The sequence below is a fragment of the Cajanus cajan genome, chromosome 10 (assembly GCF_000230855.2).
Source record: "Cajanus cajan strain Asha chromosome 10, NIPB_CcT2T_4, whole genome shotgun sequence".
NCBI classification, from domain to species: domain Eukaryota; kingdom Viridiplantae; phylum Streptophyta; class Magnoliopsida; order Fabales; family Fabaceae; genus Cajanus; species Cajanus cajan.
Window position 1 is genome coordinate 2,035,392 of NC_138526.1, and position 144,179 is coordinate 2,179,570.

General features: G+C 31.9%; 7 protein-coding genes, 1 long non-coding RNA gene and 3 pseudogenes across 15 annotated transcripts; 6 read left to right on the top strand and 5 right to left on the bottom strand.

Annotated features, from left to right (window-relative positions):
• Positions 1–1,230: 1,230 nt before the first annotated feature.
• LOC109819078 (derlin-1.1) lies at positions 1,231–7,532 on the top strand. The gene is made up of 7 exons (XM_020384667.2): positions 1,231–1,373; positions 1,995–2,130; positions 2,546–2,619; positions 2,784–2,877; positions 4,151–4,279; positions 5,793–5,953; positions 6,999–7,532. The coding sequence occupies exons 1-7, from the start codon at positions 1,357–1,359 to the stop codon at positions 7,246–7,248; spliced, it is 861 nt and encodes a 286-aa protein (XP_020240256.1). The 5' UTR covers positions 1,231–1,356; the 3' UTR covers positions 7,249–7,532.
• An 18,460-nt stretch (positions 7,533–25,992) lies between these two features.
• LOC109819077 (U-box domain-containing protein kinase family protein) lies at positions 25,993–34,719 on the top strand. Of its 5 annotated transcripts, none has more exons than XM_020384665.3 (10): positions 25,993–26,334; positions 26,997–27,201; positions 27,719–27,798; positions 27,878–27,999; positions 30,083–30,273; positions 30,848–31,167; positions 31,590–31,691; positions 31,969–32,397; positions 33,133–33,885; positions 34,288–34,719. In XM_020384665.3, exons 2-10 carry the CDS (start codon positions 27,006–27,008, stop codon positions 34,468–34,470), a joined length of 2,376 nt encoding a protein of 791 aa, XP_020240254.1. In that variant the 5' UTR covers positions 25,993–26,334; positions 26,997–27,005; the 3' UTR covers positions 34,471–34,719. The 5 variants fall into 5 exon arrangements, with proteins under 5 accessions (XP_020240254.1, XP_020240252.1, XP_029124818.1 ...); XM_020384663.3 differs by having other exon boundaries at positions 26,997–27,177; positions 27,677–27,798; XM_029268985.2 differs by having other exon boundaries at positions 26,997–27,177.
• A 1,979-nt stretch (positions 34,720–36,698) lies between these two features.
• LOC109819069 (small ribosomal subunit protein bS1m) lies at positions 36,699–37,647 on the bottom strand. The gene has a single exon (XM_020384654.3). The coding sequence runs from the start codon at positions 37,568–37,570 to the stop codon at positions 36,953–36,955; it is 618 nt and encodes a 205-aa protein (XP_020240243.1). The 5' UTR covers positions 37,571–37,647; the 3' UTR covers positions 36,699–36,952.
• Positions 37,648–48,072: 10,425 nt separating this feature from the next.
• On the bottom strand, positions 48,073–61,447 carry ACD5 (Diacylglycerol kinase family protein). The gene is made up of 12 exons (XM_020384658.3): positions 61,005–61,447; positions 59,258–59,416; positions 59,012–59,179; positions 58,821–58,913; positions 57,806–57,901; positions 54,719–54,944; positions 54,047–54,140; positions 52,453–52,602; positions 51,064–51,165; positions 49,140–49,520; positions 48,640–48,706; positions 48,073–48,564 (listed from the first exon to the last, which is right to left on the bottom strand). The coding sequence occupies exons 1-12, from the start codon at positions 61,176–61,178 to the stop codon at positions 48,427–48,429; spliced, it is 1,848 nt and encodes a 615-aa protein (XP_020240247.1). The 5' UTR covers positions 61,179–61,447; the 3' UTR covers positions 48,073–48,426.
• On the top strand, positions 50,231–57,630 carry LOC145952928 (uncharacterized). The gene is made up of 2 exons (XR_014430430.1): positions 50,231–50,914; positions 56,602–57,630. It is a non-coding gene; the product is annotated as an uncharacterized LOC145952928 (long non-coding RNA).
• A 4,983-nt stretch (positions 61,448–66,430) lies between the features above and the next one.
• On the top strand, positions 66,431–69,999 carry LOC109819076 (prohibitin-3, mitochondrial). The gene is made up of 2 exons (XM_083065388.1): positions 66,431–67,383; positions 69,720–69,999. Exon 1 carries the CDS (start codon positions 66,536–66,538, stop codon positions 67,373–67,375), a length of 840 nt encoding a protein of 279 aa, XP_082921514.1. The 5' UTR covers positions 66,431–66,535; the 3' UTR covers positions 67,376–67,383; positions 69,720–69,999.
• Positions 70,000–77,296: 7,297 nt separating this feature from the next.
• LOC145952743 (secreted RxLR effector protein 161 pseudogene) lies at positions 77,297–77,968 on the top strand (annotated as a pseudogene).
• Positions 77,969–80,603: 2,635 nt separating this feature from the next.
• On the top strand, positions 80,604–84,682 carry LOC109819068 (putative isoaspartyl peptidase/L-asparaginase 3). Of its 3 annotated transcripts, XR_002241489.3 has the most exons (8): positions 80,604–80,779; positions 80,947–81,118; positions 82,186–82,250; positions 82,363–82,755; positions 82,828–82,886; positions 83,289–83,393; positions 83,671–83,857; positions 84,272–84,407. XR_002241489.3 is itself a non-coding variant. In XM_020384652.3 (7 exons), exons 1-7 carry the CDS (start codon positions 80,708–80,710, stop codon positions 84,489–84,491), a joined length of 1,086 nt encoding a protein of 361 aa, XP_020240241.1. In that variant the 5' UTR covers positions 80,607–80,707; the 3' UTR covers positions 84,492–84,682. The 3 variants fall into 3 exon arrangements, 2 of the variants coding, with proteins under 2 accessions (XP_020240241.1, XP_020240242.1); XM_020384652.3 differs by lacking the exon at positions 83,671–83,857 and having other exon boundaries at positions 80,607–80,779; positions 84,272–84,682; XM_020384653.3 differs by lacking the exons at positions 80,604–80,779; positions 83,671–83,857 and having other exon boundaries at positions 81,044–81,118; positions 82,352–82,755; positions 84,272–84,682.
• Positions 84,683–91,097: 6,415 nt separating this feature from the next.
• On the bottom strand, positions 91,098–94,778 carry LOC109819075 (hexose carrier protein HEX6). Its single transcript, XM_020384659.3, has 2 exons — positions 93,607–94,778; positions 91,098–92,292 (listed from the first exon to the last, which is right to left on the bottom strand). Exons 1-2 carry the CDS (start codon positions 94,054–94,056, stop codon positions 91,252–91,254), a joined length of 1,491 nt encoding a protein of 496 aa, XP_020240248.1. The 5' UTR covers positions 94,057–94,778; the 3' UTR covers positions 91,098–91,251.
• Positions 94,779–107,711: 12,933 nt separating this feature from the next.
• Positions 107,712–110,778, bottom strand: LOC109819071 (hexose carrier protein HEX6-like; annotated as a pseudogene). Its single transcript, XR_014430256.1, has 2 exons — positions 110,263–110,778; positions 107,712–109,508 (listed from the first exon to the last, which is right to left on the bottom strand). The product of XR_014430256.1 is annotated as a hexose carrier protein HEX6-like (transcript).
• Positions 110,779–111,598: 820 nt separating this feature from the next.
• LOC145952744 (secreted RxLR effector protein 161 pseudogene) lies at positions 111,599–112,003 on the bottom strand (annotated as a pseudogene).
• Between the last annotated feature and the right edge of the window lie 32,176 nt (positions 112,004–144,179).

Sequence of the window (144,179 nt, forward strand, 5' to 3'; positions counted from 1 at the left end):
GGCCTAAGACCTTAAGTCAATGGGAGAATTATATTGAAAAAATAAGGGTAATTGTTATATATGAAAATATAAGCATTATTATTACATGAAAAGTGAAACATTTTTTAGACATGAAAAGTGTTGAAAATGGACCATCTATATATATATATATATATATATATATATATATATATATATATATATATATATATATATATATATATATATATATATATATGGCAAAATGGATTTGTTTAACCTGTTTAGATATAACTAGTTGTTGGCCCGCAAAAAAAACGAGTCGAACTAGGTTGGCTCGCTAGAAGAAAATGGATCAGATAGATTGGCCTACCTTGCATAAGGGCGGGTTGGCGCCAAAATGGAGAAAAAAGAAAAGAAAAAAAGTTTGTACATTTATTGATTTATTCTACTAATAGACAACAATGTTCAAATGATGATGTATGTTAGTTGTATAAACCGATTTAGGTGTTGTTTTATGAATTTGTATGTATTTATATTTGTATTTTTATTAGGATGTTGTAACCCTATAAGGAGATTTTCTTTTACTATTGATGACCTAGATATTGTCTTTTATTTTTCGGTTCATCGTTAAGATCCCAAATATATTCATATTAAATATTCATGATGTTCACGTTATGTTTTACATGGAAAACATAAGGGAGAAAATTTATCAATTGTGTGTTATTGTACCAATGTATGATCTATTTGGTCGTTATATAGACCTAATGGTAAGGATTGGAGTGGTATGCAAAATAGACAACAATGTTCAAACAATGATGTATAGTGGTTGGTAACTAAAAAAAAAAAAAAGAGATAATAAAATATGTTACCGCAAAATACATTTTAATATCTTATTGGACACAAATAGTGGTTCATGGGAGATTATCTATGTGGACCACCTTAGTCTTGGTCTATTTTACTATTGTAATATTTTTATAATTTATTTTGTATTTATTTTTCTTTATTATCTTATTATTTTACTACCAAAAAAAATCTTTCTTCTCTATTCTCTCTTTTAATTATAAAAAAAAAAGGTAAAACGTATATGAATAAAATTAAAATTTTTGGATACTAAATGATGGAACATGACAGGCGTGAAAGACTATAAGCAGACGACAAAGTCAATAAGTCAATTCTGCGCTCTGCCAACTAACGAAGAAAAAATCGTTGGAGCCTCATTTGGTGTTAGACTTTGAAAATTGTCAATACTTCCAAAATATCTTGTTCCCTTAACGCGTTTTATATATACATATATTGGCCACACTACTCTTTGGAATTTCCAAATTATTCAAATATAATTTCCTTTACTGTGCTTCAACTTCAACTCTTGCATTGCTGATACTCATTTTGCTCAACATGTCTACACCAGCAGAGTACTCTCTCTCTCTCTCTTTCAATTTCTCTTTCTCCTGAAGAATAAAAATGGCAACTCATCATAGAGCTTACATATTTAATTTCCTTTTATGCATATAATAATATACATGATCAACTACCATCCTTTTTATATTGAGCGATTATTCAGATACTTAAATTTCATCATAATCATCTTAATTATGCATAACTCTTCCTTCCAATTTCCTATGGTCATGATTTCTTATCCATGATGGTTATGTGAGGGGTTTAGGATGGCTTTATGTAACTAATAAAATTATTATATTACCAAGAAAATGTAAGCTTAGTTCTTCATTGTATATGCATATATACCAACATTGAACCAAATAAGTTGCAATAATAGTCACACATTCTGCCCTCATATCTTATAGGAACAATTTTTTTAATGAGAAATTTAGGTTCAATTTTCACCATAAACAAAAATTTATTAGACTGATTATGATCACAGTACTGCTAGCGAAAATAATTTCTGGTCCAATAAACTAGAAGATATCTGTTGTAGAACTAGAAATAACACTAACATAGGCACAAAATATTTGTGAAGTATATATGAGTTTCTATAAGTTTTCCTAGACAAATAATTAAAATTACCTGTTTTTCAGATACTACCGGTCTCTACCACCTGTGAGCAAGACCTATGGGGTGGCCTGTTTGATGACCACTGCTGCATATTATCTGCAACTTTATGATGCATGGAACATAGCACTTGATTATGGCAAAGTCTTTAAAAGCTTTCAAGTTTGTAATCCAAAAACTTTTCTGTATTATGATCCTTAGCCATTAATATATCTATACATTAATCTGTATCATTTGAATCACTCTAGTAAGATAAATTACTCATTCTCAACAATCACAAGAGAAGAAAGAGGGGGAAAAAAAAGGGAATTAAAGAGGTAAAATGTATTAAATTTCTTCTTTAAGATAAAAATTAATTTATGCATCTGATAAAAAATTAAGGAAAGTTTGGAAAAAGTTAAATTAATTTTAATTTAAAGGGTGGGTTTGATTCATCATATTTTACCTCCTTGATTGGATTTTTTGTTTTAACCACATAGTATTTGGTCAAATAAAGAAGAATATATATAGTGAATTTAGATAAATTTCTTAAAAGAAATTTTTCTTTATCATCTTTGTTTATAACTATCTGCTGCAGGTTTGGAGGCTTCTCACAAACTTCTTCTTTTTAGGCCCGTTTTCAATACCCTTTGCAGTTCGTCTAATAATGATGTAAACAGCTTATAAAACTTACATCTCATTCTCTTAATTAATGATCACAGCCATGTTATATCCTCTTAATTAATCCCTAATGAGAGCATTATATTATAATTGTAAGATAATTTCAATTTTTCATTGTTTATAATATATAATTGTTTGAATATTGAATTGTGTAGAGCAAAATATGGTGTTTCATTAGAAAGAGGGCCTTTTGACAAGAGAACTGCTGATTATGTTTGGATGTTCATATTTGGTGCATTCTCGCTTCTGGTAAGTGTCAAGAGTCGCTGTTTATATATATAACTTTTTGAGAAATGAAAAATGCTTAATGATTTCATTTTCTTCCCATTTTATTTACAAAATCTGTTTGTTAATAGAAAAATATTATATTATAATTTTGATTCTACTTACTAATAAATTTTTAATAGAATTTTATTATAGCAAAATTATTAATATAACTATAGTATTTTTCACTGGACTTTAAAAATAATTACCATAGGTCTAATATTTTTTATTAGATATATTTTTTTAATTTGAATTTTTATTAAATTTGAGATTTTTAAATTTTTACAATTTATACGTTCTAAAATATAAAATTGATAGAAGTGTAAATACAAGTCAATTTATTAGGGTGTTTAATACACGAAAAGTTATTACTTTCTTAAAAATTTGATGTCTGAAATATTAATTTTTCACATTTAATTTGATATTTAAAAAATAACATTAATAGAAAATATTGTTTTTCAATAATATTCTTTTATAGATTTCACACAAAATTATTTTTATGAGAGAGGTGATAAAGGAACTTTTTTGAGATAAAATAAAATTTTAATGCGTTTAAGAATATCATATTACCTTTATTTATTTATTAAATGCAATAGAAATTCTTGATTTCTTAAAATTTATAAATATTTTTTAGAAATATTTATGATAAACCAAACAATTTTTTATAATTCCAAAGATTAATAATTCTCCTAAATTGATTCCCGGCATAAAAGAATTTGTTTTATACTAAATGTCCTCTTAAAATATATTTAAATATATTTTTATTTGTTTATAGAAGAAGTATCATATTTCAAACTATCACAAATTGTATCTCAACACTTTATAATTAAGAAAATTTCACATTGTCACATCTAATTAACAATTTTCTTATAATACTTATTATAAATTTAAGTAGATTATAAAGATTATAACTTTGATTCTACTTGCTTATAATTTTTTAATAGAAATTTATTATATATAAGCTATTACTATAAGTCCAACACTTCTCGCTAAACCCTTAAAAAAATAATCACTATGGGATGATATTTTTGTGCGTTTTGAAAGCTTAAGGTCTTCTTATATAAGAGAATAGGATGCATGAGATTATTGTTAGCAACCCACAGATTGAAAAGTTTCTATATATTGAAAAAAAAATACAATAAGCATAAGTTGGCATTAATTTTTGACAGTTAACAAATGAATAAGATTAATCAGAGGGGTAAACTATAGTTAAACATATTTAGTGACTAACAGTTTTATATATCCTCCTCTAATTAAGGTGATTACTGCTGTGCCATACTTTATGTTTCCATTCCTGGGAATTTCTTTAGTTTTCATGATCGTCTATGTTTGGAGCCGGGAGTTTCCAAATGCACGAATCAACATTTATGGTGTTGTATCATTGAAGGTATGCATTAATTCCAATCAATTTTCTTTGCTAATCTTGCTTCTTTATTTTGATCATTTGCTTCAGGTTACAAGCATGTTTCTTTTCCAGCTTATTTCTGTTGTAAAACATGACATTTTTAAGATAAAGAAACAAATACATATTCTAAAACCACGTGTACTTATAAATTTGGAAACGTCATTAGTTATATTTTATTTTTTTTAAACAGTTGACATAAGTGATAATGATTTCTGTTATTTAACTAAATTATCCATGACTCGAATTCTAATTTTAAATATGAAATCTATTAACTGTTAAAAATATAATGTCTCATTTTCGTGTATATATTTACTTTGATCCTTTTATCTCTTAACAATAATATATATGTTAATTATTAAAGAGTAAATTTTGAAAACAAAATAACTATTACACAACCTTTTAAAAAGTAAAGTAATTGCTTGCCTTTTTTTTTTTTTACTCTTTTCTTATTTTATCTTTTATCTTTTTAAACACAGGCACAGAGAGGCTCATTTTTTCTAGTATATTATAATAGGAAAAGAATATTTACTTTATTTACATTTATAATATTTAATGAAGATTAATTATTATTTTTAATGATAAATATATTGTATACATGCATAAAACATTATTATTTTTAATGATAAATATATTGTATACATGCATAAAAAATATTATATTTTAAGTATATGTCATGTATTTTGCACTAAATTATCAACTTCAGTGCGTTTAATCCTAAGCGTATGGTTCAGCGATAAGGGTTGATCCACACTTAAGTAAAGTCAGGGGTTCGAATCCTGTCTTGTGTATACAGTTGCATTAAATTTTAGAGTCAATTATCCTACCCTTTAAGGTACCTCTAACGTAACGAGAAAATTAGTCATCACTATTAACGATGGATGGATGAAAAAAAAAAAAAAAAAAAACTTCAGTGCGTCTAAGAACAATAGAATGTGCTTTATTAAAGGGTGTTTCCTTTTGTTTGGTTTGGGATTTGATAGAATAACAACTGATTTTTATAGTTAATGCAATTTGTTGCTGATTGAGCTAGTGATTGCCCAACTTTTTCTGTGTGTGCTTTTCTTTTCCACTACACAATTTTAGACAAGTTCTGTGAAACAAATTAACTTTTTTCTTTTGTTTTTCTTGTTCTGTTTATTTTTTTTTACAACTTATTATATTAATACCACTGACATATTAATAATACTCACGGAATTTCAGTGAGACAGTGACTGTGGTAAGTAAAGTCCGTCATATGATGATTTATGAGTACTTTGTATTATAATTATTATACAAATATTTTTTAGGTAGCGATATTATTTATATGATATATTATTGATTTAGTTGATTATTAATTAAATTTTTGATAAAAAATTTCATCTATCATTTTTAGTTGATTCTCTCCTTTTTTATTATATTTTGTCTATAAATTTTTTTTTTATTATATTATTATACTATGATATGATCATTCATAAGTGGAATTGTTTAAATTTTATTAATCCATTTTGCTTTGCAGGGGTTTTACCTTCCATGGGCTTTGCTTGCTCTGGATTTAATATTTGGAAATCCCATAAAGCCAGACATTGTAGGTATGCTTGCAGGACACCTATATTACTTCTTAACAGTGCTTCATCCTCTTTCTGGGGGAAAGTTCAAATTCAAGACTCCTCTTTGGGTGTATCCTTTTTTATCAGGTTCCTGTGGCCACAATATTATATCAAATTGCATTTATTTTCACACTTGTCAAATTTCATTTCAAAATGCCACCATGATATATGTTAACACTCTCACCCATGAAAGTGTATCACTCAATACACATTAGTGTTGCAAGGATCACACATTTTACATCTCCAAGTCCAAATAACTGTAATCTTAGTTAAAAATTAAAAAATATAAAAATAAAATAAAATCTAATTTCCTAATTAACAAGTATCTATAACATATATAAAGACGATAATTTAATTTAGTGTACATATGTTTTAGACAATTTTACTCTTAAACTTTTTAAATAATAAAAAAATAATATTAAAAATTAATTATTCTTACAAATATAAGACCCGAACTCAAAATCTTAAGACTTGAAGATCAAATACAATATTAATTGATCTAACAAACATTAATAATTCTTAAACATCCTTTATTAATAAAATAAAAAGACACGAAGTGTCTTGATCCTATTAGTATATATAATGTAGAATTTATATTAACGAGTCTCCTCTATTGTTTGAGTTATATAACCTACAACCATAGATTAAGTGCATTATGGTCTAAAACTAGAGAAGGGAGAGAGCAAGAGAATATAGGTGCCATTGAAAATCATTTATCAACATGGTATAGTATAGTTCAAGAAGAAAAAAAGAAAAAAGGACATCATATAATACATCAAGTTCTTTTTTTTTTTTTCACATATCATACACACTACAGTTTATTTTAAGTTTAATTATCTTTCTCTCTCTATAGTTTTATGATTTTTATTCTTATACTTTATTATTTAATTTTAATTTAAGTAGTTTCATGAATTTTATATTTGTCTTAATAGTAATTGAATACAAGAACTAAGAAAAAAAAAATCACATATATAAAGACTAAAATGAAATATTTTTAGCAATAAAAACTAAAAGTTAATATAATAAAGTTTATGAAAAAAAAAAGTAATTAAACCTTTATATATTTTTCTTTAGAGTGAAGCATTCTTGTAATCCTTAATTATGTACTACATCAGTCACAAAATAGTGGCATATTGGGGAGAGGGTACCCAAATAAACTCCCCTGTGCAATCTAATCCATTAGCTGGAATTGTATTCAGAGGAAGAAGCCAACGTCTTGGTGGGACACAGACAACAACAACAACAACCACTAATGACCAAACTCAAGGGAATGCTTCTGCTTCTGCTTCTGCTTCTGCTTCTGCTTTGCAGAGACAAGGTGATGGAATTGCTTTTCGTGGAAGAAGTTATCGTTTAAATGGATGAGTCTGTTCTTTAAAATGATATCTTCAATCGTGACTCTTAACTTCATTGTTGATTAAAGAGTAAAAGTGTTGAACTCAAGTTAGAGTTAGCAAGACTATATGTTATGTTACAAAATTCACAACACATTGAATGTTCTTGTGTAGTGAATCTTTTAACAGAAGTTGAGATTCTTGCCTCTTGTTAATTACCATTGCCTTAACCATGAGTCTCCTATGTATTCCATCTATTTCTGATGAACATTTTCAGAACTACATATGTTAATTTAAGGGTTCAACAAGTTTAAAGGGTTCTATTTCTAAAAAAATAAAACTAAAAATAAAAAGTCTAAAGGGTTAGATAATTATTTAACTAGAATTCATCTCTTACTCTTAGTCCAAGTTTGAAATTAGTGTTCGTTTCTATTGGCAAATTTCAAATTAGTCTCTTAGTAAATTGGACATAGAATTAGGTATGAAATTGGAAATGGAAATTGGAATTATAATTATGAAATTTGCAAGTATATTTAAAATTTGAAGCATTCTAAGAAGAAATTTCATGAAATTCCATATAAATAAAATTAATCTTTGTATATTGATAATTTTATTCTCTTTTTTTTTTTTTGTAACAATTCATGTTTGTGAAATTAATCTTTCTAAATTAATCATTGTAATTTTATTCTCTAAATTACAATTCATGCACGCTAGGTATAATTATTTTCTCCTTCCATAAAATAAAAAGGTAAAAAAAATTTCTTTGATCATTTTATCACTTTTATCATTATTATTATTATTATCATAATTAACTATCATCATTATTAAATTACCAGTTTTACTTCATTCTTATTATAACCGAAGAAATACATTTTGTGCTTCATATTCCGTTAAAAAAGAGAGATTAATTAACAATTTTTTTAATAATTTATGCTGATATTAAAAATTATATGTTGTTATCAAAAATAAAAAAATATATATATATAAAAGTGGGTACCAACTGAATTAATTTTCTTTAATATTAATATTGAATATAATTAGTGCAACCAATCACTATTGTCAACGGTTGTTATTTTGCGACTGTCTTCGATGTTCCCTATCCCTTACCTCATAAATTTTACCGTCACCAAATGCTCATGAACAGATTTTTTTTATTACTCAAATTCGAATCTTATTTATGATTATCCATAACTAATTAAGGATGTTAAAATGGAACCGTAGTCCAATTTCAGAATTATAATTTTATGTTTTAATTTTTTTCATATAGTCCAAACATAGATATCATAATTTTGGAATGCTTTCTAATTGCATCCACCAAATGAAACTTATTTACAATATTTCTAACTCCTCTGGCGTTGATTCAATGTCACGTGTGATTGACACACAATGTACCATATAGTTTAGAGTATTTCTTATAATCATTTTTTTATTGTGGAATGTTAGATGCTTGATTGCTAGAGTATATTTGCGTTATTCATCGAATAAAAGCTTAGTTTATAATTAATATATTTTAAATAGCTTGATGAAATATTTGTGTGTACAAAACTCTAACTAATGTCTTATTATCATTATTATTATTACTATTATTATTATTATTATTATTAATAAGTTTAAATATAATTTTTATTTCTATAAGTTACTTTCTTTTTTTTTTACTTTTAGTTCCTGAAATTTTTTTGTTTCATTTGTAATATTTTATAACATTTTAAAAAATAGGTCTTACTGTCAACTTTTATTAACAAAATTCTATATGATAAAAGAAATACATATTATATACATTATATTTTATTTCATCATTACCTTGTAGGTAAATTGATTTTAAATTTTTTAGACAATTTTAAGATGTACTTCACTGTACTCAAACCTCACCCTCACATTTACGATCGCTTTTCTCATCTTTGATCCAAAATCCAACATCACAAACTCAATACCTCACAATTCCAACCTCAATCCCTCTAATGAGGAGTAACTTCTCACAATTTGCAATCTCAATAACATCGAGTTCATCCTTAGCAATCACTGCCTTTGCAAGGTCGCCACCAATTGCTACCTCACCATGGAGAAGTTCGACCTCACACTCGGCTACTCTCCCATTGTGTAGGAGCATATGCACTGCTAGAGCATCCACAACTCCACTAGCATCGTTGTCAATACTGCCTCCTCCAAAGTCAATAAGAACTGAGTTGGTTGGCTTAAGACATTAAGACTGTCACCACCTACAATAATCGCCATAGCAACAACAAACAAAACACCTCATCATAAAAGGGAGGCTGATGGTCCAGCTTTGCCATCGGTGACAACCAGTACACACCATTCCACAACCTGGAGAAAGTGCACGTGAAGAGTATGATGAAGTGACACAATGAAATGCATTTTGAAATTTTGTCTAAAAAAATTATTTTAAATCAATTTATCTACGTTGAAATTTTGTGTGAAGGTAGTTCGGCCTTTTACATGTTGGTCCTATATCTTTTACCTTCACTCTTGTATCTCAAAATTATTGTATTATTGAATTGTGTTGAATCCTTTATCTTTTCCCTTTGCATTATTTTCCTCTTTTATTCTTCATTTTCTTTCTTTTTATTTGCATTGTTCACCTAGTATACAATGTTGGTTCGATTCAAATCATAGTTGTTGCAATTCTATTTATCAATTAATAGAGAAGAAAAAAATTATAGTTCAACTGACACACTCCACATTTCACTAGGCTGTAGTTTTTTGATTTGTGATCTTAGATTCGTTAATCGTTGAGTCGTACTAAAAATTGATCAGTAGGCTTCAACGTAATTCTTTGATCTGATTGTTCGGATTTTGTTTGAAGGTTCATAGTGGGAGAAACTCTACTTTCACAAAAACATCCTTTTTTTTTGTGTTATGCACAAATCAAGTTCTTTGTTCTTTTTTGTGATTGTAAGTGGTGACTAATGAAAGAGGTGATTCTCTTTGATCTATTAGTGTACAATTGAATGAACATAATTACTCATATTAGTGTTATGTGTTGAGAATTTTTTGAAAGGCATGACAGCGTGGGGTATCTGTTTAGAACCTTTATTAAGCCTATAGATAAACATGATGGAAAATATGAAACAAAGTTGGAATCCCGAGGAAGTTAACAATTCAAAGATAATTACTTAGATCAACAACTCTATTTCATAATCAATAGGGGTTCAACTTGCAAAATATGAAACATTAAAGGCAGTTTGGGGTCACTTAGCACTTAGACAAATTGTATGTGTAGTCCAACTTTGCAAAATAATATTGATTGAAGATTGACATTTGGACCGTTCAACAAAATAGTATGAGCATTCAAAAATTTTATTTAATCATGTCCAATTTATGGGATCAATTGACATTTACTTAAACTATTGAACTTCAATTTTTCAAATCACATATTAATCGAAGAGAAGAACAACATTTGGTTTAGTTCTTGATGGCTTTTCCGGATGATTTTAAAGGAGTTTGTGCAACCATAATACATCATAATCCTTTTCCTATAGTTGATTCAATGGTTAATGAATTGTTAGCAAAAAAAAATTCATCTCAAGTCTCAATTTGAAAAAGGACATGTGGGAAAAGGGGATTTTGTGCACCCTTAATCAATTGTTTTTACATTACCTTCCAACAAAAGCAAATCTAGTTGAAGGGTTAATTATCATGAATGTAGCTTTTACAAGAAAAAAGGTCATTGAAAAGCTAAATGTCCAAAATTTTTAAACAAGTCACAATTGCCATCTTAATGGAAGTCTCCAAATCAATTGGTTCAACAATCTTTCAAGTCTGAACACCAAATATTGTTGCAGTTGTTCCTCTATCAAACACTTTTGATGTTGGACATGCACATTTCGATGAAAGCACTTCCTTGTTTGGACTTTTAGTATTCACTTTTGCAAAACAATTTTATAAGTTTCTTGCATCACAACAATATGCCTTGTCTACACCTCCTAACATAGGTTTTCTCTTTTCTAGCTCTTCAAGTATATTTTCTCACATTTGGATTCTTAACTTTGAAGCCTCTCATCATATGTCATGATTTTATATCATTTGTTTCCCTACACCTTACATCACACATGTTAGTCAAGATTGTTGATGGAACTCTTATGCAATTAGAAAGCATTAGGATTTGTCTCTACATCTCATTTGTCTATTTTAGATGTTTATTATATTCCTAATTTCACTTTGAGCCTTATTTATGTTAGTCAATTATGTGACTCTAGGTACCTAGTTTTGCTTTCTTCTACCTCTTATCATGTGCAAGATCTACAATCCAAGAGGCTAATTGGAACCAACCATGGACAAGGGGGTTATATATTTTGGATGAGTTGCATGTTCCAGAAGTTGCAACCTCTAGTGTTGATTTGTCATTTTTTCGCTCAAATTCATCTTAATCTAACTTTTATTTGTGGCATTCTCATTTTGGTCATGTTTCTTCTCCTAGAATAAAGTAATTGGCTTCTATAGGAGCCTTAAGAAAGATGCAAACCAATGAGATTTCTAATTGTTATGGTTGCAAACTTGCAAAATTTTTCGTTTTACCTTTTCGTAAAAATATTTCAATTTTTGTTGCACCTTTTGACTTGATTAATTCTAATGTATGGTGACCATCACCTATTTCTACTAAAGGTGGATATAAATATCATGTATCTTTCATTGATCATTGTACTCGTTATTATGGGGTTTATCTCATGAAACATTGTTTTGAGTTCTTTAGTATATATAACGTTTCATGATTTTGTTAAAACCCAACATAATTCCATCATCAAGTGTTTCAAATGTGATCTAGGTGGTGAATATATTTGTAAAAAATTTTGGGTGTCACTTAATTCTGATGAACTATACAAAACATCTTGTACTGATACTCCTACACAAAATGGAGTTGCTAAAAGAAAGCATCACCATGTGAGTTAAACTACTCATTCTTTTTCTTTTGTCTAATTCTATTCCAAGTGAGTTTTGGGGAAGAGATGTCATTATTGTTGTCCATGTTATTAACTGAATTCCACCCTTTATTACTTCAGGTTTTTCTCCTTTAGAAAAACTCTATGGTTGTGTTCCTAATTATTTTGTCTTGAGAGTTTTTGGCTCTACTTGCATTGTCCTTTGTCCACATATAAAACATAGTAAATTGTCATCTCACTTTGCAATGTGTCTTGAGAGGTTTTGGCTTTACTTGCATTTCCCTTCGTCCACATATAAAACATAGTAATTTGTCATTATGCTCAACAATATCTATGCTTCTTGATTATGGTAACATTCATAAAGAATATCATTGTTATGATCGTGTACCTATAACAAGTTTTATGTTTGCATCATGTAGTATTTCTCGAAACATATACCTTTTTATTCTACTTCATCTAATTCTCATAATCTCACAAATTATTATCTAAATTGTATTGATCCCTTTGCCATAAATGTTGCCTTTGAACCTCTTTAAGTGAATCATAACCCATCTAATTCTGATGTTGAGTTTGATAGATCTAAAATTAGTGGTTCTTTGAATCTAGATGCTCTTTCTATGTTTATGACTCCCCAAGAACCTCTTGCAATTGTTGATCCTTCTTTTCCATATTATCCTTATCATAATGGTAAGTCTACTATGTTACCATATTTGTTTATTCATTTTATTCCAATTCATTTTCTGGCTTATTAACCTCTATTCATGGTTTGCTTGAGCCTATTTCCTACCAAGAAGTTATTCTTAATACCATTTGGTAGCAAGCTATGGCAGAGGAACTTTATGTTATGCATAAGATAAATACTTGGGATATTGTCTCTCTTCCTTTAGGAAAAAGTGCAATTAGATCTCGTTGGGTCTACAAAATCAAAATGAAATCTGATGGGTCTGTTGAAAGATACAAAATTTGTTGGGTTGCCAAGGGGTTTTCTCAATAGTATGGCATGGGTTATGAAAAAAACATTTGCTCTAGTTGCCAATATGACCATTATTCACACTCTCATTCTTGTTTCCATTATTCATCAATGGCATATCTCATAAATGGATGTTTAAAATGCCTTCTTGAATGTGATCTTCATGAAGAAATTTATATGGTTTCTCCTCCTAGTGTCTCTCATAATCCAGGTGTAGCTTGTAAATTGAAAAAATCACTTTATGGTCTCAAAAAGGCTCCAAGAGCTTGTTTTGAAAAGTTCTCCATTACGATAGAATCTTTTGGTTTTAATTCTACTCCCCATGATTCTTCATTGCTTGTCAAGTGTACTTCTCATGGGCATATTACTCTCACTATATGTTGATGATATGATTATTACTGAGGATGATATGGATATAACATATTTGAAATTGCAATTAGCACAATAATTTAAGATGAAGGATTTGGGTACTCTTCGTTACTTTTTGGGCATTGAAATTGCATATTCTCCTAGAGGCTATCTTCTTTCTCAATCTAAATATATTTCCAACATCCTTGATCAAGCTCATCTCTCTAACACTTAAAACCAAGGAGACTCTTCTTGAGCCAAATGCCTAATGTACACCTTTTAATGGTGTTCCTTTATCAAATATCACTTTGTATCGTACTCTTGTTGGCAGTTTGGTGTATCTTACTATTACTAGACTTGATATTGCATATGGTGTGCATGTGGTTAGTTAGTTTGTTTCTTTTCCCACTACAATTCATTGAGAAACTATTCTTTGCATCTTTCGCTATCTTCAAGGCATATAGTTTTAGAGTCTTTTTTTTCCTTATCTTTTTCCTTGGATTTAAGTGTTTATTCTAATGTAGATTGGGTTGGTGATCCAACTGATTGTAAGTTTACCACAAGATTTTGCATCTTTTTAGGAGATGCTCTTATTTCTTAGAAATGTTGGAAACAAGACGTTGAAGTCGAATATCATGCCATGGCTACCACCACTACAAAGATTTTATGGTTGAGATGGTTACTTGTTTCTGTTAGAAAAGAATGGCCAAATCCAAGAGGGGGGGTGAATTGGATTCAATGACCCTTTAAAAATTTATCAGAGTTTTTGGATCTTCACTTTCAATTACAAACTTTTCTATGACAGAATTCTCACTTGAAGCACTTCTCAAGACTTGTTATGATAATATGAATGCAATATGCTAACTTGATTACAACATCATGAGGTTCATCAACAATGTTCAATTTACAGATTTAAAACATCAAGAATTACATTCACTTGTTAATCAAATTTTATCTTCCTTAAAACTCAATCAAGAAATTACAAAACAAGAGATAAGGTTGAAGAAGATTGCACAAGTCTTTTATACTGGTTCAGCCACTCCACATGTGACCTACATCCAGTCTTTAATCACCACCTGATTAAGATTTTTCCACTATCTTTAAGCAAGAAGGTTTACAAGCAAACACACATGCATATACTTCACTACTAAAAGATAATCACTTTCTTGACCCCAAGAAAGTACCCCTTGTAGATCCCACTACAAGAACCTTAATCACTTGAGAAACCCTTCTCAAGATTTTCCACAAAGATTCACAAAGAAACAAAAATGAAACGAATTCACCTGGAATTCTTGAACAATTCTTTGTCCTTCTCTTTCAAGAGTATGATGATGATGATGATTTTCACAAGTTCTTTCACAAATGTTTTTCTTCTTGGAATTTCACAAAGAAACCTTTCCAAGATGTCACACAGACTCTCTAAAGTGCTTTTAGAAGTTGATTATCAGTTCTCACTCAATTGTCTTATGTTTCAAAATAGTTCAAGTCTATTTATAAAAGTTCAAACCCAGATAATCGATTATTTTAAAGAATAATCGATTATTTTGTTCTTCAGATTTCTGGAAATCAACCAAGAACAATTTAATCGATTATTTAGCTGGATAATCGATTATTCCAGAGAGTTGTTTCTGAAATAATCGATTATTTTGGCAAATAATCGATTATTACAGCAAGGCATTCCACTTAGCCCATTTGCTGAAATAATCGATTATATTTAACAATAATCGATTATATTGAGTCAGTTCTTAAAACTTCATTTTAAGTCTCAAAATAATTTTCCAATGTTCTCAACTCATCATCATCTACTCCCTACTTGATTTTAGACAAGATTTGCTTAATGCACAAAGCACACACACAAGCACAAATATAACAATTCTTTTAACACTTTATTTCCTAAACACTATTACATAGCTATACTTCAAAGCATTTTTCTTGAACTTCCTTGACTTTGTTTTTGTGTTCAATGTTGTTGTTGCACACTTGTTGTCTCCGGCTGTTGTGATCATCAAAACTCTTTTTCAGCTCTCCTAAGCTCAACAATCTCCCCCTTTTTGATGATGACAACCCATGACAACCCACGGACAATGATATCAATCCATAATGCACTTTGTGCCTGCTTCTTATTGTGTCATGAACCAAAACCTGTACAACACACACACACAAAGCACAATACCTGCACAAAGCACAATACCTGCAACAAAAACTCAACACACAATACCATTTCTCCCCCTTTGGCATTATCAAAAACAAAGTAAGCCAAGGTTAACAATTATAAGCCATGTATAGAATTTTTCAGCAACTCAAACCAAATCAGTTGCTCATTATTCAACCATACTTCAAACCAAAATAAACCAATGTGTGATGCCAATTGTGCACCATACCACAAACCAAATCAAATCAAGTCAAGATATCCATTATCTCAGTACAAAAACAGAGTATTTCAAATAATCACATTACAACATATATGCTCACCAAAAACAAAGCATTGTGCACCAGTATTCCAAAATAACCTTTGGAATCAAAATCAAGCCAATCACATAAGCAAACCAAACTTCAAATTCATCAAACTTAAATTGTTCAACATCAAAAACAATAAACTTGTTCAGGAATTAAAATCATTACAACCCAATTGAACTTATAAATTGTTCCAAACGTAAATTTAAAAACGACACAGAATAACAAAAACAGAAATCACTCTTCGGAGGGATGATTCTCCGACCGGCATACCATTCGAAGTAGTATTCTTGGGCCTTCTCATCGGCGAACCACTTCGAGATGAGTTGCTCCGAGGGAAGAGGGCGCTTGCTCCCCCTCACTTCCAGCTTCTTGGGTCTCTTGGAGGAAGATGCCATGATTGGGTTTTGGAGAAAGATGAAGAAGAAGAGGGATTTGAGAGGTTTTGAGAGAGTTAGGGTTTGGAGGGTTTGGGAAAAAATGAGAGAATGAGAGAATGAGATAATGAAAGGTTCTGAGAAGATTTTAAGGTGTTTGCACGTTCTGGGTATGGAAAAAGTGGGTAGTTTTATGAGTTGGCGCGGAGTTAACCGTTTTAAGAAAATTTAAAAAAAAAACGCCCAAATAATCGATTATTTGTGCAAATAACCGATTATTTGCATTAGTAAACTCAATTTGAACCATTTTCTGATATGAATGATCGATTAGTTTAAGGATAATCGATTATTACAGAGGGTTCATTTTCCTTGTACTCCCCAGATAATCGGTGATTTTTGGAATAATCGATTATTCCAGTGATGATTTGTTTCACTGAAAATTTTAACTTCTCAAATTTCACCAAGTCTTGTTTGCAACTTCCAAATATTATCTTCCACACATCTCTTGTATTCATTCTCACAACATAATCAATACTTGCTTTGACTTATGAAAGTTCCATCATGCATTTGTTTGATTTGTAATCCCAAAAAGAAGGTAAGTTCTCCCATCATTGACATCTCAAATTCTCCTTGCATTGTTTTGGCAAATTCTTTACAAAGAGAGGAATTTGTAGATCCAAACACAATATCATCCACATATATTTGCACATACATTGTATCATTTTTAAATCTCTTAACAAACAATGTATTGTCCACCTTTCCTCTTTCATAATCATTCTCAATTAGAAATTTGCTCAACCTATCATACCAAGATCTAGGAGCTTGCTTCAAGCCATAGAGTGCCTTTTTGAGCTTGTACACATGATTAGGTTTTTTGAAGTCCACAAATCCAGGTGGCTGTTCCACATACACTTCCTCTTGTATCAGCCCATTGAGGAAAGCACTTTTTACATCCATTTGATAAAGCTTGAAATTCTCAATTGATGAATAAGCAAGAAGTAGTCTAATAGCTTCAATCCTTGCTACAGGGGCAAAAGTCTCATCATAGTCAATTCCTTCTTCTTGATTATATCCCTTAGCCACTAATCTTGCCTTATTTCTAAGAATTATTCCTGATTCATCAAGCTTATTTCTGAAAACCCACTTGGTTCCAATAATTGGATAATCTTTTGGTAATGGCACTAAATCCCACACTTCATTTCTTTCAAACTGATTTAGTTCCTCTTGCATAGCCATTAACCAATGCTCATCTTTAAGTGCTTCATCAATGTTCTTAGGTTCAACTTGTGAAACAAATGCCATAGTGTTGCAAATATTTTTGATAGCACTCCTAGTTGTAACACCTTTACCAATATTTCCAATTATGTTATCTATTGATAATTCTCTAGAAGTCTTCCACTCTTTTGGCAATTGTTCACATGTTACCTTTTCTTTCTCATGTGATACACTCTCCTTAGATTTTTCATTTGGTTCACTCTCCAATAGGGGTTGATCAAGCAATTCATTTAAATCTTCAATTTCTGTTTGCCTTGTCTCTTGCTTATTTACTTCATCAAATACTACATGAACAGATTCCTCTACCACTAAAGTTCTCTTATTGTAAATTCTATAAGACTTACTATTTGTAGAGTATCCTAGAAATATTGCTTCATCAGCCTTTGCATCAAACTTCCCAAGTTGTTCTTTCCCATTGTTCAGCACATAACACTTGCAACCAAACACTCTAAAATAGGAAATGTTAGGTTTCTTTCCTTTATAGATTTCATAGGGTGTTTTCTTTAAAATAGGCCGAATTAGAACTCTATTTAACACATGACAAGCTGTGTTAATAGCATCAGCCCAAAAGTATTTTGGTAGGTTTGTTTCATTTAACATTGTTCTTGCAAGTTCTTCTAAGGACCTATTTTTCCTCTCAACAACTCCATTTTGTTAAGGTGTCCTAGGTGCTGAGAAATTATGGTTTATACCATGTTCCTCACAGAATTTTTGAAACATGATGTTTTAGAATTCACCTCCATGATCACTTCTTATAGAGGTGATGTTTGAACACTTCTCATTTTGAACAAGCTTAGCAAATTTTCTAAAGGCATTAAAAGCATCATTTTTATTTGCAAGAAACATAACCCATGTAAATCTTGAGTAGTCATCTACAATCACTAAGCCATAGTAGTTTCCACCTAAGCTCATTGTTCTTGATGGACCAAACAAATCCATGTGAATTAATTGCAAAGGTCTAGATGTTGAAATCTGATTTTTGCTTTTAAAACTAGCCTTCACTTGCTTGCCCTTTTGACAAGCATCACATAATTTGTCTTTTCCAAACTTGAGTTTAGGTAGACCAACCACCAATTCTTTCCTACTCAATTTATTTAAGTGATCCATGTGAATGTGTGCAGCTCTCCTATGCCAAAGCCATATATTTTCTTCTTGAGTTATTAGACATTTAGTGTTTGACATTGATATTGAATGCTCTAAGTCTAGCATGTATATGTTGTCAATCCTTTTTCCTATAAATCTGATTTCTTTACTCCTTTTATCACAAATTAAGCAACATGTATTGTCAAATTCAATTTTAAAGCCTTTGTCACTTAATTGACTTATACTCAGCAAATTGTGCTTCAAACCTTCAACAAGCAATACATTTTCAATCAATGTTTGAGAGGAGGAATTACCAATATTTCCATGACCAAGAATTTTGCCTTTATTGTTGTCACCATAGGTAACATACCCTTCATTCTTCAATTTCAGACTTGAGAATTTGGAGGGATCCCCGGTCATGTGCCTTGAGCAGCCACTATCAAGATACCACAGCAAATTTTTGGCCCTCAAGCATTCCTACAAAATAAATTCAGAGGAAAAATTTAGGTACCCATGTGGAGGGTCCTTTTTGGTTAGTTCTCAGCCCTTGACTCTTCTCAACCCAAATCATTTTTCCACTTGGAACTCCAAATTTTCTTGAGTAACAGTTCCTAATAGTATGACCCATTTTACAACAATAAAAACAAGTTGCTTGTTTAGAAAAGTTACTTTTGAGTTTTCTAAAATTTTGACTTTTCACAAAAGCTACTTTCCTAGACTCAAATGGTATGCTTGTGCTTGGATTAAAGCCAAGTCCACTCCTATCAAAAGTGTTTCTTTGTTTTCCCAAAAGAATGTTCAAATTTGCATTTCCCTTTGTGAACCTTGCAAGTGTGAATTTTAAATCAGCATTTTCCTTTTCAAAAACTTTGCAATGTTCACAAACATCTTTTAAGGAATGAGCTTCACTAAAGTTAAACATAGTTTGAAGATCATCATGCTCATGCTTCAAATCTTCAAATTTTTGTTCAGCTTTAATTAAAGCATTTTCATACCATTTCAGCTTGTTTTTCAATTTTAAATTTGAGGCACCTAATTTGACAGCCTCTTCATGAATTTGAATGAAAGCTTCTTGAAGTTGGTCATAATCAGGATTTGATTCAAGGTCTGAGTCACTTACTATTGTGTCTTGTGCAGTTCCAGCCATCAAACACAGATTGTTTTCCTCACTTTCAGATTCTCCACTTGTTGTGCTTGAGTCATTGTCTTCCCAAGCAATATAGGCTCTTTTTCCTTTTGCATTTTTCTTAAACTTCTTCTCCTCTTGTTGCTTCTTTAAGATATTTGGACAGTCAGCTTTCATGTGTCCAGGCTTTCCGCATTCAAAGCAATTGAAAGAGGAGGAGGATGCTTCCTCTTTCTTGTTTGGCTTTTTGTTGAACTTATAGGGAGAGTTTCTTTTTCTTCTTATAAACTTTCTGAATTTCTTCACTAGCAGGTTGAAATTTTCGGTTTCGGAGTCATCGGAGCTTGTTTCTTCATATACCTCTTTTCCTTTGGCAGTTTTTAAGGCCTTCAATGACACTCCTTTACCTTTCTTGTCTTGCTGCTCATGTTCATCAAATATGTGCAGCTTTTGTTCATGCTCCCTTAATTTTCCAAAGAGAGTAGCTAATGTTAAGGAGGTCAAGTCCTTTGATTCTTCAATGGCTGTCACCTTTGCTTGCCATGTTCTATCCAAGCATTGCAGCACTTTTAGATTCAGCTCTTCCTTTTCAAATTTTCTGCCAAGATCAACAAGGTGATTTATCAAATGTGTAAATCTTTTTTGAAAATCAGAGATGGATTCACCATTTTGCATTCTAAACAATTCATATTCTCTAATGAGAGTATGTTTTCTTGATCTTTTGACATCACTTGTTCCTTCATGAGTGACTTGCAAGGTGTCCCACATTTCTTTAGCTGATGAGCATTGTGAAATCCTGAAAAATTCATCAATAGACAATGCAGATGTGATTATATTTTTTGCTCTCTTATCATGTTGGGCTCTTCTCCTTTCCTCATCACTCCACTCACTCCAATGTTTCTCCTTAAGCTCACCATCATCATTCTTTTTCATTGGAACATAGGGTCCATTTTCTATAGCATCCCATACAGCAATATCAATAGCTTCAATGAAAATTCTCATCCTAATTTTCCAATAGACATAATTTTCACCATTGAAAACAGGAGGTCTATGTATAGAGACACCCTCACCATAGGGTAGGTTGTTGTTGGCCATTTTTAAGTCTTGAACAACTCTCAAGAACCTTGCTCTAGATACCAATTGTTAGAAAAGAATGGCCAAATCCAAGAGGGGGGTGAATTGGATTCAATGACCCTTTAAAAATTTATCAGAGTTTTTGGATCTTCACTTTCAATTACAAACTTTTCTATGACAGAATTCTCACTTGAAGCACTTCTCAAGACTTGTTATGATAATATGAATGCAATATGCTAACTTGATTACAACATCATGAGGTTCATCAACAATGTTCAATTTATAGATTTAAAACATCAAGAATTACATTCACTTGTTAATCAAATTTTATCTTCCTTAAAACTCAATCAAGAAATTACAAAACAAGAGATAAGGTTGAAAAAGATTGCACAAGTCTTTTATACTGGTTCAGCCACTCCACATGTGACCTACATCCAGTCCTTAATCACCACCTGATTAAGATTTTTCCACTATCTTTAAGCAAGAAGGTTTACAAGCAAACACACATGCATATACTTCACTACTAAAAGATAATCACTTTCTTGACCCCAAGAAAGTACCCCTTGTAGATCCCACTACAAGAACCTTAATCACTTGAGAAACCCTTCTCAAGATTTTCCACAAAGATTCACAAAGAAACAAAAATGAAACGAATTCACCTGGAATTCTTGAACAATTCTTTGTCCTTCTCTTTCAAGAGTATGATGATGATGATGATTTTCACAAGTTCTTTCACAAATGTTTTTCTTCTTGGAATTTCACAAAGAAACCTTTCCAAGATGTCACACAGACTCTCTAAAGTGCTTTTAGAAGTTGATTATCAGTTCTCACTCAATTGTCTTATGTTTCAAAATAGTTCAAGTCTATTTATAAAAGTTCAAACCCAGATAATCGATTATTTTAAAGAATAATCGATTATTTTGTTCTTCAGATTTCTGGAAATCAACCAAGAACAATTTAATCGATTATTTAGCTGGATAATCGATTATTCCAGAGAGTTGTTTCTGAAATAATCGATTATTTTGGCAAATAATCGATTATTACAGCAAGGCATTCCACTTAGCCCATTTGCTGAAATAATCGATTATATTTAACAATAATCGATTATTTTGAGTCAGTTCTTAAAACTTCATTTTAAGTCTCAAAATAATTTTCCAATGTTCTCAACTCATCATCATCTACTCCCTACTTGATTTTAGACAAGATTTGCTTAATGCACAAAGCACACACACAAGCACAAATATAACAATTCTTTTAACACTTTATTTCCTAAACACTATTACATAGCTATACTTCAAAGCATTTTTCTTGAACTTCCTTGACTTTGTTTTTGTGTTCAATGTTGTTGTTGCACACTTGTTGTCTCCGGCTGTTGTGATCATCAAAACTCTTTTTCAGCTCTCCTAAGCTCAACAGTTTCCATGTGTGTTTCTCATTTTACACAAACACCTATGCATTGAGATAACAAGAGTGTTATCCAAATCACTCGTGATTTAGTCTTCCAAGAAAACACAAAAAAATATTGAGATTGATTGTCATTTTACTAAGCATCACTATCTTCGAGGAACCATTACTTTATCATTTATCTCATCTTTGATGTAGATTGCTAATTTGTTTACAAAGTGGCATTCTACTAAGTGATTTTGTTTTTTTGACCGACAAACTTTCGATGCTTTCTACTAACGCATCTTGAGTTGAGGGGAGTGTTAGACAATACACTTGTTTGGCCTTTATGTTATTTTCACTTCTTTGTGAGGGTTGTTCAATCACAAGTTGGTCCTATATCTTTTTATCTTCACTCTTATATCTCAACATTATTGTATTATTGAATTGGGTTGAACCCTTTCTCTTTTCCTTTTGCACTTTCTTCCTCCTTTCTTTTTCTTTTTTCTTTATGTTTGCATTGTTCACAACCACATATTTCTTAGTTCTATGGAAAACACATGTTTTTAACTAGTTCTTCTATGTTCCCTCCATTTCATTTCTTTTTCAGTTCACGGACATGGTCCACATAGTGTCCCAACGTTGATAATCCAGGATTAATCTACACTTCTAGGACGTATTTTCGTTGACCAAGCATTATTTTAACACAGACAAGAATTGAATTTGGGAGCACCAGGTCAACCCTCCATATCTCAAGACAAACCTTACAATCATTGAGTCAAGAGACTTGATTACTCCTTCCATTTCATTTTGCTTCATGTTTGAGTAATTTTTTTCCTCTATTTCAAATTTGATTATCATTTTACATTCATGTAACATTAAGTATATTTTTCTTTTATATCTAATCATTATTGCTGCATTCTTTAACTATTAGTGAAAATAAAACATATTTAAGTATTTATGAGAAAGTTATACTATTTATTTTTGAAATCAAACATATTAATTCTTAGCTTTTAAGTTTGTATAAAAATTTTAAACATCAAATAAAATGAAAGGAGAGAGTATATGATAAAAAAAAACTACTTCTTTTTAATATTAAATGTTAAGAATAAAATATATTAGTTGTTAAAAACATTTTTAAAAAATCAATAGTTTTAAATGATAAAAAAAATAGTTTCTTTCCGTTTATCATTTCATAACAAATACTTTTATGATACAGACAGAAAAAGCTCAAAACTTAAAAAAAGAAAAGAAAAAAAAAGTTGCTGATTTCTTTTTTTAATATATTTCAATGATCATAGAAAGTTCGAAAATTACGGAAGCAAGAACATTGAATGTAAATGCATTATGGTATTGGCAAATTGGAATTTTGTATTATCAAGGTCAACCTAAGTGGGTCCTTGTCTAACATTTCTTCTCCTCGTGTTATCATTTTATTGTTACGCTGCTTTTCACAAATCACACATGGAAGACCAAGAAGATAAGTTGACCAAACAAAGAAAATAAAATACTCATTTCTTTTCACACTTTTTACACACAAATTAAGAATAAATAATATATGTATTATTCTTTAATATAATCTTATTAAAATAACATACTCTTTAAATAAATATATTGTATTAAATTATAGTGATTAAATAATTTATAAAAAGATAAATTAAAAAAATTACCCTCCTATTCTCTATTAATAAAAAAATAGTTTTATATATATTAAAAATTATTTGCATTTTATTACTTCTATTTTTCATAAAATTCTTCATAAATTATTTTTGTTATAAATATTTTAAAAAGTAGTGCAACTAAAAGGGAATGTATTAAAGAAAAAATATCTTTAAAAGATATTATTAAATAATGTAAAAATAATTAAATTTGTTTATGTTTAAAAATAAAAAATATTATAATAAAAGTAGAAGAAATAATTAATTGATATTATATTAAATATGAAATTATCCTTTATTTTGAGACATAATTTATAACTATTAATAAAAAGAATAGATTTTTAAATAACTGTTTTTGTCTCCATTTATTTATTTATTTATTTCTATTTAATTATGTAATAATTCCTTATGGATAAATAATAAAATGAAAAATATATATATAAAAAAAAATATAACCACCTGTGTAATATTAAAGACACGAAATGTCTTCGTTCCACTAAAATAAAATAAAAAAAATAATAACTTATAAACACTTATTCAAAAACCAAACCATTTCTAACTTCAATACATATCAATTAACCTAGTCTCTCGTTCCATTGCATGTGCCTAAATTAATTTCATTCCTTGTGTTTGATCTGGTGATAAAAATTTACCGCGGTGCAAAATCAGAGTTTGTCACAAAAATATTTATTTGTTGTTTCAACATCAATCTAAACACATATTAAATTAAATAAATCAAGGTTTGACAAATTTAAAAAGAGAAAATAAATTACAAATTGACGATATAAAATAATTTTATATTATTATTTAATTATAAATTATTATGTATTATTAATTTATTAATTTATTAATTTTTATAATAATAGTCGTAAAAGTTATATTACCCATGATTTGTAATTGATATAATAAAACTCTTTTAAAATATTGGTACATAATTATTAAACTTATTAATTTTGTAATGTTAATGACAAAGACAATTAGTGATGTCAATCAAAAGATTAATTAATTGATAATTATAAAAGTAAGGTAACAACTTTTCTTATTTTTAATAATACTACCTTACCTTTTGTTACCAATTATAGATAACAAATTAATTTTTTAATCTTAATTATAAACGATAATCATTAGTTTTAAATTTTTTATTTTTACTTATTCTTAACTCTATTTTTTATATATTCATGACTAACATTAAATATGACAACAACTCAAAATAAATGATATTACTTTTATTTTCATATATAAGATCCAAATACCTTATTTACCAAAATTAAGAAAATCATTTAATCTAATTAATCAATTAGAATGCATGTCACATACCACTTCTCTCTCATAATTAATATTGTTTATTATAAGAATTTTCTTTTTACAAATATTAAAAAAAATGGTAAAAAAAAGTAGTGCAATTGAAAAATTATGTATTAAAAGAAGGATATTTTAGAAGAAAAAAATTATATTATAATGCAAAAGTATTTAAATTTACTTATATTTAAAAATAAAAAAATATTTTTTCTCGTTACAGAGTACGGAAGGAATATTCTCCTAATCAATTAAAATTCATATCTTTTAAAAAATTCATAATTGATGTTTTTTAATAAATTAAGAGAACATATCTTAAGTTTAAAAATATTTTAATCTATGTAACCAATTATTATAAACTTATAAATTGAAATAGAGGTAGGTAGAATTGATTAAAAGTAACCATATTTATTATTTTTTTAATAAGTTGTTTTATATTACTTATTATTAAGTCTGAAGTAGTATTAAAGACTAGTTGACTGATAATTTTAATGATTTATTTCCAATATGATTCCGAATATTCCAATAGTCAAAATATTCTATTGTTTACGCAAAGTATCTTCGCTCATTTTTATATTTTTTTTCATTTCTTTTCACTTATCGTAAACTAAACATGTCTGAAGGCGGCTAGAGCTTTGACTAAGTCGACAATGTCAGTGGCTTGCGTTGAAAATTGGAAGCCACAAACCCAATTGAAAATTCTCTCAAAATTCCAAAGCAGTTGTAATCATTTTTTATTTATTTATTAAAGTGAGTTTTATCTCTATCAATATATGATTAGAAATTGAACCTCTAAGAATCGGTAATTATCTACCAATTGCGTTGAACATGTTGATTTTAACTCATTTAATTTTATATTTCAGGAAATTTTTGAACTGTTTAATTGCATGAACAAAAACCTCAATATGATAGTGACAGTTTCCCTTTTAAGGTGGACATTGCCTGAAGGGGTGGTTAGGTTGATGCATTTAATTTAATAGAAAGCGTGATGGGGCCATTGAATTTCTGTGTTTCACGTTGTTTGTTTTTCTTTTATGTGTAAGCCAGAACAGTTCTCAGAATTTTTGGAGTTGAGACTTGAAAATAGTTTCATATTGGAGAAGAGTGGTGGTAACATCATTAACCAGGGTTTGAGGCACTTCATAGTTTCAACATTCAACTAAGCTGGTGTTTGATTGGTTAGTTAAAACCTGTTATGTTGGTTGTTTTGTTTGTTTGTAAGTTTTGTTTTGTATATTAATCATATGGGTTTCTGATTTTTTCTCACTCTCTTTGTCCATGTGGTTGGATCTTTAAAATTCCCCTTTTCTCTTTTAGAGTTAATAATTGTATACTAGGTTCTTTTCTGGGGCCTGTAGTTGTTTATTCAAAGATGGAAATTGGGGGAAAAGGTGCTTTTTCTCTTTTTGGGGATTAGGTTTTTTGGGCTCATGCATTCAGAGAAAAAGCTTGTCTTCATGAAATTCAGGAATTCAATTATTTGAAATTTGAAGCTTGAAACCCTTGTCCTTGATTTAGCTGGTTATTTGTCCAATCAGTTGGGATTAATTATTTTTCTCTCTTTTTTCAAAAACACTTCGTATGATGGTCATTTATTCATATGTTTCAAAGTCTTCAATGCATTTCTGCTTTTGTTGTGATGGATAAGTAAGTGGTTGAGGAGCAAAGGTTAGTTTGGTTTGAGAAATCTGTGCTGCAAGTGTTTTAATGAAGTTCTTATGACACAGCTAGAGCTTTGTTAACTTTAGTACCTGCAAGTGCCTTGCTTTTCTAGTAGAACATTCATTTTTTTTTATTGTTTCTTTTCAACTGTTAAGATAATTTACTTTCTTCTTTGTAGAGAGGAGAGATGGATAGGATTCAAGAGGCAGATGCGAATAATATATCTCAGCATTCCTCATCTTCGGTTGTTGCTCTGGCAATCAAGGGTAACAAGAAAAGTAAATATGTTGTACAGTGGGCACTTAATAAGTTTGTTCCTGAGGGAATGATTGTCTTCAAGCTGATACATGTCCATGCTGGTATAAAAGGAGTTCCAACACCAAGTAATATATTTTTATGATTATTATGATCAACAAAGCAACAATATGCATTTAAAATTTGTAAAATGTTTCCTGTTAGATTTAGAAACTTCTAAATATAATAATGATAACTGCAACAACCCAAAGAAGTTGGTTTCTGGGGTCTGATCTATTTGTAAAATGTTCAAGGACTATTCAATTAGCAGTTTTGTGTTGTGTCTTGAAGTTAGTGAACTTTTTGTATCTACATTACTTTTTCTAACATGACAAAACTTTGGAACTTAATTTTAGGCCATGTATCTTATTCTGTTTTCTATAACATTTTAGAGTTATCAGCTTGTGTAGATTGGTAACTTATGTGGCTTACTCTAAGGTATTCTATATGATAAGTAATTTGATTATACATAAGTGACAACTGGTAGGAGGTTATTATGAATTAGCTTAGCAAGAATTTTTAAAATTATTTCATTAGGATAATTTAACATTTTTGTACTTACAGTGGGAAATGTGATCCCTCTTTCACAAGTGCGTAATGATGTAGCAACTGCTTTCAAAAAGGAAGTGGAGTGGCAAATAAATCAAATGCTTCTACCTTTCAAGAGATTGTGTGAGCAAAGAAAGGTCAGATATTGTTGCTCATGGAGATTAATTAGAATAACTAATGCAATATAGGGTCTATATTCTTGTATTGTTGGTGCAGGTGCATGTAGATGTCGTAGTGATTGAATCAGATGATGTGGCAACTGCAATAGCAGAGGAAGTAGCTAAGGGTGTTATAACCAAACTTATTGTTGGAGCTTCTTCTCGAGGCATATTTAAAAGGTATTTATTGAAACCCTGATGTATAATTCAACAAGCTACTGGTTCTTACTTCTTAAGGACCTTTGTTTAATTATTAAATAAAAGAAATTACTTACATAATGAAAACAAAATCATTCTACCTTTTACCTATGACAGATGATTCATTTTTGGGAAAAACCATACACTAAGTGCATGTGGTTTTTAACTCTAACGTGAATTTTCACATTTGCTTGAAGCAAAAAATTTTTACTTCCACGTAAAATTGATATCTAACGTGGAGAGAGAATGTAGAATCATGTTTCAAAAGCTAATCCAAACATGCACTAAAGGAACCACGCTATAGAACTAATCAGTAATCACCCATGAAGTCTTGGATATTGGGATTTAGGAGGACCATTTTTTTACTATTACTATTTGTTGGCTTATCACAAATGGGACTTCATTTGTTTTTATTTATTCTTTTTAAATATGAAAAGGCCTATGCAACTGTCTTAGTTGATCAGAAACAAATGATCATCAATATTGCTTATATGAGAAATGTAGCAGCACACTCTTTTAAACAAATTCTTATTAATTGGAAATCACAAAATTATATGGATCCCGTATCCTATTGAATGAGTCTCATTCATGATTTTATGATTTGCAATGAATCTTAACCAACAATAAAAAAAAACTCTCAGAAAGTGTGTATTGTTAATATCCCTTTTTTGATGTGTGATGGAAAGATTTGAGGTTGCTTAATCATAAAAAAGTCAAAAGAATGAAATCTTACCTAGACATTTTAGAATGGAGTTAGTGTGTTGAAAATTTTCAAGAGAAAAGAAATGCAGAATTTGCTTAATGGAGAACAAAAAATTATATTGAATAATAAAAGTCTGACTTTGTGGGCATTCCACATACAATTTATAAAGATTAAAGAATAACTACCCACTAACAAATAGTCCTAGGAATAAGCCACCAACAGAAACAGGGATAACAAAGCACTTCAAGCTTCCTGACTCCTTAAGGCTAGGAAAATAACAACAAATAAAAAATAACATAATCTGAACGTGGACATGTTTCAACCCTGAAGCATTTTCCTAACAAGGTGATATACTCCATGCTAAAATGTCGCTTGTTCCTTAAACTTCTTAGCTCGTTAGTCTTTAGTCTCATCCTTGCACTTTATAATCTAGTTTAAAATTTCCCCTAAATTTATTGGCTGAAGTTTTCTTCTTCCAACACTGTTATGACATTATACAAAATGAAGTGAAACAGTTTTAACATGGCTGCTAAAATGAGCCAGCTGGCAGTAAAGAACAACCTTGTTCAGAAGGAGTGAAGAAGAACAACCTTGCAGATAGTTTATAGGATGACTTTATCTTTTTTTTGGTATACAGTAAGATGATTTATTGACTAAGTGTATGTTTGGAACTCAGTTGAGTTCAACTGAACACCAATCCATTTTCCTCCTTCCTTCTACAATTGCTGCTTTGGAAAGTGGGAACTTTCATTTGCAAAGCTCCAAACGAGTTTTCAAACACACACCAAGTAGATTTGTAACAGAACCTGAAAGTTAGTACTTCTACCAACCTTTGTACATAATATAGTGAGGCATAGAAGCGAGTCTTCTCACTAAAAACTTCCATGACCGAAATTTTGTTGTAAACTAGGGCAATGTTATGCAGACAGCTGATAAAAAGATTACCACTTCCAAGTTCTAACCGTGGATGAAATATTTTAATAATATTTTGACTTTGTTGACAAAGTCAGAAAAGTCCCTCCTGCTTGTTTCATGGTAATATGCCCGGACAACTCTGAATTAGGAGATTGAAATACTTGAACGAGAGCTTCAACTTAATTGAAAGTATTCATGATAAAAACCATTTCTGGTCCTCCGTTAATACTTTGAGCTTTTAGGATGAATTGGTATTGTATATGAACATATACAGAGAGCATTATATATTTATGGATTTTTAAACAGAAATCAATGATAAGCCTGGAATATTTTTCAATTTGTAGTAGTGTTAAGTATATAATGTTTCATTTCAAAAATCAACCAAAGCTTTTTCTTGTGGTTTCTATCTGATCATATTCCTCCTTTGTAATAATGTCTTGTTTTCAGTAAACATAAGGGTATGTCTGCAAAAATATCAGCATGCACTCCAAGATTTTGTACAATTTATGCTGTTTCAAAGGGAAAATTGTCCATACGGCCATCAGACATGCCTATTGATGGAAGCATTATAGATGATGCTAGTGAAACCAGTTTTTCCTCCAGCAGTTCATCAAACTACCATTCCACCTCTCAAACAGGTATACTACTAATAGTAACTTCTGCAATACTATGATTTAGAAAATTATATACCCTAAATAAATGTCATTACTAAGATCATATTCAAATTCTTAAATTATTGTTTTCCACATGTCTTAGTCTATAGAAATTGTGTACAAATCACGGTTGCTAGTATCATCACATCAGCACAGGTATCCAATACCTGAAATTTTCTAATTCAACATTTTTGTGTTGCAACATTGTTAGTACACAGTTAGGAACCTGCTTATACTCCTGTAAATGATAGACTTTCATATGTATTCTTCAATTCATAGCTTCCCAAGCACTTCTGTCTGGGTTATCAGAAATAAGGAAACACAGAAAAAAAAAAATCATCTACACCTAAAATATGACACTGTATTTACAAGTTCTACTACAACATACAATGTTCATATTACCCACTTAAATTGCTAATAAAGGTATCACCCTGGTATGCTTTTTTTCAACGATCTATTTAATTTTTCTCTGGAAATTCTAGCTGGTGTTGCATCATGGAAAACATAAAAATCTACTACCAAGTAGCGTATAATTGTTATGATTTTTGAATGTATACAGAATCTACATCAGTTTCATCATATGCTGGTTTACACTCCTCTTCCCTAGCAACACAACGATTTCAAGCTCTTTCCAGTATAAACCATTCCCTTCTCAGCACAACTCCCTGTTTAGTTGAAACTAATCATTCTAGAGGCCAATCTCTAGATCTTGGGAGAGATACTGCTACAAGTTCCGCCAGAAACTCGGACATTGATCATTCTTTAAGTCGGGTCTCTAGTTGCAAAAGCTTTATTTCCGATACTGAATCTTGGGTTCACGATCAAATTTCTGGCAAGGAGTTGACACTTGCAACTTCACTTCCGTCACCTAATAGGCAGGTAATTGAAATTTCTTTCTTTTTTCTCTGATGAAACAGAACTTATTTCCAACTCATACATTAGGTGATGGTGCCCTCATGGGAAAACATAGTCATAAATATGCTTGTCATATGAGTTAATAGTGGGTGTAAAGAACCCATATCTTTTTGGTTTTCATTGTAACATAAATTTTACAAGACTAGCAATGTAATAAATTTTTTCATCTTGACTAGAATCATTGTGCTACTCCTGCTTCATGCAAAAGCAAAACTACAAATATGTTTGTCCGACTATGTGGTGCACTAGCCCTGCTTCTGATTAATATGCAATCCTTCATAGAAAACTATACGTAGTTTGTCACACAGCTATTGCTTCAGAAAATTCCAGCTAGACACAATTCCCATTTACAAGTGAACTTTCTTTATTGTCATTTATTTGATCAGGCAAAATTTAACCTTGAGCTGGAAAAGTTGAGAATTGAACTAAGACATGCCCAAGGACTGCATGCAGTAGCTCAAAGTGAGAAAATTGAAGCATCCCGAAAGGTAATATCTATTTTCTTATGGCTAGAAACACTTCCCAGCTACTATTTGTCAATGCTTTCTGCTATCTATTAAGTACAATAATTTTTTTAAGGAATCCCTGCCCCATGTCGTGTCTCGGGTTTATTCATTGTTTGGTTCTCTTTCTTTCCTTTAGCACTCATAAAAATACATTATCATATAATAGCACCTTGGGGATGAATTCACCTTCCATACGCCTGCAATTGAATTCTCTTGCTGGCATTGTCAAATAGAGTAACATCCTTTATGCTTTGAACAGCTGAATGACCTAACCAAGAGACGAACAGAAGAAACCATGAAAATGAAGGAGATTATTGCTAAGGAGGAGAAAGCAATAGAATTAGCAAAACTAGAAAAAGAGAAATATCAAGATGCATCAAGAGAAGCTGAATATTTGAAAGAATGTGCTGATAGAGAAGCTGCAGAAAGGAAAGAAACGGAGTTGAAAGCCATTCGTGCTGCAAAAGAGAAAGAAAAGCTGGAGGATGCTCTCAGTGGTTCCATGCCACAGTACCGGAAGTTTACATGGGATGAAATAGTCTCAGCTACTTCATCATTCTCTGAAGATCTAAAGATTGGAATGGGAGCATATGGAATAGTGTATAAGTGCAGTTTGTATCACACAACTGTTGCTGTTAAGGTTCTCAAAACTAATGAAAATTGCGAAAGCAAGCAATTCCAGCAGGAGGTATGGAAGTTATATGAATAAAATGGATATGCACAATAATGTTCCATAATATAAGACAAAAGAAGAAGTATATAGTGCTTTATTGCTGAAGATGTTTCTAGCATTTTCAATGTAAAGTTTTTATTTTCTACTAGGCATATCAAAGTTTTATAATCCTAATTCAAATATGATGGTTTCTTGTTAAATTAACCAATATAGTTTTCTTAAGATTAACCATTCTGCTCTACATATATTTCCCTTCTAAAATTTATGGTTTATATATTAATTGTTTTCTTTCATTCTTTCTAACAAGATACCCACCAATTCAGAGATGTTGATCGGAGGCTGTTGTAATGGTATTTAATGTACTTGGGAAATATTATTTTCATGTATCTCATGTTTGTATGCATTTAGTGTTCATAGATATTAGTGTCAACTAAGTTAAATCACTTATTATAATCCTTGCGTAGTCTCCACTAGGTCTAGCAAGAGTTTATATACACACTCATGTATGTGGATGATACGCAGAACCTATTTACTACATTCTCTAGAATAAGAAAACTTTTTGTTCTCTAAATCTCCCACTCTAAATTCAACATACATAGTAAGTTTTTATGTTTTTTCATAATTCCAGCACTAGCATCCTATAACTTTACTACTTCAAATAATAATAATGAAAAGGTACATCTAATAATGAGTATAAGACTGGAATTGAACCAGACAACGGACTAATTTATATCTTTTCTTTGCTCCCAGTTAGAGATATTGAGCAGAATTCGTCATCCAAACTTGCTTCTTCTTCTTGGTGCGTGTCCTGATCATGGATGCCTGGTGTATGAATATATGGAGAATGGTAACTTGGAGGACAGTCTACTACGAAAAAACAACACTGCTCCAATCCCATGGTTTGAGAGGTTTCGAATAGCTTGGGAAGTCGCATCGGCTCTGGCCTTCCTTCATAGCTCTAAGCCAGAACCTATCATTCATCGAGACCTGAAACCGGCAAACATCTTGCTTGGTCGTAACCTTGTCAGCAAGATTGGTGACATTGGCCTTTCTACAGTGCTCCATTCAGATAATTTGTCTACGATGTACAATGACACGGGACCTGTTGGGACACTCTGCTACATAGATCCTGAGTACCAAAGGACTGGGTCAATATCTCCAAAATCAGATGTTTATGCTTTTGGAATGGTGATCTTACAGTTATTGACAGCAAAACCAGCAATAGCACTTGCTCATAAGGTTGAAACAGCAATTGATGGCGGGAACTTAACAGATATATTGGATCCAGAGGCAGGGTCTTGGTCATTTCAAGAGACACTAGACTTGGCTTTGCTAGGACTGAGCTGTGCAGAACTTCGGCGTAGAGACCGACCTGATTTACAAGATCATGTGCTTCCAACACTAGAGAGATTGAAAGAAGTTGTTGATAGGGCCCAACATTCTTCTTCAATTGTTACTATTAAATCCAAACCTCCTAATCACTTCATCTGTCCAATACTACAGGTAATTTAATACTCTTTAGTGGCAGTAAATTGATTTTCTATGCCACAATAATAAAAATGGATTATCTATCCTTTTGGGTAAAGAGTTTTTTTATTCTTTTCACAACAACAATAACAACCAAGCCTTTTTCTACCAGGTGAAGTCAGCTACAAGATCAAACAATGCCATAATGTTCTAATGTAAATCATGTATGATAACAAACCAAACCATTAATCTATAAATTCTCTTGAATGATTTCACCTATAATTTTTCTCCGTCTCCACTAGATTCTGGTCTTGGCAAAAACAATGAAATTCTGTCCATATATATTAACTAGTTAACATTATGGCTTGAGCTGTATTTTACTTTCCAACTATCTTGTTAATGTTCTTGAAGATGTTTGCTATACTTTGTTTGATTCAGGATGTGATGGATGATCCTTGTGTTGCTGCGGATGGATACACATATGATCGTAAAGCAATTGAAAAGTGGCTCCAAGAGAACGACAAATCACCAATGACAAACATGGCTTTACCTCATAAGCACTTAATTCCTAATTACACACTTCTGTCAGCAATTTTGGAGTGGAAGTCCAGAGAATCGTGATATAAACATTATCTTTCTCCATCTTGATGTTGATACCAATGACTTCTCTGATGTAGGGTGCCGTATGACATGTAGCATAGCAGTGTCTTGGATGCACATTTTGCTTGTAATTGTACATCCAAGCAAGCGGTTTGGTTAATTTAGGGAGATTGATTTTCAAAGTGTAGATAAATTTGATTTATTGTCTGATTCTGTGTATACTCTCATATGTCATTCTTACTATAAATAAAGAGTTTGATTTTTACAAAAGTGCAAAAAATAAAAATTTACAATGTCAACCAATTAAAAATTAGGAAAAATTACACTAACTTCCGTCTTTTTAAATGATACACATCTCTCTTTTAGTTTTCAAGTAAACACTAACCTCCCTTATTTATTTATTTGACACATACAATCCCTTATATAATATAACACCATTTATGCACTTTTAAGAGAAAACAAATTATTAATGCAAGTGTTAACATTTGAATGAGATTTGATCTCTTACTCACTTTTAACCCCTAAATTATACCATAAATATCATATATGTTGTGATTTAAAAATATACCAATTTTAAGGAACAATTTCAAAGAATAGACTAAGAAATTATTATTTTCAAAATTGAAGAATAATGAAAATTTTCATAATAAAGACAAAAACATTATACATAATTCAGAAACGATGAATAAATGTATATATGATTGATAAAATATGAATCGACTTTTATATTTTTGGCTTTTATTCTTCTTCTATCCCTTTAACTAATGATGTTATTATAAGGGAAGTGTTTTTTTAAAATTAGAGAAGAGATATGAGTCATTTAAACAAATCTCAGAAAATGTGAGTGTAATTTTTCTTAAAAAATTATTATTGACATAATTTTTAAAATAATTATTGTAACACTCAACAAACTTATTTTAATACATGCTAATGCTAGATACATCTACGTACTTAACCACTGGATAGGTATTTTGTGTCATTTACTTTTGAATACATGTTTGAGTTGTACAATTTATGCATCGAAGAGATCTCAAGGCCAATAACTTGTCGGCCCCCAATTACAAAAGAACTTGGAAGATTTGATATGTATTCAGTTACTAGCATCAAGACTACCGAAATGCATAAGGGAAGATAATTTGACCAAGGTCAAACTCTCGTCACAATCATTACAAAGAGTAACTTTCAGCTATTACGAATATACTTAACGACCATATCTTCAATGGTGACATTTTTTTACATATAAATATATTGCATCAGACCTTCATAAGGTACGTAACATGTACAACACACTCAATCACTCCAAACACTTGCTAACTTAGGCATTAGAGTTCCTTTTACAAGTACAAACCATTTGACACCTGAAAGCCAAAGATCGAGAACCCAAGGATCGAGGACTTCCAATTGAAGACTTCTTGCATTCATTTCTTAGTAAGAACATTTGGCCTCCATTGTAGGGTTGTAAAAAAATCTTTCCTAGGGACTTTACCAAATTGAGACAATAGTTGGAACAAGAACTTTACCAAGCAGGCATTATGGAATGCCAAACAATGACCAAATGTTAACAAAGTTGCAGCAAGAATTGAAGCAATGAAAAACACAAAGCGAACAGCAACAAAAGTTTCATGAGGAAGAAATGACTCTCCTTTGATGATTAAGTGCCAAGCTATGACAACTAATTAAGTAGTAACAATCAAGTACCAAGCTGTTAGATTAGGACCCAACGTGGAAGTCGAATTTCTCTAATTCTTCAAAAGATTCAACTTCTCCTTTTGGAATGTGGTCAACTCATGTTGCGCATTCTAGGGGAGTTCAACCTTTTCATACATCCAGGCCAACCAAAACTTCAATGCTCACCTTTTGACAATTTAGGACATTGACACCTCATTTTACTGTAGTACTAGAGGAATTTCGGAAGCACTCAGGCATAAAATTATTGAGTGGTATAATATTTAGTAATTAGTAAAAGTTATTTAACGGTTATAATATTTAGTAAAAGTTACATTGACGTAATTATAACCCATATATATATATATATATATATATATATAAAGTATAAACATAATATCTTACAATGAAACAACGAACAACTAAAAAGTATGCACTTAAAATCTGCAATAAATTCTTCTCTAGAATAAAATTAAAATCCATATTTAAACAAAAAAAAAAAAAAGCATGTTATGTGTGAGTTGAGATCAAAGCAGAACATGTGGGAGGTCATGTGACAAATAGAAAATGAGAGTGTAGTCAAGTACAAGATAACAACTAAATAAAATACACAATGAGAAGATAAAAAATATGTCAGTCCACAAACATAATCCAAAAAAAAGCATAACCCAGAAGCATAAACTTGAAATAATGAACATTCTGAAACTTTTGAAAGAAGAAAAAAAATGAAGAATGAAACACAAAAAACATAATCCAGAAAATCCTAGGTGATGAAATTCATCATCCAAAAACTTATCAATAAAATTCAACCTAAAGATCTAAAATTGATCTGCCGCTGTTAGAACACCACAATATTCGTCCTTTTGGGGTTAATGCTCTGAATGGTGAATCGATCATTGGATATCTTTTCCCTTCTTCTTTTGATGTAAGAACGGAATGGAAGAAAAGTAATGAAACCCGCGATGGCTACTGAATAACCTCCCCTTTTTACTTTGTCAATAATAAAGCCTTTTACCTTTGTATTGGTTCGCCAAATCTTGTTGAGTTCCATCCAAGCTAGGTTTTGTCTGAATCTTCGTGGAAGAAGAAGAAGCGGTTCACCAGGCACTACATCTGTGGATCCCACCAAATCATTAAACCTGGCGGCTGCTCGCTCTTTCATCAGTGATTCGCCCGCCACTAGATCGATGAAGAATCTCTCCAAAATCTTCTTTTTGATCAGTGATTCACCGGCCACTACATCCAGGTATCCCACCTTATTCTCAAACCTGGTGGCTCCGTTGATTGGCACTCCTGTAAGCTCATCTTGCATACAAATTTTGGGGGTCCCAGGTCCTGCATCCACCAAGAACGTTTCTTTCCCTAAGCGTAAAACTTCTGATTGTAAGCCCTTTCCACTACATAAAAATAAACTGGAATTAGATCTTGGAAATAATCGACTCAAATAGATGCTCATTGTAAGCTTTTTTTTCCTCCTCTTCCTCTTCTATTCATCAGAAGCATCCAGTATGGCAGTATATATATATATAAGGACACTACTCAATTAGGGTAAAAGGAGAGAAAGAGAAAATTCACTTGAAATTAAAGGAATTGAAAATATAAAGAGGATTACGAATGGAATTTTTTATGTAAATAAATTTTTTTTAAAAAAAATTTACTAAAATAACATGCAACATTATTTACCTAACTAGAATCAACCACTGTTCATGCTCAGAATTTGATTTTCGGAGAATCGAATTCTGAGCTTCAATATATTTTTTTTTTTACAACTCATAATTCGGTTCTCGGGGAATCAAATTCTGAGTTGTTTTATTTTTTTTTTTTTCGCGTTTGTGGCCCATTTTGGGCGAATGCTGGAAGTGGAACGGGCCGTTTCGAAAGCAGAACGGCCCATTCTGCTTAAACACTTAGAGTGCTTTTTTTAAAATTAGAACGGGTCGTTCCAATTTTAGAAAAAACACTCTAAGTGTTTAAGCAGAACGAGTCGTTTTGCTTCCAGAACGGCCCATTCCACTTCCAAAACTTGCACAGACTGGGCCACAAATGTAAAAAAAAAAAAAATTAAAACAACTCAGAATTCGGTTCCCGAGGAATCGAATTCTGAGTTGTAAAAAATAAATATATTGAAGCTCAGAATTCGGTTTCCCGGGAACCGAATTCTAAACATGAACGATGATTAGTTCTAGTTGAGTAAATAATGTTGCACATATGTTACTTTTGTAATTTTTTTTTTAAATATTATTTATGTAAAAAATTCTTACGAATGTGTTAACTGGAGCAATATGAAGGAGAAAACAGGATAGCACCCATAAGGAATTTGTTATCATGATCTTATTAAGGTAAGTTAAAAAAAATTAATTTTTTTTAAAAAAAATATTTGATAAATGTTTCCTCAATTTAGTTTTATTATTTTTAAAATATTTAATTTGATCTTAATATTTTTAAAATATTCAGTTTGATTTTTTAATTTTAAAAGAATATTTAATATTCTTTTTTATCTTATTTTATTGACGTAGTTAATGTCAATTTAAATGAAAAGATAATATTAAACATATATTTAAATATTAAAAGATTAAATTATATCTTAAAAATATAATTTAATATAAAAAAAGTATAATTCCATATACTAGATAGAAAATAGGAGCAGACAAAAAAGGAATGAAAGTATATTGTATTTCTTTGTTGTAGTGTAGAGGTAGAGAGCCTTATTATTTATAGATACAATGCTAACTAATTTCATCTCTAAATTTGTGGTCTAATTATGATAGAAATATGTTACATATAATATTTAAAATTCTATCATATTGGGATTGCCTCACTTATGGGATTGTTACCACATTTATAGATATACTGCACCATTTATGGTTATGAACCAACTAAGGATTTCTTATCCTTTAACTTCCTCCCCCCGCCCCCTGCCCCCTTAAACTTGTCGGTGCTGCAATCACTCCAAGTTTGTCTCTAAGTTGATTAAACTGAGTATGCGTGAAAAGCTTAATAAGATAGTCAGCAATTTGATATGTTGATGGGACATAGGCAATTTTAATCTGATTCTTCAGCGCCTTATCTCGAATAAAGTCTACATCCACCTCAATATGTTTTCATCTTGCATGCATTACTAGGTTGGAAGCAAGTGCTTTGACACTGAAGTTGTCGCACCACAGTGTTGGAGTTCTTGGTATGGACAATTTAATCTTTTGCAATAATGATTTTATCCAAGAGATTTCTACTGCTAAGTCAATTAGTGCTCGATACTCAAATTTGGTGCTAGACCTTGACACTACCTTTTGCTTTTTAGATGACCAAGTGATTAGTGTTTCTCCAAAGTAGACATAAAGACCTGCAATTGATTTTTTATCATCAAGACTGGTTGCCCAATCAACATTTGAGAATCCAGTGAGGTCAAGATCAGTAGTTGGTTTGATGTGTAAGTAGAAGTTTTGAGTGCCTTGCAAGTATCTAAGTACTCTTTTTAAACCTTGCCAATGTAGTACTGTGGGAGAGCTCAAATATTGACTTAATTTATTAATAGAATATGTGATGCCTGGTCTTGTGTTAGTCAAATATTGGAGTGCACCAATAGCTTTGCAGAAAAGACTGGGATTATTCATTAATTCACTATTTGCAGTAAAGTCTTTCCATGTGATCATTGGTGTGGGACAAGAAGAAGAACTCTCCATGCTGAATTTCTTCAATAGATTTGAAATATATTTGCTTTGCTTGAGATACATGCCTCTAGTATCTCTACTCACTTCAATCCCAAGAAAATAATGGAGTTTTCCAAGGTCTTTAAAAGCAAAGGTTTTGTTGAGTTGTTTGATGAAGGCTTCTACAAATTTTGAGTTGCTTCCTATTATGATGATATCATCCACATATATCATGAGAAAAGTGATGTGGTTCTTGTCTTTGAGGAAGAATAATGATGAATCAATCTTTATGTTTTGAAAGCCCCAATCAAGTAGAGCAGACCTAAGCTTGTCAAACCAGGCCCTTGGCGCTTGCTTCAATCCATAGATTGCCTTTATGAGTTTGCAAACATGATTTGGCCTATTAGTATTAATGAAGCCTTTAGGTTGGTGCATGAAGACATTTTCTTTAAGGAAGCCATTTAAAAAGGCATTATTGATATCCATTTGTCTCACCTCCCAGTGGAAAAACACTGTAATTGTTATAATTATCTGAATTATGTTGGCCTTGATTACTAGACTGAAGGTCTTTTTGTAGTCTATGCCTGCATATTGCTAAAAACCTTTGGTAACCAATCTTCCTTTCCTTCTTTCCAATGTTCCATCTGCCTTGTACTTTGTTTTGAAGATCCACTTTTAGTCAATGAGCTTTTTTGACCCTCATACGGTACCAATATCCATGTTTTATTTGTCATAAGAGCTTCAATTTTAGCCAGCATTGCTTCTTTCCATTCTTGTCTCTGTAGTTGTTTTTGGTTCTTTGTCATCATCTTCTTTTTGGACAGCACCTACATATGGTTCCTTGGGCTTGAAAATCCTTGCTTTACTCCTAGTGTACATTCCATGTCTATTGTTTGAGGTGGCTTTATTGTCTGCATTTGTTAATGTATCTTGATTTGTTTCCTGTTGTGAGGATTCATTATGATATTCTTCAAGGTGTTGCTGATTTGTTGGAAAGGTGGTTGGAACAATCTCTTATTGATTGCTAATTCTGGGTGTTGCTTTCATTGTTGGAGGTTTCGTTGTCAGTGTTGGTTGCAGCTTGTTCTTGCCTAGTTATTGTTTGTTCTCCATAATTACCTACAAGCACATGTGGTTAAAAAAAATGTAGCAGTCTTTACTGTCAATTCAACAAGTTGTTTGGTGTTAATAAAGCCATCATGAAAAGGAAAAGAATCCTTATTAAACATAACATACCTTGAAACAAACACTCTATCAGTGGAGTTGATACATTTATATCCTTTATGAGTGTTGCTATACCCTATAAACACACTTTGCTGTATGAAATTGGAGCTTATTTTTGTTATACGGTTTAAGGCATGGATAACAAGCACAATCAAAGGGATCGATTAAGACTATTATAATCAAGCTCATTATTGAACAAGAGAAAAAATGGATTTTAATTGTTGATCACAGGTGAAGGTAGCCTGTTGACGAGGAATACTGCTATGGAGAAAGCTTCCCACCAGAAATGCAGTGGCATTTTAGCTTGTGAAAGCAAGGTCAAACCCAATTCAACTACATGTCTGTGCTTCCTTTCTACTTGACCATTTTGGGCTGAAGTATATTGACACGACATCCCCAATTGAATTCCACATTCTTGGATTAGTTTTTCTAATGCTTTATATTCTCCACCACCATCACATTGCAAAAACTTAATTTTCCTATTAAATTGATTTTTAACCATACTTTTAAATTGCATAAATTTTGTAACACATCAGACTTTTGTTTAAGAGGGAAAGTCCAAGTAAATTTGTTGAAATCATTAAGAAAATGTACATAGTATCTGAAACCACTAGATGAACTTATGGGTGCAGGACCCCATACATCAGTATGAATTAAATCTAATGGTTTTTTAGCTCGAGAAATTGAACTTTTGAAGGGCAAAAGATGAGATTTGCCAAATTGGCATGCTTCACAAAAAGATAACGAGTCTTTAGAGGGAACTTTTATATTCCAATTCTTTAGAACTTGCTCTAAGATCTTGCTGCTTGGATGTCCTAGTCTCCTGCGCCAACTTTTATTCAACTAGTAGAGACCATCATTAATTGTCCCTTGCACTAGAACTCTCCATGTCACCTTATCCTTCACAAAGCAATGATTTGAATGAAATTCCACAAAATTATTTTTTTCAGTAGTGAGTTTAGAAACACTTAACAGGTTCTTAGTGATTTCTGAAACATATAACATTTCATGCAAATTTAAACGCTTTTGATTGGTGTTAAGGATAGTAGATCCCGAAGCTAGAATTTTTAGTTTCTCACCATTACCTACTGTCAATGTACTCTTACCATCATGATCAGAAATCTCTTGAAATTGGTCTAAATCATAGGTCACATGGTTGCTAACTCTACTATCAAATTACGAATCAAAATCACAAACCGAGTTTGGTGAGGCAACGAGTGCATGATGATTTTTGTCTTGTCTGTTCTCATCTGATGGGTAGCCCATGTAATTTTTGTCAAACTTGTAAAAATAATGCGTCGTTGTATGCCCTGTTTTGTTGTAAACTTGACACATAAGTTTATTGTTGAAGTTTTTTCTTTTTCCTCGTCCACCTCTAGATCCTATCTCGTTGCTTCCTCTTTAGTTGCCTCGGGTTGATGATTTGCTTCCCTCTTGTTGCCATGATTTGTTCCCCTTAAATTTTGATCGAGTTGCAAGATTTGTTGTCAAGATGATGGCTAGGTTGGAGAATTTGTTTAGTTGTTCAAGTCTATTTTCATAACCCAACAATTAAGCTTATAGGTCAACCCACGTAATGTCTGACTTATCAAAGAGTTCTACCACAATTGCATTGTACTCATTATCCAGACTAGCAAGAGTTTGAATAATGAGATCACTAATAGAGATGGGACTTCCTACAAGCTTTAAGTTATCTGACAAAGTCTTCATTTTGATCAAATATTCCAACATGTTCAGTGTCCCCTTTCTAGTACTATGGAACTCTTTTAGTAATGTCACCTTAGATCGAGAATGGGCACTAGCAAGGCTTTAGGCACCTTCTCAAAGATTCTTAGAGGCTTCACAGTGTAGCAATTGGGTGGCTACATCTTGTGTCATGGAGTGGAATAACCAACCTAAAAGTTGTTGATCGTTTACTACCCATTTTTCATATGTTGGGTTCGGTTTCTTAATGCCTTCTACAATGACATATTGTTCTAGACATTCCTTTATGCCAAGGATATAACTGTCTGACTTGTTGCCTCATATTAGTGGTAGGAATAAGGATTTCCATAGCAAATAATTGTCTGTGTCCAGCTTGACAGAGCATAGGGAAGTGAGGACAATTTTCTGGGATGCATTGCTTGCAGCTTCCATGTCACGCGGGGTGGTGAGCTCTCAAGCTCTGATGCCAAGATAAAAAAAATGGGAGCAGACAAAAAAAGAATGAAAGATTATTCTATTTCTTTGTTGTAGTGTAGAGGTAGAGAGCCTTATTATTTATAGATATAATGCTAACTAATTTCATTCCTAAATTTGTGGTCTAATTATGATAGAAATATGTTACATGTAATATTTGATTTTATCATATTGGGATTGCCTCATTTACGACATTACTACCACATTCACAGATATACTGCACCATTTATGGTTCTAAATCAATTAAGGATTTCTTATCCTTTAACTATACTAACTCTTCAAAGGAAATCAAACAGAAATATTGTTACATTAACATTAACCTCACCTTTGCAGTAACCTTTTCTACAAAACATTTATTGTTGTTGCACTACTAACCATGAGTCCATAACCACCAACCACAACTTCATGTTGGGTTTTCCACTACAAATATGGAAAAAAGTGCAAAAGCCTACATGTGATAAAATAGCATATTTACCATTTGGGAAAAAAAAGTATGTGAAAAAAGTTGAACAATTCATAAGCTATCTACAATTAAATTTACATGCCTTCCCACACTTAAGCATCACTATTCAAGAGGAAACTTATTCAATTCACAAATCAAAGTGGGTCTTTAAGAAGTACATTTGCGAATAAGTGAATAAGCATATAAAAAATACAAAAGAATGATGGGGAAGTTGTGTATTGCAAGAGAAGATGAAGTTTTTACAATTAAATGTGGGAAAAGAGAAAGAAAAAGAGGAAATTGTACTTGATGATACAATCTACTCTACCTTGCATCTCTGACCAAACTCGACCCCAACACGTTACTTTTGTAGTTTAGGCAATAAAAGATTTTTTTATCTGGTTGACCCTATGTAGACTTTAATATACATACATGATCTCTTTCAAAAAATTATATACCAAAGTGGTATTCTTTTACTTTTTCTTTGTGAATTTGGATTATAAAACCCGAATTCATAGTGGATTATTACCATATATGATTTAGTTATAGTTTAGAATTTGATTTTAAATAATTTTTTTTAAATTTTAATTATATTATAATTTTTTAAATTTAAAATAAAAATATTTTAAATAATTTTTATTTTATTTTAATGATAAATTTTAAAATAAAGTATATTGTCCTCTTATGAAAAATAAGGACATTACATTTTTACGTTAAAATATATAATTTTATCTATTTAACTTAATATTTTTAATATAAATTACACACTATTTTTAAAAAAGTAAGTATTCTACTACCATTATTTTTTATACAATGAAATGATTAAAATTAGTTGAATCAGCCAAGAAAATGTTATTATAATTTATTAAAATTAAAGAAAAAAAATTGGCTAAAATTCATGGGTTGCTTTTTTAGCATATAATTTGATATAGTTTTGACTTGTTTATAATGAGACATTGGTTGATCTGTGATAATATTCATGTCAATGAATACACTAAAATGATTAGACTTTATTGAATCAACCAAGAAAATGTTATTATAATTGGTTAAAATCACATGATTGTAACTTTTCACATGGTTACTTTTTAGCAATAAGTTCATAATAATATTAATATTAACATTGTAGTGACATGATTTATCATGCATGTTTAGTCCCCATAATGATGTCTAGTTCCACACCAGTGTGGCCTCCTAATTCGTGTTGGGTTACGTCTCAGTTGATGATGTTGTTTTGATCCCTCTTCTTTGTCAGTGCAACCATCATTGTTTTGCTCAAGTTGGTGGTCCTGGCTATCAATATATAAATCAAAACTTGGTAGAATAGAATTGCCAACATACGACATGGATGAACTGCCACCCTCTACTGGTTGAAATGGTGGAATGGCGGTTGAGTACAAATTCAGAAGGTATGAGAATGCTAACTGAGGTGTTACAAGGGAAGTACCAAAATGATTTTCAATGATATCTTCTAAATTGGATGTTATAAAGTGTCGAGGATTGACAAAATGATTTGGTTGTTCTTGCAATGGAGTGAATGTAATAGAATGTCAATGTGGTTGTAGACACTCATTGTCAACAACTTCAAACACAGGGAAAATGGTTTGTCTAGCCTCACTCCTTCGTCATCCACATTACTCTATTGGCGTGTTATTTATTACACATGAACTTTGCCCATATGTTGTTTGTTGGTAGATACCTGTGGATCTTACAAAAATTGTTCAACTAATAGGAATACAACTGAATTGACACAATACTATTCCATGTACTCGCAAATATGCAATAGAGGATCTTATAAAGGTAGATCAACCAAAATGTTATTTTGTCTTTCATTCCATATGGCAAGCCATTTGCTATGTTTTTTAGCCCAATTTTCACCCGTGCGACCATCCATGTCAATTTTGTGTAATTTATCAAGATTATTAGGGGGATTGGGTACAAGTTGACATAGTCCAAATTGAAGTTTGACCCAATATATTTGATGTCATTCTACAATTAAGAAGTTTATTATTGTAGTGCACAAAGTCCATATATTTGACCTCTTAAAAGCAATTTGTGAGATAATTGCATTATAATTAGTGTAATACATCCAAAGAAACTACAAGGAACAAATTAGTCATTAATGTTGTTGGTAAAGCATGAATTGAAATAATAATTATTGTATATACTAAAATAGACTTTCAACCTGATTAGGATTCATGTGATGAATTCTTGATCTATACCCAATAACATCAGCTTGAGGAGTATTATTACAGTGTAGCCCTTTGCCACTCTATCTAGCAAAATATTTTTAGTGTTAGTATACCTTTAATATATGTATGTTTCAAATGGATGAAAATGTTGTTTACCTAATAACAAATGAATATATTGGCTCTCGATTGACTGTTGGTGCAATAAAAGGCATGTGATACCATGCCCAAGTTTATAGCAATGAAGCACACCCATCCATAGTTTTTTAGTATGGTTGAACAACTCTACACATCTCCCTATAAAGTGTAGTCAAACATGTTGAACCCCAACTGATGGAAAACCCTTTGGAGAGACTAGATTGATGTAGTTCTCCTTCAAGTCTTCTTGAATAAATAGCAATGAAGCACACCCATCCATAGTTTTTTAGTATGGTTGAACAACTCTACACATCTCCCTATAAAGTGTAGTCAAACATGTTGAACCCCAACTGATGGAAAACCCTTTGGAGAGACTAGATTGATGTAGTTCTCCTTCAAGTCTTCTTGAACAAATCTTTCCTCCTTGGTCTCCTCCTAACTTTTCCAATGGCCTCCAATGGTGTTAGAAGCCATCATCCAACACATATGAAGAGGTAGAAACTCCCTTTGTTGACGCCACACTCTAGGAGTGATAAATCACTCCAAATTTCACCGCTCAAGAGAGGATAAGAGAAATGAAACAAGTTTCAAGGGGGAACCGTGTGGTAAAGGATTCAAAAAAATAATAATTACTAAACATAAAATAGGCTTAATTGTTAAATCTGAAACCTTATTAATGGTTTTAATTAAGGTAAAATTCTCCAAGAAAATATAGAAAACAAGAAAGATATCTCATTTATATATTTTTATTAATATAATAATATTAATAGAACAATTAAATTGTAAATTGATTAAACACCATAAATTAAGACATAATTATATATATAATTTTAAATTAAAAATTATTATATAAATTATTTAAGTCAATTTTATAATAACAAGAACATATTAGTTTTTTTATTTGTAAGGCATTAAATAAATCACATTTGCATGAGATTAAATCCAATTTTATTCAAAATAAGTAGAATATAAAATAATTTAAGTATATATATTATTTTTGTCAAATGTATATGTTAGTTGGTTTGGTTAAGTGGTGAAGTAAGATAAATTCTTATAAAACAAAATTGATATAATATATATTTTAAAATATATTAAAATATGAACACTTTGATTATCTTTTAAGTTGTTCAATTTTAATAAAATTTGATATAAATATATAAAGTAATATGAACTTTCAATCTAATGGTTAGATTTACAAAATTCACTTTTAACAGTGTAATACTTAGTAAAAGTTACACTGATGTTATTATAATCCTCTTCTCTCTCTCTCTCTATCTATCTCTCTCTCTCTCTATCTATCTATCTATCTATCTATCTATCTATATATATATATATATATGAGGATGGATCCTTTTACTCCAGGAATAAGTCTATCTAGACTTACTCCGTTCAATAACTCATGTTCTATATCAAATTTCAACGATCCAACCGTTCAATTTAAAATTCTTAATGCAGAGATCAAATATGCAAATTTTTAGAAAATTTGAAAATCATTTAATACTTTATTTTATTAATTCGAATCAATGTATAAAATGATTTTATGATTATCTGTCAATTTAAATTAATGAAATGAAGTATCAAATGATTTTCAAATTTTTTAAAAAATTGCAGATTTGATCTATGCATTAAGAACTTTAAATTAAACAGTTAGATCGTTAAATTTGATGTAGAACATGAGTTATTAAATAAAGTAAGTCTAGGTAGACTTACTCCTAGAGTAAAAGGATCCCTCCTCTCTCTCTCTCTCTCTCTCTCTCTCTCTCTCTCTCTCTCTCTCTCTCTCTCTCCTCTCTCTCTCTCTCTCTCTCTCTCTCTCTCTCTCTCTCTCTCTCTCTCTCTCTCTCTCTCTCTCTCTCTCTCTCTCTCTCTCTCTCTCTCTATATATATATATATATATATATATATATATTAAAAATATCGTGATTAAAAACATGACTTATAAACAAATTTCTTTTTAAAAAAATTGTGTACTGAACACTAATATTAAGGAACTACAATATCCAAAATATTTAGTCATAATAGGCTCAATTATACAATTCTTATCGTCCTCTATATTAATTCATTAAGAACAGCATCCATAGCATTTAATGATTTTGCTACGTATATAAAATAACTACATCCAAACAAGACCACATCCTCTTACTGAGCAACCACGATAATAAAGTAACCTGTCATTGATGATCATGGAATAAGGATTTCCCTTATAAATATACAACAACAATAAATCCATACTTCGTGGGGTCGGTGGACAAAAGAAAATCATGAACAAAGCAAAAAAGATATATATATTCAAATGCAGCAAAATTTCCCCTCCATGGCTACAATTCCCAAACCTTCCACATAATGGTAGTTAGGCATTGCTATATATATATATATATATATATATATATATATATATATATATATATATATATATATATTATATATACACAGTCCTTGGTGCTAAATAAGCTTCATCAAGGTTCCTGTTAATGGCATAGCCAAAACAGTTCCTCAGTTAAACTTCAGGACCAGTTGCAAACATGCATACAAGGCCTCTAAACACTTGAGCTGAGAGTTGGTGTGCCTGAAAGATCTCTCCATCCACATTCCACACACTCTCATTGCCCGAAGAAGTAAAAGTAAATGCAGGTGTCTGCAAAAGCAAAATAAAATGAGTAAGATAACCATGGTCCTTGGATAAGGTGGTGTGTGTTAGGGAAAAACTAACCTTGTGATGTTCAACAAACTTAAAATTCAAGGGGCTTCCCCCTCTTCTCGTAAGTTGAGTCAGGTGCCTGTATCATTCAGTAAGCAAACAGAAAAAGATATTGTTACTAAATGTGTAAGCTATATTTAAATTGTGTGAGATAATGAACCAAGCATATCAAAACAATCAATTAAACCATGTAACAAATGTAAGAGGAGAGCATAGGAATTTAAAATATATTAATTACAAACAAATGAATTGCATCTTTTGTTACACTCAATGTAAAATGCTTTTCATTTCAAAATTTCCACCAACTCAATTAAGTAGACCCTATCCTACATGTAAGCAAATCCGAGTGTCCAACAGATTGATACAATATTGCATCGCCAAGTAGGATTTCCAACATAAGCTAGATAAAGATTCCATTCTTGATGGAAGAAAGAGATGCAAGATTTTCAACAGATATATTGGCTTTGATAATTTCACATGGGCAATGTATGAAGAAGACAGGCAGCGTTTACCATAAATAAGACGCATGAGGACAGTCCCTAATCAATATAAGATGAAGAAAACCATCTGACAAGTGTGCATCAGCCACCAATCCATCTGGTGCCTTTTCATTTCTGCAAGAGATTACAGCAGCTCCTACACTAAGAAAGCGTCCTTTGGATCTTGCCCATCTTGTTTCTTCTGAATACAGATGAGGTGTGAGGCTGCAAACTCCAACAGATGCTTGATTTGGTTTTTCGTTACAAACTTTGCAATTAATTCGGCAGATACATCTTTCTGACATGTGTGGAGACCTTAATGCCCATAAAAGATTACCCTGATGATCCCTTTTGGAATTCAAATTGATTTCATTTGATTCCACATCTAGGTATGCTATTTCTGCCTCATATGATCTGAATGATATTCATGCAAAAGAAAGGCCAGGTTAAATAAGCAAGATGTTAAGTGTCAATAATTGAAATAAGTAACACAACCATTAGTTTATGCATACAAAAAATGTCAACTTCAGTCAAATCAATGCTAGTCATGGATACAAAAAATGATGTTTTGAAACTAAGCCTAAGAGATTGCAAGGAAATAAGGAAACTAAGCCTAAGAGATGACCCAGGATACTCTTAAATTATTCTGAAACAATCAAGATATTATTGAATATTTTTCCTATATTACAGCATATATTTTACGAAAATGCATCTCTGAAAGTAGTTCAAACATCAGAAAGCATTCACATAACATAGTCCACCATGTAACAGAATAAGAGATGTGTAACCAAGGTTGTCAATCTCGAGAGTTTACGTAATCTCGTGAAGGCTCCGTAAACTCGTATCGAAAACTCGTCTCGTAAACTCGTAAGAGATTACTCAATAAACAAAATTATAAAAATAATTAAAAATTATATAATAATTAAACATTTTAACTTTATATTAAAGAGTAAAATAACAAATTATATTAATAATAAAATAATTTATTAAATATAGCAAGATTACACTATTCTAATTTATTTATATATATATATATATAAATATTAGATAATTTATAATACAAATAATTAACAATATACATATAAAAATAAAAATATAACTATTTATACATTAAATATTTTTAATAATAAAAATTTATAGTAGTTAAATAAAATAAAAAATTAAGAAAACAAAATATTTAAGGTCTTATATTAAATTTTGTATTACTTAAAATATTATCTAAATTATAATAATAATAATTAATAATTAATAAAGAGAGGTTACTTTCTAAAAAAAATAATGAAGTAAAAACCCTCTTAACCAAATCAAAACAAAAAATAAAACTTGGCCCATTTGGCCCATATTCCAACCCTAATTATTTTTCCTGCAATGCAACCCTTCCTCAAGCCGTCGCCGCTGCCTTCCCTCTTAGAAGAAGACAGATCTGCAGATGCCGGGGAAGACAGAGCCACTGTCAGAGAGGATAGATCGGCGGAGATTCGTCGGAGAGGAGAGGAGACTCGCGGAGGTGTCGCGCGGAGAGGAAAGGAGACGCGCGGAGGTGTCGCGCGAAGGAGGTGAGGCGCGAAGGAGGAGAGCCGTGGAAGAGGCGCTGCGGAGGTCTGGAGTGGAGAGGAGAGTAGGAGAGGTCTGGTCTGGAGTGAAAGTGCTCTAACACACAACACAAAACGTGCGTTTTGTGTGTGGAAAAAAAAAAACGGTGATCTCTTAATATCGGAGGTAGTCTCGCGAGTTTACACGAGTTTACCCGAGTTCACCGAGATCGCTCCGAGTTCACTAAAAAACGAGTTTACCTCCGAGTTGTACAGGTAAGCTCTTGTAAACTCGTAAACTCGAGTTTACGAGTTGTCACTAGAGATTGACAACCATGTGTGTAACATAAGAAAAGTCTGGAATTCAAGAAAAGACATTAAGCTGAGATAATCAAAGGACAATATCACATCCACTTAGAGATTACCTGTGCCTTAAAAACACCATTGTTCCAGCATAATCATAACGTGTAGGACCCATCCAGCGATACTTCTCACTCTCTGTGATGACATCACCATAAAATCCATACCTGAGGTCAATAACGTAGGATATAAGAATACTAAAGAAATCTATATGATAATTAAGGAATAATATGTAGTATATCCAAGATGATAATACCATTACATGTGTCAATTTGTATAAATTGAAATCAGAGTTTCTTGATACGAAAATTCCCAATTACTATAGGCTTAAAAGTACAAAGCAAAGGCAGAAAAAGCTTTACATTTACATCTCTGATCATAATGTGAAAAGAACCGTGAACATTGGCAAAGTGAGTAGGCAAATGATGCACATTTAAAGATGAATATGGACAAACCTTTGATTAGTTATCATAGCAAAAATGCCATTCAAGATGTAACTATGCAATGAGGGTAACAAATTAAATGTGATTTTATTATATTTTCAGAAGTGTTCTCTATTGTATTCTCACATCTAGGGTCATGTGTAAGTGAATTCAAGGCCCAACCCAAAATTATATTTATTAAACAGGAAATTGGTTAAAATACTAAGAGATCATTACAAATAGATTGGAGGATAAGAGATCCTCCTTGATGAAGTTACCCAGTCCCTAAACATCTCTGAAAGGGAAACCCTTTTTAAAAACCATTAGCTTTACACCAAGTAAAAGCCAATCACTTAGAGGGAACTTAGGACTTCCAAATAGGTTTATTAAGATGTGTTGTGATTTAGGAATTGTGTGTCAATCTTCAGCACACATAACTTTTATTTATAATGAAAATAAAGATTTACATGATAATGATATGATATGATATGATATGCTTAGCTAAGATATGATTCACCCTAATAAATCTCCACAACATCTTAACAAGATGGACAAAACTCAAAGTACAATTAGCAAGCTGAATATCTTAAAGATTCCTGAACAAGACCAGACTAGAAGAAGCTTGTCAGTTTAATTTGCTCAACAGCCATGTAACTTGGTTGTGAACACTCGGTATGTAACCGGTGACAGTTGAACATATTCATTTTCCCTAGTGTCCACAGCATGTCTTCTAGTCCAGGAAAATGATAGAGGGTCAAGTTTCTAGTTAGTGATAATTTTCTTTAACAGGAAAAAAAAATAGAGTAAAAAGCAAAGCATCAAAGCAAATTCCATTGGTTAACTTACAATAATACCAACTACACTGAGCTATAGACATTGAGAAATGTTTGAAAATGAAGCCAAAAAAAGATGCTTGAAAGATTAACATTTGCAACTAAAGTAAGCATAAAGAAGAGTTTGGATTGTATTCTTTTGATAATTAAAGAACACATAATTTGCTTTCAATAGATAATATAAAAAGGTAGAAATTACCCTGAAAAGGAAGCTGCATAGCGCACGTTAGGTTCAACTTCAGATCTAGGAGTTTTTTTCCACCGTACAACTTGTGCTATGTCAAGGTGCACCCTTTTACCAAGGACAATATGCAATGCAGAAGTAATAGGATCTCGAGTTCCAGTTGTACTACAAAATACAGTGTGTTGTATTCAGAATTCCACATAACCCGTGTGAATTGTATATAAAAACTATAAGGATACACAGCAAAATATTGGCTTTAGAAATTTAAATAGCATGTAATTTGCAAAAGTATACGATACATTATCTACAAAAAAACTAGAATATCTATTCAGGGATAAGTTAGTTGTCTAATTGAGGATGTTATCTATTAAGGCATAAAATTGTTCCCAAATTTTATTATATTCTTATTTATTACCTCCTTTAATTAGGAATAGTAGTGTTATTGTATTGATAGGCTTGGGCATGTATCAGTAATACTACACTAATATTTGTATTAGGTCGCAGTTAGTTATGACAGTTTAGTTACCCATTAGTTAGTTAGGAGTTGCCAATAAATAAGAGGGGTTGAGAAGGAGGGGGGTTTTCTTTGGATTTGGGAAATCATTGGGAGAGTACTAGGTCTCTTGAATACTTGGAATGTAACATTTTTACATCAATAAAGATCATTTCCGTCTACAATATGATCCAGTTTCTATCAACTTGACCTGGTTATTATATTGGCATATATAGGACCACTAAGACTATACAGTCACTAGTATCATATCATTACAACACCATATGAATCTAACATCACTATTCAGATCATCCTTTAATTCTTTCCTCTTTCTCTGTCTAAACTTTATAATTTCAACAGTTTGAAACTTTATAGATAGATCGCCATATAACATAAATATGCTTACAGGCATACGTGGAATCAGTGCAGCAACAAGGAATTGTTTCATGAATTGTTATGTGGGCATTTTTATTTGCTAGCAAACCAGAAAAAGATAGTGTTAATGTCTAGTGTCTACATTCAATGTATGTACTATGTAGTGAGTAGTTAATCCCCTAAATTTGGTTACTGTAATTAGGCATCCTTGATTATTGCTGATATATATTTATATATTCAGCTCCTTGTGTGATTGGGACCCTAGCTTTGAATCTATCTCTATTTTTTCTCTTTCAACATGGTAGCAAGGGCTTTAGAGAGGAAACCCAAAAAAGCATGCATACCCATAGATCATTATCCTCTAATGAAAAACTGGTCCAGGTCCAATGCATGAAGTCAGTACTCAATCCCTTTCATTTAGTGAACATAATTAGATCACCTGATAGTCATTATAGCTTGTATTCATTATATGACTAATATATATTCAACTCATTGTGTGTGATTGTGACACTTAACTTATGCATCCATCTGCTAAAAATATATTGTAACAACTAAATGTAATTTATGCAGAACAAGGCAGAATTAAATTTTTGATAGAAGATATTGCAGAAATGGTTTGGTATTTAATGCATGAAAATCAAAGCACATTATATTGAAAAAAAATGCAGTTTCTTTAAATTGATTTTAGATACGACACATCATCTCTTGTGCAGAATGGAAAGTAGGAAGGAAAATAGTTACCAGATTACAATGGCATCAGTTGAACCTGAGGGAATGATTCCAAATCTAAACCACTCGTTGGGAACAGGAAATTCAGCAGCCTTATCTTCAGAATCTACAAAAGCCAAATAAAAATCAAGCATTAATTTGTCATTTCGTTTTCCCTTTTTCTATTAATTGTGGATTTGTATTTCTATAAAGTAAACTAGAGATGTAGAGGGGGGGAAACGGTGGTTGCAGAAACTATCATTTCCCAGGGGTCAAGGTCAATAAAATATGGAAAAACCAACATATTTACTTATTGAAGTGGTACACAATGCAGTTAACAAAGTGTTGGACCGATGACTGTAATTAATGTAGCATTGAAAATATTAGGGGTTGATGCAGCATTGGAAACATAAAGGTCTTAGAAAATAACTATGCTTATTTATTGTCTTTATAAATACAAGTTGAATTTATTCTTTTCCTGTATATTAATACAAACATGCTATGTTTAAATCAGTCAAGCAATTCACAAATAACTTTCTTAATTTATCCTCAAGTCTCTCTTAATCTATTCTCAAGTTTTACAACTCATTTCAATTTTAAAGGCATCCAATAACCAAGAAAATATATAAATGGACGATTCAGAAAGTGATCACAAGTAGAAAACATTTTTTGGAGCAAAATGAAGTGCAGATAAACTGAACTAACTCGAATTTGAGATTCTAGACCCAGATTGTTTTGGACTTGAAATCAAAGGAAACTGGTCTTCATTTTGACTTGAAGTCTCATCAACAATTTGTTCTTCATCAAGAACCAAAGAATCACCATTATCTTTAACCATATGAACAAAATCTGATGGAGTTGGTGGGTAGGGAGCTTTAAACCTGGGAGAAAGAAACCCATTAAGGATTTCATTGAAAAATCCATCACCACCCTGGAACCACCACAGTTAGAACACAATGATTGAAAATAACCAAGGAAAACCACTAGAAAGAACAATGAAACTTGAAAAGTGATTAAGTGGATGCATCTAAAATATCATGGTTTGAAACTTGAAAAATATAGAGTCTCACAAAAATATCAAAAGAATGATTGAGGAATTAGATTCCTAACAAGAATATGCATATAATGTTCTTGGAACTCGCAATGTTGTGCAAGACGTTATAATAAATATCAGATCCAAATGCCAATCTTAATATTGCACATGCTCATTATATCAAAGAAGACATCTTATGACACTGCATCATTTGGTAGAGTATAAGCTAAGTTTTTCATATTCATTTATGGTTTCATAGTTTAGACAACAAACAAAAGAAGAGGTTTGCCTTCAATTGATTTTACTTTTTTTTTTTTTCAATTTGTGAGGTAAGACAAAAACAGAAAAGTGATAGAATGGAACTTTATCAGGACAGAAAAGAAAGTAGAGAAAATAAATGAAGAAAAGTGATGAAATGTGAATTATTCTCAAGTAAAAGTCTCTGGGAATATAGCCATAGATGAACTACAGTAGGACTTACAGTAATTGAGTGACCTTGACCCCTCCCCACTCTAAGAGTCCAATTCAATCCTTTCAAAAAGACAAGATAGCTTTCCTTGTCAATCTCTCCTCCTATTTATAGGGGATATGACTTAGTTCCTCTCTATCTCAACCCAACCACTATCTAATGATCTAACAGATATTAACTGTCAGACACCTAACAAAAAAGCAACTTCAAAAATTAAAGTTCTCATTGTCAGCAAAAAGCAACTATAATCATACCATGTTAAACTTTGCCTACAGTTTCGTAGCTGGTCCCAGGCCAAGGTAAAAGAAGAGAGTTGTGTCAGGCCCTCAGTTGCCACTCCTCCTCCATCTTTATTTCTTGATTTTGTTCTTGTCTCTAAGTACCCTTTCTATTTGATTTTTGCAAGACATCTAACTTGTAGCATAAATTGTTCAAAAACCTTTACTTTTGATTCTTTCCTTTTACAAGACCAAAGTACAAAGCAGACAATTGGTACAGGATATGAGTTACATGGGCCTTGTTACCTTCACCTCTTCATCCTCAGTTTCTTGCACCATTACATAGTCTCATAGTCTTTTTCGTTGTCATTTGGTTATCTGAGTCTTAAAAACTTAAAAGAAAATGGTTCCTCATCTTTCTCATTTATAGTTCTTGGGAGTGTGAATCCTCTTAGCATGGAAAACATGTCCCCTCTTCTTTCCTCTGCATTGTCCAATCACAAGCTCACACTCCTTTTGATGTTATTCGTTTCTAATGTATGGGGTCCAAGTCATATCCCTTCTGTTTAGGACATAGGTAGACGGGTTTTCTAGATTTATGTGAATTTTCTTAATTAAGATCAAAATTATTTGGCATGTCTCAAAATTTCTTCTAAGAAATCCAAAATAAGTTTGGTAATTCTATTCATTTTATGTAGTGATAATGCAAAAGAATATTTCTCAGCTCCTTTTAATTATTATTTATTGCTAACAATGGAGTAATGCATTAATATAATAAAATGGTATTTTTGAACACCATCATATGATGGAAACAGCGGTATTTTGTTCATATGTGCTAAAGTTTTGGGTGATGTTGTTTTTACTGCAGGTTTTTCAATAAACAGAACGTCATCTTTTGCTATTCAAGAGAAGGTTCCTGATTTTATATTGTTTCCTAATGAACCATTGTTCCATATCCCTCCTTGAGTTTATGGCTGCATTTGCTTCATGATCTTACTCCAAGACTTGATAAACTGCATACTCATGCTGTGAAGTGTGTTTTCTTTGGTATTCAAGAATACAGATGGGGGTATGATAAGAACCTTGGAGAACCACACCACCAAAGCTAACTATAGTACAATGAGATGTTGTTGTTAGGATTTTGAGATACATTAAAGAATCCCCCAAAAGAGGTTTAGTATACACAGACTCTATTTGTGTATACTAAACATATAGGTCATTACGATATTGTTGCATACACATGCAGATTGAGCAAGTTACCCAACCGACAAATGGTCCACATTGGGATATTGTATCCTTATTGGAGATAATTTAATTTCATGGAAGAGTAAGGAGCAGAATGTTAGTCAGATTCAATACAGAGACTGAGTATCAAGCTACAGCTCTCACCACATGCGAGCTCATATGGCTGAAACACATCCAAGAATTGTGTTTCTATGAACTAGGCACTATGAATTTCCTATATAATAACCAAGCAACCTTGCACATTGCCTCAAATGCAATCTTTTATGAGCAGACTAAGCATATTGAATACAATTGTCTTGTTATAGACAAGAAGGTTATGTCTGGAGAAATTACTACTTCATTTTGTTGGTTTTAATGAGCAGTTAGCAGATATTTTCACAAAGTCTCTTCTAGGACCGAGAATAGCTTACATATGTTGCAAGCTTGATGCATTCAACCTATATGCTCCAAGTTGAGGGCAGTTTTGAGATATTATGTAGATTACAAAGATAGATTAAGAGATATGATAGAAATTTGATTTACTTGACTTTGTTCCTATTTATATCAGATATAATTTGTATTTAGGTAGAAAGCATATTTTAGGAGATTTTTTGTACATTGTGTAATCAGGATCATATTTTCTCATATCTTCATATTTACCTCCATTCATGAATCCTTTGTACAGTTTAATCAATTAGAAATATACATATTTTTTCAATTGTTTCCTCTGGTCTCAAGTATATCATACTGAGTGTTATCAGCATAAAAAATTCAGTATAATAAGGTATTACAAAGTTATTTCCAGTCCAGTTCAATCAGAATGTAAAAGAAGGGAATTAAGTTCTTACAACGGCTACAACACCATCATATGATTTAAGCTCCATATTTGTTATAGAAGAAGACATCACATCAAATGCCTCTCCTGCTCTCTCTGTCACAATCACCTAGCAAAGAAAATAAAATTTATTACTAGGATACTGAACGATAATCTAATTTGATTATCAGTTGCCACTTAATATTAGCATAAAGCCAAGATCTCTTGCTCTAATTTGCTGTAACAGAGCAAACAATAACTTCAGGCATGATATGAATAGATATATATTAAACACATATACATGCAGATCCAAATGTAGGGAAGTACCTAAGCTGAGCATAGTTTAAAGCCAATCACCTCAATCTAATTCAATCAAAATATATCAATTTTGAGCAAAAGCTCAAACATAAGTTCTCAATTTTAATTGTGCTAAAACAGGTAGAGCGTAACAGTAAGATCATTTGAAGAAACAAAGGCACACAAAATTGTACATTACTTCATTCTCCCCTCTCCAAAATATTAATACCCATTTTCATCTAATAAATTTCTTTTTGCTAATTATCAACAAAATCATGTTGTTTTTGTTATTTATATTCTTAATTCTTAAATATACATAACAAATCAGCCTCTATTTAATCACTGGTGGTTTTATTTGTTAATGGCACTAGTCATAAGCAATAGGATTGACACGCGAAGACAAGTACAACAAACAAGCAACATGTTATTCTAAAATGAAAAATTAGAATATTCATCCTTGTGAACTTCAGAAAGTAAAAAATACAAAAAGAATGATTACTTATTAAACTCCATAAGTTAACACCATGAAATTAATAGAAATATAGTTATTTATTTCAGTTGCAACTGCTGACCACCATCCAAAAATAAGATTTTAAAAGCTATTGAGCAAGGAGTTGATGGCCCATTTGAAGTCTTGGTATGAGTTTCTTAAGCAAAATATAGTGGATGGGACTTAAACATATATAAACATAGCAATGATAGTTTGTCAGTAGCTATCCATTTAGAAAATCGCTAGAGATGCTAAATTTCACCTTTGTTTCTACTTTAGCGCGAGAGAATATAGGAGCCACAGCTTCCCAGGTTTTACAGCCTTTACCTTTCCCACTCCTTGGATGAACAAAAACCTAATGAATCAGAAATAATCTCTGGGAAAAGTTCATTTTAATTAATCAATAAAAGTAAAAGGAAAAATTATAAATGTTTGACCAATAGTAGAGCATACCAAAAGATTCTTTGGTCTTCCAACTTCATGTCTCAATGAAGCATTAAGTTGATTTACCCACATCTGACATGTTTGCAAATTTTTATGACCAAAAGTATATTCAGCCAGGATCCACTGTGAAGGTTGATTCTTGCTCCTTGTAAAACCATGTACAGTAAAACGGTACATCTGCATAATTGTAAGATAAACATTATAAACCTATAAAGGAATATAATTGCCTAACCAAGAACAAGAACAAGAGCAAACCTCCATTTCTTCACCTAAAAGTAGACATTCAGTAGCAGGAGGGAAATTCGATATGTGAATTGAACCATGATCGCTTAACTCAACGGCATATATGTCAGAAAGTTTGATCTCAGTAGCAACCTTAGAAAAACATTTAATGCCTAAACAAGTTGAAACATCCTGTTGTTCCATTGAACATATAAGAAAAATAGTATTAGATGAAACCCAAACTATATGCTCATTACAGTAGTTATCAGTTTAAAAATTATCCTATAGCCTATAAGGTCATTCTTAAGAAAGTGGATTGGAGCCAAACTCAATCTTACAAAATTGATTTGTAAGGTAAAGATTGTTGTTCACTTATAAACACTAATTTGACCATACCAGTAGTCAATATGAGATCATTATACCAACTTATTAAAAATATATATAAGTAAAAATGAAAAATAAAACAACCAAACAAACCATGACAATAATGAAATGCAAGAAGAAATTTAATGACAAGGGAAACTCTGCCATATTTTATTTGGATAGGAAAAATGATTGGAAATTTTTTTTTCATATTGTAATCACTTGACAATTGTAATACTTTATTGTGCTCTGCACCAGATAGCGTGGCTGTTTGGTTGTAATAAAAATTTATACATGGTCAGATATAATATAACACAACTATAAGGCCGTCCTATTTTATATTATATATCAGACCCTGTAGCTGTTGTTCTATTTTAACAAGAATTACATGTTATATAATTTGTTTTACTTTATATGAATCTTTGTGAGCATTTGGCTATCTATTGAGATCACCATTCATATGGAATGTATTTCTCCCATCATTTTTTACAGATTTAGGTTTCAGTTGCAGAGAAAGAATAAAGTATTTTCATGATTCTCAACTTGTTCATGGTTGTTTTTTCACATTTTGTCATGTCTTAAGAGCTATAAAAATTCTGATCATGAAAGTGGTTGTAAGTGTTGCCTTGAACATGGATGATCTCACATTGACTGTTCCCATAACTAATTTTGGACGCTGCACTTGGTCCCTCCTAGTATTATCCTGTTGCATGAAATGACTCCCATAGTGGTTTCTACAAACTAAATGGTAGCAAAAGCTCAAACTTCCATTCCATGAAAACAGCCAACAAACCCATCCCTTACCCACATATTTGGCTCCTCACTCAAACTCTACCTTCAAAGTTCACACCTCATCCATCAAGGATGCATTTCATCAAACACAGTCACAAGCAGGTTCAGAGTCAAAGGCAATATCCAACTCAAAGTTATGAGAACTCGAGCATGGTACCTGTAGGTACATACTCACTTTTTACAGTTTTATTACGAGAATTCCATCAAAGAGAACCCAATATGTGGTATGTGGTAGGGATACAGAGTATGCAGAGTTATTGAGAGAATTGTGAAACTATGATTCGATGCAATCACCACCAAGCCGACTCAAGGGTAAGCTACTAATGCTTAAACTTTAGGTTCACCAAAAAAAATTGCTATTAATTTTTATAAAGGAAAAATGCTACACAAAAAAAGTCTTATATATTGACAAAAGACCTATGACCTATCATACACCATTCTTATTAAAAGAAAATAATTCTCCTTCAAAATTTGCTTTAGGTCACACTAACAGTTGCACCGACTCTGATCACCACATCCATAATCTAAACTTGGGGTGAGATAAATGAACCACCCCATTAAACAAAATCACCAGACAAGCCAGAAATTTTCACAAACACGTTAGAGGCAATGAAATGGGACTTACATTATCCAATGATTCCACCAATTTCCACGACAACCTATCTGAGTTGAAGGTGAGGATGACCTCCCCAACGTGATCCAACGAAAGGGTGGAGCTCAAAATGGAAGCTTCACCATCAAAAGGTGAAGCTGTGAGAGATATGTTTCCCACAACACAATCGTTTCCTTCTCTCTCCATTCACAACGGAAGAAGAGTCAAGGAAACGAGATGATATGTTTACCCGAAGAAGAAAATTTCAAAGTTATGGAAAGGTTGAAAGTGGCATCAACAAGATGAAAAAGGACAACGATGTAGCGTTTGGAAAGTGCAAGGAAGGTGCAAGGGAAAATCTTTTATTGTGGTTTTGTTAGGTGTTCTGTTTTAGTTTTTTTTTTTCCAACAGAACTTGTGGGTAGAAGCATTGACTCGATTTAGCGCATGCCACAAAATTTGACACCAAGATTGAACTGAATATTCTGTTGCCAAAGATTGCCTTGGAAATGTGAATGGTTATTATTCTTTCTTGCAATTTTTTATGCTACAAAAAAAGCCATGATGATGCTGTTTTGGTAATTCTAACACGAGTGAATAAATATGAATAAAGAAAGAAATTTCTTGCAATTTTTTATGCTACAAAAAAAGCCATGATGATGCTGTTTTGGTAATTCTAACACGAGTGAATAAATATGAATAAAGAAAGAAATAAGTTGCGTGCCTTTTTTATTTTCATCATGTTAAAATTCTTATTTGGTCTTTTATAATGTTTTTTTTTTTTCAATTTAGTCTCACTTTAATTTTTAGTTTTAATTTAGTCCCAATAATTTAAATTATTTTAATTTGGGACTTCCGTCCAAATAATTAAAACGGAGTTAATTATTGGCCACGTGGATGTCAGGTGGATGTCACGTAGATGCGTAGATGGATGCCAAATTACTTGAATACACCTGGAACCAGAACGACCCGTTCTGGTTCTAGAATGGTCGATAATTATAATTCACAGTTGTGAATCGTGCACGGAAAAAGACCCAAGATACAAAGTATTTCAAACACTAGATTTGGTAATATTGTTAATGGAGATTAATAACTTCAATTGCTAAACATTTGAGTTATACAGTGTATCATTAAGGACGATGCAGTGTATCACTAAGGACAATGGTAGCAAGTTTTATTTCCAAATTAATACTATACAGTCAAGGATGAAACGAAACGATGTTTTCCCTTGAAGTCATTGACGATGTACCCCAACAATAACAATCTGTTCTTGAGGAGGTACAACCTGAATTTTTGTAGTTTAGGATTTCCCTTCAGCAAACCCGGATGATTTCCTTTCTCAGTAATTTCTTTGAACTTTTTTAGTATATGTTATGTTCTGAATTTTTATTTTCAGTTTCTGAACCATGTTTCTGTCTTTGAATTTATGATATGTTATGAATTTTTATTTTCAATTTTTGAATCACATTACGGCAAGTTGGCGTTCCAGAATGGCCCGTTCTGGTTTCAAAACGGCCCGTTCTGGATTCAGAACTGGTGTGTTAAATTTGCATTTGGAACGGTCCGTTCCAGTTACAAAATTAACACATAACATGTGCAAGCAAAACGAGCATCCACCTATGCATTTACGTGGCATCCACCTGGCATCCACGTGGCCAACAGTTAACTCCGTTTTAAATCATTTGGGCAGAAGTCCCAAATTGCAATAATTTAAATTATTGGAGACCAAATTGAAATCAAAAATTAAAGTGGGACTAAATTAAAACAAAAAATATTATAAAGGACCAAATAAGAGTTTTAACCTTTTTCATTATGACTGCTAAAGGGGGAAGAGGCACTCTTGTCTCAATATTTAAAAAAAATAAAAGTGTGAAAAATTAAAACAATTACTATTTTTATAGAAAAAACTGTGAAACACGATTTTACAACTATTTACAGTTATTTTGTTTTAATTGTAACTTTTTTAATTTTATTATTTAACTAACAAATAATAAATACTAAGAGATAAAAATGTCAAATAAAATATATATAAGAAAATGAGAAATTATGTTTATATATAGATATAAATTATAATAGAGGGAAATAAAAAAAGCACTATGCAGCTCTCTATTTAAAAAATATATAATAAAGGATATAGGTAATTGAAAGAAGGGTTTTTAAACATTATTAGATTTTCGCAATATTATAAAATAAATTGCTATTGAAAATAATTTTAAATATATATATATATATATATATATATATTAAATTAAAAGAAAATATTTAGATAAAATATTTTAACAATTATTAATTATTATTAAAATTTTACATTATTATAAAAATTTGCTGACGGAAATAATTAAAAAAACAAATATATCAAAATAAAGGATAAAATTTGGATAAAAATATTTAATATTATAAAATAAATTACTATTGAAAATCATTTAAAATATATATATATATCAAATCAAATACAATATAATTTTAAATTTACAGAAATATTTGTTCAATTTTTAGTATCACAAAATAATTTGATTTTACTATATCGTTAAGGAACATTACGAAATCATTCCTAATAATATTAGGATTTCTAATCACTCCTAATTAAGACCAAAAAATCTTTAATAAAAAATTTGATAAATCATAATTAAGACTAATTAATTAGGGTAAAACAAAAAATCAAAAACCTTAATAAATCATTTGATAATAAAAATGGTAGTATATATAATTAAAGAATATTAGGGAATCATTCCTTATAATATTACTGTTTCTAATTATTCTTAAATAAAGAATATTACGATATTAATTAACAGAAATTCTTAAATTGCTTAAATCATTAAAATTTTAATAATTATTAAAAATATAATTAATTTAATAATATTAACCGACTATAAAAATTTAATCATATTACTAAAATTATCATTAATCGACTAGGACGGATTAAAATATAATTATTAAAATCTTAATCATATTTTTCAAAATAATTAATTACATATAAATAAATATTAAAAAATATTTGTTCAATTTTTAGTATGACAAAATAATTATCGATTTATTGTTAATGGATACACCGAAAAAATAGTATTATCAATAAATTCTTTATATAAAAAATATTGTGTACTTATTTAAATTGATATATTTTAGAAAAATATGATTAAAGAAAATTAACACAAGGATAATTTTTTTTTAAAAAAAAGTCTATATATAATCTCACAAAACATCAAAGAATCATAGTGAAATTTACTATTCCTATATACAACGAGTTCATCAAATGCACTTTTTGAATGATACCATAAAACAGTGGCAAAGAAGAAAACGACACCGGATTCTTGATCTAGAATTGGTGTGGTCTTCATTTGGTTGAATAAAAAGAAATAATACGAAGTCAAAATAAGAAAAATATTTACAATAAAAAATATACACAAAAAATAAAAAAGTAAGCTATTAAAAGTAATATAAAGTTCAATAATTGATTAGGCTTTCTTACTTCAAGCCTATCCTACTCTTCTTGACTCTTTCAAGCTTTGGTCCCTTGACATGTTATCATCTCCTCCCTCTTCAAGAGGATTTGTCCTGAAATCACAAAGTTTTTTCTTCTTATTTAACAGCTACAAAAAAAAGTAAAGTACAAGCATTAGAAGTGTTATTTTTTTTTATCATCAAAGAGGTTTTACTTATTTATCTTCTCCAAGTGTGGGATGGACCTATCTTTAAGGATTTTTACTGTCTTGGGGTCCCCTTGAACCCTTATAAGTCCTACAACACTATCTACATTCAAACTATATTTTTCTAAAGGATTGTTTACTATTAGCTTTTAAAAAGACTTGTCTTGGCTATCCTATGTGATCACCTAGGCTCCTAAAAACTAAACTATTTATAATTAAAATTCCTTTCTTATAGATTGAGGTGATCAAGAGTCACTGTGACTAGGAAACTTTTTAGGAACAAAGTGTTAATCTACAAATATAATTAAAATAAGCAACAATAACCAATAAATGATTAGTATGAGTGACATTGTACTTACAATTTTTAAACAAGAAATAATGAGTTGACACAAATGGTTTAGGATCAAATTTAGGCTTGTGTTTTCCATTATGCAATTGGACCATTAAAATTCTACTTTGATGGACATATTTACTCAATGAGATCCTTTGTGTAAGGGATGAAATTTCTTTAATAGATCTCTATTGACCCTCAATTCAACAAGTAAAATCTTAGATCAAATTGAATAAAATTGAATTTCGATTAACTATTAAGTAAGCAGAGGTACTTAGTCTAAGGATCGCCAATATGTCATTAATTATTTGTCCAATAATCTTGAGAGTGTGATCTTCTACCTACTATTTAAATAATAATAAAAAATCATTAAACAAATAGTCAATAAATCAAATTTTAACCTTTATTTATATGAAGAAAACTTTGACCCACATATAAATATCAACACATTTAAATGCTAAAATTTTTGGTTATCAAGACAAATACTCTTTTGCAATTTTATACATTAAAAAAACACATGTAGAAATAATAATTTTAATATAATTTTACTCCACCAATTACCAATTTATATTTATTTTGCATAATAAAACATTTGAAAAATTCATCCGAATAGTAGAGTTGGAATCCTAACTCTTACTTTACATAAAAGTCAAATTGAGCAAGAATATCCACCTACTTGATTTGTTAAATCCATGAAAGAAATTTATTCAACAAAATACTCATTAATAATAAAAAATAAATCTTCCATCACAGGCTTCACACCACTTCCTCCTTACTCGCGCAAGACACAATTTTCTTTCCATTCCCGAAAGCCAAAAATAAAGAAAGATAAAAAGAAAAAGAAAAAAAAACGATTACCCCTTGAACAAGCCAAGCTAAAAGCATGCTAACGTGTAAACAAGTACATCTAATCTTCAAACATGAGTTGATAACAATTGTCTATATTATTTTTTTTAATAACAAATATTATGTTTTTATATTAATAATATTATTATAATATAATATATTTATTTTTATATTAATATTGATATTTGGACTAATAATAAAATAATAAATTTATTTTAAAATTTAATTTATATTATTATTTATTTTATTAATTAATAATATTATATTTATAATAAATATTAAATAATTTATACCTATTATAAAATATTAGTAAGTCAAAATATTTAGTATCTTTATTAAAAATAAAACAAAATAAAAATTAAATAATAAAAGTATGTTAACTTAATTAATATTATAATTAATCTATTAGATTCAAACTTTTACATTTGATAAAAAAATATCATTTTTTTTAATTTTTTAAAATAAAAATATAATAGTAAATAAAAAGTATAAACTTAAATTTTTATAAAAAAAAAATAGATAAATTTAATTATATTAGTCTCAGTTCATTAAATTTTAATGTAATTAAATAATAGATTCACTTACATAAGTTACATTTAAAAAAAAAAATAAATAAATAAAAACCAGCCAAGATCCCGATCAAAACCAAAACTAGCACCAAAAAGCCCCAATCAAATCCAAACCTAAAACCCTCTTCCTCTCTCTTTCTCCCATTCCTAAACCCTACTCCGGTAGTCCCCAAAATGGGAAGCAACCAAGCGGCCGTCTCCTTCCTGTCGAACATCGCCCGCGCGGCCGTGGGCCTGGGCGCGGCGGCCACGGCCCTCTCCTCGACTCTCTACACGGTGGACGGCGGGCAGCGCGCCGTCCTGTTCGACCGTTTCCGCGGCATCCTGGACTCGACGGTGGGCGAAGGCACCCACTTCCTGATCCCGTGGGTGCAGAAGCCGTACATCTTCGACATCCGGACGCGCCCCCACACCTTCTCCTCCATCTCCGGCACCAAGGACCTCCAAATGGTTAACCTCACCCTCCGCGTCCTCTCCCGCCCCGACACCGACAAGCTCCCCCTCATCGTCCAGAACCTCGGCCTCGAGTACGACGAGAAGGTCCTCCCCTCCATCGGCAACGAGGTCCTCAAGGCCGTCGTCGCCCAGTTCAACGCCGACCAGCTCCTCACCGACCGCCCCCTCGTCTCCGCCCTCGTCCGCGACAGCCTCATCCGCCGCGCCAGGGACTTCAACATCCTCCTCGACGACGTCGCCATCACGCACCTCTCCTACGGCGCCGAATTCTCCCGCGCCGTCGAGCAGAAGCAGGTCGCGCAGCAGGAGGCCGAGAGGTCCAAGTTCGTCGTCATGAAGGCCGAGCAGGAGCGCCGCGCCGCCATCATCCGCGCCGAGGGAGAGAGCGACGCCGCCAAGCTCATCTCCGACGCCACCGCCTCCGCCGGGATGGGCCTCATCGAGCTCAGGAGGATTGAGGCCTCCCGGGAAGTCGCCGCCACGCTGGCCAAGTCCCCCAACGTCTCTTACCTGCCTGGAGGACAGAACATGCTCATGGCTCTTGGTGCTCCTCGATGATCATCTGGGTAATTCAAATGTTGCCTTTAAACTTATATGTTCATGCTTTTTGGTCTTGATTTGTCAGAATTGGATTTTTGATTTCCTACATAGTAAACAATCACTTTAGTCCCTGAAAGTGGTGAGTGATGTGATCTGACATTAGTTTCAGAAACTAAGAAAATGTTAAACAAGTTTCTAACTTCAACTACTTAATATCGTTTTGATTCTTGAATATATGACAATATTATCAATTTAATTGCTCATTTTTTGCGTGATTATCAATTTTTACTTTTGTAAACTTATTTTACGTTTTCTTAGTTTTAGAGACTAACATGATAATATTTTCCAAATTCAAGACTAAACCGACCATTTACTCTTGATTTTCTACATTGACATTTGATGCAAACTTTTATTATGCAAGTTACTACAGAAAATTTTCAATTTTGATCAGAAAACAATTCAGAAAGTAAAAACTACTTTAGTTTTATCCTTTTTTCATGTCCCAAGAGCAATTCATATGGAGTTGTTTAAGTTGTTTGCTTAAACTAGGAAACCGTTTTTTTTAAGCTTGTTTCTTATTTTGGTTTCCTAAATTTAATGACCCTTTGTTATATAAGAAACAGTTGCTTATGAGTGAAAGAAATAATTTATTTCTTAAAAAGATTAAATTTTACGGTGAAACAAAATTAAGTGAAGAAGAAGCATGAAAATGTTGGTTGTTTAAGGATTGTACAATTGGAGTGTAATTTGGGTGAGGTGCAAAACTCTGATGTGGCTTACTGGGACCTACTTAAGAACTTGAAGTGGGTTGCTTAATTGAGCACTATTGAAGATACTATAACTTCGAGGAATCGTCGGGTGACATTGCACTTTCAGCAACATTCTTTATAACATTCTTCACTATTGTGCGAAATTTTATGCTGATTATGTTAATAGAGAGTGGAGTTGGATTTTTGGATTATTAATGGAGAGCAGAGTCTAGACCAAAGAATGGGTGACAAATATGTATTCCATTTTGCTAATATTCCTGTTCCTTGGTCAGTGGAAAATTGATGATTGGGCTTTCCTATGGAATTAACAAGGTTACTTCAGTTTAGCTCTTTCAACTTTGCAGGATCATTGAATGTTGTCTTATACTTGGTTAACGATTGCTTGATGAGGAATTTTATCAACATACATTTTTATATTCTCTATGATTGAGTGAAATTTAATGCCGATGTTTTTAATGGGGTGGACTTATGTTATTTTGTAGGGTCGGCATGTGATTTTACCTAATATTAGAGAAATTGTTAAAAGAACAAGTGACGGAGAGCATAATTAGTATTTTTTGTGGTACCTTTTACCTTTCTTATTTAGGGCCAAGAATGTTAGTTTCTTGTTGTTTGTGTGTCCACTAGTGGGGTAGGTTGCAAGATGGATAGGTTTATGTTAATAGAGGTGAGTTTTTCTTGCTGCTGTTCTGCCTTGGCTTTATACATTGGGGGTTTATACCTAGCTTTGATGGATTTAAATTAGTTGTAAGAGATGGTTTAGTTGTCTGCAAAATTGAATTTTGTTTTTAGTGGCAAAAGAGAATTCCTTGAGAGAAAAGAAGTACAAAGATGGATGATCAGAAATTCATGAACTGTGGTCTGTTAAAATTTACAAGAGCACACTTCAACGGACCATATTCTTGCTTGTTTTTACTCCATTAAATTTTGATGGTGGTTAGTGGACATGTTCAAATGCTCAAACAAAGTACACTTCTGCCAAGCTATTGCACTGTGCAAGAAGGGTGTTATTAGGCCGGTGCACCTACAACAAATCATTAGTGTTCATCCTGTTAAGTATCAGTCCAAATAAATTCCTTAAAGAGCTCTAACCTTTCAAAACAAAGCTGTGACAGCTAAATTGTCTGCAGACATTGACATATTTTTGCGTACACCACTGCACACTACTGCCCTCACCTACCACCATTTGAACCCAAATTCTGTGCCTGTTTTTACTTTTCTAATTTACAATATATCTGCAAGGGTCCTGTGAAGTTAATACGCAGCCTTTTTCCCTTCTGATATAATAATTAGATGATTATGAATTTTATCTGGGATGCTTCGGCTAACACTATTCACTCAACTCAAAGTTATTTTGGTTATTTATTAAGACATAAACTTCTTGTTCTGTGCATCAAGTTATTGGCATTAATTTGCTCTTACTTTTTAGATTGATCTTTACCCTTTCTGCGACAGTACGTGATCCTTTAACACATTTTCAATACGCGACATGTTAAAGCCCATAAGGGCATCTATTGTTCTGCAGTCTTGACCCAAACCAAAATATTTACCCATTGCCAAACCCCCCTAACACATTTCCTTCTTCATTTCAGGGCTACAATAGATTTTCTGTCGTCTCACAGCGTGCATGGATCATTGGTTTTAGTTTCGCGGTTGGAAATAATTTTCTGGTGTTTTTACTCGGTAGACTCTCATTTTAGCATAATTTGTTGTTCTTAGAAAGGTAAAGAGGTGGAAATGGATTTGGACCTTGGTTTTTTCATGATAAATTGGCCTTTTTAGTTGCAGAGTAATAACTACATGCAAAAGTATATAAGTTGAGAGATGAACTTGATACTTGATTGTGTGGTTAATGTAGGTTCTTTGCATCCATCGCCTTTGGTTTAGTTTTGTTTATTTATTTATTTCAATTTGGCCATTTTTGCTGGTGAATCAGATAATCATCACCGTGAATACATTTTTTTTTAATCAGGCAATCTAACTGTAATATGTTATTGACCCCACAAAAAGATGATAAGCCCCCCTCTCAAAGCCTATAGGTTTGTCCTTTTATTTATTTATTTATTACAGACCATCTTTTTATACGATGAATTGGATCCTAATGGGTGTTCTTGTATTTTGGTTCAGAGTTTGAATTAAAAAGTTATCCAAACCAAATTAAGTGTGGTGTTTGGTTTTGTGATATCTCCTATCGCTCGTATCATAACACAATATATAATTGGATTACCTCATGTAAAGTAATAAACTCAAAATCCATACAAGTAGATAGAAACACATTTTAATTGTAAATTAAGCTTAATGGAATAATAAAATTATAAAGGAATTAAAATTAAAGTTATCAAATTTAATAACATGAAACAAATCTTAATTATGTTTAACTTAGTCATGATGTCACATGTCTTATTAGAACAAGTTCAACACTCAAGTTTAAACTTCATTACTAACATTTTTAACCTCATGTTGAAGATTATTTGCATAACAATCAAAGGAAAACAACACAAAAGAAAAGAAAGTGAGAAATATCTCACTTTGACTTATGGTATAAGAATGCAAATCGGATATTCAAATGTAAACAAGGCATACAACAAGGTATAACATACATAAATAAATGCTATCATGACAATTATGTAGTCACAACAATAAACAATAACAAATGAATCATGATGCATTATGTAATAGATACGAATTATATATTATCATGTATGTGGTGCTAGATAAACATTACATTTGTGTATTGTCACTAACAATATATGTAGAGTAGTTTAGGAGTACATGTTGATTCACACTCGATGCACTCTCACTAGGAGGACATACTATCAAGGTTTGGTTAGGATAGTTAAGTTCCCAAATCAAGTTATTTCCAATGATTGATCCTTAAGCTTTTGATGACAATTCTTGAAGAAATGGATGATAATTCCTTCTCTAAATTGCTCCAAGTCCCTTGAATCTTTCTTCAGATGTTTCTAGACATGAAGAGGTCCAGAGAAGAAGGTTGAGACGTAGAAAAGGGGGGAAGCACCTAAGCCAAAGGAGAAAAATATTGCTCACAAGGTGCCTAACCTAGAAGCCTTCTAGGATTCCTAAATCTAGGCGCCAAAATGGACTTTCAAGAAGAGAGAAAATTGGCTAAAAGCTCAATGTTCTGAATATAATCTCAAAAGTGAATACAATGGAGTTAGGAGAGTTCTATTTATAGGAGTGAAATTGGTGCCACCTTTCATGAAACTTAAATTGGCGCCAAGAATTTGAAAATTCAAATAGAATTTGAATTTCAAATACTTTGGCAGCCAATTTTTGTCCAATGTGCAGCCTAATTTAATTTAAGTAGCATTTAGGGTTAATTTAGATGTATTTGGGGCTGATCATGTGATATGAATCTTAGGTTAGCACATGTGCACTAAATGCATTTCAAATTACTCCTAAATGTAACTTAAATTTGCTAATTTTTTCTAATTAATCTTTTACTCTCAAATCCTAATCTAATGGCCTAAATACAATGGCCAAACTATACCAAACACTAAAAAATAATAAAAGAAACAAAATCAGCCCAATATTGGGTATCAAAATAGCCAAGGCCTATTAAGTCCAAAAATAGGCCTAATAAGCCTATGGTCCAAAAATCCTAATCTAAGTGATCCAAAATACAAGACCAAAATATATGAATTATATACTAATATAATATGTACAAATAGTGTGTCTTAGAGTGTGGTCCAAGAGAAGAACAACTTGGGTCCACCAAGCCCATTGGGTCCACTAGGCTCTAAAACAGCCAAATCTTCATGTCTAGCCCATTCTTCTTGGGTCTTTTAATGTGTCACCTCTTAACCTCCTTGTCATGAATTCAACAACTTTTACATAAGGAGACATTCCTTAATTGTGGTGTATTCCATATCGTATCCTTAAAAAAAATATTTTTATGTATATGATGCATGTCAAACAGACTCTATGGATAACATTTCATATATCTCATAATTCACATATAACAAATCTCATTATATCATATTCTTCATCAATTACTCGTATACACATGTATATGTAGAGTTGTCAAAGTGGGAAACTCCACTCAACCCACCATGGGTTGACTGCTTAAAAAAAATCAACTTGGCCTGGCTCACCACGGTGGATTAACTCACTTAAATTAATTTTTTTTAAAAAGTTATTGAATTTTATAAAAAATATATATTATAATCTTATATTTTAGAATTACAACTATGTTAATAAATAGGACAAATAAAATATCAAAAAAGAATTAGATATCATCCACAAAACTTAATTAACATATAAAATCAAAGTTGTCACATAAAATATTGATGAATAATATCAAAATGACACTAATTATTATAATTCACAAGTAGTATGTACAAAATTTCGTCAATGGTATAAATGTATAATCACATAAATTAACATTTGAAAACATAAAAGAAAATAAAAAATATATTAAGTGCGTCAACCCGTGAGTCAACTTGACTCACCATGGGTTGACTCATGGTGAGTCGAGTTATAAGTGAACTGTGCCAAATTTTATTTATCATTGAAACAAGTCAAATTTTTTTGGCCCAATCTAGCTCAAACCTGTGGTAGGTCGGATTGACTCATGGGTTTTAACCCACTTTAACAATTATACGTATATAAGTTCATGTACAACTCAACTTCATAACATAAGAAAAATATCATGTAATCTAGGGAACATCAAACAACATATACAGACATAATGGCACCTGACAACACACGTTCTGTGCCTAGTGTGATACCTCCAAACGACAACATTGGTCTTTGTCTATACCACACACAAAAAAAAAGACAATAGAGAGCTCATGTAGCATCCACACTTGCCGAGAGTTAGCTCATGTTTGACAGAAGCGTCATAGGGAACCCCATAGAGCTTCAATGCCAAAGAAGGGTCATTTGACGCTTGATGTGAGAGACCTTGAAAGCAAACTTTGGTCTCATCTTTAACGACACTCGAAGTGTCTCAAGTGGCACCCGACGTTGTAACAGAAACAACATGCACAATAGGAAAATGCAAAAATGAGTCACACACCAATTCACCAAAACATGCAATTCAATCTGTAAACATGTTTTATAGCATACCATTAACACCTTACACTATTGAATTTACCCATAAACCAATGTCTTCGCTCAACTATCACAACAAGTTCCTTTAGGATTTTCCATGAGAACCCATAAAAGGTCTCAAATCATGTAATTATCAACTATACACATGCAATTAATCATACAACCAAACAATTCATGTTGTTAATTATGTACAAGAAGAAGAATATCAGCAAAAGAGTACAAGTGGGAAAAACCCCTCATGCACAGACAATTAATAGAGATAGGATTGTGGGCTAATCTCACTACTTAACTTACATCTCACATCTTGAGTGAAGTTTCTCATTCTCCCCTTACCTTGTTGAGTAGAAAAAGATGAATGATCGATTTTGGGGTAATTCCTTTCTTGGTCTTGTTTTCTGATATCTAAATGTAAAAAGAATAGCAAGTACATAAAAAGAGAAGATGCGTAAAAATTGATTAAAACTTCTCTTTTAAAATTTATTTTCTTAATCCTTCTTGAGTTAAAACACTTGACCTTAGTTACTAATTTTTTTTCCTCTTAATTAATTAAATAAAACATTTAAATAAATCTTTTAATAAAAGTACCTTATATTATAATTCAAAGCATATCAAATAATTAAAATAAATATTAATCAACTTTTATTAATTAAAATAAGAATACCAAAATCATTTTAATAAGTCTTGTTAATAAGGTTTGTTCTTATTGGAAAATAAATTTCCGACTTTCAAATTGATTAGAGATAAGTCTAAACTCACATTTTTAATAAAGTTCTTAGTCTATTTAGGATGTAAATCTTTTCAGGCCCAAATATTTTTAACGAAATGAATTTGCTTGGTATCAACAAATGTTTTAGTTACTATTCATGTTAATATGTATGATAGTGAAAAAAAAGTGTTATATGTTGGTTTTTTATTTATTTATTTATGGAAATGATAACATAATATTGTCTTGATGATAATATTGGAAGGAATTGATTAAGTGTAACTAATATTTTAAGACTGCCTAATTTTGGTGAGGTATCTTTATTACTATCTAATCCTAATTATAAGCAACATAGGATAAATTAACAAGACAAAGGAAGATAATTTAGTTGATTATTTTTAATTAATTTTATCATAAATTCAAATTTTTATTTTAAAGGTATTTTTTTCTTTAAGTGATTGTTATATTTAATATTAGTTATAAATATGAAATAAAGTTAACAATAAATTAAGGTTATTAAAGAAATTCATCTCTGAGTAACTTTTAAAATTAATGACGTTGATTATAATTAGGACTGAAGAAAAAATTATTTAGTTACTTATAATTAAAACAAAAGATAGTATTTTACAATTTTTGAAATTAATTATTTTGCTAAAGATGTCTAAATTGTTTTTAATTCCATTTTTTTAATCACCGAATATAATACAGAATTTTATATTCTTTTTTAATATACCAAAATCTAATTTGAATCAGGAGTATATCAAATAAAAAATATATATGTTATATTGACTTATATATTAATTTAGATGTAAAATGTTAACAACAATCCTAAATTAAAAAAATATTCTTTAGAATAATTTAGTCTTTTTTTTTTTTTTTTATCTATATCTTAGAAAATATCGTAGAGTAATAAAAGTCTTTATATGTGCCCTATACCACCAACCTAGTTGGTTTGAAGTAGAGGTGTTCATGGATCGATTTTTTGAAAAAATCAAATTGAACTGAATCAAATCATTTTATAAAAGTGGATCGATTAATCGATTCATTTTTTATGAAGTGGATTGGTTTGATTTTTTTTTTTTAAATATGGATCAGTTTTTTTGAAATTGGATCGATTTGGTTCGGTGCAGTTATTCATTTTTTACTCATATATGAATCATTTTTTTAAATCAAACCGAACCAAACCGAACTGATCCACTTTGTAAAAATGGATCAGATAACTGGACCGATTTTATAAAATGGATCGATTCATATTTTTTTTAAAATGGATCGAATTTTTCAATACGGATCGATCAGTTAAGGATCGGTTCAGATTAATTTGGATTTTTTGCACACCCCTAGTTTGAAGAGACTTTGGATGAGAAAATTATGAGAAGTGAATTGAAAAAGGACTTAAATAAAAATAACTAAAATTTAAAAGGACTTAAATGGAAATAATTAAAATTAAGAAGATTAATATGAAAATAATCTTATTTTAAAGGGAATGAATTTGTATTTAAGCTAAAATTATGGAATTTAAACTTTAATTTGTACTTATATAGAGAAAAAATATTAATTTTTAGTGACCATTTAAAAATATTAAACCTTAAACATAAATCTTCATATAAGTTGTGAAGTAAAATTACAATCACTTTCAAGTTATAAATAAAATATAATAATGAAAGTAATAAGAATAAAGTATAAAATATAATAGAAATGTCAAAACAAGTGGACACATACAAGCATGAAATAATAAAAAGCTTTTTTCCCCTTCTTAATGTAATCTATAAGAGACATTAGTGTAGTGTAAAAAAAAATGATATTAATGTAATTTTGTTCATTTTGTTAATCTTTTTAATTATTTCATGCTCATGTATTGTGATTTGTTTTACTATCTCTACCTTATTTTATGTTTAGTTTTTTCTTTCTTTCTATTTATTAGTTATATTTACTTTTTGTACATTTGTATGGATGTTTGTGTAATCATATGACTTTTACAAAGTTACTAGTGTGGTAACCCAAGTGATGTCTATGTATTTGATTTAAAACAATTTATATCATAAGAATTAATAAATATAATTAAAAAATAATTATGGATTTATGAGTTTAATGTGTTTAAGTATATATATTTTTTTATAATTTCAAAATATTTTTATTTTAAATTAATAATAGAAAATTTTGATTATATAAAGTTTATAAATTATAATGAGTATATATTTATTGAACTTATCATGTATATGATATTTGAAGTAATTATTGACTAATGTTAATATATAATTTGTCTCTATCAAAAATGGAATTATTTATTATAGTTTTAAATTATTATTATGTAATAATTTCATGTAATGTTATTCAAAAAATTATTGTAATTATTTATATATAGTGCGATAATTGCATGATATTTCATTTTTACTCCACTAATTATTTACTTCTTCATTAAATAAATACTATTTTTTTTTAAAATATTATAATTCAAACATTGTTTTAAAAGAGATGAACATTGTTCAAAGATTATTATTAAAATATCCATATAAATAAACATATCAATTTTATAAAAATGATCTTTAAAATTAAGTAAATAAATAATTGAATAATGTTCAAAAGGGAAAACAACTAATTGATTCTTAAATATCTTATTTTCTTGTTTATAATATTAAAATAAAAATTGGTTTTTTTTTTCAAAAATATATTGAAAGGTTAACATACTATAGAATTTGAATTTATTAATTTTAAATGAGAACAATAAATATTGTTAAATTTAGTATCTATGAAATTAAATTTTTGAAAACAATTTAACCCTTCACATTTATTGTTGTTGGAGTTCAAGTGTGAAGTGAAGTCCCACATTGGTTAGAGTTGGACATGTTAAGTAATATATAAGTGAGAAAGACCCACCTACCTAATGCCTTAAGGTTTTATGATATGTTGTGGTGTCAAGCTCACTTGTGTGACTTACTCACTACCCATTATATGGAGTGCTCCTCGATGTTAAAAACTCCCCAACATTAGGATCAGAGCCGATGGTTCGACCCAGTGACTGATGATCGGCTCAGATGAGTATTGGTTGGATCCAAGAGTGGGATCCAAGTGACTTGCCAATAGTATGTCTATATGTTGATGACCTATTACTAACAGGAAGCAAAGCTGAAGAAATTGATGCATTCAAGTAGGATATGAAGGCTGAATTTGAAATGACTGACTTGGGAAAACTCTCTTATTTTCTTGGAATAGAGTTCAAGGAAACTAAAGGTGGAATTTTTATGCATCAAAGCAAATATACTACAGATGTGTTGGAAAGGTTTCAGATGCTGAATTGCAATCCAGTTTCAACACTTGTTGATACTGGAAATACACTTGACAAGTCTGAAGGAGATCAAATGGTGGACAAGACTCTATATAGGAATTAGGAAAATGGTAGGATCTCTAAGATATGTCTGCAATACGAGGCCTGCTATTGCATATGGAGTAGGGCTTATGAGCAGATATATGGAGACACCAAAGCAATCTCATTTGCTTGCTGTTAAGAGGTTGCTCAAGTATGCTAAGGGAACAATTGGTTATGGACTAATTTTTCCTAATAAATTTAGCAGTCCTAATCACAGTATGGTTGGATACTTTGATGCTGATTGGTGTGGAGATAAAGTTGACAGGAAAAGCACCACATGTTATGTATTCATGCTTGGAGATGCTCCAATTTCCTGGTGCTCAAGAAAGCAATCTGTTGTGGCTTTGTCTTCAAGTGAGGCTGAGTATATAGCAGCTAGTATGGGTGCCTGTCAAGCTTTATGTCTGGAAACTTTGCTTGAAGAATTGAAGACAGGGACTGAGGAAGGCATGTTGTTAATGGTGGATAACAAATCAACAATAAATCTGGCTAAAAATCCAGTAGCACATGGTAGAAGTAAACACATTGAGACCCGATTCCACTTCCTAAGGGACCAAATAAGTAAAAGAAAGTTGAAACTTGAGTTCTGCAGATCTGAGAGCCAAATTGCAGACATTCTAACCAAACCGTTGAAAGAAGAAAGGTTTGAAGAGCTAAGAAATAAGCTTGGGGTCAAGTGCATAGGGAAGCTGAATTAAGGGGGAGTGTTGTAATAGTAATTCAGTTTCTGTAGTCCCTAAACTATTAGTTTGTTGTTGTTACTGTTATAAATGGCTTGGCAATTATTAGTTACAAAATAATGGATATATAAGGATGTAAACTTTCTGTAATAATATACTTCGAATATATTCTTCTCTCTCAATTCCCTGACACTCAATTACTTTGTGTGTGTGATTACAAGTGTTAGTTCTATTGTGTTTGCTGTCTACAACAGTGGTATTAGAGCCGATGGTTCGATCAAGTGACTGGTGATCGGCTTAGACAAGTATTGGCTAGATCCAAGAGTGGGATCCTGAATGGAATTGGCAGGAGATCCAAGAGTAGGATCATCCCTTGTACTGAAAGTCTCCTTAGAGGTGTGGAGGACGTGTGTCGTTGAAGTGCAATAATAGTGCAAGTGAGGCCACCATTGAATATTCGTGGACGAAAGAAAAGCTTTCGCTCGAGAGAGAACATGACCATGTGGAAGGGATTCACACTTAAGGGGGAGTGTTGGAATTCAAGTGTGAAGTGAAGTCCCACATTGGTTAGAGTTGGGCATGTTGAGTAATATATAAGTGAGAAAGACTCACCTACCTAATGCCTTAAGGTTTTAGGATATGTTGTAGTGTCAAGCTCACTTATGTGACTTACTCACTACCCATTATGTGAAGTGCTCCTCGATGTTAAAAACTCCCCAATAGTTGTAACTATATTTTAATAAAATTACAAAACATTAACATCAATATACATTGAATCAAAGGTTACTTTTACTTTTATACACACACACATACATACATACATATATATATATATATATATATATATATATATATATATATATATATATATATATATATATATATAAACAAAATTAAATGGAGTAATTTCAATAAAATGAAATCATGAGCCCTTACATCTTCGAACAAATCATTTCAATTTTTTTTATATCAATATTTATATAATTTTTTCAAGATTCTATAACTTAAAAGTCACTTTTTACATTTTTAAAATTTCACTTTAAAAGGTTTATCTCTAAAAGATATACATATATAATTATTTTTTAAGATCCATCTCTAAAATATTTTTATTCTTTTATCAAAAGATATTATTATTAATTTTTAAAAAGCATCACTTTAAGATTTGTTTTAAGCTTAATAATATGTTGGGTCTATGCTGGTTGTAGGAGGTCGAATTCTCTTTTGAATTACAATTTAATTGTGTATTTTCACACACATAAATTTTTTTTAAATATGCATATACAAATAAAAAATATATTGTTAATAATTTCTCAAATAAATATCATTATAATTATCCAACTACTCAATTTTTTTCCTTATACCTCTAATAATTTTTATGGATAATCCTATGAAAAGCATTACTAGGACTAAATATAAAATAATAATTACATAAAAATAGGTGTAGAAAAAACATATATTTGAAGAATTGTCTCACAATTTAATAGAAAAGAGAATAATATTTTTTCAAAGTATGTAGTGATTTATTTTTTATTTTTTTTTTATAATTTTACCTAAGACCTTTCCCACAACAAAATTTAAACAATTAGTTATCAAAGTTTCTTATGAAAAGTTTCTATCCTCCTTTTAAAAACACACAATAAAAGTTAGTTGACAATTTGCATTAAAGTATAATAATACAGTGTGAATATGAATGGAGAATAAAAAAAATTGAATGACGACCAAAGAGGTGATATGAACGATGAATCTAAAAGAGAATAAAGGTGAATAAAACTGTGTAGAAGTTTAAAACAATGTCAAGAGATACTTTAACTTAATAAATATTTAGTTCTTAGAAAATAAAGTTGATTTTTTTTAATCTTTTTAATTTTAATTTTTTTTTGACCTTTCCAAAATTTTGTTGTTTTCGTTTAAATTCTTTCAAATTTTAGTTATTTTTATTTTTATTTTGATCTCTAACATTTTCTTGTTTTTCTATTTTGATTTATATATTATTTTTTTTAACCTTTTCCAGTTAGTGACCCATCTGAAGATAAAGATGAAAATGAAAGATAATTTTTTCTTAAGAACGAAACTGATTTTTTTAAATAACTAAACACAAAAAACCATATTTTACAGAAACTTAAAATTTATTTAAACCATTTAACATATATAATATTTAGATTAATATATTGCCCACTTACTTTTATCTTAAACATTTTGGAGCCTTTATCGGGTCATACATGAATTCGCAGATTTGATATATTGAATTTTGGGACCGAATAAACACATTTCCCCCCCCCCCCCCCCCTTTTCTCTTTGGATAGAGAACAAATTTTCCTTATTTCATTTTAAAATTATTCAAATAGTAAATGATAAATTTATATAATTTTTTTATAGAATTAATTTATTATATTTATTTAAAGGATATTTTATCAGAATTTTTTTTATTTTAAATAAAAATATTATTTATTTTAAACATAAGTCTTCTTGATTTTATTTTATTTTTATTATAATTCAAAATAAATTTAATCATTAAAATATATATTTATTTTATAAGTTATTATTTTTTTTTCTTGGAGTAACCATAATTTTCTTATTATATTGGAGACACTTTAAAAAATAAGAAAGAATAAGATAATTGACCCCAAAATTTAACTTGAATCCCAACCATTTCCAATTTAATTCTCCGTGAATTGTAGCTTCTTTGAAGTTACAGACACATATTATACTTGAATCCAAAAGAAGAGCGATAAAACTAGAAGCTCTATCTCCGTATCCATGGCTGCAAAGACTTACTTCAACACCGCCTCACTCTTCAACATTATGTTCCTCTTCTCTTTACTCTCTTTGGTACCCAAAACACCCCTTTCCTTCCCTAATCAGACTACAAATTTAACGATTTTTAATTTTCCAGCACTCAAAATTCTGCAACATAGACCAAAGTCTTAATTTTTTTTATTTTTTATTTTTTTCCATTTTAGGAGATTTTTGATGCAATGGTTGTTGTTTCTGATCAGGTGGTGGGGCATGAAACAGTGGAATTGGAGCAGTACCCGTTGGTTGTGAGCACGTGGCCGTTCGTTGAAGCTGTCAGAGCTGCGTGGAGGGCTGTTGATGGTGGCTTTTCAGCTGTGGATTCCGTGGTTGAAGGATGCTCTGCTTGTGAGGTGCTGAGATGTGATGGAACAGGTGGGATTGGAACATGCACTGTTGGAACTTGGAAGATCATTTTTTAATATGGATGTTTGCACTTATAATTTATCTTTTATTGAATGGAAACTGTAAATTGTGTGTGTGTGTGAACTTATCTCCATGTTATGGTTTTGAAGTATTTGATAATTGATTTGGACAGAGTGATCCAACATCAACTAGGAATAAGGTAAGTAGGGATCAATTCTCATCTTATAAGCCAGTTTTGTAAAGATGAGTTAGACTCTTAAATTACTTACTTAAGATGGTATCAGAGTTCTTGCTCTTCTTGGAAGAACTTTGCGGCACACTCAATGAGAGATTCAGCAAACACCAACAATAGAAAGTAGGAAGAAAAAATGAAATTAGTTTTTTGACAAGTTAAATTCTAGCTTATACAACTAATTTGTAGAAATTTTCTCATTAATTTCTCAAAAAATTATTTTAATTAATACATTAAGTTAATTTTAGTTTATTGAGAAACTAATTCCATTTTTTCTTCTTATTTTCTTCTCCTGTAAGTTTTTCTGGAGAAATTTATTCAAGCAGACCCTATATAAATTGAGCTTCTCTTGTAAGTTGAAATGGACTTAAGCACTTCAACTTTTATAGAAGTGTTATCATCCAACTTCTCTAAAAGTTTAGTTGATATATTTTGTTTTCATTTTCTTCTTTTATAAGTTATAAGTAGTTATCGAGAAGATTATCCAAACTAGGTCTAACAGCTATTTCTGTGTGTGTGTGTGGGGGCGGGGGGGAGGGGGGGGGGGGGGTGGTTGGGGGGAGGGGATAATGCTAATTCTAGAGTGTGAGGATGTGTTGGAAACATTTTGAATTTATCTCTCCATATGATTTTGAAATATTTGATAGTTGGTTTTGACTTAGAGCTTCTTCCATTCTTGCTGAGTGCTTGTTGGATGTTTCCAATAAGAATGTCAGACAGAATTTTGGTGCTGTTTTTGTTCTTTCTATATAGTCCTTAACCATCTTGGGATTTGGTCCGTTTCGGGTTCTTTTTCATGATACGTACACTTATATATGCCTTTTGAATATCCAATTCTAAACAGTTGGTCCGGGCGGCAGTCCAGATGAGAATGGAGAAACTACAATTGATGCTTTGGTCATGGATGGGGTAACTACCAATTACCATGTTCTGTATCTGCTCAATATTTTGTGTCGTGCATTATACTTTTTCATGCATTGGCATGATTTTTGGTCCCATATTCTGCTAAGGGGATACATAGGTGACAATGGAAGTTGGAGCTGTTGCAGCCATGAGATATGTAAAGGATGGAATCAAGGCTGCCAGGTTAGTGATGCAACATACTGAACACACTTTGCTGGTAGGAGAGAAGGCATCAGAATTTGCTATTTCAATGGGTCTTCCAGGACCTGCAAACTTGAGTTCACCAGAATCTATGGAGAAGTGGGTCAAATGGAAAGATAGTCGCTGCCAGCCAAATTTCAGGAAAAATGTATTACCTGAAAATAGTTGTGGTCCTTACCGTCCAACAAATTACCTGGGGGATCCTGATGAAACATGCTTCAGTGCTGGTCAGATGCTAGCAAGTAACTCTGGATTACTTCGTGTTGGCCGTCATAGCCATGATACTATATCAATGGCTGTTATTGATAGGGTAAGGTTTAGCTTAAAACTGATTTTATACATCATATTATCAATGCAAATGACACTTTCATATTTGGCATAGATGGGACACATTGCAGTTGGCACATCAACTAATGGGGCAACATTCAAGATTCCTGGCAGGTAACCTTGTGGGTGCCAGTATTAGAAGTGGACAGATTTTTTCATTTCTTGAATGACCAAACTTTTTTTCCTTTTCAACATATATTTTATCTTAATGTTATAAAGGCCACATGCAATTATTTTTTTTAATCTTTTTTGTTGTGACAAAGACACGTTAGTTAACTCTCATGACTGTTATTCATAGATGGGATGGCATTAGCAATTAAATTGTCTTGTCTTTATATCTCACTGGTAGGATGGTTCCATTTAGGCCATGGCAAATTGCTTCTGTCAATTCCCAACTACATATACTCATGGATATATACTGCACACACTCTTAATGCAGCAGATATTGATCACCCTAAGTTTGTTCTTTTGATTCTTTTTATAAGTTTTCTTTAAATTTTTTTTCATTGATTACAGGGTAGGTGATGGTCCCATAGCTGGATCCTCAGCATATGCTGTTGATGAAGTTGGTGCATGTTGTGCTACTGGGGATGGTGACATTATGATGCGCTTCCTTCCATGGTATCATGAGGACTCTCTATTTTCTTTTATTTTCTTTAATTTACATTCTGAGTTGCTTTTTGTTTGACTGTCTCAACCATTCAATATCAAAATTTTATTGTGGTATTGGTTCTAACAAAAATGTTGCCAACAACTATAGCAAGAAACGTCTAATCTTTTCAATGTAAATTAGGTGACGGACATGAGAGGTACATAAATATTCATAAGGGTGCTAATCTTTTGATGTTTCTAAATTGGCTTGATTCCAAATGATACTACAATTTAATGACATTTGCAGGAACCTTGTTACTCAACCAAGTCTTGCTAGTTAAACTAAATCAAAGATGGAAAAGAGAAAAATCACCCGGGATATAGGGTAGATGTAATTTATGGAGCCTAGACTCTGCTCTACAGTTGCCTTACCTGATCTTAAAATTTGAACCCCAGCAGAAGCATGAAAACTGTATATTGAAATATAAAATTAGGTAAGCCAGAGTGACTCCAATGTCACAATGACATGAAATAACAAGAAAAAGAAGAAAGTTATTATGCATATGGCATATACACATACAGTTTTGTACTAAATGTCTGAACATTCACTACTGCTATGACTTGATTGTGTATCTAATGCTCTTATTAAAGCTTGTTAATCTTAAGGAGCGACTGCTGTTTGGGGTAACACACCTGATATCGATCATGTAATAGCTATATGTTAATCCTTTTGTAACTAGTGTATTGAAACATAATTTTTTTTCTCGTTGCATTGGCAAAAAAAAAAGACACATTCTTTACCTTGTTTGTAGTTTTAAGCGGTCTTGCTCTTGTATAGTTACAACTTTATTACCTATTCTTGTTTTCTCTAACAAACCATGAAGATTAACACTTCTATTCAATTTCAGCTATCAAGTTGTGGAAAGTATGAGGTTGGGAATGGAACCCAAACTTGCTGCTAAAGACGCAATGGCACGAATAGCACGAAAATTTCCCAATTTTTTGGGAGCCGTTGTTGCCCTCAATAGAAAGGGGGAACATGCTGGTGCCTGCCATGGTTGGACATTTAAATACTCAGTTAGGAGCCCTGCAATGAAAGACGTGGAAGTTTTTACTGTGCTACCCTGAGAAAGACTGTTGAAGAAATGAGTGTCTTCGAACAATTAGATTCATATCAGCATGCAAATTTTGCTGGTTGAGGAAAATTGATGCCTCGTAAATGTAAATGTGCTTAAATCGTCACGACTAAGCTGAGCAATTAATGTTGATTGTACCAGATTGTTTACAATATCAAATGATTGCATGAAGATTTCAGACTACAGGATTTCAATGTTGTCTGCCTAAGAAGTTAGAAGAATAAGTCTTGCAACATGTTAATGTTATTGTGATAATGCACAACGGATAAAGAGAGTGCTTGAATAGTTGAATTAAATGTGCGTGGACATGTCTCCCATCACATAGGAATTTTCTAGTTTTCCACCCTTTTCCCGAGTTTAAATGGCTATAAATATAGCATAAGTCTGTTTGATGCACAGATAGACTGATTAAGATGGATGTCTGCAAATACATGGAGAACAAATCTCTTATATAAGCCATTATGAAGAAATCATCAATTTTGCCATAAATTAATCTTAGGAAAAATAATATCACGAGATTCATGACTGATTTAAAATTCCCCATAACCTAGCAGTATTCTATCAACACATGATACTTCAATGTCTGGAAATGATATTTCAATTCATGTGAAATTGCCAACACCTCTTCTGTCTAGAAGAGGGGAAACTAAAGCTGGGAGAACTTTTAGGTGATTGAATTATTTCTGCGAACACCTTTTCTGTTAAATTGCACTTTTGTTACGTTTTGGTGATGTTATAGCTGTTATGTTTAGGACTATTGCCATGTTTGCAATTAGTTGTTTATTTATGTTGTTTTGAATATGTCAAAGTAAGTTTCCTAAATTTTAGGAGTTTTGATAGTTTTTCAGTTTTTTCTTTTAAGTTTGTTTAATTGTGGCCTCACAAGAAAACATGTTGTTAGTGGCTAGTTATTTTATTGATAATATATGTACGTTTTAAATCAATTAAATGATATCTTTCTCACATCTACATATTTTTATTACTTTTTGATAAAACATAATTTCTCTTTCTTTCAAATTATCTTTGCTTTTTTATAGCAACTTCAAATAACCAACAAATTGGTATCCGAGCTCCCTTCTTGAGGAGCTCGTGAAATGAATATTGAATTAACTTTCTCCCATGTTGTTCCTATCTTTGATGGGGAGAATTATGACATTTGGGCAATAAAAATGGGTCCTACTTAGAAGCTTTGGATTTGTGGGAAGTTGTGGAAGAAGATTACGATCTGCTTCTGTTGCCTTACTATCCCACCATGGCCCAAATAAGGAATAACAAAGAGAAAAAAAACCAAGGAGAAGGCAAAGTCATGCCTATTTTTTGGTGTTTCTCAGACTATATTTACTAGAATCATGACCCACAAGACACCAAAGTCAATTTGGGACTATTTAAAGAAAGATTATGTTGGGGATGAGCGGATTTGAGACATGCAAGTTCTGAATTTGATGTGGGAATTTGAGCCGCAAAAAATGAAAGAGTCTGATAAGATTAAGGATTACTCAAGTAGATCGCTAAGCATTGCTAACAAGGTTAGATTGGTTGACACTAAATTTGTTGATTCTAGAATAGTTGAAAATATTTTGGTTACAGTGCTCAAGTGATATGAAGCATCAATTATCACATTAGAGAATACAAAGGATTTGTTCAAGATCACTTTGCTAGAAGTCATACATACCTTACAAGTCCAAGAGCAACGAAGACTTATGAGGCAAGATCGTACAATTGAAGGTTCTTTACATGTCAAGAGCCAAGAAGTTGGAATGATTAAAAAAGGAAAATTACAAGAAGAATAAGTGTATAGGTAATGAGAGCACTAGAAATATTTGCAGCAAAGGAAAGGGTAAAAAGAAAAACTACCCATCTTGTTAGCATTGTGATAGAATAGGTCACCCTCCATTCAAATGCTAGAAAATGCCTGATGCAAAATGCAACAAGTGTAATTAACTTGGTTATAAAGTTGTGATATGCAAAGTACAATTTCAATAGCAAGAGGCAAATGCTCAAGTTGTTGTTCAAGAGGAGGAGGATCAACTATTTGTTGTTACTTGTTTCTCAAGTAGTGATTCAAGTGAAAGCTAGTTAACTGATAGTGGTTGCACTAATCACAAGACTTATTATGACAAGGAGCTATTTAAGGAATAAAAAAGCACAGAGACTTCAAAAGTTAGAATTGGCAATGGATAACATATATCATTCAAGGGAAATGACACGATTGTAATTGAAAGTTGTCTCGGTACAAAACTTATCTCTAATGTTCTTTATGTTTTAGAAATTGACCAAAATCTGTTGAGTGTTGGTCAATTGATGGAGAAGGGCTACAAAGTATATTTTGAACACAAATACTACTTCATAAAAGATGCACCTGGTCAAGAAATGTTTAAGGTCAAGATAAGAGGAAAGAACTTCACATTTAGTTCATTAGAGGATGAATAGGCTACTTTTCCTACTGAGGAAAGTGTCATAAAGATATGGCACAAGAGGCTCGGTCATTATCATCATCAAGGATTATTATTGCTTCAAACAAAACAATTAGTGAAAGGTCTACTTAATTTAGAAGATCATCTTTCTCATTACTAAGCATGTCAATTTGGAAAACAACACATGAAACAATTTTTTGAAAATAGCTTAGAGAGCAACATAGAAACTTCAATTGATCCACACTGATTTTTGTGGACCATAAAGAACACCATCTTTCAAAGGTAGTCTTTACTACATTATCTTCATTGATGATTTTACAAGATTTTGTTGTATTTTTTTTTATTCTTAAAATTCAAGTTAGAAATGGCTGGAGTGTTTTGGAAGTTCAAGAAAATGATGGAAAATCAATGTGGTTGCACCATTCAAGTTCTACAATCAGATAATGGAAAAGAGCACACCTCGAGAGAATTTAATCCATTTTGTGAGGATGCTGGTATAGAGCACTAGTTTATTGCTCCCTACACTCCACAACAAAAAATGGAGTTAGTGAGAGAAGAAATAGATACATATTGGAAATGGTAAAATGAACGTTGCATGAGAAAAATTTGTTAAAGCAATTTTGGGCCAAGATAACAAATACAACAATTTTTCTTCAAAATAAAATTCCTTCAAAGGCATTGAAGAATTTGACACCATTTGAAGCATGGTATGAATATAAACCATCTCTAAACTTTTTAAAAGTGTTTGGTTGTTTGTGCTTCAGTTATGTTCCTTAGGTTAAGCATGATAAACTAGGCAAGATGGCAATGTAAGGTATCTTTGTAGGTTGTTACACAATATCTGAGGCTTATAAAGTCTTTCAACCACAAATAAGGGGTATTGTCATAAGCAAGGATGTGAACTTTGTGAAAATGAAAAATGGAATTGGGAGCAAAGAAATCAACCCTCAAATCATTTAAATTTTCCTGTCACAAATGTTAAGGAACAAAGAAATGAAGATTGGAAAAATAAGATGGGGGATGAAATTCTAGTTAGAGGTACTAAACTGTTTTTTGATTTTTATCTAACTTGTAACATTGTAGTTTGTGAGCCTACAAATTTTGAAGAAGCAAAGCATCATCAAAATTGGATGGTTGCAATGGAGGAGGAGTTATACATGATTGAAGAAGTTATTGGGGTTAAATAAGTGTTTCAAACCAAGCCGAATGTAGATGGCTCGATTAACAAGCACAAGGTAAGGTTTGTGGTTAAAGGCTATGCTTAAATTTTGGAGTGGAATGTTTAGACACATTGACACCAATTGCTAGGCTAGATACCATCAGGTTGCTACTTGTTGCAGAACAAATGAGTTGGAAGGTGCATCAGTTGGATGTTAAATCCACATTTTTGAATGGTTTTTTGCATGAGGGAATTTATTTGAGCAACCCAAAGGATTTGAGAAGAAAGGAGAAGAAGGAAAGGTCTATCTTTTCAAGAAGGCACTTTATGGATTGAAGCAAGCTCCAAGAGCTTGGTCACTACAATACAAATAGTTTTTAACATTTGAAAAATGTTACTTAATTATGTATAAATGTTACTAATTTGTTTTAGCAATATATTATCAAATGTTGTATATAGTCCATGTTGTTAAAGACTTTTAATAACATTTTTACGTAATTAGGCAACATTTGAAAAATGTTGCCAAAGTAGTATTTTTGTAACATTTTAATGATGTTACTAAGATTTTGTTAATTTTATAGAATGATAATTAATTTTAATTTAGATATCACTATCAATTATTATATTTTATATGCCTCCTATGACTTCTTTAATAGAAGATTAAAGACATTCTTAATTATTTTTTAGGGGAAGACATTCTTAGTTAGTCACCACTAATTATATATAACATATCAAATTTTATTTATCTTAAGTATAACTATGAGATTATATATACTCTTTATAAGTCATTAATATCTATTCGATGTGGGACTTTAATTATGGGTAATAATTAGAGATAAGAGAAATATACTTTTTTTACTCAATGTGAGACTTTGATTTTAGAAGCAATTATAGTAACATTTTTTTTTAAAAATGTTGCAAAATAACCTGTATGAAATTTTTTTACTCAATATGAGACTTTGATTTTGAAAACAATTGAAAAGAATAATATTGAAATAAAAAAATGTTACTCTATCTATAATGACATTTTTTTAAAAAGTGTTGCAAAATAACATATTTATTTAATATATAGTAACATTTTAATAAATGTAAACAAGAAAATGTTGCTAAAGAATTAAAATCTAGTAGTGGGTATAGCAAAATCGATAATCATTGGCTGAGTTTAGGCTTTGTAAAAAGCTTTTCCGAGTCCATTTTTTATATCAAACACTGTGAGTTTGAAATTGTCATTACTTCTCTTTATGTTGGTGATCTTTTAGTGAAAGGAAATAATACAATCTTAATTGATGAATTTAAGATGGAAATGATGAAAGTTTTTGAGATGACTGATCTTGGATTGATGACTTATTTTCTTGGAATGGACATCAAGCAAAGTCAAAATGAAGTTTTCTTTTTCCAAAGGAAGTATGCTAAGCAAATTCTCAAGATGTTTCATATGGAGGATTTCAAGTCAATGAGTACTCCTATGAATCTAAAAGAAAAGTTCATTATGGAAGATGGAACTGAAAAAGTGGATGAGGCATACTTCAAGAGTTTGATTGGGTGCTTGATGTACCTTATAGTGACAAGACCCGATATCTTGACTGTTGTAAGTATTTTATCTTGGTTCATGCATTGTGCAAGTGAAACACACTTGAAGGTTGCTAGAAGAGTGATCAGATACATCAAAGGCACAACTAACTTTAGAATCAAGTTCAAGAAAAGCAAGGATTTCAAGTTGTTGGGCTTCTCTAACAGTGATTGGGCAGAGTGCATTGATGACTTGAAAAACACCTTAGGATATTACTTTAGTCTTGGATCTAGATTTTTCATGGAGTTCAAAAAAACAAGAAACAATAGCTCAATCTATTGCTAAAAGAGTTTATTGCCGCAACTACGATTGTCAATCAAGCTTTTTGGCTGAGGAAGATATTGAGTGATCTTAATCTTGAATAGAAAGAAGACACTAAGATCTTTGTTGATAATCAAGATGCAATAGCTATTTCTCAGAATCCAATATTACATAGAAAGACTAAAGATTTTAACATCAAGTTATTTTTCTTGAGAAAAGTGTAAAGGGATGGTGTTGTATCTTGTAACTCTTGTCCATTGCAAAATAGAAGATCAAATAACTGAGTTCTTTTTTTACTAAATCCCTACTTGCAAGCAAGTTTGAGATCTTGAGATCCTGAGAATGAAACTTGGTGATTGCAGCCTCTAAAACAAGGATGAGTGTGTTAGTTGTTGTGTTTAGGATTACTGCCACGTTTGCAATTATCCGTTTATTTATGTTGTTTTGAATAAGTCAAAGTTAATTTCCTAAATTTTAGAGTTTGATAATTTTCAATTTTTTATTTTAAGTTTGTTTAATCGTGACTTCGTTAAAAAATGTGTTGTTAGTGATTAGTTATCTTTTTAACTATATATATATATATATGTTTTGAATCAATTAAATGATATCTCTCTCACTTCCGCATATTTCTATTACTTTCTGCTGAAAAATAATTTTCGCCTGTGTTTGGTTTCACGTTTGAAACGTGAAAAATCACGTTTAACGTGAAGCTATACATTGTAACTTCCACGTTAAACGTGATTTTTCACGTTTCAAACGTGAAACCAAACACGCGCACTTCTTCTTCCTTCAAATTATCTTTACATTTCAGCACCAACTTCAAATAACCAACATGTGAAATAGAAAGAAAACCACCTGCATCTAGTGGACTAAGAAAATTCTGAGGTGTACTTTATCTATACTTGAAAACAACCATATCAAATAATGGTACTTTTAGCTGCAATGTTCATCATACTGACCATGTTTCTATTCTTAGTATTCTATTTTACTTGAAATATTCACACTGGTCAGTCAAATAAAAATGTAAAATAAGAAATTAAGCTATTCTCACGAAAATGACTAAAGGTCAAAATACATTCCAGTTCAAGAGTGATAATTTGTTCCATTAAGGTCTTGCTATTTGGAAGTTTGTCCATCTAATTTTCCGATGGTCGATTTTCTCTCTCTTTCCCCAAACACTTGTCAGCGTATATATTTAAAATCTAGTTTTTCAATCAGAAAAAAAACTCATTGCATTTATGATCAAGGTAAGAGACAAATGGTTGTGCTACCATTCGTATAACATTTGATTTAAATCTTCCTTGAAGCATCATATTCAACCTCTCCTTTATGCTGTCTATCACTCATTTCACACTATTCTCTTCCAAAACCAATGCTCTTGCCACACTCTCTCCATCTGTTCAAGGGGCACATTTTTGGTCTCTGGCAGGAAATAGTACACAAACATAGTCATCACCACCACCCAACCTCCAAAGAAGAAGAAAATCCCAGACCTGAAGTGGCAAAGCATGGACAGAAAAGTCTGAGCAACAATGAAAGTGAAGATAAAGCTCACTGCCACTGTGATGCTTTGCCCTACTGATCTAATTTCCAAAGGAAAAATCTCACTTGGTACTAACCAACCTAGTGGCCCCCATGACCATCCAAACCCAGCAACATAAATGCCTATCATAACCAAAACCACACTAGCATACCCTTTGCTTAATCCACCATGATCTTTGAGATGAAGTGCCAGTATGCCTCCAACTATGCACTGTGATACAAACATTTGAATGCCCCCAATCATAAACAAGGTTCTCCTTCCAAGTTTATCCACTATGAACATTGATATGAAGGTTGAGCCAGTTCCTACAACTCCTGTCATCACAGCTGACAACAGTGATGCACTTTCTCCTAACCCGATTGTCCTAAAAAGTAAAGGGGCATAGAAGGCAATGACATTGATCCCTGTCACTTGCTGGAAAAATGGTATTACTATTGCCATCACAAGCTGAGGCCTATATCTTTGTTTGAAAATGAGCTTAAATGATTGTTTCTTGTTGGTTTTAGAAGGAGAACTTGCTTTAATGAGGTCATCAAGTTCTTCTTGCACATCTTCCGTGCCTCGAATTCGCTGAAGCACAAGCTTGGCCTTATGATGATCATGGCTGCGTTGGATTAAGCTGTTGGGAGTTTCAGGGAGGAAAAGTGAACCTAGTGTGAGCACTGAGGCTGGAACTGCTGCCATGGCTAAGGACATGCGCCAACCCCAACCACCTTCAATCTTCTCTGTTCCATAGTTGATTAGATTGGCAGATAGAGCACCAATGCCTATGCTTAATTGGAAGCCGTTGTTAATTGCCCCTCTTAGCCGCGGTAGAGCCATTTCAGAGAGATACAAAGGAACTGCCTGCCAAACCAGTACACAAATTGAAAGAAATTAGTGTCTTGTTATTGGGATTTGGCTCCTCTAAGCAATGGTTAAGTAAGTAATCTGAGTTATTGATGAGAAAAATAATTGATATTCTAACATTCATGATTTAGTATAAATGTGCATGTAATATTGATTTTTTATTTTTATTTTTATAATGATTATAATTATTTCCTTTAGGTTTGTTTGGTTTAAAAGAAGAGAGGGAAGGAAATAGGTTTTAATGGAGGTAAGGGAAGGGAAGGAATTATAAATTTTGTTTAGTTGAAAGAAATCGATCTAACTCTATTCTTGTTTAATTCACAAGAAGAAAAGAGAGATTTTAAAAATTAATTTACCTTTATAACATAATTTTAAATTTTAAAATACAAGTAAAGATATTTCAGACATTATACTATTAATATTTTAAAATCCCTTCTCTCTCCTCCATATTCTCCCAATAGAGGGGAGCTAAAATTTAAAATAATTCAGTTTGGAGGGATTTAGCTAACAAAACAAATTTAAAAAAATCTCTCACCTCCTTCTCCAACCAAACAGTCAATAGTAATTACATATTTTAGAAAAGTCAAATCCTTGTTTTAAGGGCCCAAAAAGCATTGGTTAAGGAGGATTATGATTCTAATGGCATAAAAAAGTAAGCCATGGATAATTTTTGTATTTTTAATGTAATAATGTTTCGCCCCCATAAAAGCATATATTTGTTTTCCACGCCCTTAGGAGAATGGTTACAATTTGCCAATATGTAATCTGAGATGGTTGGAGCAAGTTGGCAACATTATAAACAGTAGACAAGTCCTGCTTATTCCAGAAAGCATGAGAATTACTAACTTCCCCTTTATGAATGTGTCATTTAGATCATGTAGTGATCCTATAAGCTAGATCAGCATGAGTATAGTTTAACGAAAAATCATAGTCGATGGTTATTCTTTTTAAACTTCAGTCTTTAAACGGTTCCGAATGCACTTTGCTAAAAAGTAACAAATCCTAAATGCATCAGTGTAGAAAGTAGCTTGCATAGTTTTTGACCCTATAAAAAGGGAGAGAGAGGAAAACCAAGAAAGATTTTGGACGAATTTGTTAAGAGAGATCTCATAGTAAATAGTATTTTTTAAGATTTGTTGTTTAACTAAGCTGAATATGTGATCTATGTATCTAATTGGGATAAGTTGTTATCTTTAATGTTGGCAAGAGAGGGATTGTCTAGTTTCCAATTGAATTTTAAGCTGTATAGTCTATGCAATATTTGAGATGCTTGATGTTATGCTATAGAAACATGAAGGAAAAGGTAGCTACCTGGTTTGCAAAACCAACCCCAACTCCAAGCAAAAGTCTACCAACTATGAGCATGTACACATTAAAAGCTGCACCTCCAAGTGCTGTACCGGCAAGGAATGCAGCGCCGCCAGCCACGATGGACGGCTTTCGGCCAAAGGCTTTGGTGATATAAGAAGCAAAGAAGGAAGTAACAAGACCAGCAACATAAAGAGAGGATGTAAAAGAGGTCAATAGTTGGCTGTCAAATACACAGTAGTTGCTAACTTTGACATCGGCTTTCTTAAGGTACACTTTGTGGAAGAACTTCTTCAGAAATGGCTCCATTGAGGTCACTCCACCCGTTATTCCAATGTCATAGCCAAAGATGATCCCTCCCATGGCAGCCATCATACAAGACAGGACAACATAAAGGGTTATCTTACCATTGTTTTTTTCACTTTCAGTTGTTATAGCCAACCCAACTGCCATTAGTTTTTTTCTTTCTGCTTGCTTACACAGGTAGAAACTTAGAGAGTTTGAGGTTGCAGATAATGTTTCTTGACTTGTGAAGTGATGTCAAGTGGCAGCACAGCACTTACAATGAAGTCCAAGTGGGGTATGTGCAAACTTGGAGAAATGTATATTGGTTTGAATTTTCAACTTTAGTACTGAAATTTGGTTGGCTTTGATCTTAAGGCCTTCAAGACTTCATAACTTGAGAGTTGAGACGTGTTTCTTTCAAATCAAAGTGAGAAAAACTTGCTACCTAGAAAAGTCAAACTTGCATACTTGCATTGCCTCTATAATTGGAGAAAAATAATTTTCAATACGCTGTGACAGAGATGTGCCACTAACCATATGGTTAAGGACAAATTCGACAACATAAATGGTGATTTCTTTCCTCAAAACAATTATGGTGTAATTTGGTTAACTACATGTACGTAGTGGGCGAGTGCATGGGGCCAATTGTACCAAGGAGTGGTGTTGGCACACACGTGCAGTGGATTCTAAATTGTGTTCAGCAACATTGCATGTGAGGTTGAATTTCTATAACCATGATAAAGATCATGGAATCTTTGACTGTAAATCTCGCCAATAGTATCAATTCAAATATAACGGCAAGGAATTCTATTACGAACATAAAGTTGTAATCTCTAATCAACATATTTTATATTAATTGATCTGGTTACGTGACTTAGCTGAACATAATTGCTACCTTCTAATTCTATTATGGTAAGACTAAGACATGCAATGGACAATAAAAACATAAAATATAAAAAAAAAATCATAAAACAGAGAAGAAGAAATATATGGAAACAAAACAATTTTTGTATTTGCTGGATTACTATATTGTTCTACAGGTTTTGCATTCATATATAAGACAAATACATGAAAAATGATAACTATATATAATGTTCATAACTGTTGTCAGAAAAACACATATATCTATTATCATTAAGAGTATTTGTATAAAATTAGATATTTACCAGGATATTTATTGGAATACAAAACAAGGTCCCTGATCAATAAAATAAAAGAATAAATAAGAATTTAAAAAACATATATACTTCAATGGTACGAGATCTTTTGGTTGATAACAAAAAATAAAACCGTAAGAACCTAAGTTTATCTACTAATATATGCAACCATAACTAATTTTAGAGCTTTAACAGCTTTTACCAAAATGTTAAATTTGGCATAAGAATTAGTAGATGTTTGTGAAGCCATACATACATATATATATATATATATATATATATATATATATATATATATATATATTTATTTATTTATTTGTCCATCTTTCTTAAAGAAATACTCCCCCACCTGAAAAAGGAAAAAGTCTCAACAAGTGTTACTTTATCTTTTCCATGTACGAAGAAAATAATTTTGCAAATAAGTGTAGAAGAAAAAACAAATGACGCATCTCGTCCCTATTAGCTTGGCCTCGTCCATAAGAGACTTTTGATGAATTTGAATTTAAAAAATTAGTTTCAATGTATTTTAAAGATGAATTCAGATTATATTTCGGGTTGTTCTTTCAATCCAGTTCAATGTCATATGTTCTTGAAAAAAATAATTTTTACCAGTTATGTATTAATAATATAATTTCTTAACTTAATAAATGATATTTTTGTTTCAAGATATTATATTTATATTTATATTATTTACTATAAAATATGCTTTAATCGTAGATGTATATTTATTTATTTTTACTATTTAGTTGTTCTTCTTATATTAATAAGAATAATTCGTTTTTAAGTGTTTTTATTTAATGAGAAAATTTTTAAAGATTTTTTTTTTTAATTTTTTTCCTTTGACAACATCTTCAAAACAAAAGGATATCATTCACTGCTTCAAAGCATCCATTGTGGAATTAGTTAGAGCCATCAAATGTACGTCAAGCTATGCAAAATCCTCGATGGCGAAGCGTAATTGCAGATGAGTTTGTAGCTTTCTTGAAAATTGAATGCAGTCCTTGGTTCCCCATCCAAAAGATCATAACATAGTCTGTTACAAGTGGTTATTGATCATGATTAAATGCAATGTTGACAGAGCTATTGTTTGCTTCAAAATATCTAATGCGCTTAAAGGAGAAAATTCACGTTACTATAATATTGATGAAAGGTTTTCATACATAACCCATCAACAAAGGGAGGTTTATATACATGATAAAGAAATCAATTCTGTTGGACAGCTCATGCAAGAGCTATGTGAAGAAAGAGAAAAAATTTTGCTAAGAGACAAAATAAAATATTCTCTCCAATCTATTTGATATATTCCGAATAACTAATTATATTATGATAATAGCCCCCCACAAGTGGGATTGTGAACGTCACAAAGGCCCAACTTGGAGACAAAAGAATTAAAGGAAGTAGAATGAAGTGGCTTGGTAAAAGCATTTGCAAGTTGAGATGAAGAAGGAACAGGCAAGAGATGAAGGAGCTCGGATTGAATTTTCTCATGAATAACATGACAATCAATCTCTATGTGCTTTGTCCTTTCATGAAATGTTGGATTATGAGCAAGATAAATGGCTGACTTATTATCACAGAAAACTGAAGTAGGAAAATTCAGAGAAGTTTTGAGATCATTGAACAAATAATGCAACCATTGTAATTCACATGTGAGACTTGCAAGAGCTCAATATTCAGCTTCAGAAGATGATCTAGAGATAGTGGACTGCTTTTTAGATCGCCAAGAAATCAGACAGGAACCAAGAAACACACAAAATCTAGTAATTGACTTGCGAGAAATGGAGCAGCTAGCCCAATCAGAATCTGCAAATGCAGACAATTTAAGAGATGCTGAAGAAGAATAAAAGAGACCACGACTAGGGGAGCCTTTAAGATATCGAAGAATTCTAGTGGCTGCTTGATAATGAATGTCCAGAGGCTTGGAAACAAATTGGCTTAATTGTTGGACAACATATGAGACATCGGGCCTAGTTGTTGTGAGATACAATAAGCGACCAATAAGACGTCTGTAAGCTGTCTCATCATTGTATGGTGAACCATGATCACTGTGCAGCTTTAGAGAAAGGATTAAAAGGGGTAGAAGAAGGCTTAGCAGCAAGAAAACCAGCATCTTCCAAAATTTCCAAAGTGTATTTTCTTTGATTCAAAAGAATTCCTTTATTAGAACGGGCAATCTCAAGCCCCAAGAAGTATCGAAGATTGCCAAGATCTTTGATTTTGAAACACTTGTGTAATTGAGCCTTTATAAAATCAATCTCAGGCTTGTCATTACCTGCCAAAATAATGTCATCTACATACACAAGGAGAGTAGTGAAATGAGATGAAGATGACTTAATAAATAATGAATGATCAATAGTAGATTGAGAATAACCCATGGAAATGAGAGCTGAAGACAACTTGGAATACCATTGTCGACTAGCTTGTTTGAGTCCATAGATGGACTTATGAAGCTTGCAAACTTTAGGAGCAGTATTAGAGGAAGATGGAACTGAGAGACCAGGGGGAAGAGTCATATAAACTTCCTCATGCAAGTCACCATGCAAGAATGCATTGTTGACATCAAGTTGCTCTAGGAACCAGCCTTTGATTGCTGTCAAAGCTAACAAAACTCGAACAGTGGTAAGCTTGGCAACATGAGAGTAAGTATCAGGGTAATCCAAGCCCTCAGTTTGACTATAGCCTTTAGCCACTAACCGGGCTTTGTAGCTCTCTATGGATCCATTAGAAAGGTACTTGATTTTGTAAACCCATTTGTAGCCAATGGGTCTTTTCCCTGATGTTAAGTCAACAATGGACCAAGTTTGATTCATGTTAAGAGCTGCAAGTTCAGTTTTCATAGCCATAATCCAACAATCATATTTAGAAGCCTGGGTGTAAGTGTGTGGTTCAAAATTGGTGGAAACAGAAAGACAAAACTATTTGTATGAAGGAGAACAAAAATCATATGTAAGTGTAGAGGAAATAGAATGAGGGGTGGAAATACCTGAAGATGAATTGATACAACCAGTACGAGCTAGGAGACTGCAGTGATAATCCTTGAGATAGGATGAAGGTTGTCTCATTTTGGTAGAATGTCTTGAAGGTGCAGGAGCAAGGGAAAGAGGTTGGTGGGGTTGTTCTGGGGGAATAAATGTAGATGAAGTAGGAGAAGGTGGGACATGATTGTCTAAATCATAGGGAGAAGAAATGGGTGTAAGAATGGGAATTGGAGTGGGAGAGGGCTGAGTAAGAGAGGTTTGTGAAGGTGTATGGAAAGGGAATGTGAATTCATGAAAGAACACATTTCGAGACATGAAGAATTCATGGGAATGAAGATCATAAAGAAGATACCCTTTGACACCTTCTTTATATCCTATCAAAACAGATTTCTTGGCTCGGGGTTGAAACTTGGTTCTGTGAGCTTGCAAAGTTGAAGCATATGCAAGGCATCCAAATGATCGTAAATGAACTAGGATTGGTGGTCGTTGATGAAGGGCCTGATATGGGGTTTTATTGTCAAGAAGGGGACTTGGGATTCTGTTAATGAGATGTACAGCATGCTGAATGGCAAAGTTCCAAAAGTTTTTAGGCAATGAAGCTTGAAAATAGAGAGCTCTTGTAGTGATCAACATGTGTTGGTGTTTTCTTTCAACCACCCTGTTTTGTTGGGGAGTTTCAACACAAGATCTCTGATGAATAATGCCTTTTGAAAGAAACAAATCATGCATAAGGAACTCACTGCCATTATCTGTTCTGAGACATTTTAATTTAGTTTGAAATTGGGTTTCAATGTAGGAAATGAAATTGGTGAGATGCTGTCTTGTTTCAGATTTGGACTTCATCATTACAATCCAAGTAAAACGGATAAAGTCATCAACCAAGGTTAAGAAATATTTGTGGCCAAAAACAGATGGGATAGAATAAGGACCCCAAATATCAGCATGCAATAATTCAAACACAGAAGCAGATTTTGTATTACTAATGAAATGTGGTAATCTTTTTTGTTTAGCAAAGTGACAAATGTCACATGGAACATCATGATGTTGGTATGAGACAACGGGAAATTGAGAAGCTATAATCCTATGTGTAGAATTTGATAAATGGCCTAATCTACGATGCCATAGAATGAAATCAGAAGAATCTTTGGAAACAGTATTGCCAACAAAAGGCTGGGTGAGTTGGGATCTTGTAGCGGAGTCTCTGATTATCACATACAGTTCATGCTGTTACTTAGCTGTACCAATCATCTTCTTGGTAGAATTCTGCAAGATTAAACAATGATCAATATGAAGTTCTAAATGACATTGGTGAGAATTAATCAGCTGAGAAACAGAAATTAAATTGACACAAAAGGAAGGAACAAACAAAACATCATGCAGAATCAAATCAAAGAATGGATTTCACAATCTTTTCAGAGATTGAATGCTGAAGCCAGGAGATGACCATGGTATTACATCTGCCCCATGGTTCAAATAAAATGCTTGATGAATTTGGAGGAGTAAGAGTCCCATCAATAAACTTCACCTTATGCTTAGACATCAAAGCCATTCTCATTGCTCTGGCCCATGTGTGGTAGTTCTTACCATCAAGGAGTGGAGTCACGAGCACCAGGGAAGGAGTTTCATTTGGATGGAGATAGTATGGGTTATAAGGGTTGGTAGTAAAATCTGCATAGCTCTGGTCTTCCATGGTTAAAGAAGAAAGAAAAGAAATAAAGAAAGGTCTCTGAATGATAACAAAGAAAATTTAGGGAATGGAAACCAGAGCTATGCAATGCATAGCTCTGATACCATGTTTGCTTCAAAATATCTAATGTGCATAAAGGAGAAAATTCACGTTACTGTAATATTGATGAAAGGTTTCATGCATAACCCATCAACAGAGGGAGGTTTATATACATGATAAAGGAATCAATTCTGTTGGACAGCTCATGCAAGAGCTATGTGAAGAAAGAGAAAAAATATTGCTAAGAGACAAAACAAAATATTCTCTCCAATCTATTTGATATATTCTGAATAACTAATTATATTATGATAATAGCTATTGCCAAATATAAACACATTTAGTTGTAAAAGGATTTACACAATGGCCCGAGATTGATTTTAAAGAAATATTTACACCGATTATTCGTCAACTAATGATCAAAGTAATTCTCACAATAGCTCTATCCAACAATTTTTCAATGCATCAAATGGATGTGAACAATCTCTTCCTTCAAATAGCACTTAGGTTTTCATGGCTCAATCCACTAGGTCTCAAAGATTCACAACATCCTTACTATGTGTGCAAGCTATACACAGAGCCATTTATGGTCTCCATCAAGCCTCGAGGGCATGCACGATGCACTTAAAAGTATTTATCGCGACATATGGCTTCAAAACCAACAACAATGACTACCTTTTTACTAGTAATCAACCTTAGTTCATCCATTTATTCATTTAGGCATTATCCCAACAATTCTCTCTAAAAAATTGGGAACACCACAATACTTCCTTGGCATAGAACTCATTCCCACCCTAGTTGGTCTTTTCTTACACTACAAGAAAAATACAACTTATTGACAGATACAAATTAGTCAAAAAAATTTATATTTTCAACGAAAAAAAAATCATAGGAAAAATTATATTACTGACAGATAATTTTTTATGGATACAAATCTGTCAAAAAATTTATATTTTTGATGGGTAATTTCCAATGGATACAAATCTATAAAAAAAAATTATATTTCCGACGGATATATCCGTTGGTAATTTCTGACAAATACAAATCTGTCAGAAAATCTATTTTTTACGGATACATATTTGTCGCAAAATTTATATTTCTGACGAATATATTCGTTGGTAATTTTTGACTGATACAAATCTATTAGAAAATTTATATTTTTGATTGAAAAAAATTTGTAAAAAAGGTTATATTATCGACAGAATATTTTTGACGAACTTATATTTGTCAAAAATATGTAAGAATTTTGACAAATTTTTTTGAGAAATGCTTAAGTCAAAATTTTTCGATAGAATGTTACTAACAGATAATGGTTTGTTAAAAAGTTGATCTGTCAAAAATGTTTAATATTTTTATCAAAAATTGCATTCATCGAAAATGTTTAATATTTCATTTGATAACAATAAAGATGATTAAAATTGACAATCATATATTAAAATGGATTAATAAAATTTTAAATATATATATATATATATTCTAATAAATTGTTATCTAAAAAAACTAGTAAATTATATATATATATATATATATATATATATATATATATATATATATAGAGAGAGAGAGAGAGAGAGAGAGAGAGAGAAAGAAAGAGAGAGAGAGAGAGAGAGGATGAATCAATTGACTTACAAAGTAACTCTTGATAAAGTTAATGCACTTAATAACTCATGGTGTATGTTGAATTTCATCGATCCAACTGTTAAATTAAAAGTTATTAAATTTTACTAATAATTAATATAGAGAAAAATTGATTAGCTTTGAAAGAAATTATCTGCTAACAATATAGTTAAAAAATTAATTGTTTTAAATTATTTAACTAGAGTCTTATCGACAATTTACTATATGATCTTGATATTTTTGTATAAAAAATATCTGATTTTAAATTTGATATAAAAATATTATGATATATATAATTAGATAAGATTTTAAATTAGTATTTTATTAATGATTGATAATTAGAAAATAAAACAAGGATAAATACATTTTTTGAATTTTATATCTTAGATTTAAGATAAATAAATATATTAAGTTAATTAATAATTTATTTAAAATATTAAAATTTAATTTATAAATATGTAATAAATAAATATTTACAATTTTATAAGTTATATTACCATTATAAATTATAAAAAAAATATTTTAAAATATATAAATTATTATTTAAACTTTTAAATTTATAATAAATAATTTAAATTGTATCATAATATTAATTTTAAATAGAAATAAGTAGATTGTTAATTATAAAAGTAAGTATATATACAAATAAAGATTAATTAAATATAATATAATTATTATTATTGGTTGATATAATTAAATATAATATAATTATTATATTTTTATAACAATTTGAACACACCGGAGTGAGAGAAATCCAAAGATAGTACAAGTATGAGATTGTATAGTTGAAGATGACTTAAAGGAATTAATTTGTACTACTTATACTAACAAGATATATCTATTTTTTGGTAATTTATCTCATTAGAACTCCATAATTAAGCGTGTTTGTTTGACTTGAAGTAATTTAAGGATGAGTGACCTTTTGAGAAGTTTTCCAGAAAGTGTGCGAGTAAGTACAAAACACACTGAAAAGTGAAGTGTCGTGAAATGTCAAATATGAAGGGTGTTACATTAATAAATTTATTAAAATTAAATAGAAATTTTCTAACAGATTTATTCATCAGAATCACATAAAGATTTTCAAACAATACCGACGGATACATCCGTCGGTAATTTTTAATGGATATTTACTATAGGATCACCCGTCGAAAAATTTTGACGATTTAAAATTTTTTTGATGCCCCTTTTTTTAACGAATTTGCATCCATAAAAAAACTGTCGAAAATTCTCTTTTTCCGATAGATATTCTTTTCTATCGACGGATTATGTTTGTCGTAAATTTACGTTTTTCTTGTAGAGTTAAGTCAACATAAATATATTCATCACATCTTGAGAAGTTTGACTTGGAGGGGTCGAAACCTACACCAACACCTTTATCCTCGTCAACAAAACTCCAACTTCCAAGATGACACCCTTTGTTGAATTTTGTTTGATTTTGATTTTAATAATAACAATTAGTCTCAAATTTAGAAAGAAAAAAAAAAGAGTACTTATGTGTGTGTTAATAAATTTGTTTAAATATTTCAACAAAATTAGAATGATCAGAAGGCTAGATAGCATGATAATTTCTTGAACAAAAGATAAGATTTATAAGACATCCTTATGACAACTTAAAAGGGAAAATAAGAATATGTCAAGGACTGTTGATTAACATAAGTGACAATGTCTATATATTCCAAGCAACTGAATGACTATTCCAAGTTGTTGATCAGAAACCTTCAACTGAAACATTTTTTCTTATAAGTCTTGTCATGAAGATTTGGTATTAGAGGACTTAAAGTGAAAACTTGCTTAGAAAGCACCTTATTTGTAAAGACTGAAAGAAACAAGGTAGTATAATGATGTTAATAACAAACATAAAGAACAAAAACAAGCTCTAACAAATCTATTTGTTGTGTGTCTATAAAGGGAAGACAATGGTCTCATTTTGAATGAAGCAAGAACAAAGAAAAAGAGATATCACTCAAGCTCAACAAGGTAAAATCTTTGTTGCTTTATCTTTTTGACTTTTTAGAGTAATTCACTTCATATTTGTAACTCTAATTTGTAATAGAAAAAGAAATGAGATATCTTTCTTAGAGGAAGCTCCATTGTAGGAGATTAACTTCTCTACAAGAACATAAGAAACCCTTTCTTGTAAGCACTTCCTACCTAGAATTGAGAGTGCAATGGTGTAGGAAAGAAAAGGAAATCATAATAGGTATCGTGTGTAATCTCATAGCAGTTGGATGTGAGTTTGTTTTTCTCTTCAGATGGTTGAGTGAAGTTTCTTAGTAGGCGATTAAGCATCATTGCTAATAGAAGGTGGTTGTGTAACATTTGTTTTGTACTAGCACGTGAGAGTTTTTGCAGTAATTAGTTGTGTTCTTAGTGAAAAATCTCACAAAATTGTGTAGAAACTAGATATAGCTTAATTAGGGTGAACCAATATAAATTTTGTACCCATTCCCCCTCTCCTTACCTTTTTTACTTGTTTATTTATCTTATTGCATTTATTGTTATATTGTTGGATAATTTGAATCATAAACAAAGTAAACTCAAACTGTTTTAGTGAAATACACTTAATATAAAAACTAATTTTACTCAGATGACTTATTTTTTGAGAAATTGATATGAAAAGGAACATTTTTTTTAAAAGGAAACAATTCAAACCCCTTCTTATATTTTGACATTCACTTCACTCTTTCCATAAATGTAACAAAATTTTTCGTAAGATTATTGGTCGAAAATCTCATTTTCCATCAACAAATTATCTCAATTTATGCATATAAGCCCACTATCCTACACCACACCTCAATAAACGCATTACAAAATATCTAAAGGCTACCATTAATCATGGCCTCATGCTTCGAAAGCCTATCTCACTCAAATTTTTAGCATAGACTAATGTGGATTTGGGAGGCAACATTTATGATATGACCTCAACCTCCGCATTTGTCATCTTTCTTGGAGAAAATCCTATCTCATGGTTGTCAAAGAAGCAAAACACTTTTGCAAGGTCATCAACTAACTAAATACAGAGTCATTGTTACACGCGTTTCTTTCTCTTTAAAATATTAAACCCTGAACACATTTAGATTTTCTTATCTAAATTCTAAACCATGAACCCTAAACACATTTAGATATTATAAGTAATTCTTCCGGCATGCTTATATATTTATTTTTATCTTGCCTAGCTAATTTTTAATCAAGACGTTTAACACATGGTTATTTATTTTCTTATTCTTCTTCTTCCTCCTCCTAAACTTAAACCCTAAATACATTTAGATATGATAAGTAATTCTTCCAGCATGCTTATTTATTTTTATCTTGTCTAGGTAATTTTTAATATGTAGACATTTAACGTATGCTTATTTATTTTTATCTTGTTTAGCTAATTTTTAATCAAGACGTTTTAACTCCATAATTTACTTTACTTAAAATTTAGTCATTACTAAATTTTATTTGTTTCTTTTAACTAGTAGTCTATACTAATTCTTTCTATTTTATGTCTGACTCTCTAATTTACCCACAAATACAGTTCTCTGCTTTCTATTTAAAAATGGTTCTTTCGCTTTGAATAAAGAATTAAAAAATGGAGATGAATATATCATTACAACAAAATTGATTATTACTGATAATTATTTAGTGGCAATAAATTAATTACTTTTATTTTATTATTTAATAAAAATATTAATGACTAATATATAATGGTTACTAAAATATATTTATATCATACCAAAATTTATTATTAGCGACAATTATTTATTTAGAAAAATTTAAGTCCCACATCAACCAGAAATAAGATAATTAAATAGTATATAAATGAATGATAACTCTCACCTTATAAGTTTGTTTTGTAGGGTTAAGTTAGACCTATAACTTAATCCCACATCGACTATTGATAAAATATAAGACAATTAAAAAATATATAAGTAAAAGACAATCTTCATCTTACAAGTCCCACATCGAATAGAAAGTAAAAAATGTCACAAAAAGTTTCACTTTTTCTGACCATTATAAGAATTTTTACCAACATTCAGCACTAAATGTTTTAGCAACACTGCATACAATGACTATTGTGAAAATGTCGCTAAAAGATTTTGTAACAATTTTTATTATCACTAAAAACCATATTAAATGCCACTAAAAATCTATTTTGTTGTAGTGTATATTTGCGCACATTTAAGCGGTTCTTTGTTCATCTCCCGTCATTTTTCTATATTTAGATTTGCACATATATTTCTTGATAAATATTTATAATAAAAAAATAAAAAAATAAAATAAATTTTTATAAGTTGAAATTATAGATACTTGTGTAAAAGCTTATCCAGAAGACCAATTGGTTAACAAAATTTATTTTTCTTATAAATACTTATGTAAAAGCTTATTCGAACATTATTTGGTAAACAAATTAGAATAAATAGTCATACATAATATGAAAAGTATTTGAATACTGTAACTTGTGGATGATCTATAATACAAGAAGGCAAGGCACCACAATCTTTGTGCCTTAACTCTTGTCTGCCACAATCCTCTCCCAAAAAAAATGTTCTCTCCACACCCTATCCATTTGCTCAAGTGGCACACTCTTGGTCTCTGGTAACAACAAGTACACAAATGCTGTCATCACCACCACCCTGTAGGGCCCGATTGTCCACCTTTTGCACCACCATAGTATGATATTGTCCGCTTTGGGCCCAAGCCCGCACGGTTTTGTTTTTGGGCTCCTTCCCAAAAGGCCTCATACTATGTGGAATGGTGGACACTTATAAACTAGCCAATGTTCCTTCATTTTACCGATGTGGGACTTGGGATGAATCCCAACAAACCTCCCCTCAGACCAAGGACCACATGTCTCGTGATCTCCTCCCCTCAAGCGATAATCCGTCACCATCTTGTACCGCCGTTAACTCTACGGGACACGCCGCCTGAACACCACAATATCAGAAAGACTTTCGACACAAGGCACCAAGTTCGAATCTCCATCGCGAGGCACAACACTGAGGGTCTTCCCGCATCAAACCCAGACGAACCGTTGGCTCTGATACCATTTGTAGGGCCCGCTAGTCCACCTGTTCCTCCACCATAGTATGATATTGTCCGCTTTGGGCCCAAGCCCGCACGGTTTTGTTTTTGGGCTCCTTCCCAAAAGGCCTCATACTATGTGGAATGGTGGACACTTATAAACTAGCCAATGTTCCTTCATTTTACCGATGTGGGACTTGGGATGAATCCCAACAAACCTCCCCTCAGACCAAGGACCACATGTCTCGTGATCTCCTCCCCTCAAGCGATAATCCGTCACCATCTTGTACCGCCGTTAACTCTACGGGACACGCCGCCTGAACACCACAATATCAGGAAGACTTTCGACACAAGGCACCAAGTTCGAATCTCCATCGCGAGGCACAACACTGAGGGTCTTCCCGCATCAAACCCAGACGAACCGTTGGCTCTGATACCACTTGTAGGGCCCGATTGTCCACCTTTTGCACCACCATAGTATGATATTGTCCGCTTTGGGCCCAAGCCCGCACGGTTTTGTTTTTGGGCTCCTTCCCAAAAGGCCTCATACTATGTGGAATGGTGGACACTTATAAACTAGCCAATGTTCCTTCATTTTACCGATGTGGGACTTGCCATGTCACCATCTTGTACCGCCGTTAACTCTACGGGACACGCCGCCTGAACACCACAATATCAGGAAGACTTTCGACACAAGGCACCAAGTTCGAATCTCCATCGCGAGGCACAACACTGAGGGTCTTCCCGCATCAAACCCAGACGAACCGTTGGCTCTGATACCACTTGTAGGGCCCGCTAGTCCACCCGTTCCTCCACCATAGTATGATATTGTCCGCTTTGGGCCCAAGCCCGCACGGTTTTGTTTTTGGGCTCCTTCCCAAAAGGCCTCGTACTATGTGGAATGGTGGACACTTATAAACTAGCCAATGTTCCTTCATTTTACCGATGTGGGACTTGGGATGAATCCCAACAAACCTCCCCTCAGACCAAGGACCACATGTCTCGTGATCTCCTCCCCTCAAGCGATAATCCGTCACCATCTTGTACCGCCGTTAACTCTACGGGACACGCCGCCTGAACACCACAATATCAGGAAGACTTTCGACACAAGGCACCAAGTTCGAATCTCCATCGCGAGGCACAACACTGAGGGGAGGAGATCACGAGACATGTGGTCCTTGGTCTGAGGGGAGGTTTGTTGGGATTCATCCCAAGTCCCACATCGGTAAAATGAAGGAACATTGGCTAGTTTATAAGTGTCCACCATTCCACATAGTATGAGGCCTTTTGGGAAGGAGCCCAAAAACAAAACCGTGCGGGCTTGGGCCTAAAGCGGACAATATCATACTATGGTGGTGCAAAAAGGTGGACAATCGGGCCCTACAAGTGGTATCAGAGCCAACGGTTCGTCTGGGTTTGATGCGGGAAGACCCTCAGTGTTGTGCCTCGCGATGGAGATTCGAACTTGGTGCCTTGTGTCGAAAGTCTTCCTGATATTGTGGTGTTCAGGCGGCGTGTCCCGTAGAGTTAACGGCGGTACAAGATGGTGACGGATTATCGCTTGAGGGGAGGAGATCACGAGACATGTGGTCCTTGGTCTGAGGGGAGGTTTGTTGGGATTCATCCCAAGTCCCACATCGGTAAAATGAAGGAACATTGGCTAGTTTATAAGTGTCCACCATTCCACATAGTATGAGGCCTTTTGGGAAGGAGCCCAAAAACAAAACCGTGCGGGCTTGGGCCCAAAGCGGACAATATCATACTATGGTGGAGGAACGGGTGGACTAGCGGGCCCAACAAGTGGTATCAGAGCCAACGGTTCGTCTGGGTTTGATGCGGGAAGACCCTCAGTGTTGTGCCTCGCGATGGAGATTCGAACTTGGTGCCTTGTGTCGAAAGTCTTCCTGATATTGTGGTGTTCAGGCGGCGTGTCCCGTAGAGTTAACGGCGGTACAAGATGGTGACGGATTATCGCTTGAGGGGAGGAGATCACGAGACATGTGGTCCTTGGTCTGAGGGGAGGTTTGTTGGGATTCATCCCAAGTCCCACATCGGTAAAATGAAGGAACATTGGCTAGTTTATAAGTGTCCACCATTCCACATAGTATGAGGCCTTTTGGGAAGGAGCCCAAAAACAAAACCGTGCGGGCTTGGGCCCAAAGCGGACAATATCATACTATGGTGGTGCAAAAGGTGGACAATCGGGCCCTACACACCCATCCTCCAAAGAAGAAGAATGTGCCAAACTTGAAATGGCACAGCATGCTAAGAAAAGTTTGAGCAACAATGAAGGTAAAGAGAAAGTTGACAGCCACAGTAATACTTTGTGCTGCTGATCTAATCTCCAGTTGGAAAATCTCACTAGGAACCAACCATCCCAATGGCCCCCAAGACCAGGCAAATCCAGCAACATACATGCATATCAAAACCAGAATCAAATATGCATATTTCTTGCCTATTTCACCATGGTCTCCAAGTTGTGTTGCCATGATGCACCCTATTATGACTTGTGAGAAGAACATCATAATGCCCCCAGATATGAACAAAACTCTTCTCCCTAGTTTATCAACCATAAGCATTGATATGAATGTTGAAGTGGTTCCTACAACCCCGGTCATAACTGCAGACAAAAGCGAAGCGCTTTCGCCTAATCCAATGGTTAGGAAGAGGATTGGAGCATAAAAGGAAATGACATTTATTCCAGTGAATTGTTGGAAGAAGGGTATGGCTATTGCCATCACAATGAGGCCTATACTTTCTTTGCAAGATGTTCTTAAAAGGGTGTTTGATGGAATGTGATGTGTTACTTGCTTCAATGAGGTCTTCAAGTTCATGTTGGACATCATTGGTGCCACGGATGCGTTGCAGCATTAGCTTGGCCTTGTGATGGTCCTTGCTGTGTTGGATTATGCTGTTGGGCGTTTCTGGGAGGAAAAATGACCCCAAAGTGAGCATTGAGGCCGGAACTGCTGCCATAGCTAGAGAAATGCGCCAACCCCAACCACCTTCTATCTTTTCTGTGCCAAAGTTGATCAGATTTGATGATAGAACACCAATGCCAACACATAGCTGAAAGCCAATGTTGATTGCTCCTCTATATCTTGGAGGTGCCATTTCTGAGAGATATAAAGGGACTGACTGCACAACAATCAAATTTTGTTTTCATATAAGATTATTATGTCAACAAATTTCGAACTTAGACTTTATACATACCACTACTTCAACCCCATGATTAAGTACAATCTATTCATTCTTCCATATAAAATTATACTCATGTTAGTATGGTAACAATGTTTGATAATTAAATAAGGTCAATTTTAAATCAAGTTTATTGACCTAATAGTTATAAGGTCTGTTCTAAGATGAAGTGAATTTGGTATTTTTAGGTTTGATTTCTATTTATATTAAAATAATATTTAGTTAATGAAAGTTATATTCTGCGAATGTAAATTAATTATTAATTGTCAATTTTAAGATATTATGTAGACCATATTTATTAAAAAAAATGATCAATCTTAAACATTATTAATATTGAATGATAAAGAATAATACATTTAATAGACATAAAGTTTGTAATATCAACCAATCAAAAATTATCTTTTAAGGTAGTCATCAAGGTTTTTAATTGTGGATGTGAATTTAATCATGCTTCTTGACATTGTTGGAAATTATGGGTGAATGCAGTCCCATGCAACTGCAATTGCAATTGTCATGCGGTCACAATAATTTCAAAAAATCTTGATATTATGATTGAAATTGTGGTTGTAAATCATTTTTTAAAACCTTAGTAGTTATTAAAAACGTTAATTAACTTATTACACGTAATAGTTTGATACCTTGGAACACTCCTACTAACAAATTTAGAAGGAGATCATTGTAAGGGCAAAGGTACCTGATTGGCAAAACCAATCCCAACTCCAAGCATAACTCGACCAAGTATAAGCATGTATATATTGAGAGCTGCACCACCAAGAGCTGCTCCTATGAGGAATGCAGCACCACCTACGAGTATTGATGCTTTTCGGCCAAAGGTTCTTGTGACTGGTGAAGCAAAGAAGGATGCTATAAGGCCTGCTACATAAAGTGATGAAGTGAATGTTGTTAGCAGCTGGCTATCGAACTTGCAGTAGTTGCTAATCTTGGTGTCTTGCTTCATCTTGGCATATACATCTGGGAAAAATTTCTCCAAAAATGGCACCATGGATGTTACTCCACCTGCAATTCTAGAAAATTAGTGAAGTTGATCAAGGTATATATAAATCACTTATCAAACTAAAGGATATAACTCCCAATTAAACGTTTTTGAATGTGTATCTTTAATTTACATAGTAAAACAAAAATTAATGACATAGTAGTACAATAATAAAAGAAAAAATTGCTTGTGCCACAATGTCTCAAACATTCTTTTGTCAATATTCTCTGTGTTATTGGTAAAAAAAATCGTAAATTTTGTTAAGTTTAATTTACTAACAAATAAGAAGAGAAACTTATTAAATGAATGCGAAACCTAATTTTTTTTTAATTTTCAATAAATATCCACCAATAATAATGAAGAGGTCAGAAAGAGAGTATTATTATCATTTCTTGTAATAAAATGGTAAAACTTTTTGTCTACTTAGGGATACTGTTGGGAAGAAACTTTAAAAGTTAGAAGGAAGTGTTTAAGATTGGGAGAGGTTGGAAGATTTTGAGAGAAAGAAAGGCTTGTTGTATTGAATGCTTCTAAACTTTTTGGCTTACATCCAAATGATACAACAATCCCCTATTTATACTAGTGGCACCTCCTTAACCAATGGTTAAGATCTTGCCACGACAACATTCATCTAAGGGCTATAATTCATTCTCTAGAACTTTCTAAAACATTCCTACAATTCTAAACTTTTCTAAACTTATCTAGAAACATCTTATGGATAAACATCTATAGATATTTTGTACATCATTCTAGAATCTTTTAGATAAGATTTTTCTAGAATTCTATTTGGGCCTTTGCTAATATTGGGCTTTTATCTTTTAAGCCCAACATACAAAATCAATTTATATTCCAACACCCCCTCTTAAACTTGATTTTGTACTCCAAGCAAACTTCTCAACTTCATAAAGACTTCTTTCTTCAGCGGTTTGGTGAAGATATCTGCTACCTGATCATGCGTCTTCACATATTCCATTTGCACATCCTTGTTGCTGATGCATTCTCTAATGTAATGGTAACGGGTGTGGATGTGCTTACTTCAATCATGGAAGACTGGGTTTTTTGCTAATGCTATTGCCGACTTGTTGTCCACGTAAATCTTTGTTGGCTCCACTTGTGGCAAGCTTAACTCCTTCAATAGGTTGCGTAGCCAAATAGCATGACAAACGCATGAAGTTGCAGCTACATACTCTGCTTCACATGTAGACAAAGTGACAATAGGTTGCTTCTTGGACATCCAAGTAAAGGCTGTGTCTCCCATGTAGAACACAAATCCACTTGTGCTCTTTCGATCATCCATATCTCCACTCCAATCGCTATCACTATATCCAACAAGCTTGTAATCGTTAGAATTTGAGTAGTATAGGCCAACGCTTGTCGTACCTTTGATATATCGAAGAATCCTATTTGCAGTCTTGAGGTGAGTAGTTGTTGGAGCTTCCATGTACCGACTCACGACTCCAACGGCTTAGAGAATGTCTGGTCTTGTACAAGTTAAATAGCGCAAACTTCCAACAAGACTTTTATAGAGGGTTGGATCCACCTTTTCTCCCTCTTCATCCTTACTCAACTTGATGCCGCATTCCATAGGAGTGCCAACTGGATTAGCATCATCCATCTTGAACTTCTTGAGGAGGTCTTTAGCATAGCTTTCTTGAGTAATAAAAATTCCTTCATTTCCTTGCTTTACTTCAATTCCGAGATAATATGCCATAAGCCCCATGTCGGTCATTTCAAACTCCTTGGTCATATCCTTCTTGAATTCCTCAAACATGCTTGGATTGTTCCCTGTAAAGATCAAGTCATCGACATACAAGCATACAATCAAAATATCTTTACCTTAAGCTTTGATATAGAGTGCATGCTCATATGGACACTTGATGAAATTCGCTTCTTTGAAGTACTTGTCAATCCGAACATTCCAAGCTCTCGGAGCTTGTTTCAATCCATAAAGAGCTTTCTTTAATCTCAAGACTTTATCTTCTTCTCCTTTAACTTCATATCCTTGTGGTTGTTCAATGTAGACTTCTTCTTTAAGAACTCCATTTAAGAAGGCAGATTTGACATCCATTTGATGTATCTTCCAATTATTCCGAGTTTCTAATGATATAATAAGTCTAACAGTTTCTAGTCGAGCAACAGGAGCAAATACCTCGTCATAGTCGATGCCAGCCCTTTGACTGTAGCCCTTTGCTACCAATCTTGCTTTGTATCTCTGAACTTCTCCTTTGGAGTCCTTCTTTGCTTTGTAGACCCACTTGACACCAATTGTTGTGTGTTCTTTTGGAAACGAGACTAGCTCCCAAGTATCATTCTTCTTTATTGCCTCGATCTCTTCATCCATTGCATTTCTCCAACTCTTCTTTCCAATTGCTTCTAGAAGTTCATGGGCTCACAGTCTGCAAATAGACAGAATAAGGTAACATTGTCTAGTTTTTCGGTTGCCTCATATATTTCTTGGAGACTTCGAAAACGTGGCATTCTTTCACTTGAGCTTTCATAATCTTGAAGGGTTGTATTTGGTGAAGTGGGTGGAGTAGTAGGTGGCTCTTGCGGTTGTTGTTATTGTTCCACATCATCTTCTTCAACGCACGGGAAGAAGGTATGATCCTCACAATTTGTCAACCAATCCCATTCTCCTTCTTCATCAAACACTACATTCCGACTGATGATTGTTTTCCTTGAATCAGGATTGTAGAGTTTGTACCCTTTGGAGTTGGCGTCGTAACCAATGAAGATGTATTTTTCACTTTTGTCATCAAGTTTACTTTGTTTCTCATCTTGCACATGCACATGAGCTATGCTTCCAAAGACTCTAAGATGAGAAATACCTGGTTTTCTACCGCTCCATGCTTCTTGTGGTGTTTTTCTACTAACGCTTCTTGTTGGAGAGCGGTTGGTTAGATAGACTGCACATGCAACAACTTCAGCCCAAAACTCCTTTGGAAGTTTTTTACTTTTAAGCATGCTTCTTGCCATCTCCAAGATTGTTCTATTCTTCCTTTCAGCCACTCCATTTTGTTGAGGCGATCTTGGCACTGTCAATTGTCGTCTAATTCCATTGTCTTGATCACAATACTTCTGAAACTCTTTTGATGTGAACTCTCCTCCACGATCGGATCTCAAGGCTTTGATCAGAAGGCCACTTTCCTTCTCAACATGGGCTTTAAACTTCTTGAAGTTCTCGAATACTTCTGATTTTTCTTTTAAGAAATATACCCATGTTTTTCTTGAAAAATCATCAATGAAGAGAAGGAAATAATTATTCTTACCAAGTGATCTTGGCTTGATTGGTCCGCACACATCTGTGTGTATGAGTTCTAATGGATTTTGAGCTCTTGAGTCTGACTCTTTTGGAAAAATCAATCGAAATTGTTTTCCAAGTAGACATCTTTCACAGACTTGGTTGGGGTGAGTAATACAAGGCAGCCCTCTCACCATTGCCTTCTTGGAGAGCAACTCTAATCCTTTAAAATTAAGATGGCCAAATCGAAGATGCCAAAGCCACGATTGGTCTTTGTAGCACATCTTGAGACATTGTTGGCCATCACTTTGAATGTTGAGCACGAACATTCTATTTCTCGTCATTGGCACCTTTGCAATGAATCTACTTGTGTTATCTCTTATAGAAAGGTTATTACTCTTAAGTTGAATATCATAAACTTTCTCTAAGAGTTGTCCTAAGCTCAAGATGTTGCTCTTCATGCTTGACACATAATATACGTTGGAAATAAATTGATGTTCTCCATTCTTTAGTCGGATGAGGACATTACCTTTTCCTTCCACCGCCACCTTTGATTCATCTCCAAAAGCCACGTTTCCCTTTACTGATTCGTCAAGCTCTACGAACATGCTTCTTTTCCCACACATATGGTTACTTGCTCCACTGTCAAGGTACCACTGATTATCCTCGCCTTTATCTTGGCCCTTGTAAGCCAATAGCAAGGTACCATCTTCTTGACACCTTTCTTCAGCATAATTGGCTTTCTCTTCGACTTTATTTTTGTTAGGGGCTCTACATTCAGAAGCATAATGTCCAAACTTATTACAATTGTAACACTTGATTCGTGACTTGTCATACCTTGAATTCGGATTTCCTCTCCCACGACCTCTGTTAGAGCTTTCTCCTCTCTGGTTATTATTGTTAGGCCTTCGTCCTTGTCCATGTCCATATGCACGCCCTCGTCCTTGTTCTTGACTATAACTTCGCCTTGATTGGTTGTGTGCATTTTCTTCTTTTCTTGAATCAACATGTGCCTTGAAGACTTGCTCCACGATCTCTTCCTTCTTTTTTTTCTTTTCTTGATAAGCTTGCAACGAACTAAGAAGTTGCTCTATTGACATGGCCTCCAAGTCTTTTGTTTCTTCGGTAATGGTGACAATATGTTCGAACTTTGGATCCAATGATCTAAGAATTTTATCCATAATTCTTACATCATCTAACTTCTCACCATTTCTTTTTAGGTTATTAGTAACTGTTAAAACTCTCGAAAAGTAATCGGAGACTAGTTCACCTTCCTTCATATGTAAAGCTTCAAACTCTCCTCTCAAAGTTTGAAGACGTACCTTTTTTACTTGATCTACTCCCTTGTAAGAGATCTTGAGCTTCTCCCATGCTTCCTTGACTGTCTTGACTCCGGAAATCTTCTCAAAGGTATCTTCATCTAATCCTTGATAGATTAAACAGAGAGCTTTCTTGTCTCTCTTCCTTGAGTCTCTCAAGCTATCCTTTTGAGCTTGAGAAAGACTCTCTACATTCTCTGGTTCAGTGTGGCCCTTCTCGACCACCTCCCAAACATCATGTGCACCAAGGAGAGCTACCATCCTTAAGCTCCAATTGTCATAGTTGCTCTTGGTGAGCATCGGGACTTGAAAAGGAACTCCAGTATTTGCCATTTCTCTGAAGATCTTATGGCTCTTGATACCACTTTGTTGGGAAGAAACTTTAAAGGCTAGAAGGAAGTGTTTAATATTGGGAGAGGTTGGAAGATTTTGAGAAAAAGAAAGGCTTGTTGTATTGAATGCTTCTAAACTTTTTAGCTTACATCCAAATGATACAACCATCCCCTATTTATACTAGTGGCACCTCCTTAACCAATGGTTAGGATCTTGCCACGACAACATTCATCTAAGGGCTATAATTCATTCTCTAGAACTTTCTAAAACATTCCTACAATTCTAAACTTTTCTAAACTTATCTAGAAACATCTTATGGATAAACATCTATAGATATTTTGTACATCATTCTAGAATCTTTTAGATAAGATTTTTCTAGAGTTCTATTTGGGCCTTTGCTAATATTGGGCTTTTATCTTTTAAGCCCAACATACAAAATCAATTTATATTCCAACAGATACAAGTTCATATAAACATTACATGATAAAAAATAAAAGTAATCCACATGTGTATCTGGTCATGAAAGTAATTACAACAAAGGAGAACAACACCATGGTCTTAGTTAGAACCAATACAGTTAACGTGAAATTGAGTTATACATGCCTGAAATTCCTATATCATAACCGAAGATAATGCCCCCAGTGGCAGCCACCATACAAGATAGAATCACAATAGCAGTGATCTTGCCACTATAACCTCTTCCTTCGTTTGCAATTGGCAACCCCGCTGCCATAGCTACCCTTACTTCAATTTGGTTCTTCTTCAATTTGAACAAGAATACATATGGCATTGCAATTGGCATAGATAGTGTCAGTCAACTAAAATTTTCAAATTAATTTACTTTAGGACCTTAAGCACAAAGTGTAGCCTTTCTTGACTAATTGCGTATACATCAATGGAATCAGCGTTACTGTACGTCTTTACTATTATCAGTCATGTTGTCCCGAATTTTGAATGCTGCTTTCATTGGTCTCTACAAAGGAACGTGCGTAGAACGTTGAAGTTGGACATGACATGTATAAACACTTGTGGCTTCTCTCTAATACACAAGAGTTGCTTTCTCATACAACTCTTTCACCGATAATAAAAGATTGCTTGTCCTGAATAGTGGCAAAACGGTCCTGGCCGAAGGCCAGCCCATTGGACACCAAAAATTGACGGGTTGGGTTGAACATCTAATGCAATAGCTCAATCTGTTAACCTTTTGGATAAAATGGTGGGTTGGGACATATTGGCCTGTCAATTTGTCTAATTTTTTAATTATTTTATTTTTAATATTAAGTTTAAATAATAAGTTGAAATTTTTTGTATAAAAAATTTGTTGAAAGAATTATTATTATTATAATTTCATATATATTTTATCATGTAGCAAATTTGAAATTTGTTGTTTAGAAAACTAAGTCAAATCTGTTATAATTTGAGATTTATTTTATTATATAGGTACAATAGTTTAAGTGAGTTCTTTAAATATTGAAAAATAAATATGTTAAAAGAGGTACCTAACATAAACATGCAAACTTTTTTTCTAATTATTATTATTATATTTTTCTTGGTGGGCAGTACCAACCCACCCATAGGAGAGACAAGCTAGGACATTATGCCTGTTTTCACATGATGGATAAGTCTGACTTAGCTTATTTTTTGACAGGCCAATAGTGGAGTGGACATAAATGGGTTAGACTGACATGCTCTGCTATCCTTACCAAATAGAAATGATAGCACTACCATTTATATGTATATATATACATACTTTTTTTAACACATTTATTATTATGTTAATTTTTTAAGAATTATGAAATTTTATACGTTTCACTTCTTATATAGTGAGTTTAATTATGGTTACTAATAATTAAGAGTATTGTTTTAGAGGATGTGTTTGGTAAAATTAGCACGTTATAAGCTAGTTAAGTTAGCTCAAGTTCATACATAAGCTAACAATTGTAAAGTTAAAATCTTTCAAGTTGATTGAATTGAAAGTATTTGCTAAGATTAGTTAATGAGCTAGCTAATAAATGTAAAATAATATATAAAAAATTTAATTATTTGAAGTAAAAAAGATATTTCAAATAAATTAGTGGGGATAAAAAAAGTTGCAGTACAAAATGTTGGTCAAAAATTAGTTGGCCGAATGGATAAGGCTGAAAATGTAGTTGAATATTGTTGGTCAATATATTACTCGTGAATGATATGATATGTATCTTGAATAAAGAATTGTTAGGATATAAATAAGGTCTCACATTAATAAAATAAAATAAAAATAAGAGTTTTTAAAGAACACATATACTCCAATGGTTGAGAAGCCTTTTTTATATAAATATATATACTTCTAGACAATTATAACATAATCCTAACAGTAGTATCAGAGCCACATGTTGGATTTAGTGAAAAACAATAAGTTATAATAAACAAATATCATAACATAACCCTAATAGTGGTGGTGTCAAAGCCACATATTGAATTTAGTGACAACTAAATGTTAAGTCCCTTGTTTGAAGGGATGATTATTGGGATACAAACAAAGTCTCATATCAATAAAATAAGATAAGAAATAAAAATTTATAAAATACACACATATTCTAATGTTTGAGAGACTAATGTTAGGTCCCTTGCTTGAGAAAAGAATTATTGGGATATAAATAAGGTCTTACATCAATAAAACAAGAGAATAAATAAGAGTTTATATATAACATTATGAAGTTGTGTGTGAAATAAATTGATACAAATAATAATAAAGTTATAATCCTCTTCTTGATAAATATATATCCTCTTAGACAAATATCATAACATAATCCTAACAAGAATTTGACTAGTTGGTGTGAAATTCAAAATTCAATTAAGATTTTTGAAATGATTAGACAATTCAAGGAACACTAAAGCATAAGTCAAAAACCAAGGGATGATCATAATCTAAGCGGTTAGGAAACGCAAAACTGGAAGAAGCCACGATCTAGGAATGTATCATGAAAAATAGGATCAAAATGGAGAACATGGACAAATGTCAATGTCATATGACTTAGCTAAACTGAGTTAGGTTAGCTGAATTAGTTGAGGTCAAGCAAATAGTGGCCAAACGTGGTAGAAACATGATCTAGAGGAGTTAATTAAGATTATTTTTAGTATGAATATTAAATATGTCTTAAATATGTTTGTAAATGACATTCAACCAATCAATTGATAAATACAATTATTTACCATATTCTTGTTGAATTTACAAGTTGTTGAATTTAAATTTTGTTCTCTATACTTTTCCAAGTCTATCATTCGAATTCTTGTTATTTTCATCTACTAATTAAGTGCTTCCTATGGTAACTTTTAAAAATCCATACCCAATTTAGAGGCAAGTTTCCCCTATTTACAATCAAATCACTTGATTGAAACATTCAAGTTTTTGGGGTTTGTGTTGGAGTTGGGTTTGCTGAATCTCATTCAGCTAAGTCTAATTAGCCATGCAATAATGAATGTTGCATAATGAGCTTCAACATACCAAAGAGTTAGAGGCTAGGAAAACATATGGTGGAGAAGGTTCGACTACTTCATTTCCTAAGAACATGAAAATTTTGAATCATATTGGAATGCCTAAGAGGCCAGTAGTACAGGGTAGATTGGTCTACCTCACCTTCATCCATTTAAAATACTTGAATAATTGATTAATTAAATGATAATACAGGAAATTTGTGGAATATGTGATTAAATTTATGCTTAATTTCATGTCAACTTATTTATTTACATTATACAATCATATAAGACCTATAATAATTGATTCAGTGATATTTTGGGACCCTAAAAATCTTAGAAGCATTACAAAATTGTTGAGATTTTACGACAAGTGCACCAAGTGATATTTTGGGACCCTAAAAATCTTAGAAGCATTACAAAATTGTTGAGATTTTACGACAAGTGCACCAAGTATGCTATAGTATAGAAAATGAGTATGAATTTTTGATCCACAAAGACTTGATAGATATTATGTCATTTTTATTATCTTAATTAAAACTTGTAATAAAAGATGTATAATGGAATATAAACATGTTCATTTCATTATTAAGTTTGTAAAGAAGATAACAAGTCAAACAATGGAAAAACTGAAAGATAATAGTATGGAAAGCTGTTGGGATTGAATTTCGCCTATCTCACTGTTATGTTATCCTAAGATTATTTATATATGATTTCTATTATTCAAAATTATTGAATTTTTTATAGTCATTTTAAATCAATTCTTTGCATTTAGAAATTCTAAGGACTCCAATTCAATAAATGATTCCTCTATTTGTCAAATCATAAACCTTGCATTAAGTTTAAGAAATTGTTCAACTAACAACTCTAAATCTATTCCCAACCTTTAGAGTTATTAGGTAGTTTGATTCAAAACAAATTTAGAAAATATTTTTCAACTAAAATCCAGATCAAAAATCAAAGGATGAGTGATCAAGTCACATTAACATTAAGAACAGAATCAAACCATTAACTTTGAATAATAGAACATCACACACACACACATATATATAAATCAAAAAGAATACATTAGAGTTTGATGAATTACATTCAATCAAAAAAAAAGAAAGATAAGTCACTCATAGTGATGAAAGCCATTTCAGAATGCATAAAGAAAGTGTAGAAGAAAGAGAAATCAATCCTAAAACCCCTATTCTCAAATGATCCTTGGAGTCCTTTGTTGCTCTATTCTTTTTGCTCCTTTCTATGTGATATTCTCTTCTGTTTACTCCCTCTTTTCCCCTTAAATATGATTAATAAATTAAATAAAGTAGGCAAGAGAGAGAGTAAACTACTCATCCTTTTCCAAACGATTGAGTAGTATTGAGAGTTCTTCATGGTGAAGGAACTTCATCAATTGAGCCCTTTTATATTCGTTAAGCCCTTAGGAGACCAATTTTCTACCCCTCTTTGGATCCAATCTGTTTAATCCTTTCCAAATGGTTGAGCATATTTGATTTTTTTGAAGCCTTAAATTTTCATTAAATCATGTAAGACATGAAACAAGGGTTTATAAGTAGAATTTCCATCAACTCTTGACAAACTACTTAATTATACATTCTTTTGATTTTTCTAATATTTTAGGGGTTGAATTACTTAAAACCTAGTTAGATAAGTGTCAAATTGATTAAACACTTTAAGTAATATGGACACTTATCAAAAATCCTGAATCATGACCCACTTTTGTTAGGGTTTAGCTGAGCAAAACCTTTTCCATGAGAAAAAATAGAAATAGAAAGCAAAATTAGCTGAATGAGATAATATTTGGCTAAGAGAGATGGAGAGGATAAGTTGAGTGAGACCTTTTGGCACCTAAGCGAAATTAGAAACAAAGTAAAAAATTAGTTGAGTAGGACCATTTGGTCAATTGTGTGTTTGGATGAGGAATTATAGAAATTCAAGGAATTTGAAATTTTTGGAATTTGAATTATTTTGATTTTAATTTTTATCATATTTTAATATTTTGTTTAGATAAGTTAATTTAAATTTTTTAAATTTTAAATTCTTACTTTGAATATGATAATTTAATTTTCATCATGGGTAAAATTGATTATATATATATACATACACACACACACACACACACACACACATATATATATATTGGGATTTTAGATAATATTTTTATAAGAATAAATATTATTCATTTTTTTAAAAATATTTAATAGTTTTAAGAATTAATATTATATAATATCGAATATATTAAAAAATATTTTTGAATATTTAATAATTAAGAAATGAGAGAGATAATATAAATATTGGTGAGATAAGGAAAAAAAATGAAGAATTTCAAATTCTTACTTTTTTGGGAGAATTTGAAATTCTACTATTTTAAGAAATTTCACAAATATTTGGATTTCAAATTCTTTGAACATTCTCTATTCGAACAAGGTATTTCATTCCAAGGCATTTGAAATTCTTCCAAAAAATATAAATTATTTTATTTAAATTTCTTATCCAAACACATTCTAAGTGAGATGGAGATATTTAGCTGAGAGAAACCTTTTGGTTGAGCGAGACCATCTGCTAATAGAAATAAAAAAGTTTAATTGGGAGACACCTTGGATTGAAATAGATAGAAAATGTGACTTAGATGCAAATTTGAGCCTAGTTAACCCCTTTAAACTTGAGTATTGTATATGAGGACTTGTGATATGGAAAAGTATGAACACTTGTGTTTGTGATTTGTGTAAGACTAAGCTTGGGACTTGGTCATTTGATGATAAGACTAAGTTTATGAGTTAGCCAAACTATGTTAAGACTAAGTTTAGTGTAACACTCCGTTTTCCATAAAATATAATATAAGTATTTTATTAATAATTTTTTATATTTTTATTTTATTAATAAGGGTTGTTAAATATTTATTTTAATTAAGTAATATATTTTAGAATATATTATATGATATTTTATTAAAGAATAGTATAACATTTTATTAAAAAGGGAAGAGATTTGTAATTGTGATTAGTATGTTTTAACTAAAGGATTAAAGGGAGGTTAGGTTTTTTTCTTTTTTAAAAAGAGGAGTTTTCTTATTAAACTCTTTTTATACCTCTATTTTCAAGTAGGTTCTCCAGATCGAGCTCAAAAAATAGGAGCAAGAAAGAAATCACCTTAGAGTCATGCACCCGTCATCTAGAGCTTATCTGGGTAAGGATGGAGTGAGAAATATTGCTTTAGGTGTGAGTTTATATGTCGGGTAGTGGAATTGACCTCCAATCTTGTATATGTTGTATGCTCATCTGTGAGAAATTTTCTCCAATTATATATGTTTCACTTTTTGTTCTTTTTGTATGTAATTAATTGCATCAATTGTTTGAATGGATGATCTATTGCATGTTTTAAGGTTGTAATTGTATGGAAAGATTGATTAGGTATGTAGTTATATGTGTATTGTGTTGTTTAGAATGCTTATTACATAATTTGGGAGTGTTTGTATCAATTGAAATGTGAATATTGAATTTGAGGTGCGTGCTTGAGAATTCACAATTATGCAGATATATGATTTCTGATATGTCGTCGAGTGCCACTTGGGGCAACCTGGGCATCATCAAGATTGAGAGCAAAGTTTGTTCTCTAGGTCTCTCATGCCGAGCATGGGGTGATCCTTGTTGGGTGCGAAAGCTCCAGGGGTTCCTTACATTTTTTCTATGTGTAAGGTAATTCTTGCTAAGTTGGACATTCTAGAGAGCTCTCACAAGTGTTCTCCCTGGACGTGGACTCAATCACACCGAATATGGTTCAAATAGAGACTAATGTGGTCCTTTAGAGGCATCATGTTGGGCACGGGACGTGTGTTGTTGGGCGTCATTCTACATGTTAATTCCATGTTGATCTTCTGTTAAATTCAATGATGTAATTCTTGTATTGTAATGTGGATGTGGATTGATGTCTATATATGAATACATGAATGCAAATGAGGAGTAACGTGATATGAAAAGTATGTTAAATGTGAGATTATGGAACCATGTGAGTGTAATGCATGGAGTCTATTTGACATGCATCATATGCATAAAATATTTTTTTTAAAAGACTACGATATGAAATACACCGCTAAGGAAGGTCCCTTGTGTAAAAGATTAGGAACCAACCTTCGGGATAGCTCATTTTGGAAGTTCCAATCCTTCCTTCATAAGTATGTGATGTATCTTATGTGGCTTAGCTATGCCAACCAGACCCTGTTAGTATGTCGTTCTAGTGAGAGTGTGTAAATGGCATGACCCGACTTATATTCCTAGAGTACTCTAGTGTGTTGTTAGCAGTAATGCACAAGTGTAATGTTTTTACTAGCACCACATGCATCATAACATGTAGTCTGTGTCCATTGTATATGCATTATAATTATATTTGTTATCGTTTATTATTTCGCGAATGAGCTAAGTATGATGATGATGTGTAATTGTGTATGTTATATCATATTGTATGTCTTATTTGTGTTTGGTTAGCCGATTTGTATTCCTGCACTATGGGCCAGAGTGAGATGTTTCTCACTCCCTTTCTCTTTTGTGTTGTTTTTTTATGGCTGTTACAAGTGATCATCAACATGGTGTTGAGGATGTTGGTGATGAGGTCAAATCCTTAATGTTGGATTTTTTGCTGATAAGACATGTGACACCTAGGATTAGTTAAGATTAGTTAGAATTTGATTTATGTTATTTAAATTGAGTAGTTTATTTTATTTCCTTTATAATTATTATTTTTGCCACATTTGGTTATGTTAAAATTTAATTCTTTCTATACCTCTATGGATTTTGAGTTCTTTTATTAAATTGAGGTTATTTAGTTTTATATTATATTATATTTTATGGCATATGCGAAGTAGAGGGTGTCACATTTAGGGCTTGGAAAAGTGTGAAATGATTCGTGATGTGATGTGCAACTGTTTGAGTGATGCATATCATGCATAAGTTTTGTTGGAGGTTTAGTGACGAAATTCAATTAGGGAGGTCTAGTGGTTTATATGGTCATGTATCAATGCCTTGGGGGTTTTGGTGGTTGTGATCTCTTTATCAACATTTTGAAAAAGGAAAACATATCCACGACTATGAAACTCTAATTAGACCTAGTTGGACATTCAACTAGTTGAGAGTAGGAACAATGTATATCCTTAATGTGATGATTTACTTGTTTCCATGTACTCCTAGACTATTTCGAAGACTAAGCCTAGGGCTTAACCATTTAACAAGACTTAGTCCAAGACTTAGCAAAGGTGTTTTGATAAGACTAAGTATGTGACTTGGTAACTCTTGATATTAGTACCACATGTAGCCTAACCTTGAGGCACGTGATGGGAAGTGCCTTGGATTAATTAAATAGTGTGATTAGGTTCCCTTTGTCATCACGATGACAAACAACTGCTTTCTAGGTTTGTCCCATAGATAACGTAGAACATTGGAGTGTATGATCATTCAAAAGAAGACTTGGCTTTTCGATTCTACGGACTCAGACAACACATAAGAAATTCTAACAGATACTCCCAATCATGTGTTCAATAGGTAAGTTTATAGTTGAATTAGTTAGGTTTCTAAAATCATATAAATACTACGCATTCTTGACATTTTTTTCCTACATTTGGTATTAGAGCCTAATTAGATTGATCGTTAGACTTCTTTTGTTCCTTCTAATGAAATTGATGTTCATTTGCCCGAAATAATTTATTTACCACTATCTGTTTCAATTTCAAGTGTTCTACCAATTATTCCTATTGAGGTTGAAGTGTCGATCATTTTTTGTTGAAACAAGGGTTCTAGTTGAGATTGAGCTACCGATTGAGGATGCAAATAGTCATTATATTGATGATGACCCTCTTACTGAAATTAAAGTTCCACAACCAATTGAGTCTATTTTAGAAATTCCTTTGAAAAAGTCAATTAAACATAGATAACCGACTATTAGTGATTATTTTATTGTCTATCTTTATGAGGATGCATATGAAATTCGAGATCTTGTTGATCTAAGGAGTATAAGATGCAATTTTTTTTCACTAAATTATAAATGTGGAAAAGTGCAACAGATGAGGAAATGCAGTCAATGTCAATTAATGGCGTATAAGAGCTTGTTAAGTTGCTTGGGAATCGTTAGACAACTGGTTGGAAATGGGTCTTCTAGACTAGGAAAGGCTCAAAAAGTAATGTTGAGAGCTTTAAGGTCAAACTAGTGGAAAAGGGCTTAACACACACAAAAAAAAAGGAATTGAATTTAATGAGACCTATTCTTTTGTCTTGACTAAAGATTCTTTTAGAATCATTATGACTCTCGTAGTTCACTTTGATTTAGAATTGCACCAAATGGATCTAAAAACAACATTTTGAATGGTGATTTAAGTGAGTTAGTCTACATACAACAGCTTGGGGGTTTCCATGCTAGCGTTAATGAGGATTTTATGCAAATTAAATATATCATTTTATGGCTTGAACAAGCTTCTAGATAATGGCACTTAAAATTTGATGAAGTGGTAACTTCCATGGGTTTTGGAGAGAATAAAGTTGATTAGTGTATATACCACAAGTTTAATGGGAGAAAATTTATCTTTCTGATGTTATGTGTGGATGATATATTGTTAACTTCCAATGATCTTAGGATACTCCATGAAACAAAATAGATGTTGACTAGATCTTTTGACATAAAGGATCTTGGTGAGACTTCTTTTGATATGGGGAATGAGATTCACATAGATAGATCATGCCATATACTTGGTTATCTTAAAAGCCTTACATTGATAAAGTCTTAAAAGGATTCAAATACAAAGTTGTAAACCCATAGATGACCTAGTTGTCTAAGGTGATAAATTCAATAAGAATCAATGTCCTAAGAATGGGGTTAAGTGAGAGAAAAAATGAATGATAATCCTTTTGAGAATGTCTTGGGTAGCCTTATGTATGCTTAGTTGTGCACTAGAGCTAACATTGCTTTTATAGATGGTGTTCTTGGTAAATACCAGTCAAACCATAAGAATGATCACTAAATAACTACTGAAACGGTTATAAGGTACTTATAGAGGACTAAAAAGTACATGTTATTATATAAAAGAGTTGACAACTTAGAGATTGTGAGGGTACACAAATTTAGATCTTGGTGGGTGTCTTGATAACATGAAATTGACTTCTGGATATGCCTTTATGATGGCTAGAGGTGCAATATCTGGGAAGAGTAATAAACAAACTCTTGTTGCCTATTCTGTTAGAAAAAAAAATTGTTATATCCAAGAAGGGTGAATTAAATCATTAAAAGATTCTTCTAAAATTTTGCTGGATTAAAAATTTTCTAAAAGATTTCCAATTAACTTAAATGATTTTAACCAAGTTTGGGATAAAGATGTTGAAATTGATTATGGAAGTTGCAATTGAACTATCCTAAATGATATGCTTTCAATTAGCCAAACAAATACATCGATAATATTCATATAAAGCAATCAAGTGATAGTAAGAAAGGGTAAGAAAAGCTTGTATAAGATTTTATATTGCTTCAACCACAACCACCATGATCTATATCCAATCTCCCAATCAACCAGATTAAGAATTTTACTATCCTTTTAAATTCCAAAGTTTTACAATCATACCCACATGCAATTTACTTCTAGATATTTAAAGAACCCCACTTCTTAAACCCTAAGAAGTGCCCTTGTAGAAACCAACTACAAGTAACCTTTCTTTTTTGAGAAACCTACTCAAGAAACTAACAAAGATAAAGAAAGGGTATCACTATGATATACATAATCAAACAAAACAAGTGAAAAAGTTAAACCACAGGATCTACAATTTTCATGTATGTGTGTGTGGGTAGTCTCCTTGAATCCCTTTTGGTAACTTATCTAAAGTAGCTTGTTATTTTCATTGTTTGTGAAGGATGAGAAAATATTCCTTAAACTTTTGCTTTCATTGTTTTGAGTGAACTATAAATTGGAATGTTGCCCCACTTTGGGGACGTTTGGTACGCAGAATGTTTTTACATTCTTGAGAACCTTAAAGTGGGAATCTTAGTTTTCATGTTTGGTAGCTATTTAAAAAACAAAAAAAAAAGATTCCCAAGAATATAATTTTTGAGAATCATTTCTATCTCGCTTTTCCACAAAATTTTCATAGGAGCAAGTGGGTATCTAACTTTCTAGAGTTAGGGGGAAAGTTTTATGTATATAAAAAGACCACAATATCCTTTTTTAAAACAAAAAATACCTCTATCATTTTATTTCCCTTTCTCCCTCTCTCTTTTACTCACTCACCCTCTTTTTTCCTCTCCTCCTCTCCCTCTCTCTTTCTCTTTCCTTCTATTTCTCTTTCTCATTCTCTGTCTCTCTCACTCCCCCTCACTCTCCCCTTCCCTCCCATATCTCTATCTCTCTTTTTCTTATATTTCATTATTTTTTTTATTTTGTTAATTTTAATAATATTAAATTTTATTTTGTTTCTACATTTTATTAGAGAAATATGTATTTTTATGATATTTTGTTATAATAAGTATTTAGAGAAAAATATGTTTTTTTATTATAATTGTTTATATATTTTATTTTAATTATAATTGTATCAGAAGAAATAGATTTATTTTATATATTATATATTTGTTAATTATTAATTATTATATTTTGTTATAATTATTTGGGTTGGAAGAAATATATTTATTTATAAGTTTTATTATTTGAGGGGAAAAAAATAAAGGGTTAAGTGTGAGTTAAATTTTTAAAAAAGATTATAACAATTCTTTTATTTTTAAGCTTCTCATTTTCTATTGTTCTAAAGAATGAGAAGGAGAACTAGAGCTCGTAAGAAAATACCTGAAGATCTACATCCTTCATCAAGCATTGATCGAGGTAAATGAGAGTGAATAATTTTGCTCTAAGCCTGGGATGAATGTTAGATATTGATCCCCAATCCATTCTTTTTTGTTTGTATGTATGAAGAAGATTTTTTCAATTGATTTCATTATGTATTATTTTTATATTTCATATGATTCTTTATTTTTCTATTTGATATGGTCTAGTTGCGTATATCCCAAATTTCGTGATTAAATATATAATTGTGAAATTTGGATTGCTTGTGAATTCCTGTAAAAATCCTAAATAGTTATTGGGTAAGTAGTTAATAGGAGGATGTAATTAAAATGTGAAATTGATGTTGTATTTGTGTTTTCTCTCACGTGCTTGTCCTTTTTTTTTGTGTTTCTTTACAGTGTTGATTAGTTATTTGTTTTTTTTATGGAAAAGATACTTTGAATTCATTAAAAAAATGAAAATTTCTCGTGTGGTTTACCAAGAATATAATTTTCAAGAATCATTTTTATTTCGCTTTTTCACAAAATTCCCATAGGAGAAAGTGGGAATCTAACTTTCTAGAGTTAGGGAAAAAGTTTTATGTATATAAAAAGACCACAATATCCATTTTTAAAACAAAAAGTACCTCTATCATTTTATTTCTCTTTCTCCCTCTCTCTTTTACTCTCACTCCCCCTCTTTTTCCTCTTCCCCTCTCCCTCTCTCTTTCTCTTTCCTTCTATTTCTCTTTCTCACTCTCTGTCTCTCTCACTCCCCTCACTCTCCCCCTCCCATATCTCTATCTTTCTTTTTCTTGTATTTCATTATTTTTTTATTTTATCAATTTTAATAATATTAAATTTTATTTTGTTTCTACATTTTATGTGGTATTTGTTAATAGTTATTTATTTATTTTTATTTTTTTATTTGAATGAAATAAAATAATATATTTTTATTCTTCTTAATTATAATGTAGCATTTTTTTTTGTTAAATTTTATATTTGAATAATTTTAATAAGTATTCAACTTTTTAAAATAGTTTAATATGATATTTATAATAAGATTTAAGTAAATAAATATATATAATGAATTTATTTTAATAAAGAATATTTTTAAAAAAGATATTTATAAATCCAGGAATATACTATTATAATTAAATATGAAAATCTTTAATTTATATGAATCATGTATAAATACTCCCAAAAACTTTTATGAATAACCAAATATATTTTAGCTATTTTCAATAATCATAATTTTCACGATTTGTAATTCTCAATAATCATAATTTCTAGTTGCTTTGATGTAGTGGTTTGTCCTTGAGTCTACTAAGTTATATATATTGTATATTGTGGAATCTTAGGTAGTTTCTTTCAATTTTTGTGAATACACGTCTTTTTAAAACGTCAAAAATATGATTTGTGTTCCCTTGTAAGCTTTTCCTTTTACCATATCTTGTATCAATATTCAATTGTAATTTTGTTTTTTTGACGAATAATTCTCTTCCAATCAAATATACAATGAACCTTCCTAATATATTATGCTCGTTTTATTTCTTTCTCTTAATGTTTTGCATACAAAGATGTCTAATTTGATTGAGAAGTGGAGTGATTCATTTCACGTGATTGCGTAGGATGAAAAATAAAGGTGTCGATATAAGATATTAAATTAATTGATGTTAACTGGTATCAAACTTTGAATGTTTGGTGTAGTTGTTACAGGATGACTTGCAAGGACAAACACATAATATGTGTAACTTATTCAATGTGTTTTATGCGTTTAATTTATGCAGTAAGTTCAGAGGCGATTACACATGTAACTTAGGAGTGAAATTTACTAGTATAGTACTGTAGTTATAACAATAGATAACGACTTTATTTCTAGAAGGCTAGACCTAACAAAGAAGGATATCAACTAGCTAAAATCATGTAAAAATAGACACTGTAAATAGGGACCCAAAGTTGGTTCATAAAATTTAGAGTTTTTTTTTTTAAGTTAGTTGGTTACTATAGGAGAGTTAATATATCTACACCTATATGTAAAAATGTTTTTTTTTTATTTTTTTTTATATTTGTGGACATGATTTTTTAAACTATTTTATCTTTAAATTTTAAAATAATAAAAATAATATTAAAAATAAATTATTTTTACAAACTCAAGATTTAAATTTAAAATTTAAAATTTAAAATTTAAGAATTAAGTATAACATCAATTGATTTAATAAATACTAATAATTCTTAAACACCTTAAATAAATATAAAGATATGTAATATCTTAACTTCATTAGTTAATAATAATACTAATAATATATTATTAGACTATTATTATATAGATTAATAATTTAATAAATATAAATATATTAGAATAAAACTAATTTAAAAATATATTATTATTTTTAAATGTATAATTACATATTTTAGTCACAAAAAATTATTTATATTATATATTTATAATTAATTTTTTTCAATATATTCATATCGTATTTACTATATATATATATATATATATTCCATAAAAATATATTAATATATACTAATTCATATTAATTTAATTAAATATATTAATAGTATTATTTTATAAACATTATTATTAATACTAACTATATATATAGCTTAAATGGGTTAACAATTACATAATATTGTAAAAGTAATAATGTATTGTAATATATTAATATACTAATAATATAATTAATTTTAATTTATCAATCACATTATTAATATATTAATTTTAATATTAATTGAAGGTAGATATATTGTATAATTTTAATTTTTAGTTGAAGGTAGATATATTATTATTTTTATTTATACTTTAATGAAATTTATTAACTTAATGGTTATGTACTCCTTTAGAGGTGAGAGTGAGGGTTTATTCTCACTATTTTCTACGTTATCATGTTACGTAATTGACACGTTTTTTTTCGATGTAAACCCTCCGTTTCATGTTACGTAAATGGCACGTATTTGTCATTTTTAAATTTTATAATAATATTCTTTTTGGTACATAAATTTTATAATAATATTAATTATAGTGTTATCAATTCTATTCTTAAAATATATCTAGCTTTTAATTAATTTATACATTATAATTAATATATATTTTTATTATAAAGTAAAACAACAATTTTTTTTTATTAAAATAGAAAAGTTTATTATTGTTCTGGATTTGTGTAAAACTATTATAAAAGATTATTATCAAGAATGAGAGGTAATTATTAACACCTTACTCTTTACATAATATCAATGTCATGTCATCAAATTAACTCTATCATTAAAGTTGTATTATTGTGATGCTTATAAAAAAAAAAAAAAAAATTGTGCATTTAAGTCTCTTTAGTTTACCTTAAAGTATTAGTCTGATATGTACTTGATATCCACTGAACCCTAGGCTACTGGAATGACGAAGTCTAGTTTAGATTTTGATTTTGTTAATTACACTGTTCAGCATTGGCCAGGTAAAAGTAAGTAAGATCTCAAAATATCCGATTATATAAAAAAAATTTAACCAAAATTATAATTAATTGATTTTATAAGAACTGATTATGTGAAAAATATTATAAAATGATTATTAATCATAACCCTTTTTAATAACTAATTTTAATTTTTAAAAACTGGTTATTTAATTGGTTTTAATCAGAACCAATTTTAAAATTAAAAAAATTGGATTTTAACCTTTAAAATCAATACACATGATAAGTTTTTATTTCATGTAATCAAAATTTATAATAAATAAATACTTTTCAGTATATAAATCATATAATAATTGAATATAATAATAAATAAATATTTTTATATTATTATAGAGAGAGTTTTTTACTCAAATAATACTAGTTTAAAATTTTTTTACTCAAATAGCAATTGTGCAAATTTATTTCCCCAACTAGCACTATTTACTGTTCTCGTTTGGGAACGGACCGTTCTGAAATCAGAATGGACCGTTCCGGATTAAAAAATAACACACGGAAAACAAATCAGAATGGGTCGTTCCAAAATCAAAATTATAACATAAAAAGTGGAACCAAAACGACCTGTTCTACTTTTAGAACGGGCCGTTCTAACCTATAAATAATTTTTTTTTATTTTCACTTATCAAATGCCAAAACTCAGAAACTAACATCAAATAATTAAATTTATTGAATATTAACATTATAAATATATTTAAATAAATTTATTAAAATTCAATATAACAATAAAGATCAATGGTGGCAGAAATTGATTATGTTGTTCTCTAATGTCCATTTCTGTTTTAATCTTGCTGGACTTTGGCCGACCCTTGAAAGTTCGCTTGAGTTCTGGATTTGGCCACAAAGTTGGACCAGTGTAAGTAGGCCAATAATTTTCATGTCGGAGCTCTCCAAATTGTCCTTCGTATACCTTTTTGGAACTTTGGCTGATTTCAGAATGGTCCGTTCCGAAACGTGAACAGTAAATGGTGCTAGTTGGAGAAATAAATTTGCACAGCTGCTATTTGGGTAAAATTTTTTTAAAATAGTATTATTTGAGTAAAAAACTCTTATAGAGAGTTATTTTTAATATCTCTTAATTTATTTTATAATATTATAATTTAATTTTGAAATAAAATAAAAAAATTAGAGTTTAAAATAAAATTCTTAAAAATGTACTTGTTGAAGAAAAATAATTAAAAATTTATTGTTGAAGAATAATTTCTATAAACATTCTTGTTCAAGGTAACCACTTTCTATACTATTAATAAAGATGATATGTCTTTTAAGTATATATATTTTTTGTTTATTATTTTATCACTATAAATTTCAACACTTTTTTATTATTTAGTTTTTATTACATCTTCTAAACAATTACCCAACCACTTGCACTCATTATTAATTATTTTTTCATATTGAACTTCAATTATTTTTTTTATTTTTATATTCTTTTTTTATTTTTTGAACAAAATACATGAAGGCATGCAGCTCTATATGCTTCTTTATATCTTTATTATATAAGAAGAATGTTTAGTTTCAACTAACTATATATTAAATAGATAGTGATGGTTGGTTTGAAGATTCTCAACATAATATTAAATTTTTTGTTTAATAGTCGGTCATAAGGGTGTTATTTCTTAAATACCATTTTAAACATAAAAAGTTATAAAAAAAGAAAGTATAAAAATAATACATTATTAGAAAAGTGTCATTTTTTACGAATTTTTCTAAAAAAAATATTCACATAAATGTTTTTGCGAATTTTCTTACAATAATAATTTCACAAAAAAATTTTACGAATTTATTTACGAAAAATAATTTACAAATATTTCTTACAAAATTTTTTTATCAAAAATAATATACAATAAATTTTTTCAAATTTTGTCACAATTTTAATGATCATAGAAATTCTTTATGGTAAAAATTTATAGAAAATATTGTAAGAATTTTATTTTGTTTCTTGCAGATTTTTTTGCAAAAATAAATTCACAAGTAATGTTTACTAAATGGTAAAAAAATTTCGCAGGTAAGTTTTCCTGCGGATTTTTCTGCCAATTTTAATTTGTAGGAAAAATCAAAAAATATTTAAATTTATAAGTTTAATATTTAAAAAAAAAACTTCAAGTCCCACATCGATTAAAAAAAAATAATTAAAGAGTATATAAGTTGAGGCAACACTTACCTTATAAGTTGACTTGTATTGTTGAGTGTTAGGTTTATAATCTACAATCTTAAAGTTTAAAAAAATTATGTATCACATGGTGGAGGCGTGGAAACAAAATGCTTATTGATAGAATTTGTAGCAGGAATCTTGCAAATTTTATTACTTGCAGATAAAATTTCGCAGAAAAATTCGTAGGAATAATGTTTGCGGCGGATTTTAATACAAAATTCACAAGAGTCCCATGTAATAAGAGAAATTTTAATAGTGACATCTAAAGTTATATTAAATATAAAATTATTTTTTATTTTTATAATTTTTGAAATCGATTTTTGCTATAACTGATTATATAAATTGTTTGGAAATGTAACGTAGTAAGTTATTTCAAAAGGCCCAAAAGCCCAATATGGGTGATTTAGTAGCCCAGAACGAGCCGTTCCCAAACTGGAACGAGCCGTTCCAAGCTACTAAATTGACTTGTAAATCGTAGTTGAGAACGAGTCATTCTAAAGGGAGAACGGGCCGTTCCAAACCCCAAAACGGGGCGTTTTGGAGGGAGTACGGGCCGTTCTGGATGGAGAACGGGCTGTTCTGGATGAGTCCCAGAACGGGCCGTTCTGATTTCAGAATAGGTCGTTCTGCATGTGATTTTTGAACGTGATGAAGGGGTGCAGAACGGCCCGTTCCAGATTCAGAACAGGCCGTTCTGGCCACTCCGGAACTTCTATAAATAGGGGTTGGTGGTTGAGGAGAAAGTGAAGTTTTTAAAGAGAAGTTTTGAGAAGGACTCTGGGTCTGTGAGCTCCTTTCTCTCCCAAATTTCTCTGTATGATTCCTTTTCTCCTCTAGATCACTAATGCCTTCTGTCTTTTCTTGAAATTCAGATTAGGAAGCTTGCTTTGGGAGGATTGAAGTTCCGGGTTGAGCTTCGGAAGGGAATTCTACTTCTTTTCAGTTATTGGCTATTTTGAGCCAATCTTCAAGTGAGGGAAAACTAGAATGTAGGTTGTTTAATTTCAGGAGAGTGAGGGAAGCTAGAATGTAGGTTGTTTAATTTCAGGAGAGTTAGGGAAGCTTTATGCATGGTTTTCTTTTGTTGAAATAGTTGAGTTGTTCGGTGCTTAAGTTGATTTATGTTGTTTATATTGTTGTAAGTTGTCTATTGTTGTTAAGATGTCTATTGCTGTAAAGTTGTTAAGATGTCTATTGCTGAAAAGTTGTATGTTGTTTAAGTTGTTAAACTGATTAAGCTGTGATGATGAGTTATTGATCACTAGGACTAGGGGAGATATTTTCGAAGTTGCTCATCCCATTGTGTGGATTGAGATAGTTGTGGTGCTCTGAGATCCCAATTGTTGAAAAACCCTCCTTGGGAAGTTGTCGCTTGGAGTGGTCATTGCGTTATTCTCCTCTAGGACTTAGTTGATCCCGTGTGTAGGCAAGGTCGAGGCACACGTGTACAAAGCGACCACGGTATAGGGACCAGGCCGAGCTATACCGATTACAAGCGGCCAGATGTTTATTGTTGTAAAGTTGTTATGGTGTCTATTGTTGTAAAGTTGAAAAGTTGGAGACATATGGTGAAGATATATGTCCTATGTTGAGATACATAGTACTAAGGTGATAAGTTGAAAGTTGTTTTAAAGTTGAATCCCTTAGTACTGTGTGGGCGACATGAAAATAGTCGATCCATGTCATGGTTGAATGACCAATTTGAGTAAGGTATTTAGTTAGAGATGTAGTCTTTGACTAGGTACTAGAGGGTGCGTGGTACTTGGAGGATAGTGGGTGGACTAACTCCACATGTAGATTGGTGATGCTAGCCAAGGCCGTGGTAGGCTCATACCCAAACCCTTCTGTCCTGATAGTAGTACTGGACCTCCGAGTCTAAGTAGTAAACCTGAGCAATCACCTATTATTGTATATACCTGGTTCTCTTCAGAGTTCCTAACGTTGTTCTATACCTGACCTGGTTAAGATAGGTCAAACGCTGGATTCGGTAGGGTTTATGCCACCTAGACTACTCAACCTCAATTTTTGGAGATCTCCCAGTTGTACATGTGTGACGACGCATTAAATATTAATTTGTATGTTGTTGTTGTTGTATTAAAGTTGCTTCTAAGTTGTATGAATGAGTTGAGTTTTTATGTTGAACTGTATGGTCGTTTGTGATGATGATTGATATGCATTAATATCTGTCATGAGATACATTTATTACATGATTGTTAATATGATGAAGTGTGTGGTGTTTGGCTTCAGGATTGATAGATTGTATTTTATGCATGAGTAGTATTGGATAGAGTATGGTGTGACTCTATGAACATGATTGATAGTTGGATGATTGTGTGGTATAAACTATTGTCTGTACTTGTATGATTGATTTTTGAACTCTAGCTTACCCTTCTATTTCCATGTGGTGGAACTGCGATGATCATACTTGGTATGGGAGCAGGTCAGGGCTAGCTTGGAGTTGAGGTGTCCGCTGCGAGACGAGGAGTTTTGATCCTCGTGTTAGAGTTACCATTTTGGGTAACGGTTTTGTCTGTACTTGACCGGCACTAGGGAATATTATTTTTGGGATGACTGTACATATATGGAGTTCTATTTTATAACCAGAAACTTAGTTATTTTCATTTTTATTTGTACATGTATGTATGAGTTATCCAACTTAATATTTCTCTCAGTTTCACTAGTAGTAGTGCGATTCCACTAAGAGTAGAGACCATGGCGGGGCGTTACAGGAAATGTAACGAGTTATTTAAAAATTATATATAACTGATTTTATATTTTAATGTGTTTCTTTACACTGTTGATTAGTTATTTGTTTTTTTTTATGGGAAAGATACTTTGAATTCATTCAAAAAAATGAAAATTTCTCGTGTGGTTTATGTATCTTTCCAAATTTTTTATTAATATAATAGTTTAATTATTATTATTATTATTTTATATTTGTTGGAGTTTTTTTTATAATTGTTTTAATTAATTAAATAGATTTTATAAAATATTTTAGAAATTTTAAATAATTATGAGTATTTTAATTAAATAATGAATATTTATAAAAATTATTTTGTATAATTTTTATTAGAGAAATATGTATTTTTATGATATTTTGTTATAATAAGTATTTAGAGAAAAATATGTTTTTTTATTATAATTGTTTATATATTTTATTTTAATTATAATTGTATCAGAAGAAATAAATTTATTTTATACATTATATATTTGTTAATTATTAATTATTATATTTTGTTATAATTATTTGGGTTGGAAGAAATATATTTATTTGATATATTATTTATTTATAAGTTTTATTATTTGAGGGAAAAATAATAAAGGGTTAAGTGTGAGTTAAATTTTTAAAAAGGATTATAACAATTCTTTTATTTTTAAGCTTCTCATTTTCTATTGTTCTAAAGAATGAGAAGGAGAACTGTAACACCCCATTTTTCTTATTTCAATTTTATTTTATTTTTGAGGGTATTTTGGTAAATTTTATAAAGGTATAGAGGTGATTTAGTAGCTTGGAACGGACTGTTCCGGAATTGGAATGGGCTGTTCCAAACTACCAAAATGTATGTGATTTAGAAGCTGGGAACGGGCTGTTATGGAATTGGAACGGGTCGTTCCAGACTACCAGATTGTATGTTAGTTCGTAGGCCAGAACGGGCTGTTCTCAAGTTGGAACGGGTCGTTCTGGACTATTAAAAAATGCTTTATACTTTAAGTGGGAACGGGCTTAGAACGGGCTACGGCAGTTGTGAGTAATAAATGCAACCAGAACAGGTCGTTCTGGTTTGGGAACGGGCCGTTCTGGGTGTGATTTTTGCCCACGATTTTGGGGTCCAGAACGGGCCGTTCCGAATTTGGAACGGGCCGTTCTGGCAAAGTCTGAGGCCAATAAATTGAGCTGTCTGCCACTCTGAAAAGGCACACCTCTCATTTTCTGATTTCTTTTCTTCTGTTCTCTCTTCTTTTTCCCTCTACTTTCTGTTTCAGACCGAGGGGAACCCAGCGAGGGAGACCAACCAGATCTCGTATAAATTTAGCTTCTACGTATCCAGGTACGGGGGAAAAAGGGAATTATTTATATGTAGAGTTACATGAGGGAATTGGGTAATTTTATAATTATTTATGTTTGAAGAATTATTGGCATTATTTGATTCTGTATATATTTAGGACAACAAATATATGATTTGTTTGTAAAAATGATGCTCTAGGAGAGAGAACGAAATTATAGAAAAGTGCCTGTAGGTTAGGTTTTGGAAAAATTGGATTATTTCTGTTTGAGGAATTAATTATACCATTAGATTCTGTATGTGTTGAGGATTATAAATATGCTAATAATTTGTAAGAATGATGATCTAGGAGAGAGAACGAAATTATAGAAAAGTGCTTGTAGGTTAGGTTTTGGAAAAATTGGATTATTTCTGTTTGAGGAATTAATTATACCATTAGATTCTGTATGTGTTGAGGATTATAAATATGCTAACAATTTGTAAGAATGATGATCTGGGAGAGAGAACGAAATTGTAGAAAAGTGCCTGTGAGCTAGGTTTTGGAACAATTAGGGGTTTTACTGTTTATGCTGAAATTATATTAAATTACTAATTCTATTGGTTATTATATTAATTTATGAATATTATTGTTATATTATTTGATAAAAATTGATGATTTAAAATGTGAATTGCTTGATATGTATGAAACCCATTATTTTGGACCTATTTGATGTGTGTATGAAATTGAGTTATGAGATGAGACGTTGTATGGATGTGAATATGATTATGATTGTGGTTCCTCACATCAATGACTAGGGATGGCACGACCCCTGAGTAAGTGGTGCTACAGGGAGGGCGTGACCCTAGCATGGTGTGGGATGAGTAAGACAGTTAACACCACCACTTATGTCGCTTATGGCAGCCCTAGCATAGGGTTAATTGCAAGAGATTGTATTAATTGTAATGTGATTGTGGTTCCTCACACCAAATGACTAGGGATGGCATGGCCCCTGGGTAAGTGATGCTACAGGGAGGGCGTGACCCTGGTCTGGTGTGGGTTGAGTGAGGCAATTAACCTGTATCACTTGTGTCAGATGTGGCGAGGTCTTGGCATAGTGTTAATTGTGAGATTGACATGAATTATGGATGTGGAAATAATTGTAAGATTTGTGTGGATGGTGATGGATTGATGTAATTGAGATGTGAAAATGATGCATGATTGATAGAGTTATGATATATGGAAATGCTTGTAAATATTTCATTATGTAATGAGATTACATTGTTGTGTATGTGCTTTACATATGGATGTTTTCTTTTCTCACCGTACAAATTGTGGATGTTTTAGGTGAGGAAGATCCTGCTTCGAGTGACATCTAGTATGCCAACAGTTGAATTGTGGGGATGCTCTGATATTGTGACATCGGGGCAGAGGATTTTTTTTAGAACATATGTTTTTATTTGGAATTGGAATTGTAAATGTTATTTTTGAAAACAATTTATAAACTCTTGCGTTTCATTTTTATTATTGTGGTTATTGAAGGATAATTTTGAAGATTCTCATGTGAACCCTTTTACCGAAATTGAAAAATTTATTTGTAAGTTTTCATTATTACAATATATGTGTTGGGGTAGTAAGGGTGTCACAAGAACTAGAACTCGTAAGAAAATACCTGAAGATCTACATCCTTCATCAAGCATTGGTCGAGGTAAATGAGAGCGAATAATTTTGCTCTAAGCGTGGGATGAATGTTAGATATTGATCCCCAATCAATTCTTTCTTGTTTGTATTGTATGAAGAAGATTTTTTCAATTGATTTCATTATGTATTATTTTTATATTTCATATGATTCTTTATTTTTCTATTTGATATGGTCTAGTTGCGTATATCCCTAATTTCGTGATTAAATATATAATTGTGAAATTTGGATTGCTTGTGAATTCCTGTAAAAATCCTAAATAGTTATTGGGTAAGTAGTAGGATGTAATTAAAATGTGAAATTGATGTTGTATTTGTGTTTTCTCTCACGTGCTTGTCCTTTTTTTTTGTGTTTCTTTACACTGTTGATTAGGGATGGCAATGGGGCGGGGCGGGTACGGGTTTTATGATACCCATCCCCGTCCTCGTAACTCAAACTCATACCCGTCCCCGTCCCCATACCCGTCGGGTATGTAAATTTTGTCCCATCCCCGTCTCTGTCGGGTATCGGGTATACCCGTACCCGTACTCGTACCTGTAAAAAAATTAATTTAAAAAAAAATAATTTATCAAAAATAAAAGTTTGCATTCAACTTCAAACTATCAAATGTAGGAGACGTTCAAAAACAACCCATGAATTCATACCGTAAAGGTTGGAGCCTCATCACCAGCAAAGATAAATCCACCATCAATGGATCTGATATCATAGACGGAAATGCAAAGGCCCAAGTTTGCTATAACCTGACATGATTACACAAACCCAAAATGAAGCCAAAAAAACATTAAGTCAATTACGTAACAATGGTTAGTGATCCATTAAACACGGCACACACACATGAGCTTTGTGCAGGTGAACGAACTCATCCCAAAAAATTATATAACCAAACAAAAGGGGAAACACCATACCGTGAGCCTTCAATATACAAAGAATCTTGCTTCGGGTGACACTCTTCACCTCAGCAATTCCATGAGAGTCTCGAAGAATCACACTGATTTGAGATGGAGTGGTGCGTGCGGGCTGGTGCGGCACTACGGGCTATGGCTGCGGGGCTTGAGAGTAGAGTCTCAACTCATCACTTTTAACCCTAGCTAAAAGAAATAAATTCCCAAATGTTTATGACCAGGGGCAACAGAGTCGCAAGACTCTTATGTCTTAACTTTATAAATGTTAAAAAATTTTAAAATGAAATTGGGTATGGGTATGAAACCGAGGACGGGGATGGAGACGGGGACGGGGACGGGGCGGGTAAGTATATACCCGTCCCCGTCCCCGTCCCCGGTTTAATATTTCGGGTTTTACCCATACCCGTACCTGTACCCGGTCAAACCAAGTATTCCCCGTCAAAGTCGGAACGGGTTCAGGTATTACCCACGGGTACTGATTTATTTGTCATCCCTACTGTTGATTAGTTATTTATTTTTTTATGGAAAAGATACTTTGAATTCATTAAAAAAATGAAAATTTCTCGTGTGGTTTACCACCTCTCCTTTATAACGAAGAAGACAATATATAATGGAGTTTTCAATATTTCTCCATCTTAATTATCCTTATTAATAATTAATTATTTATGTAAACTAAAATAAAATATCTATGCAAAGAAAGATTAAATATAATGATAATTATTGGCAACTTACATGACAATATTATGAATGAAAAAAAAAAGCATAATAAGCATCACAGACTTTTAAAAACCATAAAATTACATGCTATACAAAGAAAGAATGATATACAAGTAAAATTAACCATTTTTTTTCTTTCAAAACCATTTTTTTTTAAAAATTAATATACAAGAAAATCGTAATATTATAAAATTATCTTTGAAAACCAAATTGTTTTTTCAAAACCAGTTATAATTAAAGACAGTTATATAACCAGTTATATAATCATTTTTGAAAAATATAATTGATTATTCTAAATTATAATTAGATATTAAAACACTACAAGAAAATTGTATATAGTGACATAATACGTGTCACTAAAAATTATTTTTACTCACACAATAAATATAATATATGTTAGTATATTGTTAAAATGTATGAGTATAAGCTATAATTGTAACATTGTAAGTTTTGATAGTGTTGTATTACTCTTAGTTGTATATGCTGCTAAGTTGAAATGTTTGTGTTGAAGGGCTCGTGGGTCTAAGGATCCCTCTAGAGTTTCAATGGTATTCAGAGGGGTTCTCTAGACAAACACTCAGTTTGACCCTCGAGGAAAGAGTATATAAGGTTTCTATTTTGAGTAGAACCTCATAAACTCTTTTTCTCAACTTTCTAGAGAGAGGATTCTAGAGAGAAGGTATCTGGTTCGTGAGATTTTTTCTCTCAATCTTATTTTCTTCTTTTTCCCAATTTTCTTCTAAGTGGTGTTATTGTGATTAAGGTAGTGGAAACCTCAAATCAAGTTGTTGAATTCGTTGTAGAGCTGATCGTTCTTTTTCTACCTTAGAGTTCTTTGGTTTCACTCCGTTTCAAGATAAGGGAAGCTAGATCTAGAATCATTGTTATATTTTGAGTTGCATGTGGTTGGATTATCATCAAAGCTTAGTTTTGATGGTTTGGATTCGAGTATTGAAGCTTGTAGGTGAGTTGGGATAGATTAAAAAGGATTAGAAACCCCAAAATCATGAGAGAAAAAACCCAGTGATGGTCACTGTCATAAAAGGGTTGAGTGGTTTATAAATAACTGAGCAAATTTGGGGTCGCGAATCAGGGGTTGTTGAGATTTTCGTTGAAACTACTTTTGTTATCATTGTAAATCAGTTTAATTCTATCAACGGTCTCAAACACGGCAAGTGTATCGACCGTTCAAGTAGTAAATTATATCGTATCCACAGGGACTAGTAGGTAAAGTAAGCATTTATTGACTATCGTGACTAAAGAATAATTCCAATTTAGTAGTTTGTCATGCAAATGTGAATTAGAGGTCATGACTACTGGAATGTTAAACTACAAAAATATTTGTTTGTGTGTGGAAAATGGTAGAAATGGTATTATGGTTTTGTAAGATTGTGGGTTCAGATATCACCGAACGTCACACTAATGAATCCTTAATCTCTTGTTACATCCATTGCTTAGTCAATCCATAAGTTTACTCAAACATAATCTCTTAGAGCAATAGCCTAGGTGCGGATAATGAATATCAATTCTTTGAGTATCCAATACCTACACCCGCATTACGGGTTAGGGTTTAAGACTACTAATGGGTCAAGCTCCATTCTTAGATACATTTCCCACTAGGTATTTGTTTCAGAGCTAGTTTCAATGGTTATTTTCCAACACCCAATGGAACCTATATCATGCAAAAGAGGATCAATCCAAAGCAAGCATTAAGAATAGAAACATACACAACAATGAGTGAAACAACATGTATATATATCATTAAAACGTAAGGATTACAATAGAGTTCGTTGGTTACATCTATCCCCACAAAACAATGGGTAGAACCACTCAAAACAATGAGGGGGAAACAAAAATAGAGATGGAAGAGAGAATGAAGAACCGAAGGAAAGACCCACACACGAACGGTCCCAAGCTTTGGGAATCCCTTCCTCAACACCTAGAATGCGTCCAAAGTGCGAATGAGGAGAAAAACCTCGAAGATTTCTTCAAATACGAGCTTGGGGAGTCAGATTAGGGTTACATGCCCGACGCATTAGTCTTTGTGCCCGGTGCAGGGTAGTCTTGTGCCCGGCGCAGTTACTCTTCCTTGTTCCTTAGCTCCTTAACTTTCCAATCCTATGGATCTTAAATCCTCAATTCTCTAGCTTAATACCTGAATAAAAAATGAGGCGTATTAGGGTATTGTTAGCTAAATTCTGGGTTAGCTATATCTGCACACAAAATGAATCAAAAAGAGAACAATTATCTTGCAATGGTGCAAAGGATGAGTGGAATTGTTCAATAAGTCTTATCCAAAAAGAAGTATAATTGAGACTTAACAGCGGTGTCTTTGGAGACAAAGCGTTGAGCGATTTTAGAGGCCAATGACGTTGGAATCATCTATAAAGGAGGTATAGAACTTCAATTATGACCTTTTTAGTGAGCAAAGATTGAGCTATCAACATTTAGGCAAACTATTGCGATTTTTACAATTTTTAACATCGTAAATAAGGAAATTAGAACCTGAGTTCTTCAAGAAAGTTGTAGAAAATCTTCTTGTGTTTCATATGAGATGAGGATCAGCATGATAGGAGTAGTAGAACTTCCTATGCGTCGTTTTATATGGAGGTTGTTAGTGTAGGATAAGTGATTTTGATAAGTTGGATGTTGATACATTTTGTATGATGGGTGAATTTGGTGAACATGAATAGAAACTTGTGTTTATTGAATATTGCATAATGTAGGATTATGATAATAAGCATTGGAATGCTATCTTTGTGTAGTTGAAATGGTGATGAGCATTGATATGCTATGTATGATTAATATGTTATTGTTGAATGAATTATGGAGCATTGATATGTTATTATTGTATGAATTGTTAAGCATTGGTATGCTACTCTTGGTTGAGGTGTTAAGAATTGGTATACTATACATGATTAATGTTATTGATCTTTATATGCATTGATTGGATGAGATGTATATAGTAGTTGCATGGTGAGGTGTAGACGTTGAGAATGCGGTATGACATTAAAGCATGATGGTTAACTCAGGACTTAAGGAGAGAAAATTATTTTGAAAACTAAAGATCCCATATAAGGTATTTTGGAGTGGCGCTCGAGTAGGCAACTATTTGGAAAACCTTCCTTGATTTGGTATGTCTTTTGGAGTAAGTTTTGAGGTGTGTTGAGTCTCCTCCAAGTCCTTAATTAGTGGTTGAGTAAGGTAGGAGGCCGATGGCTACAACCCTTATCCAAGTACTTGGAAAGGTTGTGTGGATCCTTGAGGATAATCAGTGGATGAATTTCAAATGTGACTTGGTAATGCATGTCAGCCTATATCTAGTTTTACTACTCCTGATAGTGGAACTGAACTTTCTTGGTGTAAGTGACGAGACCCAAGAAACTAGAGAAGGGATTGGTATCCCATTTTGTTGTGATCAAGCTGACGCTTCGGGTGTGAAAATGATTGAGTTGGTTCAGTAGGGTAGAAATCACTTAGACTACTCATGTTGTTAGGAGATCTCCGTAAATGAATATGTGACGATGCATTAGTTGATATGTTTGTATATGATCTATGTTGAGGTGTGTTCATATACATTGTTG

Excerpts from the sequence above, each read along its gene's own strand:
- LOC109819077 (XM_020384661.3), top strand. The coding sequence starts at position 27,006 with ATGGATAGGATTCAAGAGGCAGATGCGAATAATATATCTCAGCATTCC. Across the intron at positions 27,799-27,877 it reads GATTGTGTGAGCAAAGAAAG|GTGCATGTAGATGTCGTAGT; the intron begins GTCAGATATTGT and ends TTGTTGGTGCAG. Across the intron at positions 31,692-31,968 it reads AAATTGAAGCATCCCGAAAG|CTGAATGACCTAACCAAGAG; the intron begins GTAATATCTATT and ends TGCTTTGAACAG.
- LOC109819068 (XM_020384652.3), top strand. The coding sequence starts at position 80,708 with ATGGCTGCAAAGACTTACTTCAACACCGCCTCACTCTTCAACATTATG. Across the intron at positions 82,251-82,362 it reads ATGCTTTGGTCATGGATGGG|GTGACAATGGAAGTTGGAGC; the intron begins GTAACTACCAAT and ends GGGGATACATAG. Across the intron at positions 82,887-83,288 it reads ACATTCAAGATTCCTGGCAG|GGTAGGTGATGGTCCCATAG; the intron begins GTAACCTTGTGG and ends CATTGATTACAG.
- LOC109819075 (XM_020384659.3), bottom strand. The coding sequence starts at position 94,056 with ATGGCAGTTGGGTTGGCTATAACAACTGAAAGTGAAAAAAACAATGGT. Across the intron at positions 92,293-93,606 it reads GGGTTGGTTTTGCAAACCAG|GCAGTTCCTTTGTATCTCTC; the intron begins GTAGCTACCTTT and ends CTGGTTTGGCAG.
- ACD5 (XM_020384658.3), bottom strand. The coding sequence starts at position 61,178 with ATGGAGAGAGAAGGAAACGATTGTGTTGTGGGAAACATATCTCTCACA. Across the intron at positions 54,945-57,805 it reads ATGATGGTGTTGTAGCCGTT|GGTGGTGATGGATTTTTCAA; the intron begins GTAAGAACTTAA and ends TGGTGGTTCCAG. Across the intron at positions 52,603-54,046 it reads ACTGATGCCATTGTAATCTG|TACAACTGGAACTCGAGATC; the intron begins GTAACTATTTTC and ends TGTATTTTGTAG.
- LOC109819076 (XM_083065388.1), top strand. The coding sequence starts at position 66,536 with ATGGGAAGCAACCAAGCGGCCGTCTCCTTCCTGTCGAACATCGCCCGC.
- LOC109819078 (XM_020384667.2), top strand. Across the intron at positions 2,620-2,783 it reads GCAGTTCGTCTAATAATGAT|AGCAAAATATGGTGTTTCAT; the intron begins GTAAACAGCTTA and ends TGAATTGTGTAG. Across the intron at positions 2,878-4,150 it reads TTGGTGCATTCTCGCTTCTG|GTGATTACTGCTGTGCCATA; the intron begins GTAAGTGTCAAG and ends CCTCTAATTAAG.
- LOC109819069 (XM_020384654.3), bottom strand. The coding sequence starts at position 37,570 with ATGAGCATCTATTTGAGTCGATTATTTCCAAGATCTAATTCCAGTTTA.